General features: G+C 43.6%; 2 protein-coding genes across 6 annotated transcripts in view; one reads left to right on the top strand and one right to left on the bottom strand.

The window, feature by feature from the left end:
* Window positions 1–43450, top strand: part of TNRC6A (trinucleotide repeat containing adaptor 6A) — a 147987-nt gene extending 104537 nt beyond the window's left edge. For 3 of the 4 annotated variants that reach the window (XM_089682420.1, XM_089682421.1, XM_089682419.1), the window contains 18 exons: window positions 596–760; window positions 1211–1386; window positions 4380–4460; window positions 4542–4593; window positions 9184–9323; window positions 9723–9869; window positions 10223–10354; window positions 12962–13096; window positions 13900–13980; window positions 16680–16875; window positions 22317–22442; window positions 22538–22696; window positions 23550–23690; window positions 25663–25773; window positions 25872–26093; window positions 30047–30117; window positions 30197–30336; window positions 31161–43450. In XM_089682420.1, the coding sequence (XP_089538546.1) occupies window positions 596–760; window positions 1211–1386; window positions 4380–4460; window positions 4542–4593; window positions 9184–9323; window positions 9723–9869; window positions 10223–10354; window positions 12962–13096; window positions 13900–13980; window positions 16680–16875; window positions 22317–22442; window positions 22538–22696; window positions 23550–23690; window positions 25663–25773; window positions 25872–26093; window positions 30047–30117; window positions 30197–30336; window positions 31161–31527 (2642 nt within the window). In that variant the 3' untranslated portion in view covers window positions 31528–43450. The remainder of the gene's footprint in view (window positions 1–595; window positions 761–1210; window positions 1387–4379; window positions 4461–4541; window positions 4594–9183; window positions 9324–9722; window positions 9870–10222; window positions 10355–12961; window positions 13097–13899; window positions 13981–16679; window positions 16876–22316; window positions 22443–22537; window positions 22697–23549; window positions 23691–25662; window positions 25774–25871; window positions 26094–30046; window positions 30118–30196; window positions 30337–31160) is intronic. The other variant, XM_089682423.1, reaches the window with a different exon arrangement.
* Window positions 43451–54772: 11322 nt separating this feature from the next.
* On the bottom strand, window positions 54773–135097 carry LOC149458284 (uncharacterized). 2 transcript variants are annotated; one of them, XR_016313476.1, is made up of 11 exons: window positions 134712–135097; window positions 96357–100157; window positions 89508–89599; window positions 89361–89419; window positions 83996–84162; window positions 82106–82265; window positions 80232–80423; window positions 74666–74896; window positions 58230–58371; window positions 56073–56264; window positions 54773–55330 (listed from the first exon to the last, which is right to left on the bottom strand). XR_016313476.1 is itself a non-coding variant. In XM_089682418.1 (10 exons), the coding sequence occupies exons 1-10, from the start codon at window positions 134752–134754 to the stop codon at window positions 55256–55258; spliced, it is 4962 nt and encodes a 1653-aa protein (XP_089538544.1). In that variant the 5' UTR covers window positions 134755–135094; the 3' UTR covers window positions 54773–55255. The 2 variants fall into 2 exon arrangements, 1 of the variants encoding a protein (XP_089538544.1); XM_089682418.1 differs by lacking the exon at window positions 56073–56264 and having other exon boundaries at window positions 134712–135094.
* Window positions 135098–144179: the final 9082 nt, after the last annotated feature.

Below are 144179 nucleotides of genomic sequence, written 5' to 3'. Positions count from 1 at the left end.
AACTTTTGCTGAGAAAGTGAAAGGCTAGCCTGCATTCTTTTGACAAGCAGGTCCCACTGTTGGTCTGAAAGCATGATATTGACCAATAATGAGGGGGCAAATGACAGTCAGTCCTATTCATACTCTGCAGAAGACTTTTTGTGTAGCCCAAGGTTCAGGGCGCCAAAGGCACTTGGTAAGATTATTACAAGGTATAAGCAGGTACCTAAAAGCGGTTCCTTGTACTGTTTATATACTCTGTGTAAAGGTGTTAAACATTAAATGGTTGCATTTTGTATATACAGTGTTAAATCTCTTGAATTTAGGTTTGAGCCTGTTTGGTTTTCACATAAATATATGTAGTTGTTTTTTGGTTTTTAATTTCTCTTGCTTTACACAGCTTCGTTGAACCAATTTTAGGATTTCTTTGTATATCTGAAAATTGAGTTTGGAATGGCTCTAAAATCTTATTTTACTTATGCAATTTGGATTTTATAATTGATTTTAGATGTAAGAGTCCATCCAAAATTACTTTTCAGTTTTATATAAAGAATCCGCTTTTGAGCGAGTATTGTGCTTGTTCATACATTCAATAGTTTTATTTTCTTTGTTGTAGGATGGGGTGAGTCTTGGCCAGAGACTCCAACGCCAGCAGTAGATAATGGTACTTCTGCATGGGGTAAACCTATGGAAACTGGTGGTGGATGGGGGGACCAAAATACAGAGGTGGCATCTGGTTGGAGCCAAACTCCTATTGGCCAGCAGGCTCCAGGCAAACCCGGTATGAGTTATAGTGAAAATTAATTTTCATAAAGGCCTCATTCACACATGCCTTTAATGGCAGAATTTGGTTTCCTGCGGCAGGCGTGAAACCCCATACAAAGCAGTGAGAGACTGATGGTGCATACAGCTGACACTCAGTGATTACTTGTAGATAATCAGCCCTGAACTCAAACTGTTTGCCTCCAGTACCAGTCATCCACAGGGTAATCGCTGCATGTCAGATTACAGGCGAATGGTTGCTGCAGGCGCTGTCCACCTCTCATTGCTTTGTGTGGGGCTTCCCACCCCCACCTGTTTGCGGAAACCTTGCTAAACTTCTCACAGGAAGTCGAAATCCGTCCCTAAATGTACGTGTAAATGGGGCCTAACAGTGAGTGGTTGTTCTCACCTTTGCTTACAAAAAAAAAAAACTATATATTACAAATCCAATTCCTTGTTTACTTTACAGGTCCCAAATCTATGCAAGACGGTGGCTGGTGTGGAGATGAAATTACCGGGACTGGAGGCCGCTCCTCTGGTTGGGATGATGATGATGTAGAGATAGGAATGTGGAACAGCAATTCAACACAGGACAACAGTCAGTCTATGAACTGGCCGCCATATATGAAGAAAATGCCTTCAAAGGTTAGCTCCACTTTGTACTGTTCTAAAATTCTCAAAGATACAATTTGTCAATTCAGTTTTCAAAATTAAATTTAGACCTTGGATTTTTTGCTCCTATGGGTATGTATTTTGCTTGCATTCCCCTATACATCATACAGTTCACTGCCATCTCTCTACCCTTGCCCTGCACATAGACCTTCATATGCTAAACTTTTCTCTATGTATACACTATTTGCTGTGGAGCCTGATACATTGTAATCTGATGTCATAGAGTTGCAGCAAGTAGATTGGGCTTCTCTGACTGGGTACTATCTGTATTCTTTTTATTTCAACATATCTCATTTTATTTAATAGTGAGCAATTGGGTATATGGTGGGGTATGGTGTATTGCCAAAAATCACTTGTGGTATAACCAGAGTATACAGCAACCATTGAACACCTCTGATATGGGACTTTAAGTTATACTACTGGTTCCCACGAATCATAAAGAGACCAATATATAAAACGGTTTTATTACAAATTTACTAAAAAAAAAATGGTCCACACTAGAATTTACAAAAGAAAAGGCAAAATACATGTCCTTGAAATGGGTCAAGACGTTTGTGGGTTTTACCTGCTTCTTCGCAATGGACAAGGAGATTATAACATTTAATGGGTTGTGCAGAATAGTAGAATATCACTATAAAAGACTATGTTCAGGGGTGTGTGTATTTTTATCTAGAAACTTCACAAATCTTCACAGTGTTGCTTGAAAACTATGCCTGCCGGCTCATGGGAGAGAGGTCCAGACACAAATCATTCATAGTGTGCCTCAAGGAAATGCATGCTGCAGATAGTGAAGCCCTGATCATCTCTGAGTTTGGTAAACCAGGATGGGAATCTAAAACTAAGTGGAGTAAAAGGAAGACTCCTCAGAGCACTCACACAGATCATACAGAGCCGCTCGGCCATCTCAGTCGGTTACTCTCATTCAAACATCAGATAGGAAGACAGATTGCCATCCTGGTTTACCAAACTCAAAGATAATCAGAAATCCACTCACTATAGCTGCATCGTGCATTTCCTGGGGGCACACCACAAGTGATTTGTGTCTGGATGTCTCATCAGTGGGCCAGCAGGCACAGTCTTCAAGCACCACTGTGATGATTTTTTTAAGTTTCTAGGTAAAATACACCTCTGAACGTATTCTTATAGGGAGATCATTCTACTATTCTGCACAATCTGTTATACTATATAAGCTCCTTTTCGATACTGAAGAAGCGGGAAAAACCTGCAATATATGTATTTTGCTCTTTTTTTTTTTTTTTTTTATTATTCTCTTATCTATTAATGTGTGTACCATTTATGGGTTTTTTTTTTTTTTAAGTAAATTTTGTAATAAAATCAGATTGTGTTTTTATATATATATATATATATATATATATATATATATATATTTGGTCTATATGATTTCTGGTAACCAGTAGTGTAACGTAATCCCACATCAGACATTTCAATGTTTGCTGAGTTTATTTCATAGACAGCAACTTTAATGTAATATTTTTTACTGTACACTTAGGATTGACACTGCTGAAATGGCTAAGTACAATGAGAATGGGGGCAATATAGTAGCTTCCATTCTTGTGAGATACCTGATTAAAGTTGAACTCCAGGCAAACAAAAATGAACAGATGAAATACATGTATTGGGGCTGTTTTACCTGCAAAAGGATCTGTATATGTCCATGCAGTTCTGAGATTTAAGTAACACTTACAGGTCCTGACACTCCTCCAGCCTGTGGCTGGGCAGTGAAGGGAGAAGCAGTTGACAAGGTCATTCCTCTATCACAAATATCTTGTGCTGCTGCTCTCCCAATTTAAGCTCTGCTGTAAAGAGGATTGCAAGAAAATTATATGAAATCAAATTCAGATTCCTAATCTGTTTACATTTGTAAAAACAAATACATTTAGAGATGTATTCATGAATACAGAACTGTATTAATTTTTGCATTTTTTTTTTTACCTGAAGGTAAGTTTAACCCATTGCTACACTTGATTTAAAATATACACACTCAAGTATGAACTGCATTCTTGCATGTGTATTTAATTTAATCTGCTCTTGACCATCTATTGTTTTTTTCTGTGGGCAGTTAGACTTCTGCAATGGCACTTTTGCCTATGCTTAGCTGGCCATGCACAGATCGAAATTGGGCCAGATCAGCAGGAGTCCGTGTGACCAAATTTTGATCAGTGTGTGGCCTTCTTGCTCAGCTGAAGTCAGTAAACAGTTTGTATGACCTTTATTAAAGGGACAAGTTGAAAATTTTTTTTTGATCAGCAGCTGCAGCCGGTGAGCAGTATATTCTGACAGCAGCAGGAGCTGATTTCCATAGGCAATATCCCAGTGGGGGAATTTCTGCCTTGACTTTGTATGCGTGGATGAAAAAATCTGTTTATTTTCTTTAGTTTAGCCTGCTGGCTGATTCTAAAGGCTTGTTTTTCGAAGAAAAAATAACAAACATGTCTATACTTACCTGCTGTGTGCAGTGGTTTTGCACAGAGTAGCCTGGATCCTCCTGTTCTCGGGTCCCTCCACAGACTCTCCTGGCCCCTCCTGTCAGGTGCCCCCACAGCAAGCAGCCCGCTGCACCGTGTGTCTATTCACACATGGAGCTGCTGCTCGGCCCCTTCCCCTCTCTTGTCATTGGTTTACTGGCTGGGATTGATAGCAGTAGGAGCAAATGGCTCACTTCTGTCACTGCCAATGAGAAGAGGGAGTCCCAGGATAACCAAGACTCCAGTGTACATCACTGGATTGAGAGGGAGGTTAGGTGAGTATTAGGGTGGGTTGCTGCATACAGAAGGTTTTTTTTTTTTTTAACCTTCATGCATAGAATGCATGAAGGGAAAAATACCTTGAGCTTTTACAACTACTTTAAATAAAGGGGAAAAAAAAACTTATTTGGCCAGCTTTATTTTACTATCCTCTAATTTCCATTAGTTTGTGTTTGAGTGATTTCTTTTTTTCACCCACAGGGAATGATGAAAAATGGAAACAAACAGGATGAGAACTGGATGAATCCATTTGTAAAACAGTTCAACAACTTAGGATTTTCAGTAAGTTTAGATGGAGAGGTTTTAGTTTTCTTTTTTAGTGTGAAATTGCTTTCTTCTAACTTTTGTTCCACCTCTTTACAGAGAGAGTCACCTGACGACCCCTCACAAAGCAATAAAATGGATCTTTCTGGAGGTATGTATGAAAAGTCAGTTTGCTTTAATGGAACTAACATACTGAAAACTTGGAACTCAGAACAAGAGTTTGTCTAACAAAAGATGCTGACATGGACTTTGACTGCTCAGTCTTTTACTGTCTGGTCAGTGTACACAGAAAAATATATCCAAAAAAAATCTGGAAAAAGTTAGATTGGATCTATTTATTTCTAGTAATTGTCACATGTGAGGGAAATCCTTATGGGCTGCATTTAGTTATACTTCTAAATGCTATTGCATAACTTTCACCAATGTTGACATATGAGGTTAGGAAGTGCTTGGTTGACAGTATGGTTTTTCATGTTCAAGAGCTAATTGCACAGCATGACTTGTAGTTGTGGTTAAATCGTTGTTGAAGTTTAAGCAATTTAAAGCCCAGTTTCCACTGAAACTGTATAGTTAAACTTGGTGTGCAATCAAATGCTAAGTGATGGACTTAATACAGAAGTCTGTGGCACAGGCAGCACACAAACACCTCTACGCTCCATACGGCGGTCTGACAAACTTTCTGCTGAGTCAGACTCGCAGCTTTCTAATCAGTAAAGCTCATGCTCCTGCTGTTTGAAGAGCCATGGCATTACAGTGTAAAGTGTGTGTCTGGGCGAAGTTAAAAAAAAAATTAGTACACGTATGCAGTATATACGTATTTGACTATGTTTTCTCTTTCTAAAAATGCTGCAAGTACAGAAAAATATCTGTTGATCTGCCAGAATTGCAGTGAGGTTCTATGATCTTATTTGAGCTGCCTACTTGGTACCTCTGCTGCACTGAAATCTCAAATCAGCCCTGCCCAATTTTCCCCTGTCAGCACCTGTGGTAGTGAGCTCTTTTTGATCCTCAAATTGGGGATCCCCAGGGCGCGGAGTCTAAGCGCCAGCCTGCTTGTTCACAAGAGCCCCTGATGGTGGGGATGGACTTGCAGCAAGCTGGGACCAGGTCGCGGCCCCCAGGTACGCCCAATTGAGGTTGAGGATCCATAAGCAGCCCTTTATCCTTGACTATGTAGCCTAGAAAAGGAACCTGGGTTTGTTTGAAGAGACACTTCTCAAACTTTGCATACAGGCAGTGGTCCCGAAGACTTTGGAGAACAGTACATACGTGCTGACGATGAATTTTTAAATCTGGAGAAAAAATTAGTATGTCATCCAGATAGACAATGACACAAACATACAGGAGATTAGAAAAAATGTCATTAACAAAGTTCTGAAAGACGGCTGGGGCATTACAAGATATTCATAATGCCCGTCTCTGGTATTGAAAGCTGTTTTCCACTCATCACCCTCACGGATCCTAACCAGATTGTATGCTCCACGGAGGTCTAGCTTAGTGTAAATTCGAGCATCTCGGAGTCTGTCAAAGAGTTCAGAAATTTGACGTAAAGTGTACCGATTCTTAACGGTGATAGCATTGAGACCTCTATAATCAATGCAGGGGCGGAGCGTACCATTTTTTTTCTCCACAAAGAAGAAGCCAGCCCCAGCAGGAGAATTGGACTTATGGATAAATCCTGTCTGCAGATTCTCCTGGATAGCACAATCATAGGGATGAAGAGGAGGCAAACGGTCAACAGCTTTCTTACAAAAGATGTCTTGGAAGGCCTGATAATGCGGAAGGAGTATCGGAGAGGTGATGACCTCAGCCACGGGTACACACTGAGGTAGACACACTTTAGGGAGACAATACTTGGCCAGAGTTCCAGTCAAGATAGCGTGAATGTTTCTGCAACCATGGAAGTCCAAGAATGATGGGACTTGAGGACTTAGGAAGGATCAGGAAGGAGATTTCCTCATGATGAAGAACACCCACATGCATAGTTATGCTGTTAGGTCCTAAGGCCAAGGTAGAGTCATCAACTGCAGAAACTGATTGGGGTGTCAAGGGGACAAGAGGAATGCCCAATTTAGCGGCCAATGATTGTTCGATGAAATTTCTGGCTACCCCAGAGTCCACATAAGCCGAAACCTGATATCAGTTCAGAGCCCAATGGATGGAGACAGGTATAACAACTCGAGGGAAGGTGGCGGAGTTCAGGTTCTGGTCTAGATCACCTCCAATGTGACCAAGACCCAAGAGTTTCCCAGACTGACTGAACAAGACTTAATTACATGACCCTTAGCCCCGCAGTAAAGGAATAGACCAAGTCTTAGGCGACGCAATCGCTCTTGTGGAGTGAGGCGTGTTCAGCCTAACTGCATAGGTTCCTTGGATGTCTGCACAGTTACAGAGGTAGATCGTTCAGGGGATTTTTGGAAAACAGGAGCTAACGAACCCATTGGGGGTGATGTGGACCAGACATTTCCAGATCTCGCTCCTGGAAGCAGACATCGTTTTGGATGCTAAGGGCAATCAAGTCATCCAGGGCAGTGGTTATGGTTCTACCAGCTAATTCGTCCTTAATACGGTCCGCTAGACCTTGCCAAAAGGTTGCAGAAAGGGCCTCATTATTCCGTGCAAGTTCCGAAGCTAAGGTGCAAAAATGAACTGCATACTGACCAACCGTCATACTACCTTGGCGTAGCCGAAGAAGGGCTCCCGCAGCAGATGAAGTCCTGCCGGGCACATCAAAGGTTTTCTGGAAAGCTTGCTGGAAGGCTGGGAGACTGGAGATAGTGGGATCTTGACTCACCTACAGTGGCGAGGCCCAAGCCAGTGCTTCACCCGAAAGGTGGGAAATCATGTATGCCACCTTGGAACGCTCAGTAGGGAAATGATCGTCTGCTAGCTCAAAATGAATAGAGCACTGATTGATGAAGCCCCGACAAGCTTTGGGATCACCAGAGAAGTGAGGCGGTGGAGGCAGCTGGAGTCTTGAAGGACGGTGTTCCACTGGGGGAACAGCGAAAGGTGGAGCAGCAGGGACCGGAGCCGAAACAGAGGGTGAGGAAGTGGACACAACCTGTAGCTGATCCAACCAGGAGGAGAGTTCCTGCAGACAGTGCATAATTTGTTCTTGATAGGCCTGCTGGACATCGACTTTGCGCCAAACACTGAAGTTGTTCCAGGAGAGGCTGCGGTGTCTCCGAGGAGCTCATGGCCTGAGCAAACTGTCAGCACCTGTGGTAGTGAACTCTTATGGATCCTCAGCTTGGGGTTCCCCAGGGTTCGGAGTCTAAGCCCTAGCCTGCTTGTTCACCAGAGCCCCTGATGGTGGGGATAGACTTGCAGCAAGCTGAGACCAGGTCACGGCCCCCAGCTGAGGTTGAGGAGACCGCTCGCAGGAACAGAGTATAAAGGGAGAAGACAAATGGAATCCAATAGGCAAGCCGAGGTCAGGACAGGTGGAAAACAAGCAAGGTCAGAGAGCGAAGCCGGGGTCGGTACATAAGTAGACAATATAGGATTCAGACTGTAGTAATACACGGCCGCTCCAACTAGGAAGTTGCTCAGGCAAAGTGGCCTAGTCTGACCACGTCTTTATAGACAGGCAAACAAGGAGGCAGGCCAGGAAGTGATGAAAGGGAAGGAAATAAAACCCAGAGGACAGCAGACGACGCCCATAGATGAGCACAAACACATGAGAAGTGATCGGGAACATGACTGTAGCAAAAAGGTAAGAACACAAACAAGAAACTGCAGGCTAACTTGTGACATCCCCATGACTGCAAAATATCTCCTCTGTTATGGAAATGAGGAAAAGAGAAGGCATTTTATAGCCTAGTAGCAGAGGACTGGGCTGATCAACAGGTATTATCTTAATCATACAGTACAAGACACAGACAACATATTCATACCCCATGGGTTATAGACACATGCCTTCAGGAGTTTGGACTCCGGCTTGCTTTTGAGGACACAGCCCCTGGGGCACCTCCCCTATCCAAACACTTGGAGGTAGGCACCTATAACCCACGGTGCATGAATATGTTGCCTGTGTCCTGGACTGTACTCCAAGATATGGGACTTACAGGTAAGTCAAAATTTGCATTTTTTTTCTGTACTTGTAGTTTTGAGTCAACATGGGAAGATGTGCATGTTTTGCAGAGATGTGTTTTATTCAGTCCCGACATAGATTTTTACCCTGAATCTGTTGGCAGAGGTCCTGACATTTACTGGGATTATACAGAAACTGGGGGGACCAACTTTTTAATTAACCTGTTCCAGTTCAGGCCAATTCTGACATTCCTCTCCTACATGTAAAAATCAGCAACTACTTAGAACCCCCAAACATTATATAGTTTTTTTTAGACAGATGCCTTGGAGAATAAAATAGCGAGTTTTGCATATTTTTATGTTGCTTGATATTTGCACAGTGGTTGGAAAAAATGCACTTTAATGAATTTTTAACGACCACCTTCCGCTGCCTGTAAAGTTGCATGGATTACTTTTACTCTGTGCAGAATCGCTGGCCCTAAATAGTAACTCCACCATTGCTGCAGTGATGACCGAACTATTACCCTTCCCACCCAAGGACAGATGGGTATGTCCTATAAATGGGAAGTGGTTAAAGTGAACACTGCTTATGTCATAATGTACATATCTCGAACAGTCAATACCCCTGACATTTCTAGTGGTTTATAGTTGGTTTTCCTTTTCCTGCACATGTAAGTGTAAACTATTGTGTTTGTATATACAGGGCTGTTGCCAGACAAGCGAATGGATATGGAAAAATCAGGCCTTGGTGTTGGAGATTACAGCAGGGTGATTGGGAAAGGCCCTGGTCCTCGACACCTTTCCAAAGAGTCTTCCATGGATCACAATCCTTACTTTGATAAGGTGAGCATGTTCCTTGAAAAGTAGTTCAAGTCCTCCACAACTTACCCTAGAGCTGTTTCTTTATATGGGGCATGTTCTTTTATTCTTTTGTATCCACTGTCCATAACGAGCATTTTGTAACTCCGCACATAATCCTAGTCAGGCATATTCAGACAGTTGGTTTATGTATGGCTGCTTTGTTTTAGTAGACTCTAACATTCATGACTGCTCACTGCATTCGCCCCTCTGCTTAGTGTGACATCTTGCTTTTCCCATGGCACTAACCAGCGCTGTTTTTCTGCCTTTCTCCCTACTGTCACCATGCTGCCTTCCTCTGTGCTTTTGCTTCGGGATCCTGCTCACATCTTGTTTCCACATACTCCGGGCCCTTCTCTCATTTTCCACTTCGCCCCTCTTCAGGATGGCATTGTAGCAGAAGAGACACAAAATCTACAGTTTCTTGCCAATCAGAATACGAAGCTTTCCCCTCTAAATAGTGCACTACCTACTCAATCCCTTGGCTCTTTCACAGGGCTGGCAATGCCAAATGTCAGTTCCGTGAGACAGGTGAGTCTGCCAGGGTTGCTCTGTGCCTATTAGATATGTGTACAGAGCATCAATCATCTGCATGTCTAATTTGATTGTGTTTTGGTTAAACCTTGAATATATAAAATTCCAATACTGTGGTTCATTGCACATGTAAAGACAGAAAAAAAAGTGACTGCATTAAATGTTAGACATTTTAACCTCCTATGGCTGGAATTCCTAATGTCGGGAATACCAATTGAAAGTGCGCTTGCAGTGAACACTTATCGTGACTTTCAATGCATATCCAAAGGATGCAGATCCAATAGACTAAAAACCTAATAAAGATGCTATGTTTAGTTTATTGCCAGCTCACACTGTTTTTCTCCCTGCAGAATGGCAATCCCAATATGTTTGGTGTTGGCAATGCAGCACAAGCTCGGGGCACTCAGCCTCCGTCACAAGCACTCAACTCATCTCAGCCTAATCTCCGTGCTCAAGTGCCTCCTAATATTATGCCCCCTCAGGTAGGTTCTTGTCTGGCTGTATGCCCCCTCAGGTAGCTTTCTTCTGCTGTGTGCTTCAGAGTGCCCTGACAACCAGAATGTAAAACCCATGGCTGAAACCCCACCAGTGGCATAAAAAAAATATACTGGACACCGCTCCACCTCCATAGAGAATTCCGCATTTTATTTGATTGCGAAGCAACCAGCAAACCCCCTGTGTAGAATTAAATTAGAGGGGGTAAATACATTTATTGAACAAGTGTACAGTAAGTATTAAAGGAGAAGTAGAGCCAAAGCTCTTTGACTGAGTAAAGGTCCCTACTTTAAAGTCAGGATTCATCCAGATGTCTGGACTCAGCGATCTGCTGAGAGCTTGAGCCAGCCGATATTACCTCCTCCACAGACAGCCCAGTGCTCCAGTGAATTTGGGGGGGTTCTTAATCAGTTCTTAGTCTTAGAGCCAACAGGGGACAGATGCTGCCTCCACCTAGATTATGATTTCTAAAAAAAAAAAAAAAAAAGCAAAAAAAAAACTCCCTAAACTTGTTGTCTTTTAATGATATGTTCTTAGTATGGGTTTCCTTAATGGAACTAAATGCTCTCATAAATCAAAAAACGTAGATGAACAAGCAAGAAGCAAAATAAGTTTTCATCCAAAAAGCACAGGGCTGCCACTCAGTTCTGCAATGTCCGAATAAAGCACAAACCTTTATATGGCAGCCCAGCCTCTCTTCAGGACGGTTTACACACTCGGGTGCCCGATACCTTCTTTGCAGACTCAGATGCTGTGGATGAGAGCAGTTAGGCTAGGTTCACATCTGTGCAGGTGGTGCCATTGCAGATCCTTACAAAAATCCGTGCAGCTGCACCACACGCACAGAAAAATGCAGACCCCTGGGCAGGTGCCATTAATTCTAATGGCATGCCGCCTGCACTGGAAATCGCAACCATACTGGGAACCGAGGTTCTCGTGCGGGCTGCGTTTTCAGAAGTGCAGAGACTTCTTCCCTGTGTGCCCTCGGGGCACGGAGTCCATTCAAATAGGCTCTCGTGCCCGCGCAAACGCGGACCGCAGGAACGCAGATATGTGAACCGGGTGTTACGGGACTAATCTCAATGCTCCAAGTTATCACCTTTCACAATTCTTAGACTTGATGGCTGCATTGGTTTTCTTTTTTCATTTGATGATCCAGCCAGTAAATCTTGTTTTTCAGGAATGGTTAAAATGATGAGCTTATATTTCTGTAAAACTTTTACCCAAAAGGGAAAAAGTTGGCTTTAACTGATTATAAACTATTAGATTGCATTAGGGTTAGTGACCTTAGAGGTGTGTGTGTAGTACTGCATAAATTGACGGCTCTATACAAGCACCTGTAATAAATTCAGCTTTATTTTGTTAGTGTTTTTTAAATCTGCTAATGCATCCAACACAGCCCTCCTCACAGGCTGACAGTGCTGAAGTCCAAACGTGCTTCTACCTACAAAGTGGGGCCATTCTTTACAGGAGGTGTGTTACTGGCCAGATCAAGTGAAACCCCCCCCCCCCCCCCCAAAAAAAGAAAACTAATGCAGCTACCACATCTAATGAATAGCTGCATTGTTGTATTTTCGGTTTGGGGTTTAATACCGTTTTCAGTGAGAGTTTACCAACCCGTTCCTGTTATATACACAGGGATATATCCAGAGTTTTGTAAATCCCGGTTTCAAGGATTGCAGATATCTGGCCATTGTCAGAGTGACTTAAGCGAAAAAAATGTTCTTTTCAAAGATCACTGCAGAAGATCAGGAATGCTTACCGGTCCAGTGGGAGGCGAGTTTTATCTTTGCGCTGTTAAAGTGCTATGGCACCCGAACACTCTTTTGCTTCAAACACACGTGGGGCGTGTTGGATACCTGATCCCTGTTTCTGTGTTTTAATTCCATCAACTTGAACCTGTTACACAACTGTGTCTTGTGTTACCCTCGGTTCACATATGTGCGGGTGGTGCCGCTGCAAAACCCACACAATTTTCTGCAGCCGCACGACCTGCACAGAGGAATGTGGGACCCGCAGGCTGGTGCCAATAATTCTAATGATACGTCGCCCGCACTGGAAATCGCAACCGTACTGGGAACCTCGGTTCCCGTGTGGGCTGCGATTTCCAAAGTAGTGCAGGGACTTCTTCCCTGCATGGCACGGGAGTTCATTCAAATGAATGGGCTCTCGTGCCAACACAAGTCGTGGCCCGCACGACTACACAGATGTGAACCTGGGGTTAGAGAAGAGAACAACAGATGGAATCATAACATAGTTGAAGGAGCAGGTATCCGATATACCTAGAAGTATGTCCTGAAAATTCTTTAGGTATTGTAGCTTTTTAAGTGAATGAAGGTAGGACTTGCCTCTTATCAGACCGATAAGTATTTATTTTTTAATTCAATTTCAAATAACATTTAATTCAATTTCAAAAACATTACATAACAGAGCCTAATGGGCATACTTGGGCTCAGAGCCTGGTAAGTATACTTGATCTTTATTTGCAAGGTGACTTTGAAAAGGAGGCAAAATAAGTGACAGACAATTTACCATACATGCAGATTCTGTGATTTTAAAATTGTTTTATTTTGCTTTTTTATGCTTTTTTTAAGGTCCCTCCTTTACTGAAGTATCCGCCTAACAATGGGGGACTGAATCCTCTGTTTGGCCCCCAACAAGTAGCCATGTTGAACCAACTCTCACAACTAAGTCAACTTTCCCAGCTCACTCAGATCTCCCAGCTTCAAGTAAGTTTTGCTTTGATCTCTATATAGGGCATGCCAAAATTTGCTGGATATATCAAGCCAGTACTATCTGCAGGTAGAGTCCAGCTCGGCATTAACAGTGCTTTCATTGCTACTTCATTCTGATCTGCTGCTGTGTGTTTATGAACTGTGCTAACCCAGGTCCCCACCACATTTCCTTCTTCTTTTTATAGCCCATGTATATAAAATATATAAATATGTAGCTATTTATGGAGGAGCATAAGGGAATACTGTAGAGTGACAACTCTGAGTCTGCTGACATCACATCTAAGATGGCAGCGCTCATCAGCAGTCTGCTTTGGATGTCTGTATAAAGGGAGGCTTTTACAAGCCAATTAAATACGCATATATCTTATGGGAAGATTTTTGTCAGATTGACGGTCTTGTGACAGTCTTGTTAAGATACATTATGGTTTGTCTAGCAGTTGTTATGCCATAGATTTATACCAAAGCGCAAATATCGCACGTATCTTTCTTACAAGTGCTGTGTGTGTGTGTACTGACAACTCATGGGGCCCCTGTGTCCCCGCCCACACCCAAAAAAGCCAATGAAAGGTACCAGGGGCATTTCATGGGGCCCCCTACTGACCCCGTGCTCAAATGGTCAGTCCACCCCTGTATATATATGTGTCGGTGTGTGTGTATATATATATATATATATATATATATATATCTCTCTCAGGCCCAATGTTGACTCCTTGTCCTCTTATTCATTACACCCTTTTGCATGCATCAGTAACCTCTTTTTAATGTATAAGAATTATTATTTTTTTTATTTTTTTCAGCGGCTATTGGCTCAACAGCAGAAAGTGCAGAATCAAAGAGGAGGAATGCCTACAGGGGGGCGCCAGCAACAGGAACAACAGGTAGTTAAATGTACAATCCTCATGGCTTCATATTTGCTACATGAACATGTGATAAAATAAAGCTAGTAGTCCCTGGCTTTAAAGTGTACTCCAGGGCCAAAAAAAAAATTCTTTTTCATAGTTAGCTGGGAAGGTTAGACCTTCTGTCCATGGAAATGCACCGCTATATTTGTACCAGTGACCATAGTCACCTAGAGAGAAAGTGAAGGGAAACACAACATTTTAGAGTTGTCTCTAGAACAAGATAAGGGGAGATCTTCCAGTGGGGACACCTGTTCTGGAAAGATTTGTCCAAGAGGGGGGCGTGGAAATTTTCTTTCTTCCTTTTGTGTCTCTTGTACTTTAGGTGAAGGAAAATTTCCCAAATGGTACAACAAAAATGAACTCTCAGATGTTAAACCATTCCCTACTCTTATCAGAAACAAAAGATTGGCTAAACATAATCCCTTTATGACTACCAGGCCTAGAACTAGCATACGGTGGGTGAACTCAGAACTCCAGACCTCCATGCTTGTTCAATGCCATTGAGTCAAAGTATCCAAGCTCTAGCATGGCATGACAGTTAAGTATTTATCACTTTCAGACGATGGTCAGCAGTAACTGCCTTATTTTTCTTGTGATGGATTTCATTTAAAGAGGAAATTTTTCAAATGCTTACAGCTTGATTGACCATCTGACCCCAGGGTGGTGGAAACCTCCATTCCCTCTTATGACCTCTGTATAAAATCTGTGACCTCTCTGTATCCTTTCTATCAATGAACTGGCTTCCCACTTCTGTTGGTCCAGATGAGAATATAAACCAGACACTGGTTGCCAGGAGGGGAGCAAGCTGTTTTTCCAGTCAAATATTCAATGGGAAAGGTGTAATAATACAGTCATGGCCGAAATTGTTGGCACCCTTGATATTTCTCCAGGAAATCATGTATTTCTCACGAAACGTATTGCATTAACACATGTTTTGCTATACACATGTTTATTCCCTTTGTGTGTATTGGGACAAAACAAAAAAAGGGAGGAAAGAAAGCAAATTCGACATAATGTCACACAAACCTCCAAAAATGGGCTGGACAAAAGTATTGGCACCCTTTCACAACTGCGGATAAATAAGAATGTTACAAGCATGTGATGCTCCTGTAAACTCACCTGGGGCAAGTAACAGGTGTGGGCAATATAGAAATCACACCTGAAAGCAGATAAAAAGGAGAGACGTTCACTTAACCTTTGCATTGTGTGTCTGTCTGTGCCACACTAAGCATGGACAACAGAAAGAGGAGACGAGAACTGTCTGAGGACCTGAGAACCAAAATTGTGGCAAAATATCAACAATCTCAAGGTTACAAGTCCATCTCCAGAGAACTAGATTTGCCTTTGTCCACAGTGCGCAACATTATCAAGAAGTTTGCAACCCATGGCACTGTAGCTAATCTCCCTGGTCGTGGACGGATGAGGAAAATTGATGAAAGATTGCAACGCAGAATAGTCCGGATGGTGGATAAGCAGCCCCAAACATGTTCCAAAGACATTCAAGCTGTCCTGCAGGCTCAGGGAGCATCAGTGTCAGCGCGAACTATCCGTCGACATTTAAATGAAATGAAACGCTATGGCAGGAGACCCAGGAGGACCCCACTGCTGACACAGAGACATAAAAAAGCAAGACTACAGTTTGCCAAAATGTACTTGAGTAAGCCAAAAGCCTTCTGGGAAAACGTCTTGTGGACAGATGAGACCAAGATAGAGCTTTTCGGTAAAGCACATCATTCTACTGTTTACCGAAAACGGAACGAGGCCTACAAAGAACAAAACACAGTACCTACGGTAAAATATGGTGGAGGTTCAATGATGTTTTGGGGTTGTTTTGCTGCCTCTGGCACTGGGTGCCTTGACTGTGTGCAAGGCATCATGAAATCTGAGGATTACCAAAGGATTTTGGGTCGCACTGTAGGGCCCAGTGTCAGAAAGCTGGGTTTGCGTCCAAGATCCTGGGTCTTCCAGCAGGACAATGACCCCAAACATACGTCAAAAAGCACTCAGAAATGGATGGCAAAGAAGCGCTGGAGAGTTCTGAAGTGGCCAGCAATGAGCCCAGATCTAAATCCCATTGAACACCTGTGGAGAGATCTTAAAATTGCTGTTGGGAAAAGGTGTCCTTCCAATAAGAGAGACCTGGAGCTGTTTGCAAAGGAAGAGTGGTCCAAAATTCCGGGTGAGAGGTGTCAGAAGCTTATTGATGGTTATAGGAAGCGACTGATTTCAGTTATGTTTTCCAAAGGGTGTGCAACCAAATATTAAGTTAAGGGTGCCAATACTTTTGTCCAGCCCATTTTTGGGGTTTTGTGTGACATTATGTCATATTTGCTTTTCTGCCTCTGTTTTATATTTGTTCCAATACATACAAAGGGAATAAACATGTGTATAGCAAAACATGTGTTAATGCAATACCTTTTTTGTGTGAAATACTTGATTTTCAGGAAAAATATCAAGGGTGCCAACAATTTCGGCCATGACTGTATGTATGGGTTTTTGTGCCTCTGTTACTCATGTAAATATTAGGATCTGTGTGTAACTGACTCTTTCAGCATGGCCCAGCTGAGTGAATCTGAAAAAGGACATGAACCTGTACAGTTAATGAGCATGGCATGTATGCTGATTGCAATTTCTTTGCCATATCATATGTCTAATAACGACATTAACTTTTTAAGGCCCGATCTCTTGGTATGCAACAGTCCCGCCAGCTTGATCCCAATCACTTGATGAAGCAAGCTATCCCCCCTTCCCAGCAACCGATGCTCCACCAGCCTCCTATCAAGTCCTTCCTTGATAACGTGCTGCCGCACTCAGCCCCGGAACTTCCCAAAGGCCCTTCACCCATCAACACTTTCAATGGCTTCCCATTAGGTGAGTGTATTCTCGCTCATTAATATTAATTGTCTGTCATTCTCCTTCTCTAATTTCGAAACTAAGTATGCTGTATAGACCCTCTTCCCAGCAGCTATAACTGATCTGTACAGTTACCATAATACTGATATTTTGCCTTAACTGCCTTCAGTGTTTCTCTGCAGTGTTTCTGGTGCACATGCCCTTCTTATAGAGTAAACCCGGATTCTAAAGGATCCGCTTTTTTTTTTTTTTGTGGCTGCCAGAATCCTTCGTAGCGGAAGAGTTCATTCTATAGTGGTTTATCGTCAGTTGGCTCTATTCAGATCTTATTTTAGGTGCTTGATTTGTCACTTGAGACATTAGGAAATACATGATGCAAAAAACACATTTTTTTCCCCTCAGTCCAGATGTTTATTAAATTGACCACATCACAATAACTGCAGGTGCACCAATATATAATTGATTTAATAAACATTCGGACGTTTGATTATGGATCCATGGTGTGATAGCAACATGTGTTTTTACGCCCCCCATATAACAGCTGTAGTGGTCAATTGACAGATCCAGACACTGTCACATGAGCAGGGCAGCATAGTCACCAACCCTGGTAAGTTCCATCGCAGCATTTGCTAGTCTGGTGAAGACTAATATGAGATGCTATCACTTTGCCCTGAATGGGGTTTTTGTAGTGGAATACAACATTTCAAATACAGAAATATATAGAGCATGCTGTATTTAACTGTTTGCCAACCAGCATACACATAGGGGTTGGACAGAAAAATGGAAACACTACATGATCTTGCAGGTGTGAAAGTGATGACATGTTTCACTTTGAAAGCGAATGTGTTATAATAATCTTTTACTTCCGCTGTGTGATGAGACACCTAGCTAACAGGTGGGAAGCCTCACTTTCGTCATTCACTGTGTGCGCTGCTAGTAATATGGAGTCATGTCAGAGCTTACTGAGCTTCAAAGAGGGCAAATTATTGGTGTTTGCTGGGCAGCAAGTGGTTATGCCCGAATATGATTTTGGTACTGTGTTGTTTGTTTTTCTATTTTTTTTCTTTCTTTTTTATATATATATGCTTTACAGCACATGAGTGAGACCTGGCTCCCCTCCCCAAATGAAGCCGAAAGCAATGAGGATTTCATGACTTTTGGTTTCAGTGCTATCATCCCATGGATGGTACAGCCAGGGCAGCATATGATCAAATATGATGTGTGATTGATTAGATGCTTTGAAGGGGAGGGTAAATGTCAGGGGGGTAATAGACCCCTGATGTCTCAATATTGAGTACCTGTCACTGCCTAAAGCTATCACAAGGGGCTTGTTCACCCCCTGTGATAGCAGTAAAGGTAAACGGGGAAAAAAGTGTAAAACATTTTAACTAAAAACGAGAAACCTTTAAATGCCCCCCCCCCCCCCAAAGCTCTCATGGAAATGGAAATGTTCACGCAGGTCTGGTGCTCATACAGTCAGGTCCATAAATATTGGGACATCGACACAATTCTAACATTTTTGTCTCTATACACCACCACAATAGATTTGAAATGAAATGAACAAAATGTGCTTTAATTGCAGACTGTCAGCTTTAATTTGAGGGTATTTACATCCAAATCAGGTCAACGGTGTAGGAATTACAACATTTGCATATGTGCCTCCCACTTGTTAAGGGACCAAAAGTAATGGGACAGAATAATAATCATAAATCAAACTTTCACTTTTTAATACTTGGTTGCAAATCCTTTGCAGTCAATTACAGCCTGAAGTCTAGAACGCATAGACATCACCAGACGCTGGGTTTCATCCCTGGTGATGCTCTGCCAGGCCTCTACTGCAACTGTCTTCAGTTCCTGCTTGTTCTTGGGGCATTTTCCCTTCAGTTTTGTCTTCAGCAGGTGAAATGCACGCTCAATCGGATTCAGGTCAGGTGATTGACTTGGCCATTGCATAACATTCCACTTCTTTCCCTTAAAAAACTCTTTGGTTTCTTTTGCAGTATGCTTTGGGTCATTGTCCATCTGCACTGTGAAGCGGCGTCCAATGAGTTGTGAAGCATTTGGCTGAATATGAGCAGATAATATTGCCCGAAACACTTCAGAATTCATCCTGCTGCTTTTGTCAGCAGTCACATCATCAATAAATACAAGAGAACCAGTTCCATTGGCAGCCATACATGCCCACGCCATGACACTACCACCACCATGCTTCACTGATGAGGTGGTATGCTTAGGATCATGAGCAGTTCCTTTCCTTCTCCATACTCTTCTCTTCCCATCACTCTGGTACATCTTGGTCTCATCTGTCCATAGGATGTTGTTCCAGAACTGTGAAGGCTTTTTTAGATGTCGTTTGGCAAACTCTAATCTGGCCTTCCTGTTTTTGAGGCTCACCAATGGTATACATCTTGTGGTGAACCCTCTGTATTCACTCTGGTGAAGTCTTCTCTTGATTGTTGACTTTGACACACATAGACCTACCTCCTGGAGAGTGTTCTTGATCTGGCCAACTGTTGTGAAGGGTGTTTTCTTCACCAGGGAAAGAATTCTTCGCTCATTCACCACAGTTGTTTTCCGTGGTCTTCCGGGTCTTTTGGTGTTGCTGAGCTCACCGGTGCGTTCCTTCTTTTTAAGAATGTTCCAAACAGTTGTTTTGGCCACGCCTAATGTTTTTGCTATCTCTCTGATGGGTTTGTTTTGTTTTTTCAGCCTAATGATGGCTTGCTTCACTGATAGTGACAGCTCTTTGGATCTCATCTTGAGAGTTGACAGCAACAGATTCCAAATGCAAATAGCACACTTGAAATGAACTCTGGACCTTTTATCTGCTCATTGTAATTGGGATAATGAGGGAATAACACACACCTGACCATGGAACAGCTGAGAAGCCAATTGTCCCATTACTTTTGGCCCCTAACAAGTGGGAGGCACATATGCAAACTGTTGTAATTCCTACACCGTTCACCTGATTTGGATGTAAATACCCTCAAATTAAAGCTGACAGTCTGCAGTTAAAGCACATCTTGTTTTTTCATTTCAAATCCATTGTGGTGGTGTATAGAGCCCAAAATGTTAGAATTGTGTCCATGTCCCAATATTTATGGACCTGACTGTACGTATACAGTGAAAGCACTGCTTATGTGAGGTATTACCGTGAACTTTGGAGAGAGAGCAATATTTCTAGCACCATAGCTCACATTTCGAACAATATATCAGAGAGGGGAAATTACATATATTGTGCAAGTGCTCATAAGAGAGTCCAATGCTGTTTGAAAGTCCATACTAAATCAATTCCAAGTACAGTGGTCACTACGTAACACACAGCAAACCACGTGGGGTGATCACAGTGCCATATGGTGTGTGGATCAATCCATAAATGGCCAAATTGGCTCCTCACCTCCTTATATAGACCCCATGGGGCCAAAATACTGTGTGGGTAACCCCTGTATATTCCAGATGACTCTCCACGGGATAAGAACACTTAGGGATCCGACCTCAACACTTCTGAACCTTCTCCAGACTCAAGGATTTTGGGACAAGGGTGACCGTGGCAGGATATTAGTAAAAACAAAAATATACCATAGTGTAAACCTGCCTTTATTAATACAAAATAGCAAAGCCAATAGCCCACTCACATTTATAAAACATATAAAAACGCCTTTTCCCATATCATGGGTATACTCATGGTTAGATGCTGATCAGCAGCTCCACGATAGCTCCAAAATGGTGTCCACGCCGGAAACGACGTCACCGCGTCCCGGAAGTGCTGTCAATGCGTTCCAACACGTTGCGTCACGATCCACCGTCAATTTACGCAGCACTTTACATATATATGTTGTACATTCACATCAGTCTCTAAACCTCAAGGGGCGTACAATGTAAGGTCCCTAACTCACATTCATATTCAAGGGCCAATTTAGACAGGATCCAATTAACCTACCAGCATGTCTTTGGAGTGTGGGAGGAAACCGGAGTACCCGGAGGAAACTCATGCAGGCACAGGGAGAACATGCAAACTCCAGGCAGGAGGTGCCATAGCTGGGATTCGAACCAACGACCCTAGTACTGCCAGGCAGAAGTGCTAACCATTTAGCCACTGTGCTGCCCTAGTTGAATAGGTTAGTCCTTTTAGGTAGCTAACCATGGTTTTAATATATAAACAAAAATGTGCAGCGCTATACATTCAGAATTACTAATAACCATAAAAAATATATAAGAAATATATATAAGTGTAAAATACCCAATAATGTGCAAAAAAAAACTGTATGGCGCAAATAAAAGTCCAAAAAAAATAGGAACATTTTTCCCCAAAAATAAAATCAATATAATCAAAAATAAAGTCCAAGTGCAAATGAAAGTCCAAAAATTTTTTTTAATGACTCCAAAGACAACACAAGTGTAAAAAAAACTTTCTTGGGAATCCACCAGCACCTCAAATACTGCCGCTTACCAGACATATATGACCCCACAATTAAGTGATGGTTATTGTGAAGTCATATATGTCTGGTAAGCAGCAGTATTTTTTGAGGTGCTGGTAATTGTGGATTCCCAAGAAAGTTTTTTTTTTTTTTGTTTTTTTTTTAAACTTACACTTGTGTTTATTGAGTCATTTAAAAAAAATTGGACTTTCATGTGCACTTGAGACATTTTTTTTTGATTATATTGATTTTATTTTTTGGGAAACTTTTTTTCCTATTTTTGGACTTATATTTGTACCATACAGTGTTTTTTGCACATTATTGGGTATTTTACACTTATATATATTTCTTATGGTTATTAGTAATTCTGAATGTATAGCGCTGCACGTTTGTTTATGTAATTTTATGTGTTGACACCTGCAGTACTGTGCTGGCTGCTTTAATTTTTGTAAATGATCACTTATAGCGCGGCGATATTGAAATTGTGTATTTTGATCATGGTTTTAATATGCCATCCAGCCTACCTGTGTCTCTTAATATTATTATTATACAGGATTTATATAGCGCCAACAGTTTGCTCAGCGCTTTACAATGTAAGGGAGACAGTACAATGACAATACGTTTCAGTACAGAAGGAATAGGAGGGCCCTGATCCTGGGAGCTTACGATCTAATTTAATATATAGTGTGTATTGCTTTAACCCTTTGAGGACCAAGGGACGTATTTGTCCCATGTTTTGAATTGCGTGTATCATCTGATTAAGAACTTAGAACTCTTTTTTTTTTTTTTTTTTTTTTTTTTTGGTTTGAGTCAAAATATTAGTTCTTATCAACAAACAACAAATGGATCTAGCTTTTTGCCAATTATTTCATGAAATGGCTTATTTACAGCAACTGAAGTGTACGAACTTTAAAAACAAAAAAATTGATTCTTTTGGCGTTCCAAAAGTTCTTCTATGATGCAGGGTCTACTCTTGTTAGCCTGCCATATGTTGTTTCTAATACTTACACAGCATATTCTAATGTTTGCTTGATGTTCTAGGCTTAAACTCGAATGTAAATATGGAACTTGGGGGCATGAAAGAACCACAGTCCCGTCTGAGGAAATGGACTACAGTTGACAGCATGTCTTCGAATACTTCACTGGACCAGAACTCCAGTAAACATGGTAAGTGGCTTCCTGTGTATAAACTCTGCAGCTGACCGTTTACAAGGGGTTAGGTTACGTTCAGGATCTCACAGAACATTTTGTTCCCTTCACAGGTGCTATTTCTAGTGGCTTTAGGCTTGAAGATTCTCCATTTGGTTCTTATGACTTCATGAACAGCAGTAATGCTCCATCCAGCCCTCCAGGATCTATAGGGGATGGCTGGCCCAGTGCCAAATCGCCAAATGGCTCCAGCAGTGTCAGCTGGCCACCGGGTGAGAGACTACTGCCATTGTCTGGTGTTTTGGTTTAAAGAACTCTGGTAATTGTTGTGCTTAATTTGGTGATAAAACAATGGGAGCAGGTACAGCTATACAATGACTCCACCTGATTCCAAACTATCCTAAAGGACACCTAGATTTAGAGCAATGCGGAGACTGCTGTTGCTGACCTCTTGCTGGAAATGTATTATTATACAGGTTTTATATAGCGCCAACAGTTTGCGCAGCGCTTTACAAAATGCAGATTTGTGTGGCTGTCAGCATTAGTGTTTTGAGTCCATGACCTGAAACCTTCTTGTTCCAGCTCTGAGTACCATAACAAAGTACCATGCTCGTCAAGGGCTCCAAGTACCGAAACCAGTGAATCCCCATGACATCAAGGCAGCTAGCATTTTCAGAAGCAATCAGTGATAGCAAGCAACGTATTTGTGTCATCAGAGGCTTGTTTTGTACCTTATTATTTTGGTTGTTTGGTTTTGGAAATCCGCTAGTTTGCACGTGGGAGCCCTCTCTAGTTCAGAAATTACATATCAAGGTTTAGATTTTTTTTTTTCCCCTTTAAAAACTATATAAAAATGCTTAGACCTGAGTTCTGTAGTCTGCTTTACTTTAGGGCCCTGAGTGACTGCAGATGCCAAGAGCCTGCATATCATGAGAACAATGTCACAAAATGCTAGTTCAGAATTTTACTTTGAGTTATTCAGTAGGTGGATTGTGCAGTAAGCTCGGATTAGAGGAGGTCCATTTCCAATTTGTTCTCGGCTTTGGTTCATTTGAGGTTCACCCTGGAATCTAATAGGCTTTCTTTCGTGTTTCTTGTACTAAGAGCTCAAATGCTTTCTTCCAGAATTTCGCCCCGGTGAGCCGTGGAAAGGATATCCAAACATTGACCCAGAAACTGACCCGTATGTCACTCCTGGCAGTGTCATCAATAATCTGTCAATTAATACTGTGCGGGGTGTGGACCACCTCAGGGACAGAAATAGTGGTGAGTATACTACTGCAGCCTTCTCTATATTGAGATGTCTTGGAATACTCTGCTCCTTGGCTGCACAGTTTCAAGTCTGAGTAGATTAATACAGGCCTGGATTTTTGTTCATTGACCGATCCTTTCATTTAAGAGGGTATGTAGACAAATACATGGAAACATTTTTACTTGTATTCATAGGCAGAAAAAAATTTGTAATACAGCATATCGATTTTTAGAATGCTATGGGCCCATTGATAGAGCTATGCTGGGCAGCATGATATTCTGCTTCATTCAATAGCAAAAAATTAAAGGACGCAGTTGCGTCCTGAGCCAAATTTGGGCCGTATTTTTTGCTGTAGAATATTTTTTTGTATATAATTCCTTGGGAACGCTATTAATGAGATGTGTGTGTGCTCCAGTTCCTTGAGGCAGAGTTTATTTGTTGTGTCATGGAGAATGCACATACATATACAGCAGGGGTGTCAAACTGGCGGCCCTCCAGCTGTTGTGAAACTACAAGACCCTTCATGCCTCTACCTTTTGGGAGTCATGCTTGTAACTGTCAATCTTGCAATGCCTCATGGGACTTGTAGTTTGGCAACAGCTGGAGGGCTGCCAGTTTGACACCTGTGATATACAGTAATGTGCACACACAGATAGAAAGATAGGTGGATAGAGAGTGCAGACAGCTACCTCCTCCCACTAGGCTTCATCTATAACTAAAACATCATTTCTGTGTAGACTGCAGCTTCAAACGTAAGTGTACTTCCTATTCCTTACATTTTACATGCACATCAATATCATATAAAACAGGGCTTAAAATTTCAAGTCCTGAGCTACTAGCCAGGCCTTAGAGTTATTCGCCACCAACAAACACATACAAACAGAGACACGCGTACACACATGCACAGAGACACGCGTACACACATGCACAGAGACACGCGTACACACATGCACAGAGACACGCGTACACACATGCACAGAGACACGCGTACACACATGCACAGAGACACGCGTACACACATGCACAGAGACACGCGTACACACATGCACAGAGACACGCGTACACACATGCACAGAGACACGCGTACACACATGCACAGAGACACGCGTACACACATGCACAGAGACACGCGTACACACATGCACAGAGACACGCGTACACACATGCACAGAGACACGCGTACACACATGCACAGAGACACGCGTACACACATGCACAGAGACACGCGTACACACATGCACAGAGACACGCGTACACACATGCACATGTACATACACAGAAATACACAGACACATGTACGTATATACACACACGAACAGACACACACACACACACGAACAGACACACACGAACAGACACACACGAACAGACACACACGAACAGACACACACACACACGAACACACACACACACGAACACACACACACACGAACACACACACACACGAACACACACACACACGAACACACACACACACGAACACACACACACACGAACACACACACACACGAACACACACACACACACACGAACAGACACACACACACACACACGAACAGACACGTACAGATACACACATGTACATATACACAAACACACACAGCTATTGAGCAGTCTGACGGCTCCCAGTGCCAATGACTGATCCGGCTTGAGCTCCGAGCCTGCTCAGCAAGTCGGCCCTGGGACACACACTTGCCCCCACCATAATTTCCACTCACCATTGGCGAGCAGGCGAGTGGAAATTTCAAGCCCTGATATAAAATACCAGTTGTTTGTTCAGCCTATCACAACAGTTCAATTGTCAGTCTGTCGAAGAAATCTTTAAACTTCTGCTCCTGTTGACTTCAAGGACTGGACAAGCGGGATTGAGAAAGCAAAAGGACTGGATTGTAGAAAAGGGAGAAACGGAAAGCAGTGAAGACCTTACCGTGCAGCACCGCTTTATTGTTTTGTAATGTACATTAAAATAAAAATGTCTGTTTTTAGGGTCATCCTCATCTATGAACACCACGCTGCCTTCAAATAGTGCCTGGTCATCCATTCGTGCCTCCAATGCCTACAATGTCTCCCACAGCAGTACCGCACAAAGCACTTCAGGTACATGTCTGCTTGCAGCAGTGTTGGTCTATTTAGCTGACACTCCACTGATGTAAATGAACTTCAGATGTCTTATAGATGTTTCTTTTACCCAACAGTTAGAAACAGCGATCCTAAACCTACTTGGTCACCTGGTTCCGTCAATAACACATCCTTGGCTCATGAGCTGTGGAAAGTCCCCCTGCCATCTAAAAATATCAGTGCACCGTCCAGACCTCCCCCAGGGCTTACTGGTCAGAAGCCACCCGTTTCCGCTTGGGATAACAACTCCCTGCGCCTTGGTGGCGGTTGGGGAGCTTCTGACTCAAGATACACACCAGGTAAGTAGTACAGAAAAGCAGTGATGCATTCATTTGTTTGCACTTTCTGTTCACTGTTGTTCCACATAGGTCAGACTACTATTGAAAGAACGGATCTAATTTCAATGAGACCTGTTGGTGAACTCATTTCTGCCTTAATTCTGATTCTGTCAGGGTTTTACCCATCTGTACTTTCATTTCTTTTCTTTGTTTATAAAGTATAGCGCATATTGCAGTGTTTCATTATCTTCTCCCCTAGACCCTAGTGTACTGAATTATAGATGGTCTTTGATTTAAAGCAGCTCTGTCATTATAAGAAAGGGATATACAAAAGGAGCTTGTCCTGCTGACCACAGACTCTCTGGTCTCTGCTAATGTTGCTGTAAGTTGGTGGACACTGCCACTCACTCAAAGCTGTGTCTGGTCTCGCCTCAAGCTTGTCTGCCAGTCCACCCACAAGGTCTGGCACTCCTAAATCTGCCAAATCCTCAAGCAAGTCTTTTTCAGTACGAGAGTTTCTCACCTTGCTACCACCTCGGTTTCATTTTCAGCCCTTTTGTGTCATAACACAGTTTATTAGCTCTCTGCCTGCACCAAGGTATCATTGTCCCAGTTCCTTTGGCAGAATGTTTTCAAGGATTTCTTTTTACAATGAGTTTTATTATAGACAACACAACAACAAAGAAACAGCCAGAGACAAGCTCCTTAATACAAAAAAAAGTTAGGTGTACAATTCTGTTAGTGAAGGACATAACAAATGCACTGAAATATTGACACGGAGAGGAGCGGAGTACAAAAACACAATCTCAAAAGGGATGGAATGAGACCCTATAAATTGCGTTAACAGCAATAACCAATACGCTGGTGGTTTTTAAGGATTTCAAAGCCCTGAATGTTTGCTTGAGCCCAGAAATTTTGTATGGCATCCACCAGATCTGTCATTATCCCCTGGCTTTTGGGAACACCAACAATGAGTACCTACATAACCTAAAGAAAATCAGCGAGCGCTAACAAAAATAGCAGCTAAATGCACCAAAAAAAAAAACTCCTCTCAGTAAGATCAAAATGTGTCAAGGAAAGGTGCAGTGCAGAAGTTAAACAATACATCTAAAACATCATTAGCCAGTATTTCCAGCCTGGAGCTCTCCCTTCAATGGAACCTGGTCTGGTCTGGAAAATCTTTCCCTCTGATGGTATGGACGCTTTGGTGAGGTCAATCAGAGGTCCCTCTCATGGGTGGTCTGGTCATAGGGGAGTTAATCCATCCTCCAAATCAGATGGGACCTAGGTCCTGACTGGACGCTGAGGGTCAGATGGGCTGGGTTGCTGGTCCATTGCAAGGGTTGCTGGGTATTCACTCCCAAACGTTCAGGTGAGGAGGAGACTTGTCCCTATTGTTCCCAGCAGAGGGGAACGGGTGCCCTCCTAATGGTTCTGATTAGAAAGATTTCTAAGGGATTTCCCGAGGGAAAGATTTTCCAGACCAGACCAGGTTCCATGGAAGGGAGATCTCCAGGCTGGCAAATACTGGCTAATGTGCAATAAGATTGCGCTTCTGGTGAGTTTGCAATCCCACTAATCTATCGCACACCACCGGATGATAAGCATTTCCCACTTTATGGTTGATTCCAGTATTTATGCGCACAACCTGTTGGATCTTGAATATCACCTTCGCCACAGAGTTTATCCATTGGGACTCATATATAGTTTTACTCATACCATTGCTTTGAGTGATGTTTATGATTTTAAACAGGATTAAGGACTATGATGTTTTAGATGTATTGTTTAACTTATGCAATGAGTACCTACATGTTCTCACTTTTCCAGGGCTTCAGAATTTCAGAGTTTTGTGTGGGCCTGACAGTCTCATTTAATGGCCTTGTCATTGAGGGCCTATCTTCTGCACTTGGGTGTTTATCAAGATGCCAGCCCCAGTATAAACCCTGTTGCATTCTTGTGGCATTTCCTTGGGGGGGGATTTAGACATGGTCCTGTTGTAGGAATAGATGACGCAGGCTTTGTCACACAACATGGTTTTCACTTTCTGGGTGTTATAGTGATTAGAATGGGTCCTAAACCATCTGAAATAGTCATTGGTACTTATCACATGGAGTATCTGGGTCTAGTCCTGGTTTAAAGCTAGAGGGCTTTTTCCACAGGAATCTTCTCATATCTCAGATTTGAGCTCCAGTCCAGAAGTGGTGTAACCATGTCCAGTTTTGCATGAGGTCTGATAGTAGCAGTTCCATTTGCCCAGACCTCTACAATGCAACATTCGGTCCTCATGGGACAAGTCAATCAAGTCTTTGGACAGACTTTTTCATTTGGCACAAAGGATGAGGTTATCTCTGGCTTAAGGGTTCAGGAATCCAGTTCAGGAATAGGGGATGCCCTTCTTTCCTGTGATTCTCACGAGTTTACGTGGCCTCACTGACCAGTGCCCGCTTGCCATTGTGATCATTATGATGCTTACAGACTCTAGGACAGTGGTTCTCAACCTTCCTAATGCCGTGACCCTTTAATACAGTTCCTCATGTTGTGGTGACCCCCAACCATAAAATTATTTACCCAGTAATTATAATTCATGAGTGTCGTTTTACCTCCAATACTGCTGCTTTCAACACAGTAGCTGCTTTCAACACAGTAGCTGCTTTCAACACAGTAGCTGCTTTCAACACAGTAGCTGCTTTTAACAGAGTAGCTGCTTTCAACAAGGCAGCTGCTTTCTACACAGTAGCTGCTCTTTACACATTGGAAATATGTGTTTTCTGATGGTCTTAGGGGACCCCTGTGAAAGGGTCGTTCGACCCCCAAAGGGGTCACGACCCACAGGTTGAGAACCACTGCTCTAGGAGCTGCTAGTGCAGTGCATGGATCGTGTTCTCTAAAAGTAAACTTGCCCTTTAAGTATCATCAAACTCTTCCACAACATAACTAAAGTTGCCTTAGCCAAAGCTGCACGGAAATTGTTAGTAGCTCAGTAACGCTATTAAAATCAGTAGTAATTGATCTCAAAACAGCTGGAACAAATGGCTCCCTATGGATTGAACTACACAGGTAGCATGCAAAAATAAATGGTAGTGATAATTTGTACATGCGCAGATTCATGTGATCTTGTGAGATTGATACTTGTGTAGCACACTCCAAAGGGAGCCATTTGTTCAATCTGTTTATCAGTCAATTGCTCAGTCAATTTGGTACAGCCATTGAGCTACTAAAAACATTGTAGTACAGCTCTAACCTAACGCTAATGCAGCCGACCATGTTTAATGAAATGGAGGGGAAACCCTTGCATAGTACCCTAAAACCAACATGTACAATATTGAACATATTTGACCTGTGGCTGGAGTTAAGTTGCCGTAGAAAAATATTGTATTTAGGGTCATGGTTTTCCTTCCTGGAGGGATGTTTTTCCATGTTACTTTAAAGGGGTGTTAATCGACAGACATTTTTAAATGTTAAAATCCCTCCATGGTCAAAACATTTAAAGTGTATAACCCTCAAATTTAATATTAAATATACACGTGTGTATTAACATAGATTCTTGAAAGGCTAGCCTTACATTTTAATTCCCATCTTATTCCTGTAAAATACTGGGGAATCCAGCGAATACCCCATGTTTCCTTTCAGTCTGATCATGCCAGGCAGAGAAGTGGACTTATGCTGGCAAGGTCTGGACTTGGTGTTTGGAGGTGCAGGATATGTTGTCTGCTCTCATTACTCCCCGAAGCCATGCTCTGTCAGTTGATAGCAGCTCAAAGCAGAGGCCTTGCTGTCAATACCCCAGCTGCTGAGAATTTTTTTAAATGTCCCAAAAATGGGGAAGAGCAGTGCGAAGGAAGGGTTTCACGTGATCACAAAATTAAAAATATAAAACTTTTAATATTGTAATCTGCATGTTTTGGTGTGTTCTTTGCAAATACTTTAAACAGTTTGATGCTATTTTCTTTTCATTCTTGTGGTTATCTTTTTAGGTTCTACTTGGAGTGAAAGCAGCTCAGGGAGAATAACAAATTGGCTTGTTTTGAAAAACCTAACACCTCAAGTGAGTTGTGCTTTCCTGTGATAAACATTCAATCTTGTTGGATATTGCTATGTGCTCACCCGTTTGTTTCTGTCCACAGATTGATGGCTCTACTCTGCGCACTCTTTGTATGCAGCACGGCCCTCTGATTACATTCCACCTGAACCTGCCCCATGGTACTGCCCTGGTCCGTTACAGTTCCAAGGAAGAGGTAGTAAAGGCACAAAAGTCTCTGCACATGTAAGTCCTCTTTTTTTGCTTCATGCAGTTTGATGATTGTAATTCTTCCTGATTTCTGGGACTTGAAACAGGTTGCCCCTTGTTGTTTGTACCTGGGCTGTTTCTTTTTGTATGACAAGTGTGATTGTAGGCTCAAATCTGTGCAGCAGATATGAGTTAGATGTACTGATGCCCTCTGTATGATTGTTCTCACTGTTATGCATGCCATAGACGGGACATTTAACGTTCGCACGAAAAATCGGCTGATATTCACTCCATTAGTGGGGCCAGCCCGTCGGCCGTTTTTCGCGGATCCACTCATTTATTTTTATCGGTCATGCTGTAAAGTCCACAAAAAACGGCCATTTTTCCTGGACATTGGTGGCAGCAACGGCACCGACTACTTATTCGTTTATTGGCCAACAATTCGGCCGATAAATGGCCCGTCTATGGCCTGCATAAGTCAGCCATTTCTAAAAAAAAATTTCACAAGATTTTATTGTAAATTTGTTGCCTTAAAGTCTTGAAAAGGAATACAAGGCAGTAGAGTGTTTTCATGGCTCTTGCTTGCCCTTTTGACCAGTGATGGGCCAATAGAAATATGTGAGAATGGGGCTTAGCAGCCTAATATTAACCTCGGAGTAGTGGAACTTTGCCTTTAAGAAAACACTGGTGTTCAGCTGTGAGAGAAATGTTTGAGAAGCTGCTGTAGGTATATGAACCTCTAGTAGCCTGCATTGTACATCTACAATAGTTTCCCTCTCTCCTTCCTCCTTCCCCAAAGTAGGAAACTGCAGATTAAGTTTGTTTTCATACTAATACTTCTGGTTCTTGTCTCCTAACAGGTGTGTTTTAGGGAACACTACTATCCTTGCCGAGTTTGCCAGTGAAGAGGAGATAAGTCGTTTCTTTGCACAAGGCCAGTCCATGACCCCTTCCCCTGGCTGGCAGTCCCTGGGCTCTGGTCACACCCGTCTAGGATCTTTGGATAGCCCTCATAGCATCTCAAACCGCGGAGATATCAATCACTGGAACAACCCAGGGGCTTCTGGCTCTAGCTCTGGAGACCTCCATGGCACTTCTCTCTGGGGCACCCCAAACTATTCCACAAGCCTGTGGGGCAACCCTGCCGGCGAGGGCAGGGGTCTGAGCAGCCCATCGTCTGTCAGCGCTTTCCTCCCCATCGATCACTTAAATGGAGAGCCCATGTAGCCTAGTCACCCATGACCTCAGATGATTGTTAATAATCGGCCTCCCCCCGCTGGACTCTCGGTGGAAACCTCTGCAGGGTCTCTCTGCAGCCAGCTCTTCTGCACACTTCCCACTTTTTTTTCTTTTTTTTTTTTTTTTGCCCAAAACATATCAGTTTTAAATACTTGAATCATGCAGGCCAATATTATAATGTGAAATAGAAGAAAGAAAAAAAAAAAATCTATATTTACACTTCCACATTAGTGCTAATCATATTAGAACTGCATACAATGAGCTGTTCCTTAGTTTTTGAATTCCAGTTTGTCATGTCCTTTCTCTGGGTTTGTACTTCCAAGCTAGCAACCCCATACCCCCGTCCCTATGTTTGCCTAGGTTGCACTGAAGGTGCGTCAAACACTTATTATTTTACAGCTCAAGTGTAACTGTTTACTCTAGCGTGTACTTCAAAAAAAAAAAAAACAAACTAAAACAACAAAAAAAAGTGATTTAATGCTTGTCATTTCTAAGATGCCTTGATATACCTACCTTATTGTGGTATTACATAGTTTTAACTGGTTTCCATCTCCAGCGCGAAGCGCGGTAATCCATTGCAGAGCAATGGCGCTCACCGACGCTTCCATCGCTGCAAAGGAGTTAAGCGAAACGACAGTTAAAACTTGCATTTTTAAATAAAGAAAAAAAATAGAAGTATTGCACCAGGTTTTCATGACTAAACCTATTAGAATTTAGCTCTACGGTTTTAATAAAAAAAAATTATATATGTCATTAAAAAAAATTTTAAAAAATTTAAAAAGCAAAAAAAAAAAAATAAAAAAATAGTGGCCACAGCTGTGACATACACCCTACATGTGCCAGTAGGGAGCAGCACTTTCAGAGGCTTTGCATTTTGTTTAGAGGGGCCTTACCTGGAACCTCTTGTTTACAATGTATTTTTTTTTTTTTTTTCGTTAGTCATGTCCTTCCCTGTTGGGAGGATCTTGTTTTGTTTTTTTGGGGGTGGGGGAGGGATGGGGGGGGGGATTTTTGTTCCAAATAAATGTTTACTCTTCCATCAGTTAAAATTTTTTTTTTTAAAAAAGCAAAAATTGTGCTGAGGATGCTTTTAACTCTGGGAGTCAAACAGTGTTTAGTCATTTTTTTTCCTTTTGTGTGATGCTTAACTCTTAATCAAAATGGGGGGTAAAAAAAGACTGGCTCTCAGGAATAATATGTATACTACGATAGGTAACCCTTTCCTTCATCCCCAGTAAGAAAAATCACTATATAATGCAACTTTTTTTTTCTTTTTTTTTTTTTAATGGCACTAACTGTGCTAATTCTCAAAGACTCTGCCAAAAAAATCCCCCTTTAAAAGCTTTCTAAAGCCAAGTTTTGTCAGCTTTTTACTTTACATGCTGTGTCTTTTTAGCGAGTAGTCTTGAGATTTGCCGATAATGACCCCGTTGATTTTTTTGTTTGTTTAATTCAGTGGCTCAGTGTCTTCGCTTTTGTGACAGTGTTTTATTCATGTTCTGCAATGTCTGTTGTTTGTTTTTTGTTTTTTTTCCTTAAGCTGATTATTTAGTAACTATGCACATTTATGCACATTGTAACCAAGTACTGGGCTGATTGATTGTGTGTTGTAAAAAGGAAAAAAAAAAAAAAAAAGTTTGTTTAGAAGTGAATGATTGCAAATACTTAATAACAAAGGAACAAGTTACATTATTATTTTTTTGCCATAAATGGTATTCTGCTTGTTTGGTCAAAGAATTCAGAAACTGAACAAGGGTAAAATGTGTAAAATCTGACCTGTAATCCTTCCAATCGCACATTCTTGGGAGGAGCAGGAGTTACCAGCAATTTCTCTCCTGTCTTACTCCCCAAACCTCTTCTACTTTGTGTTTTGTTTGTATTGTATTGTTTTTTGTTTTTTTTTTTCCTACTCCCCATCTCCATGGGGAGTTACAGCAACTACTGCTCCTGGTTTGTCCCCACATTAAAAGCCAGTAAACCCAAAGTACTAGCAAACATTTCATTGAAAGCTGCAGTTAGATTTCCCCCGCAGCACCGCCGCTGGGGAACTCTAGTAGTAGAGACCGTAGTCTTGTAAGAGAAGTTGTACTTGATTGGCCTAGACTTCAATGTGTGTAGCATTGTGTGTACGGTTGTGTTTTGATTGGCCTAGACATCGGTCTGTAGAGCATTGTATGAGAAGTTGTATTTGGTCTAGACTTCAGTCTTAGGAAGATTGTATGAGAAAGTGTTGTATTTGATTGGCTTAAATTTCTGTCTGTAGAGCATTATAAGAAGAGTTGTTGTACTTGATTGACCTAGACTTCAGTTTGTAGACCACTGTATGAGGAGCCCATTTACCTGACTGGCCTAGATCTCAGTCTATGACAGAATGGAACCACAGGCAGTGAAAATTGTAGTAACCCATTACAATGGCGGGAGGTAATCTGCTAACAGCTCTTTTTTTTATGGAACTCATAGCAACCTATGGAGGAAATCCAGGTTTCCATTATACCCTGGCTAGGAGGGTGATGTAGAGCATCGTATCAGACATTAGTATGGGAGATCTTTCATTGGCCTAGACATCAGTCTGCAGAGCTCTGTATGAAAAGCCGTTGAGCTTCATTGGCTTAGTAGAGCAGGGGTGTCCAACCATTTTTTATCTTCCTGGACCACATTGGAAGAAGAGCAATTTTTTCAGGCCACACAGATTACACTAAAAATAAAGCCGGATTCACACAATCCAAATATTGGCTGGTTCAGCAGCAACAGGATGACATTCGGTACATGTGTACAGCTGCCTATCTGACAGAAATTGTCCTCACTGACTTCTGTTGAACAGGCATGCTGGAAAAACCAGCATCTGATCAGCGCTGGCAGGCAGTGGCTACCAGCGCTGATCAGTGTGTTCTGGCGGGGGGGGGGGGGAACACAATAGCACAGTGGCAGAGATGGCTGCACCAACATCGCATGTATTAGTACAGCAATGTTCAGCCTGCTGGGTTGAATTAATAAAATGCGGTGTGTACCCAGTTTAAAGAAAAAGTCAGACAGATCCCAAGTTAACCAAATTTCAATGTTGTGGACAGAGGGCTTGGGGTGGGGGGTGGTTGAAATGGGGAAAGGTGGTGCTCAGTCCACCCCAACACACCCCTGTATCTAGCTATGCGGTATTTATTTTCCTCAAGCTAGCCCGGAGTCCTTTGCATTCACTGCTGCGGTTCTGTTGCAAACAGGGTAACCCCAGCATATCTCTCCAGTGGGCCTGCGCCTGGCTTGTCCTTGCCTGCCACTGTGGATGCTATTGTAAACTCTGTGTCCCCGACATCCCTCCAGTGGGCCTGCGCCTGGCTTGTCATTGCCTGCCACTGTGGATGCTATTGTAAACTCGGTGTCCCCGACATCCCTCCAAACATCAATGGGCCTAGCTTGTCCGTGCCAGGCGCCGCATCTTTCTATACTTGCATGTCAACCCTCCAGACATTCCCCAGGCCACATGCTTAACACTCTTGGGCTGCAGATTGGACACCCCTGCTGTAGAGAAGTTCTTGACTGGCTTTTGCTTTGGTCTGAAGAACGCTGTAAAAATGCAAAAGAGTGAATTTGCTTTGGCTCTGACAGTTGTTTCATGCAGCTGAAGGAATTCCAGTTAAAGAATGGAATCTGGTGTTGCTGATCTCTCCTGAAAGTGCTCATCACCTGACTGCCATGCTGATACAATGGCTTTAATACCTTGAAGCACTGATATGGAACAAGCATGCAGATCACCAACTTTGGCAGTAGTGTGACTTACTAATCTGCATTCTAGTTTCAGAAGGTACTGAAGCCAGTGCAGCAATCCAGGTTTGCTTTGGCACCCAGTAGTTTGTCTCCAGCTAAGGTGTCTTTTTAAATCTGAAGTTCCTTTTTTTTTTTTAGTTGTGTAAAAGAGCTACAAGTAGGACACGGGTTTGTCTGTAAAAAGGTTTTCTTGTATTGCTGTGCTGCATTCAGCCATTTCAGGCTGAGGAAAGGCTGACTGCCAATTTTTTCAAGAGAGCTGCTAACGAGATGTACGTAGGAAAGCAGATGCCCTCAGGTTTATAGTGTTAACCCAAATATATTTTATATGGATAGGATCATAGAGCCTTTACTTACATACTTGTAAATGCCTTGAGTCGCACATTTTCATACCAAGATTTGTAATTTAGACTAGACATGCATGGCTAGATTTCTCTTGCTCAGCTTGAGGTAGAAAAAAAAAAACCAATCAATTTCTCCATCCACACTAAACAGGATGGATGGAGCACTGCCCAGCTTTTATTTTCAAGCAGCTGCGGCACCCTCCGCTACTTGTGTACCTGAACAATGACTATATCTGCTAGGATGCAGTCACTGTTCCTCCCAAACTTTTCCACCTGGCTCCTTCAATTTTTGAATTTGTTGAGTTGGGTGATGCCATCCTGGCCACCTACGGCTTGAATTTCAGTTGGTTCAGTGGTAATTGGATGAAATTTAAGCTGTGCAAGGCCAGCTTAACCCCTTCATGCCGGCACCTCCCAGCCCTTTAAGGGTTCCAGAAGCCGGGGGGCGGGGTTTAGGGTCATGTGACCACCGTGACGCGCTGTCACGACGGTCACATGATGGGGAAAGGTCCCAATCGAAAGAGGAGATCAGGACCTTTCCGTGAGTACCGGACGTGAGCTGGGAGCGCGCTCTTGGCACATATGTCCTTTGTTAATAGAACGCAAATGTGCGGCTGCTCGGCGTCTAGGCCCAGACATCGGGAGGCCACACATTTGAGTGTGCCGGCGTGAAGAGGTTAAGGTCTAGTACACACAATGAGAAACTCAGACGAATAATACCACGTTTGCAGCAAACATCTGATAATCTGATTGTTAGTACACAAGTTTTGAGAGCCGATCATAACAGTTCTTGAGAAATTAGCCAAAGGGCCAAGCACGAAAATGTTTCTTGTATGGTACCAGAACAAATGATTTTTTTATTTAATCAATATAGTATTCATCTGGAAAAAATAATGGATTGACCAAGATCGGGCATACTCCGAAATGAAAGAATACATTACATCACTTCCAAAGTTGTATTCTGTTGTACGATAATGTTCTAGACTTTAGTAACTTCTGAAACTAGAGGCAAAAATCAAGGGATGACCATTCGTCTGATATTCTCATCGTGTGTATGAGACTTAAGGCCTGTGTGAGCTTCACAGATGTTTGTGATGTTTAGTGTTCTCTTTTGCCGTACAGAACTGTGATATTGAAGAGATATCTGTACGCAGTAAATTCCCATCATCTATTTCTTCATATGAGGTGTGATCCTTTCTGTGGGACAGCACAAGCCCAGATGGCTATACACAAGGTAGTCAGTGATCAGAGCCTCCAGTGAGCAATTTTGCACGCACATTTAATGATTTCCATTTTTAGTAAAGACTTGGTAATTTGAAATGAGGGGTTCTTTCTATTCCTCTGTGCTCTATCTGCACAAATGAATAGGAAACAGTTTCATGTCTTGCGTATAGCGGTCTCACGCAATTTTATAGTAAAGTCATATGTGCTTTAAGTATGGAGAGATTATCACATAATCGCAATGAAGACATTTCTTGAAGTAGTGCATGTACAGTGCCTATTAAGTACACTGGTTTACACTCAGTGGATTCAGCCATGATGTCCATAGCAACAACATCGCTGAGAATGCAATACGCCGTCATTGTTGATGTCCCTTCTACCCTACTGATACTAAACTTGAACATGACAACTTTAATCTCCACTGTGTGTCCGTGATGTTTACAGGAATAAAGCTAAAATACAAACTGCCTTATATTTACAAGTTGAAAACGTTCTGATATCGGAGTATATTGTCCCATAGCTTTGATCATTGGATCATTCAGAACATGGAACAGTACTGATATGCAGTAACCCCCCCCAACAACTGATCAGATTTCAATTTACTCTACGTGAAAATGATTACTGGTCGGTAGTTACTGTACTCTGATTATTGCTGTTTATATTTCTGAATACGCCTGTTAGGCATTCTGCCTGTCCGTGCAATCTCTTCTGAATCTCTTGCTTGTTTTTTGGATCACGTATTCTCTTCTATGTAAGTCAGATTGTAGTTTAGATATATTAGAAGTGTCAGTCATTCATCTGTCAGGGATTTGTTCTGATTATTTAAGTCATGTTAAAGGACAGCTGTACGTTAGAAGTGACCTAATGCTGTGGTGGAGGTTGGACCCAGTACTTGATTCTTCCAGTGATGGAAGGTTTTAGTATATTTGAAAATATAAAATGTAAGGCTTCTTGTGTGCCTCCACGCTGTTTACCTATTGCCCCGGCAGCATAGGCTGTGAGAGTTGGAGGATCCAAATTAGCTGTGCCCCCCCCCCCAAAAAAAGCAAAGCCATTTGGTACAGGCAACAATGATCACCAATATTGCCTATGTTCTTCCTGCAGCTCATCCCTCCCCCATTACACACTTGCCATGTCTTGTTCTGCACTGTTTCTGGGTGGAGGAGGCCATTTTGGGTTGTGGCAGGGCTTTGCATCCCTATGTCCGAGCCTCCAGTGAGCAGCACAGTAGTGACATCAACCAAACTTCAATCCTCCGGAGACTAGCAGTGCCTTAGATCTACACTGTAAGGCATACAGCTCTGTAGGCACTCTCGTACCAAGAAGTGCACTGATATTCAGGAGGAACTCCAGGCCAAAGGTAGATTTTCAGGTTACTGCTTAGGCAGTTATTCATGTAAGATGTTCCCTGTAATATACCAAAGCATTTTAAATCCAGGTCCACCAAGTCAAGGAAGTGTTGCTTCCAGATGGATTCCACTGGCATTTGAGATGCTTCTGAGATACATTTCATTGGCCTGCAGTTGACTTCCCATTGATGTTCTATCAACCTGCTGTGCAAGCTGCATTTTCATTTCTAGGGAAGCCTTTCTTTAGCCCATCAACACAGAACAGGCCCGATATTCGACAGATTCAACTGCCATTCAGCATCTTAGAAATGTTATATATGCAACAACAGGCTCTTCACAGCGCTCCTATCCTGAGCTGTGGAGCTAGTAGATGGGACCTTCAGAAATCCCAGAAACCCTTCATCACTGAGAGCGGGCAGTGCCTGTCTTCCTTCACCACCTCCTCTGCAGCTCTACAGATGCTCTTTAGAAACTGTTAAATTGTAGTTCTGCGTTTGTAAATATTGTTTGACAAATGAGGCATGGTATGGAAGAACCGTGAGACGGATTTTTGTAAATGTATTCGCTAGTTCTGTTATGCCTGTGCATTCTGTTGAAATGTCTATTTTATGGGCCAACCCTTCAGAGTGTTGTACCAGCCAGGCTACCTGTCTGCCAATGTGTTTGGCAAATTTTAATACCTGTAACTTCGCTTCTATGCAAACAGTTAATTGTTATAGGGAACTTGTAACCTGTTTTCAATGAGAACATGTTTAGTTATGTGAAGTTTACTTGAAAGTCATATTTAATATGACTTTCAGATTTTTACTTGTTTTGTGTTTCAATTCTTCATGATTGTATTTGATATATTGAATTCTAGTTTCTTCCTAGTGTCCTCAGAGTAATGTAAGAGGATCCTTACTATATAATGTGAGACAAAACCAAGTGCAGGATAAGCCACCTAGAGATTGTATTGTTAAATGAGTTGTCTGAGCTGAGCCATAGATGTGAGAGAGCCAAAACCATCACAATCTGCTAAGCAGGAAGTTCAGCTTACATATGGAACAGTCCATTAGTTCCCCCACCAATTAGATGCATCATTCCAACATATATACACATTGATTATAATAATTATGCACAGATGATTCTATTTATATGTATGTCCAGCAAAAACTTTTTTGTTTTAAAGTGTTACTAAACCCAGGACCCTGCATTCACTATATCTGGTCTCCCCGGGCCCTGCATTCACTTTATCTGGTCTCCCCGGGCCCTGCATTCACTATATCCGGTCTCCCCGGACCCTGCATTCACTATATCCGGTCTCCCCGGACCCTGCATTCACTATATCCGGTCTCCCCGGACCCTGCATTCACTATATCCGGTCTCCCCAGACCCTGAATTCACTGTATCTGGTCGGTCTCTCCAGACCCTGAATTCACTGTATCTGGTCGGTCTCTCCAGACCCTGAATTCACTGTATCTGGTCGGTCTCCCCAGACCCCGAATTCACTATATCTGGTCGGTCTCCCCAGACCCCGAATTCACTGTATCTGGTCGGTCTCTCCAGACCCCGAATTCACAATATCTGGTCTCTCACAGTACACGCAACTGGAAATGCAATTATTTTAGTAACTATAAACTGCTGAGTGGCCCCGTGCTGATTACATGCACCTCCCAAGAAAAAAAAAAAACCTCTCTAGCAATACACGCTTAACTGAGCATGTGCAGAATGGCTACAGTTCAGTCTGTGTTATCAGGAGATAGGATATGGACATTTGAACAAGAGGAGGAGTAGAGAAGTCAGGATCAAATGGCCTTTTTACACAATGCAGAGGATTAACCCCTTAGGTTCCATAGTTAGTATAACAAGCATGCTTTACAGACTGATTTTACTGTTGTGGGATTAGTAACGCTTTAGGAGGGAGGAAGTTTTATTTTTTTACAGGCGTTTATATAGTGAACAATGTACATAGAGCTTGACATATAGTTAATTTACATCACTACCTTCAAGGATCTTACAATCTATGGCCTATATCACATAATTCTACATGTTCATTCATTTACTAGGGCTAGTTTGGACAGCAGCCAATTATCCAACTGGATTGTCTTTGGAGCGCTGGAGGAACATTTGGCTGGACCCCAATGCTGCAAGGTCAATGTGATCACCACTAAGCCCTAAGCCACTGTGCTGCCCCTGTAAGGTTTTTACTGCTGTCTGGGACTCAGAGCTTTCCCTTTCCTATCATGATTGACAACCTTTTTTTTTTTTTTTTCCCCCTTACCATTTTTAGTAGAGATGGGGCAGACCTGGAAACTTTATCAGACATTTATTGCTTGGTGTGCAGGAAGGAAAGCGCCTGGTCATTTGTGTACAGTTCAGGGAAAGACTTCAGTCTTTAAAAGAGAAGTATGGGCTCTAGAAAAAAAAATACTCTCCTATGTGGGTGGATGCAGCATTGATCTGATGCTGCATTTGTCCCTCATTAGCTCTGCACAGAGAACACCACTGATCACTCAGTTCTCCCCCTCCACCCTGATCAGGGAGCCATAACTGTCAGACATCGGCTCTCTGCTCTGCCCCTCCAGCGCTTACTGTGCTGTGGATGGGAGCTTCTGGTTCAGGCATGTTGAGAGACTGAGCAGGCTGCTAGTCCAGGCTTCTGGGCAGATCCTGACTCTTTTCAGAGCCTGCACCAGCTTTGCGGCATCCGCCAACAGTGGGCTTTAGCCCATTTTCCGCTGAAACTGGGTCACGAGTGCAGAACCGCACTTCCATAGAATACAGTCCAAGCTTTGGCTATACTTCTCTTTTCATAAAAAGCCTGCAGCAGTCACGTATTGCTGTCTGTGTCCCTTGTGCTGATTTTCCCACACTCCTTGCCTGGTAAAATGTCTCAGAGAAAGTAAGGAAAATCTCTAACCTACCCGTAGATAGCAGTTCTAGTCCACAAGGGTTCTAATTCTTTCCCATTCAAAAACGAATGGAAGAAAGCTTTGGCTGGACATACACGTCAAATAAATTCGACCATACACTGTCTCGCTACTGTTTACCAAAATGACTTGTGATGGAGCGCACTGAATGCTTTACCTGCCTGTTACGTGCATAGCAGAACAATATGGATAATCGTGTTTACAAACCTCATCTCACCGCCCTGCCTTACAGTTTTACATTTGTCCAGAATCCTGAGAAAAGCAGGAAGATTCTTTTCAGTTTTATACCACTTGCTTTTTGTGTAGTCTGAGTCGTCGCGGCCTAGGACACTGTTCAGGAATACCAGGCCTACTTGTGTGCCAGAAACTGGCGATATCACTGGCCACCCGCGGTATTCTCTGGATCCTAAAGAGGGGACGAGGCCGGGTGTCAGTTTAGTTGACGAAAAGGGACACTTTAAATGCAGCCACTGTCTGTGGGGACAACCGGAGCACAATTAACCGTGGGTTCTTACAATTTATATTTGGGGCAGCCAAGCCAGTATATATATATATGTATTATTTTTTTTTTTTCTTTGTATATATTATAGCAAATGATTCTAACAAAAGGTGCATTAATGTTTCTAGCAGTCCCAAGCTTCTTCCCAAAAACTGGTGGAGCCCCAATGTAGATTGGAGGAGCCCGCGTTTCTAGTTACACACATTGCCATTGACTCATTGCCTTGATTCTGATTTGGTGTCGAACGACGCAAATCAACTTGTGGCTTTTAACTGTTTACAAATAGAAATGATTGTACATTTTACAATTTTTTTCTTTTTTTGTTTTTTGATTGATGAAGTTTGAGATTAATGAATCATGTGGGTTTTTTTTTTCGCTGCTTAGCCTTTAAATAGTTGGATTGTTTAAATTTTTTTTTCTCCTTGTTGACTTATTTGAGAGCTGTTTTTTAATCTTGTTTTCTTTTTAATGCAGTCTGAAAAAATATAAACCTTTTAGATATGATTGGACTGTATTTAGTGGTGTGAAATGTGTTGAATAATCAGAAGAGAAGTGTAATATTGTATGAGACAAAGAAAAAAAAAAAACACTTCAGCGTTGGTTCCTGGTATAGAAACAATATAGCCTTAGCTTATCTGGGAAAATATTAAAGAGAACCTGTCAGTTGCACACAGCACGGCAAGCCTTTTTGTTCATGTATATCTCTGCCTCAGCAATGTCTAGGTTCCAGCGAGCTCAAAGGCTAAATGTCTACTTGGTCCATAGAGGGGCTCTAGAGAATTCAGTCATTCATTCGATTAGCCGAGTGGACAAATTGCCCGCAAAGCTAGTCGTATCACCTACCTGCCCCGGCAATGCCATTACATCCAAGCAGGTTATAAGGCCAGCTCCAGAGAACCAATGAGGGAGAATAGTCAAGGGGACAAAATGGCCGCCTTGTGCTATGTGCAACTCGCAGCATAGAGGAGTCTGCCAGAACATTTTTCTAACTGTACTATCCTGCACTAAAACTTGTAACTTGAAAAATATATACAGGACACAGCCGCTTGGATTTTACATTTGATATTAACACTTGAGTACTCTTACGGCCTTTTATACCTCAGTTAAAGATCAACCCAGCAGTGACTAAAATAGCATTTTCTTCTTTTTTTTTTTTTTTTTTTTCCTTTTTTTTAATTTTCTTTTTTTTTATTTTTTTATTTTTTTTAAATTTAGCACATGATGTCCTGCTTTTTCCCTGGTGCTCTTACTAGCACAAATGGTGTTTTTGTATTGTTGTAGCTAGGCAAATTGGTCTAACGATCTGCCAATTGGGTGCGCTGTGATCCTTGTAAAGGTAGTCATTTCAAAGTCAGCCTTCTGTATTTCAATAAAGAAAAACACTTTATCTGTAACTTATTACAATACAGTACTGTAGTGAACGCTGGCCCCTGACCTATTACTGAATGAGGGAGGAGCTTCTGCTTGGTATTAGTATACTGTGCATCGCAGGGCCTTCCCCCAGCGATAAAAAGACTAACTGTGTGAGCAGGAGACCTATAATAAGTTGTGTGTATAAGGTCTCTCTCATGCTTTTTGTGGGGCTTAATTAAAAAAAATAAGTAACAAAATAAAAAAAAAATTAACAAAAAAAAAAAAAACCAAAGCTAGCTTTGTGACACTTCCCAGGTGAAGGTATAAAGTATCTCAATGTTTAGCTGCCCTCCAAACACTTGAATGGAGCGTTTCTTTTTACAGCATCTTATTGTATTGTTCAAATGCTTGAATGCTTCCTGTTTTTATTTTTTGTTTTATGAAGCTTGTTATGTAATAAAGTATGGTTGCTCTTAACTGCTGTTGCCGTGTCTTTTTTTGTGTTGGTGCTTTTTTCATTTTTATTGAAATTTTCAAAAAAGTAAAATTACAGACAGCAAATCACAGTGGTGTCAAAAGTAAGACGGTAGGAGAAAAAGGGAAATGGGCCAATAGGCCAACTATCACCAAGGCAAACAGGCGGTGTAACAACTACTGCAATGAAACCGCCACAACTAGGACGTGAATGCCCAAAAAAAGTGCTCAACTACGCAGGATCTGAGAACTTAATGCATGATCGGAGGTACCCAAAACCCCGGGGTGGAAGAGGATGGTTCAAGTTCTACGTACAATCCAGCATAAAAGAGGCTATGGAGGCCCAAAACCAAAAAATAATTGGTAGGAAGGAGAAAAGAAGAGAGGATGAAGGGGGGAGGGGCGTGTCCCTGCAGGATACAGTCATAGGTCTGTGGTGATTAGTATCACGTTGAGAGCAAGGAAATGGTCCAAGTTCAAATTGTTGTTATAGGCCTCCATTGGTTCCCAAACCTTGTGTTGGTGGTTTTTCATCCTGTCTCTGAGACATATAAGGTGTTACATTAAAATCCCGCCCAGCACGCACACTCTGCTCCTCACAAGACCTCCTTCTCTCTAGTTCCCTGGTCTCCTCCCATGCCTGCCTCCAGGACTTCTCCAGGGTGTCGCCTATCCTCTGGAACTCCCTGCCCCAACCCATCAGATTATCACCTACTCTCCTCTGCTTTAGGCGCACCCTGAAAACCCATCTCTTCAGGGAAGCCTACCTCACCCCCTGCTAACTGCCAACCTCCTCCACTCTTCCTACCACTCCATCCCCCACAGCTATCTCCTCCTGTACCACTATCCCCTCCCTCCTAGATTGTAAGCTCCAAAGAGCAGGGCCCTCAATCCCCTCATGTATTGTATTGTTATTGTTCTGTCCCCCATTGTAATGTACAGCGCTGAGCGAACCATTGGCGCTTTATAAATACTGTATAATAATAATTCAGAGGGGCAGATTGGTGCCAAAAAGCCAGCGCAAAAGGAACAAGGGAGGATCCGAGAAGACAGGATCAAACAGCCGTTTTACCCATTGCGGATGATTACCCTCTTAGATTCCACAGTGAGTATAACAAGCATGCTTTACTGCATATACAGACTGATTTTACTGTTGTGGGTTTAGTGACACTTTAATGTCAATGACTGCAATAATAACCCCCAGCATTGGTGTCCATTGTTGTTAACCTCCCCTTCTTGCACTGGTGCTCAGGAGCAGTACTATTAAACGTCCCTGCTTTGTACTCATTGTATGGTCAGGTGAGGATTGCTCAACCCAAATATAAGTTTTCAGTTTTGTGTGTTAAAATACAGAGTGTTCTAGCACCCAGCACTCCACCGCTGCTCTGCAAAGTGCACAGCTGCCCAACAAGTAGCAGATTGAGCAGAGAAATCCAGCATGTTGGGTACCATTGTTCTACAACATCGTATTTTTCTTTCAGTAGATGTTTTTGTGGAGGATGGTGACAGTTAAAAACTGGCTGCTGTGGATAATAATACAGTTGGTGTGGCTCAATTTCACATACAGTTGCAAGAAAAAGTATGTGAACCCCTTGGGATTACGTGGAGTTTTGCATTAATTGGGCATAAAATGTGCTTTGAACGTCATCTAAGTCACAACAATAGAAGAACACAGTCTGCTGAACATAATACTACACAAACATTAGATGTTGCCATGGTTTAATTGCACATAACATGTAAACATTCACAGTGCAGGGAGGAAAAAGTATGTGAGGCCCTAGCTTAATGACTTCTCCCAGAGCTAATTGGAGCCAGGAGTGAGCCAACCTTGACTCCAATCAGTGTGATGATATTGGATGTGTTGCTGACAGCTGTCCTGCCCTTAAAAAACACACACCTGTTTTGGGTTTACTGGTTTCAAGAAGCACTGTCTGATGTGAACCATGCCTCGCAGAAAAGAGCTCTCAGAAGACCTACGATCAAGAATTGTTGACTTGCATGAAGCTGGAAAGGGTTACAAAAGTATCTCCAAAAGCCTTGATGTTCATGTGTCCACGGTAAGACAGACTGTCTACAAATGGGGAAAGCTTAGCACTGTTGCTACTCTCCCTAGGCGTGGTTGTCCTGTAAAAATTACTGCAAAAGCACAGCGCAGAATGCTGCATGAGGTAAAGAAGAATCCCAGAGTGTCAGCTAAAGACCTACAGAAATCTCTGGCACATGCTAACATTTTTGTTGACACATCTACAATAAGGAAAACATGAAACAAGAATGGAGTACATGGGAGGACACCACGGAGGAAGCCATTGCTGTCCAAAAAGAATATTGCAGCACGTTTGAAGTTTGCAAAAGAGCACCTGGATGTTCCACAGCACTACTGGCAAAATATACTGTGGACAGATGAAACCAAGATTGAGTTGTTTGGGAAGAACACACAACACTATGTGTGGAGAAAAAAAGGCACAGCACACCAATATCAAAACCTCATCCCCACTGTAAAACATGGCGGAGGGAGCATCATGGTTTGGGGCTGCTTTGCTGCCTCAGGGCCTGAACGGATTGTTGTCATTGATGGGAAAATGAATTCCAGAGTTTATCAAGACATTTTGCAGGAAACCGTACGACCATCTGTCCGCCAACTGAAGCTCCGCAGAGGATGGGTGATGCAACAGGACAATGACCCAAAGCATACAAGTAATTCAACAAAACAATGGCTGCAACAGCACAGAATACGCCTTCTGGAGTGGCCCAGTCAGAGTCCTGACCTCAACCCGATTGAAATGCTGTGGCATGACCTTAAGAGAGCGATTCACACCAGACATCCCAATAATATTGCTACACTGAAACAGTTTTGTGAAGAGGAGTGGTCCAAAATTACTCCAGATCGTTGTGCAGGTCTGATCTGCAACTACAGGAAACGTTTGGTTGAGGTTATTGCTGCCAAAGGAGGGTCAACCAGTTATTAAGTCCAAAGTTTCACATACTTTTTCCTCCCTGCACTGTGAATGTTTACATGTTATGTGCAATTAAACCATGGCAACATCTAATGTTTGTGTAGTATTATGTTCAGCAGACTGTGTTCTATTGTTGTGACTTAGATGACGTTCAGAGCACATTTTATGCCCAATTCATGCAAAACTCCACGTAATCCCAAGGGGTTCACATACTTTTTCTTGCAACTGTAGCTGTGTGTCGCTAATTTTGGATGATACTCCTTGATGCACCTAGAACACTTTTTTTTTCAATGAATGACTTTTTTGTTCCCACCCCATGTAATGTACATAATACTTTTTACAAATGGCTGCCAAGTTCAGCTTTTTACTACTCCTGCAACTTTGGGAAGTGGAAGATAACTGCACAGGAGGGCAAAACAAAAAGGGGTCTGGATCTCCAAGGTCCGTTTTCTCAATTACCTGATTCACATTTACTTAGTAATTCTAGCTGTACGAGTTGTAAGTCAATAATCCGATCCTTTCAATTCTTATTGTATTTCTATTTCTAACTCTTATAACAAAGTGTTTCACATCTTGCGATACCCAAGACTGGATCCCATATTCTAGATGTAGCTTTGTAAGTAATTTCTGCAGAGGCAGTGCTTTATTGGCTGCTCATCTGACTGTTAACCAGAATTCCCAATCTGTTTTGCCTACATTTATTCTATGTAATGCTGTTCCTCCAGCACTGGACTATAGTAATAATCTACCCCAAACTGGCTCCTCCATGTCTTTATGGACCTTGCTTTGTGCACTGGTGTGCAGTCATGTTGGAACAGGAAGGGGACATCCCCAAACTCATCCCACAAAGTTGGAAGCATGAAATTGTCCAAAATGTCTTGGTTTGCTGACGCCTTAAGAGTTCCTTTCACTGGAACTAGGGGGCCAATCCCAACCCCTGAAAAACAACCCCACACCATAATCCCCCCTCCACCAAACTTTACGCTTGGCACAATGCAGTCAGGCAAGTACCGTTCTCCTGGCAATCGCAAAACTCGGATATGTCCATTGGATTGCCAGACAGAGACGTGTGATTTGTCACTCCAGAGAACACGTCTCCACTGCTCTAGAGTCCAGTGGTGGCGTGCTTTACACCACTGCATCTGATGCTTTGCATTGCACTTGGTGATGTAAGGCTTGGATGCAGCTGCTCGGCCATGGAAACCCATTACATGAAGCTCTCTACACACTCTTGTTGTGCTAATCTGAAGGACACATGAAGTTTGGAGATCTTTCGCTATTGACTCTGCAGACAGTTGGTGACTTCTGCGCATTGTGTGCTTCAGCATGCGCTGACCCCGTTCTGTCACTTCATGGCTGAGTTGTTGTTCCCAGTTGCTTCCACTTTGTTATAATCCCACTAACAGTTGACCGTGGAATATTTAGTAGCCAGGAAATGTCACGGATGGACTTATTGCACAGGTGGCAACCTATCACGGGACCACGCTTGGAGTCACTGAGCTCCTGAGAGCGACCCATTCTTTCACAAATGTTTGTAGAAGCAGTCTGCATGCCTAGGGGCTTGATTTTATACACCTGTGGCCATGGAGGTGATTGGAATATCTGAAGTTTTGGAAAAGCAGTGCCAATGTCATGTCCTGTGCAAAAAAAGGACAGTACAGATCTGTGTTCTGCAATGGACCCAAAAATTTGATTTTTAGAGCAAGTACAAAAAAAATCCAATTTTTTTTTTTTCTCGTCCATGGATCTCAGGTGTTCAGATACAGTTGGAATGTTCAAAAGCAGTCCAACAGAGGGGTTGTAAACACAGCAACAACCACTCATACAAGCCACAAAAATAGCACTTGTATGAGGGAGCCAGATGAAAAAATGCTGCATGTCAAATACTTGACTTTTCAGTTTTTAGGTTGGTGACAGTGTCTCTTAAAGGATCCAAACATCCCTTCTCTGAACCAGTGCAATGCACAGCAGAGCCCAATTAAAACAGGTCTCCATGTCTCCCTTCCATCATAAATACAAAACATATTGAGAAAGTTATACCTTACATTTTATGGGAATTTTAAGGCAACCTCGGAGTATATACAAAGAAACCAATTATTTCAAAGATCAACATTTTATTTGAACAAATTTCTTTTATCTAACAAATTAATACACATCGGGTAAGCAATACATATTAGCCAATATAAAATACAACAATTCTTGACAAGTCCTTCACAAAATTGTGGTCATTACAATATGTATCCAGTGGTGTCCCCCAAAGCTGATTTCCATCTTGCAACCTCAGTTCACTTGTTAGAGTAGTCTCTTTTCCCTGAGGAAGAATCTATACGAATGTATTCAAAACGCGTTGGATCCCAGGCTGAATTTATCTGCAGTCAAACTTTGAGGTTGCAAGATGGAAATCAGCTTTGTGGGAAACCACTGGATACATATTGTAATAATCACAATTTTGTGAAGTGAATGACTTGTCAAAAATTGTTATATTTTATATTGGCTAAAATGTATCGCTTACCCGATGTGTATTAATTTGTTAGATAAAAGAAATTTGTTCAAATAAAATGTTGATCTTTGAAATAATTGGATTCTTTGTATATATACTCCAAGGTTGCCTTAAAATCCCATAAAATGTAAGGTATAACTTTCTCTATATGGAAATCGGGATGATGGCAACCACACCCTAAGCTACACTGAATGACTTTTTATTTAAATAGGAAACATATTATTCCTCATCATTTTGGGATAGTGGTAGGAGCCTTGCAAATAATGTTTTTATGCCCCTGGGTGAACTGTATGCTCAGGGCAACTGGTTTATGGCAGAGATGCAGATAGAGCTGTTTATGCCATACTACTGTACATACACCAGTGTCAGAAGGCTCTACAGTACATTTTAGACCATCTTTCCTGAGCAAATTGTTTAAAGCGGAGTTCCACCCAAAAGTGGAAGCTCTGCTTGTTTGCTGCCTCCCCCCCCCTTTTCAACTTCCACATTTGGCACCTTTTGGGGGGGGGAGCGGATACCTGGTTTTGACAGGTACCCACTCCCACTTTTGGCTCAGTTTGCCAAGGGGAAGTGAGTCGGAAGTTCGGCCCCCCTCTTTCCTTCCAGTCTCCTGGGAACCTTCACAGATCCCAGAAGACTGCCGGACCAATCAGAATGCACAGTGCGACTCATGCATGCACAGTGGGCACCCGGATGTGAAGCTGCAAGCGGTCAGCCTGGTGCCCACAGTTGAGATGCCAGGGCCGGGCGAAGAAGAGGCAGAGAAGGGACGGCGCGGGGGAGAACATTGCTGGATCCTGGGACAGGTGAGGGTGTGTTTAATAAAAGTCAGCAGCTACAGTTTTTGTAGCTGCTGACTTTTAATAAACACAAAAACGTCTGGAACTGCTGTAATCGATTAAAGTCACAAATAAAGTTTCATGGATGCTTATATTTAGTAATTGGTGGATTTGTTTCTGTAGCTGGCAGTCCGACTGGTACAGCCAATAGGATGTGTTTACTTCCATTTCTGTATTAAAAAAAAAAACACATTTAAAGGGTTAATAAACCCACAACTGTAAAATCAGTCTGTATATGCAGTAAAGCATGCTTGTCGCTCATTGTGGAACCTAAGGGGTTAATCATCTGCATTGTGTAAAAAGGATATTTGATCCTGTCTTCCCTGATTTCCCCTTTTTCCATGGCCCCCAATCCATCTGCTGAAAGTAAAGAGCACTAGGAAGCACTGTGCACATGCTCAGTTTGTGAGTATTGCTAGAGGGGTTTTTTTTTTTTTTGGGGGGGGGGGGGGGGGGTACATGTGATCGGCACAGGGCCAATTAGCACTCTCCAGACAGAGGGTTGGGGGTTATGCAGCCTCATTGGACAGTTGGATTTAAAACTCCTCCTACAAGATTTAACCAGTGCTCATCCAGACACATAGAAGTAACAAGACTGCTCTAACTGCTGATGAGAATGCAGAGTCTGGGGAGACCAGATATAGTGAATGCAGGGTCTGGGGAGACTGGATATAGCGAATGCAGGGTCCGGGGAGACTGGATATAGTGAATGCAGGGTCCTGGGAGACCGGATATAGCGAAGGCGGGGTCCGGGGAGACCGGATATAGCGAATGCGGGGTCCTGGGAGACCGGATATAGCGAAGGCGGGGTCCGGGGAGACCGGATATAGCGAAGGCGGGGTTCGGGGAGACCGGATCTAGGGAATGCAGGGTCTTGGATTTAGCAACACATTAAAGTGTTATGTCTTTGGATGTTGTATTTGAATGGCTTCAGATCATATTACAGCATTTCATTGACTTCAAGTTCAGGGCTTGGGCTTTTCTGTTTTTAAATTCAGTGTTCTGAATCACTGTCGTGCTTCATGACCCAACTTCCTTTGAGTTTTGGATCAGAAGCCCCAACATTCTCCTCTAAAATATACTCCTACAACAATCTGTACCTTTTAATAAGTGTACGTTGTGAAGGCCCTGAGGCAGCAACCTCTGACATGCAGTGTAAAATGCCTGTGTACTGTATATGTATGTATATCATGTATATTGGTCTTTCTCAACCAGGGTTCCTCTGAAGGTTTCTGGGACTTCTTTCAATAATTTTTGCTTCTTAGATAAGTACCATTGTTACCAGTGATCTTTATAGCTACCTGGAGATTCTTCCCAGTCACAGTCATGCTATTGTACAGTATATATTGAGTTGAATGGCAGATTGCATTTTGAAATGCCATTTGTGCAGAAGACCAGATAGTTCCTAAGCATTTGCAAACCATTCTTAGAGCAAGACACTTCATCCATTGAACACCATAGGCTTTCAGATACACTGGTCATCAAGCAATCGGCTACCTGATGAGCAGCCATGTTCATCATCCGTGAAGTCAGCAAAGCTTCCATTTCTTTCTTGGAAAAATTTCCTTTGGTACCAGCTTTGGAGACCACCACACTGTCAATTGCCAAGCAAATTGCACAGAAAATTCATATTGAGTCTGATTGATCTGCTGTGTTTATCAGTAGAGTCACAGGTCTGGGAACGTTTGTGGACAGCTGACCATCACACTTATATCAGCTTGCCTCATTCCAAAAGGCGTTAATTTGGGGTTCCTCTCTGCTTAGGGGCTATAACAGCGTTTACTCATCTGGAAGACTTTCCACAAGATATTGGAGTGTTTCTGTGGAAATTTGTGTGCATTCAGCATAAAGTGCATTTTTGTGGTCCGGTACTGATGTTGGATGAGAAGATCTGCCTCAAAATTGGTGTTCAAATTAATCCTAAAGCAGGCCATACGTGGGTCGAATTCCGAATGATTTTTCGATCAAAAACATTGTTCGTTCTGTAATCTGATGGCGCCATCAATGATTTCAAAACTGGGTAATTTTGCATAAATTTTCCAGCATGCCTGATAAACGAAATGGGGAGGAACCACGAAAATCGGCCGGCACCATTGCCCCACTAACAGAACGAAAATCGGCCGATTATTCTCAGTTCCGATTTTCGAACTAAAAATCTTTTGAAAATCGACCCATGTATGGCCGGCCTTAAGGTGTTAGGGCTGAGGTTGGGGATCTGTTGGGGATCTGTGCAGGCCACTACACTTCCTTACACCAAACTCATTAAGCCATGTCTATCTTTGTGAATGGTCAGTTCTATGACTAGAGCAAATGGCTAATGAATCCTAGCTGCCATTTTCTGCAGGCCTAGTCTTAATGGAAATAAATTGGTAGCTTCTTTACTGTTCAACTTTTTTTTTTTTTTTTGTTCTTTCTCTTGTTTAACATCATTATTATTATGTTTTTTCTCTTTTTTGCACATAAATCCCAATTGCTAGGCTTTGTTGGCATGAATAGCACATATCGAATTGTTGAATTTAGTCTGTATGCTTTTAATGTACTTTACCCTGCAGCTGTCATCTGTAATTACTGAAAACTGCAAGAATTGTCAAACATTTGTATTCTGTAGCATTAAAGTTAAAAAAAACAAACCTTCCAGCCTTACAGCCAATGAAGCTGCCATCTTAACTTCTGTTTGATCTGCTGTTGTCATGGTGCTGCACACGCGCGATCAGTTATGACACCAGCCATTTGATGGCTTGACAGTTTGTTGAGAGCTCAAGCACTGTGACAGCATGCCTTGAATATAACTTTTTTGAGAACCAGTTTAAATCGATGCGTTTAGTTCCACTTTGATTACCTTAAATGGAAACATCTGATCTCAACCATTTGGATGGGTGTCCACATACTTTAGAGCAGGGGTGTCAAGCTGGCGGCCCTCCAGCTGTTGCGAAACTACAAGTCCCATCATGCCTCTGCCTTTGGGAGCCATGCTTGTAACTGTCAATCTTGCAATGCTTTATGGGACTTCGACACCTGTGCTTTAGAGCAGGGCTTAAAATTTCCACTCGCCTGCTCGCATTTTGCAAGTGGAAATAACATGGGGACGAGTGTTATTGTTGGCAACTCCTTGCCCATTACTGACCGCTCTTGCACCTTCTATCACTCCCTTTTATTTTACCTATCAACTGTACTGTAAGAGGTTCTCCCGCATCCCCCAGTTCTTGTGTCCTGTGGCTCATCTAGCTGTCTGTATCCGATGGCCACTCCGGTGTCAGATGTTGCTATGGTGATGTCAGGTGCATGTGCACCCTTTCACACAACCTCCTTTCTGCTCCCGGGATAGGAAGACAAACTTACCAGGATCCCAGAGAACGGGAATGGACTGGAGGTGCAGGCAGCCAGGGACTGCTCACATCACAGAGATTCGCTGGAAGGAGCAGAGTACCTCCTGTCCTAACCAAGAGCAAGATCAGACCCTCCCCACTGCTGGCTATCATGCACATGCTTCTGGCATGGAAGGTATCGTACGGAGCATCACACACACCTTATCAAGCACAGCAGATGGGTACTGGGACAAGGGGGCACAGGAGGAACTGCAGACAGGGACAGGCTAGGGGTCTCTCACCCCCTCCCCCCCAATGACTCCCCTCCCTCTCTTTCTCTGTGTCTCCACCACCATGCAATAGTTCTACTTCATTCCTCTTCGACTGAAGTGTGCAGTATGTATGATGGTGGAGATGCTGAGATTCCCTGGATTCTCAGTTAAGGCTGGAAGTGTGCACACTTCAGTGCAGGAGGAATGAATAGGAGGAATGAAGTGGGTCTATTGTATGGTGGTAGAGACTCCAAGGTTCCCTGGATTTTAATTGGGAGTATTAGTGCCTTAACTTTGGTTTCAGTGGAAAGAATAACACATCAGCGTTTGTATCAGTGGGAGGAATTATACCGTCATTGGTATCAGTAAATGGAACAATACCCCATGCTTGGTGTCAGTGGAAGGAATAGTACCCCATGCTTGGTGTCAGTGGAAGGAATAGTACCCCATGCTTGGTGCCAGTGGGAGGAATAGTACCCCATGCTTGGTGCCAGTGGGAGGAATAGTGCCTCATCATTGGTATCAGTGGAATAGTGCCCCATCATTGGTATCAGTGGGAGGAATAGTGCCCTACCATTGGTATCAGCGGGAGGAATAGTGCCCCATCATTGGTATCAGCGGGAGGAATAGTGCCCCATCATTGGTATCAGTGGGAGGAATAACGCCCCAGCTTTGGTATCACTAGTGCCTCAGCATTGGCGTCCCTAATGATGTAAAATTAAAGCTATGTTATAATTGCTCTTTTTTATATTTTGTACTCTATATTCTAAAGAAAAAGTTAATTTCATAAGCTTTAAGGGGGTGTGGTTGGGGGATGGGCCAGGGGTGTGGTTGGAGGCAGACCTGGGCAAGGTTGGGTGGGGCAACTGGTGGAGAGTAAGGTTTGTGCCTGGCTAGTAGGTTTAGACTCGAAATTTGAAGCCCTCCTTTAGAGTATACAAGGACGGCCTATGCTGATATAGAAAATGCTATCTGCATGGCTTTTCTGCTCATCTGGTAAGGAAAACTGTCAGGCAGGCAGCTAGCAACCTCCAGTGGTCAACAAGGGCGGCCCCCGAATTTCCTTCATGGCAGGTTTCCATTGCATATCTCCAGGGGCGGACTGACAACTCATGGGGCAATAGGGGATCATGGGGCCCCTATGTCCTTGCCCAAACTCAAAAAAGCCTATGAAAAAGGTACCAGGGGCATCTCATGGGGCCCACTACTGACCCCGGGCCCTCGGGCAGTGCCCGAGTTTCCAAATGGTCAGTCCGCCCCTGCATATCTCTAACTCTTGGAGGCTCAGAGAATAGGATAGCAGATGTTTAATAAGTTACTGATCGATGCACAGAAACCCGTTGGCAATGGCTTTTGTTGTAAATTTTCCAGAATGAATAAACCCAGCCTGTCTTACAACATTTTCCAGGAGCTGTGAGGCTGGCCTCTACACAAGTACAAAGCAAAGCTTCAGTATCAGTGTTATCTTAATTGTTTTATCTATTGCAAGGATGTTCAAGACAGGAGTGTATGAATTCACTGTATGGTTGTGACATGATACATCAGTCTGTAACAGTCAGTATGGGTGTTTGAGCAATCACATGATGGACACCACAATAAGTGCTACACGCAGAACATAATTCATCCAGTGTTCCTTTTCCCCCACTTGTGAATCCAGGTATTGTCTATACAGCGCTGGATCTCACATTCCGTTGCTATGACCTCACAGTCCGTTGCTATGACCTCACAGTCCGTTGCCATGACCTCAGCTTTTCACAGTACTTGATCATCTGAAGTCTTTAGTCCGTGCACTCAGTATTGTTGCAGTATCTGGTAATGTTGCAGGGTCGGCACCGTGTGAGGAAAGTGGTCAGATTGTGCAGTATATATGCACCACCATTAGTTTCCTCGTTAGATATTCTCAGGAGCCTCTCCCAAAAACTCATCTCATTTTTGCGTCTATGCGGTCCAGCTCCGCTCTGTGTTGACCAGCTCCATTCCCTCGAAATAAGAGTGGGGCCTGCGAGCGTGGAACTGGAATGAAAGAGAACATGTGAGTCCAGCTGCCTTATTCCATCATTTGCTATTATACAGAGTGGGCGGTCTTAAACACACCCGTCAGAAAAATAAAATCACCAGTCCCCCTGCCCCAGGCACCTATATGTACTTCATAAAGTCACCAGAACAGGTCGTGCCCTGCTTTATGTGACAGTGCTTGTGCCGGGTGATTGGTTATTCATATCCCAAACTCTGCATTGTGGATAGGCAGGTATAATATTACAATGTTCTAAAACCCCAAATTTGTAGAGAACAATGGTAAAGACAAGGCATGGGAGGGTGTCTAGGATGGGATTTTTTTCTTTTGATTTGCTTTAAAGCCCAATTTGATTTTGTTGGGATACAGTGTTCATGTATTTTGTGCGACAACTACATCAGTATTCAGTAGAGATATTTACTTCAGCCAGTAGATGGCAGTGTTTATAAGTCTGTAGTTGCATCTATGGTATACTCTGTCTTTTCTGCTTCACTGCAACAAGGAAACAGGAAAGGTTATTCTGAGAAAAGACATCTAGTTTACCATAGACACAGCTACAAACCTATAAAACAGTGCCATTTACTGGTTGATGAATATACAGCATCGCTACTGAATACTGATGTAGTTGTGGTTTGCTTTAAAACATCTCCGGGCAAAAGAAAAAAAAAAAAAGTTCCCTTACAGTTGGGTTGTGCCCAACTGCTAGTTTTGTCTAGGTGTGAGCAGAAAGCTTATACTCACCCGATCCTTCGAGTCTTTGGAAAACAGCGCTCCCCCACGATCCAGCGGTGGACTGTTCCTGGTCTATGGAGCCTGCTCTGGGGGTGATGACGGCAGGAACAGTCCACTATTCCAAGACTGCTGGAGCGTGGGGGTGCCAGGCCGTTCTTGTTCTGGGAGGATCAGGTAAGTATATCTTCGCTCTCCTCTCCCCTAGAAAAAAAAAGAGCAGTTAACCCATGCAAGTGTGATCACAGCCCTACTGTATGGGAATTCCCCCCCCCCGAGTTGGGCTTTAATCACTTCTTATAGTAATTGGGCTATGTAGGAAAAAGCTAATAAGCACTTTACCATTTTAGGTATTTATTATGAAGCACACAGGTTTTTCAACACCTTTTAAAAAAAAATTACTACTAACTGAACTTTTTTTTCGACAGTTAGATTTATTGCTCATGTGCTGTATGCTATCTTTGTTAAACAAATGCACATAAATGACAAAGAATTCCCAGAGCGCTATGGATTAAGCTGAGAGAGCGCAGAAGTAATAATTATCTTTCAGGCACTCATACTGATTGAAACCTTGGATGAAGCCTTAGGGTCTGCATTGATGCACTTTGGATTTGCATTGATGGGCATTTGACATCAGTTTTTGACTCTTCTGAGTCAAACTGACAAGTGCATTTAACCTCCTCCTAAGCTGCATGGACCTGTATCAGACTGCTTTTGCATTTTATTACCTTGCAGCAGTTTTGACCCACACAAAAACCCACTGACAGAAGCCCTCACAAAGGGAGGAGGAGTAGCACTCTGCCTTATTCACGTGTGTATAGCTTTTTGTCTTGAGCTACTGAAAACTATAAACAGGCTTTTTACAACAGCAGAAAAAAGGTTTGCATAATATGTAATTAATTTACTCCACCTAAAGAAAAAAGGAAACTTTTTTTAGTCCTGGGCCTAACAAAGAAAGACCGTACATTTACAAAACCACTAAACATTCTCATTAAAGCAAAGCTGGTCTTTCTGCCCTTGCCCAATCAGGTCCAAGCAACATGTTTGTATTATTGTCCCAACTCAGCAAACACTTACGTTGTCTTTTCTACCCCGCAGCTCTCTTTAGCTTCAGGACATACCCAGTACTTCTGGACATGAAGGAGCATGACCCAAGCAACAGTGCAGGGCCACCTGCCACTGTTGCAGGGCAATCCATAGTGCTCACCCCCCCCCCCCCTCCCATGCCTCACAGTTGTAAGCTTCTGGTGCTGAAAGGGTTAATATCAGCACTCATCAAGAGAACCAGCCATGCCTGCCTTTTCCACCCCCTCTTCTATTCATATAAGCCGTAATATAGCTTCCATGAAGGTTGTAGTATGGATTGTATGATTGGAGGAGGGTGGGAGGAAATGGTGACCATAGTTGGTACTGTTGAGCGCCTGCCACAGGTCCAGCACAGGTATTGGTATGGGAGGGAAGAGGACAAAGGATTCCAACTACGACAGCCAGCAACAGCACAAGGGACACTTTGCATTAAATATAAGTATTGTCCCTTCTGCTGTTTGGTTTTTTTTTTTTTAAAGCCTAGACTTATGCCGGCCATACATGGGTTGAAATTCGACCGATTTGTCATCCGAAAATGGGACCTAAGAATAATTGGCCGATTTTCGCTCTGTTAGTGGGTCAATGGCACTGGCCGATTTTCGTGGTTCCTCCCATTTTCGGTGATCGGCATGTAGGAAAATTCGTGAAAAACTACTGATTTTCGACTCCATGATGGTCAAATCGTACGATCGTTTTTCCAAAAAGAATATGCACATGAGCCGTGACCTGGAAGGAACAGAAGTTTTGCCTGTTATATGGGGTGAACCGATTTTCGAAATCACTGATGGCACCATCGGATTACCGAGCGAATGATGTTTTTGATTTTTGGACGAAAAATCGCTCGGAATTCGACTCATGTATGGCCTGCATTAGGCTTTAAAGTGAACCTGTTACTTTGTCTAGAATGGGCAAAGTAGAGATTCACCTAAAGGAAGGAATACTGCAATGTGCCGCCTTAGACTTGATACGTTTTCCCATATTGAATAATTTTTGACATTTTGATGGCGGTCAGAAGCATTTTCAGGCTATACTCACAAATAAAACAGTCGCTACCAAACACAACCACTATGGGGCTCCACTTACTGGAGACTGTAGAGAGAGTTGGTGCAGGATAGGGAATGGAGTCCAGTGAATCGGTTCCATCGGCCAGCTGCACACTGACACGTCACTTGCCTTACCAGAATCAACCATCAGGTCATTGACGCTGCTGCAGCTCGTTTCCAGCCTGGAAACAGCAAAGTTGTGTTTATATTAACATTCTAAAATTTACAAGATTATAAAATGTCGCTGCTCCACCATGTCAGCTGTCACATGCAGAAGAAATACCAGGAGTATTAAAGGGGAACTCCAGTGTCTATAATTTACAACAAAAATAAATGACAAGCCTACACCAGATAGTGCGGTGGTAGTACATTCATTTATATCTCATTACACCAATTTCGTTGTTTTCCTATGTTTAGTATTCTTTTGCTTTCAAGGGCTTTTCTAGAATTCTAAAAGTCCCCGGTCACCACAAAGGAGGCGTTGTGTTCTCATACATTGTTCATCATTGCAGCATTATATTGCTGGTTGAGCGTGAAGTGTTGCCTTACGTTGGCTGTGAATGTATTAGTACCTCCTTAGCAGGGGCGGACTGACAACTCATGGGGCCCCCGGGCAATAGGAGATCATGGGACCCCTGTGTCCTTGCCCAAACTCAAAAAAGCCTATGAAAAAGGTACCAGGGGCATCTCATGGGGCCCCCTACTGACCCCGGGCCCTCGGGCAGTGCCCGAGTTTCCAAATGGTCAGTCCGCCCCTGCTCCTTAGATTGGTGGTAGGTAGCGTGTAATCCAGGGTGAAGTTATTATCAACCCTGCAGTGTTCAGTGGGTTCTCCAGCTCTCTTCCATCATGTAGGTTGGCAGGAGGAACCAGTGAGAGCTGCGGGGGACACCAGAGATTGACACAACAGGAAGTGTCAGTTTCTCAGTGAATGTCTCAAAGATTGTTACTGAATTAAAGTGCCAGTCTAGAAACGAGAGTGGTGGGAAAGGTAACATTTTTTTTCTTTTTATACAGGTGTATCTTTTTTGTTTTTTTTTAGTTTAGTTCTTTTTTTTGAGATATAACTAAAGGCAAAACGTTTTATTTTAGATTTGGATAGAGTGGAGAGGGATTCAAACAACTTTCAGGGTTTTGTTGCTGCCTTTCTCCAAATTAGGAAGATTCACTCTCTCTCATCTTCCCAATCACCATTGTCTCTAGAAATGAAAGCAAGGTTAAATCGAACATTCCAGAGCGAGAATAGAGGGGAATCTTGCAATGGGGTGACTTGTTCCTATAACAACTGTCTATTGGGGAGATAGGGCTCGTTCACACTTGACTCATTTCTAAGGCTCGCCAAGCGCCCATATAGCGCTAGGCATTTGGGAAGCATTTTTAATGCTTCTCAAACTCCCCAAATGCCCTATGCGCGTTTTTGAGGTATTTGATAGGCATTTGCCAAGCGTTAAAACCGCACCACAAGCACCTAATATGAAGTTTAATGGTATTAACGCTCCACAAACGCCTCGCAAACACTTGCCAGGCATTTGAGGAGGGTCATCATAGACTTGAATGGGAGGCTTCAACTCCTCCTGACTAAATATGAGGCGTAAATTTTTACGTGTCGCTAACGCTTCAGTGCGAACAGCACTGTGTGCTGCCATGTGCAGAATTTTCCTAGGCGTTTTAAGAAGCGTTAAAAATGCTTCCCAAACGCCTGATGCCTGCTGACAAAGCTAGTGTGAACGTAGCCTCATACTGTCATTTCCTGCTGAATTTACAGGACAGAGAGTGAAGGGAAATCTTAAAGCGGAGCTAAAGGCACCAACTTCTCTAACAGTCTGGGTCCCTTGGTGGCCCCAGCATCTTCTTCCCAGGTGCTGGTCTTCATGTACCTCCGCTGGCCAGGGCAGGATGACATTAACTCACCATCCCGGCACACAGGGACCGTGCCTGTGATGTAAGCCGAGCTCCACATGTGCAGAACACTGAAAGCAAGCAGGTAGGTGTATTTTATTGCAGAAGCATGTCTTTTATGTGATAATAGCAGGGGCGGACTGACAACTCATGGGGCCCCCGGGCAATAGGGGATCATGGGGCCCCTGTGTCCTTGCCCACACTCAAAAAAGGCTATGAAAAAGGTACCAGGGGCATCTCATGGGGCCCCCTACTGACCCCGGGCCCTCAGGAAGTGCCCGAGTTTCCAAATGGTCAGTCCGCCCCTGGATAATAGTCCACTGGCTCGCTGTCTTTGTTAAATGCCTTTAGTTCTGCTTTAGTCCTCATGCACACGGGACGTTTGCATGAGGACAACACTGGTAACATTAGCTGTATAAAGTCAGGTTAACAATGGGAGTTTTTCAGGTGTTTTTAGCGTTTTTTCATTAGCATTTAGTCGTGTTTTCCCAACTTTGCGGTTTTTAGCTTTTTTTTTTTTACCCCCAAAAATTTTTTTGGGGCAAAAAAAGTCCAGAAACGCCGGTTTGCGACGTTTTACCACGTTTTTCAACATTAGAGCGTTTTTACAGCTAAAAAACTCCCCTAGAAACCCACTAGTCCTGGGTTTTTTTGTCCAGCCAATAAACATCCCTGCCAAAAAACATTGATTACAGTCTGTGTGTGCATGGACACATAGGATAACATGCCGGGGATGGACACGTAAGATAACATGCCGGGGATGGACACGTAGGAGAACATGCCGGGGATGGACACGTAGGAGAACATGCCGGGGATGGACACGTAGGAGAACATGCCGGGGATGGACACGTAGGAGAACACGCCGGGGATGGACACGTAGGAGAACACGCCGGGGATGGACACGTAGGAGAACACGCCGGGGATGGACACGTAGGATGACACGCCGGGGATGGACACGTAGGATGACACGCCGGGGATGGACACGTAGGATGACACGCCGGGGATGGACACGTAGGATGACACGCCGGGGATGGACACGTAGGATGACACGCCGGGGATGGACACGTAGGATGACACGCCGGGGATGGACACGTAGGAAGACACGCCGGGGATGGACACGTAGGAAGACACGCCGGGGATGGACACGTAGGAAGACACGCCGGGGATGGACACGTAGGATAACACGCCGGGGATGGACACGTAGGAAAACACGCCGGGGATGGACACGTAGGAAAACACGCCGGGGATGGACACGTAGGAAAACACGCCGGGGATGGACACGTAGGAAAACACGCCGGGGATGGACACGTAGGATAACACGCCGGGGATGGACACGTAGGAAAACACGCCGGGGATGGACACGTAGGAAAACACGCCGGGGATGGACACGTAGGATAACACGCCGGGGATGGACACGTAGGATAACACGCCGGGGATGGACACACAGGATAACACGCCGGAGATGGACACACAGGATAACACGCCGGAAATGGACACATAGGATAACATGCTGGGGGGTATACTGGCTGTAGAAAAAGACTGTCAAAAGCCAAAAACAGCCGCTGTAAAAACGTCCAGCTTGCATGAGGACTTAATAAAACAAAGGTGGTGAAAAAACCCCACTGACAGCAGTTTTAACTCTTCCTTGCTCTAAAGTCTTGGCTTTATATATACTTTGCTGTGACACCTAACACTCCTACTTAGATTTGTGTGTTACCATCTCCCAACTGCAGTTGCAGTCTACACAAACAGTCCTAACAAAGCTGTCTGAAACTTGCTGACATCTCTGCAAATACTTTGTAAAGGTCCATGCCCATGGCCCCCTGTGCCCATACAACGTAAAGTTTGAGCGTATTTTAATGCCCAGAAGCCACAAGTGGATATATACCAATCAGCCATAACTTTACAACCACTGACAGGTTAACCCCTTCACACCGGCGCCTCCCGGCCCTTTAAGGGTTCCAGAAGCCGGGAGGCGGGGTTTAGGGTCCTGTGACCACTGTGACGCGCCGTCACGGTGGTCACGTGATCGGGAAAGGTCCCAATCGAAAGAGGAGATCAGGACCTTTCCATGACACAAGACGTGTGCTGGGAGCGCGCAGGGCATGCGCTCTCGACACATATGTCCTTTTTTAATAGAATGCAAATGTGCGGCCGCTCGGTGTCTAGGCCCAGATGCCGGGAGGGCCGCACATTTGTGTGCAGCCGGCATGAAGAGGTTAAATGAATAACATTATCTTATTCCAGTGGCATCTGAACGTGGGTGGGATCTATTAGGCAGCAAGTGAACATGTTGTCCCCAAAAATGTGTGGAAAGAAAAATATGGGCAATCCAATTTGTTGCGTATCGGGCTGCGAAGCTGCAGACCAGTTAGGATGACACGTTTCAAAGCCATGCAATGGGAGTGGGAGCATCAGAATTGGACCACGGAGCAATGGAAGAAGGTGGCCTGATCTGATCATTCACATTTTCTATAACATCATGTGGATGGCTGGGTGAGCGTGCATCACTTACCTCAGGAAGAGATGGCACCAGGATGCACTATGGGAAGAGGGCAAGCCAGTGGAGGCAATGTGATGGTTTGGGCAATGTTCTGGGAACCCTTGGGTCCTGCCATTCATGCGGATGTTACTTTGACACGTACCACCTACCTAAACATTGTTGCTGACCACCCCTTCATGGAAATGGTATTCCCTGATGGCAGTGGCCTCTTTCAGTAGGATAATGCACCCTGCCACACTGCAAAAATGCTTCAAGAATGGTTTGAGGAACACTACGAGTCCAAGGTGTTGACTTGGTCTTTAAATTCTCCAGATCTCAATCCAATCAGGCATCTGTGGGATGCGCTGGAAAAAATAAGTCCGATCCACGGAGTCCCACCTTGCAATTTACAGGACTTAAAGTATCTGCTAGTGACAGCTTGGTGCCAGATACCACAGCGTACCTTCAGAGGTCTACTGGAGTCCATTCCTTGATGGGTTAGGGTTGTTTTGGCTGCAAAATGGGACCTACTTAATATTAGGTGAATGGTCATATAGTTATGGTTGATCGGTACTTGCAAAAACCAGTGCATGTGTACAGATGTAGAACCCGGTACGCAGCCATACTTGTCTCGGGGGGCTTTATGGGACACGTGATTCCCTGGCAGAGAAATATGCCTGACCCTTATGTTGTTCAGCCACAGGTGGCCATATACATGAGCTGTAGAGCTGGCTGTACACACGGCTCTTATACATGTTAAAGCAATGTGCATAAACCCTAACAGAAGCAGATAATAAAATTGTTCTGAAATCCTCTCCACATATGTAACCGGCATACATTGTTATTTTCTGTATAAAGTGTTAGTTCCTCAATAATACTTCTGTAACAAAGCTGCTCTATAACAACTGAGCCACGCAAGCTGTACATGCAAAGAATGACCGAGAAACCACTGGATCCACCTCGTCTGTAGAAAGGCTCTCATGTTCTATAGTAAAGCATGGAGTCGGCACTTTCTGTGCATAGCCTTCATTCATACTGTTAATCCCCAGAGATTAACCACTTCAAGTCCGGACACTTTCACCCCCTTCCTATCCAGGCCAATTTTCAGCTTTCAGTAATATAACACTTTGACAGTTGCGCGGTCATGCAACACTGTACCCATATGAATTTGTTAGCATTTTTTGAGACAGATAAAACTTTATTTTGGTGATATTTATTCACCGCTGGGATTTTTCTTTTTTGCTATATAAATGAAAAAGTCCAAACATTTTGAAAAAAAAGTGTTTTTCTTATAAAATTTTGCAAATAAATACTCTTTCTTCATAAATCTTGGCCAAAATTAATTCAATTATCTTTTTAGTAAAAAAAAATAACCCAAATTAGTTTATAACCAAAAATTACAATTATTCAAAAAAAGTTTTTACATTTTTATTTTATTTTTTTTATATTATTTGTTTTTTTTACATACTGTCACCCTAGCAGTACAGTATCACCATAGTGACACTGTACTACTTGTGGGGGGTGATGAAGATTTTTTTTTACACTGATTGCTTTTACACCCATAAAGGCTGTAAAAGCAATCATTTCTCCTTCTCTTTGGCTGCATTCTTGCAGCCATTGAAAAAATACTGTTTGAGCTGTGATTGGTCACAGCTTGTCACATGGTACAAGGCTGTTGTGAATAGCCCTGTACCATGTGATCTCTGTGATCATTCACAAATTTCACACATAGTAAGCAATGATGTCAAGTGACATCTTGCTTACTACTGTTCATGTGATCACTGATTGGCCAATCAGTGATCACATGATCGGGACCTCACACAGGGGTCCCGTACAGCAATCGGTGATCACGGTGCCACACGCTCCCAGGGAGCACGCACAGTCCAAAATGGCGGGCGCTGTTTATGAAAGGCAACCCGCCCCTGAACTGCCACCGTCCAGCCGTTTATATACAACGGCCGGACAGGAAGTGGTTAAGGGCAATGCTGCTGAAAATTTGTTACCTTCCACTGACTACTAAATCTGAAACCAAAATGGAAAATTCAAAAAATCTGGCTAATTCGATAAAACAATGAATTATACTTAAAGTGGAACTGCGCTGTGCCTGAGCACCACAAACCAAATATGTTATTTAATTATTTTGCTGAGAAATCACTTTGAAAAACACCCCCTAGCATTTTTGAGCCATCTTGAGTAAGGGCAGATGATTCATGTAGCATTTACTTCCTTGAATCCACCTGTCAATAGCTCAGGCATGCAGGTAGAAGGGTGTACTTAGGTGAGAAAACCCTTTTTTACATTTTTTTTGTTTTTGTTCTGTTAACCCCTTACCATCAAGCCCTGGCATCCCCTTAACTGGACTATTACGCCTGAGGGGGGGAGCAAGACAAGGTTTGTCGGATCATGTGACCACTGTGATTGACTGTCCTGCCAGCTCCTGATCATTGCTAGAGACTGTGATGGCTCAATCACTGTGTTGGGGTGCACAGTAAGCATGTTCCCAGCACAGAAACCTCTCCACGGACACGGCCACTGCTAGCAATTTGACATCCATGTGGGTGCACGATCCTGAACGCAGAAAGTGTGCGTTCATTTGTAGGTGAGGTAAGGGCTCATGAACACAGGCGTTCACCTCTGAGTATAAGCTCAATCCTTTGCTTGACTTTGGTTTCGCTCTGACAAGTCGCTATCATGGCACAAGCAGGTACCTGGGATATGGTGATACCTGATGAGGCAGTTGACCTGTTCAGGGATTTACTAAGTAGTATGGCAACGATCAGGATCATTTTATTTCAGGTACTTATATAGTGCTGTCAATTTACACAACACTTTACATATATATTGTACATTCACATCAGTCCCTAACCCTCAAGGGGTGTACAATCTAAGGTCCCTAACTCACATTCATACATACACATACTAGGGACAATATAGACGGGAGCCAATTCACCTACCAGCATGTCTTTGGATAGCCCTGGGGCTTGCACCATTGATTAAACTGGTTCAAACCCAACACATTTTGGGGCCAGATTGACTGCTCTTTCATCAGGGCTTAGGAAATTCGACTATGGTTAAAGAATATGTTACTCCATCATTTCCTATTCCTGATCTGTGCCCGGATGTATCATGTACTTGTATTAAAAAGTATCCTGTTCTCTTTGTATTACTTCCTTTTTGTGAAATCTCTCGTGTTCCTGCCAGTCCCTCTGTTTTTCTATTAAAAATTGGCCATGCTAGGCAGAGCACAGTGTGGTCAGTTTTCTGGCTGTGCTGAGAACTCCTCCCCTTCCCACAGCCATTCACTGGGAAGATCAGTGTGCTGCTGTTTCTTCTTCCGAAAGTTTTGCCTTTCTGTTCTACTTTAAATAAATAGGCAGATACTAGACAGATCTGTGGTTTTCAGCTTGGAATGGTTTAAAAAAAAGTGTTGAAAAGTAGCATAGAGCAGTGCAGTCGACATCCCTGAGCCCTGATGAAGGGAGAGTGTTTGGCTCCAGAAACATGTTAGACTTTTTTTTCCTACAGTAAACCAATTTTTTCATTGAAAGCTTTGGCCTCTTGGAGGCTTATCTGGCGCTCGAATTGGACTTTATATGTGTTGGATCCTCTAAGTGTGCCATCGTAATTCCCGACTCTTTCCTTGTCCATCTAAAGGTTCTGTGTGCCCCAGCTCCTCCTGTTACATTCTCCATCTATCAAAAAAAATCCAGAAAGATGAGCCTTGGCCCCTTCTAATGGCCACAGCAATGGGGCAACCCCTGGGATCTCATTGCAACGATTTGGTACAAGCCAAGTGATAGAATCCCTGGGAAATATAAAAAAAAACTGCCAGGTGATTTCATTCTCCAGCATCTACAGAATATGTAAACCCAACATTTCATATTCCTGATTTGTGCCTGCTGTAACATGTACTTGTATGAAGGAGTGTCCTGTTCTCTTTGTATTCCTTCCCTTGTGTGAAATCACTGGTGTTCCTGCCCATCTCTCTGCTTTCTTATTAAAAACTGACCACACTAAGCAGGAGAACACAACATGCTCAGTTTTCTGGTTGTTCTGAGAACTCAGCCTGCTCTCCTCCATTTATCAGACTTGTCCTGACAACCACCCACCCACAGCCTTTCACTGGGAAGATCGGTGTCCTGCTGTTTCTCCACCTCTAGCTCTTATCCATCTGAGAACAGAGGGAATGTGATCACTTATTTTAAAAAAGGAAAAAGGGTATTTATAATGTTTTTTATATCTATACACAAATGGTTTACCTGTCATTGCTATTTTACACTGGGTTGTTTTGGTGAGGGTTTACAATCACTGCAATATTGGTTTTGAATGGACTGACCCAACAGCTTATTTTCTGAGATCTGAATATTTGTGTCATAGAGAGACCATAGAGGGTTAAAGCTGGCCATACACTAGTAGAGTTTCGTTCAGAATTGTTGGAAGAACAATCATTTGTGGGCAGCACAGTGGCTAAATGGTTAGCACTTCCACCTGGCAGTACTGGGGTCATTGGTTCGAATCCCAGCCATGGCACCTCCTGCCTGGAGTTTGCATGTTCTCCCTGTGCCTGTGTGGGTTTCCTCCCACACTCCAAAGACATGCTGGTAGGTTAATTGGATCCTGTCTAAATTGTCCCTAGTATGTGTATGTATGAATGTGAGTTAGGGGCCTTAGATTGTACACCCCTTGAGGGTTAGGAACTGATGTGAATGTACAATATATATGTAAAGCAATTGACAGCACTATAGAAGTACCTAACATAAATAAATTTGAATTTCTAATTGATAGTGAGGCCAAATGAACAATTGTTTTCGACCCCAGTGACGAGACAATTCAAAGGAGCAGGATGGAAATTTTTTTTCTTGAACGAAATAATATCTATCAGTTAATGTGGTTTTTGTTTGAGAAAGTCCATTCACTCCAAAATCGAACGTTAAAACAAAATATATTTGTAAGCACCTTCGAGCGACATTTGTCAAGCCATTGAATGTACTGAGAATTTTTGTACAAATTTTCATATGATCATTTGCTTGAAAATCCACTATAGCTTCCAAATGTCTATCATTTTTGCAATTTATTACCTTTTCTTTCTGTATGGCACTTATGTACGCAGTTCATTTCTCATGTTTTCTCACCAGTACATATTCTGTATTACCCATTGAATTTTTTTCATGGTATATTTCTGCTGGTCATTCCATATGTTTTTGACTGACTTTTTTTTTTGCTGTTTCCTATTCCATAATAAAACTCTTTGTAAAAGAAAATCCACTATAGCTTAAGTTTAGACCTGAGTTTTTATTAAAAAAAAAATAAAATCATAAAAGCATTGCATTTTCACATGATCCACAACACCCCTTTAAGATCACTCTGAAAATCCAAGTCAGTGAGAGAAAGAATGAAAAAAAAAAATCCATATTTAAATTCAGCACTACCTGCCCCCTGACCTGAATCTCTGCCTCCCTGCTGAGGTGTTGCAGAGCACCTGGGGGGTGAAGCAGGTTATGCGGCCACATGGAGGGAGTCAGGCCATGCTTTGCTGAGTGCTAATTGATTTGTTTGTTTTTATGCCAATCAGACACTCTTCCTGATTCCATCATGTCTGTTTAATGGAGCACAGGATGGAAAAACGCAGCAGGGAAATAAGCCTTTAATTAACCGGCAAAAATCACAGCTATCTATTAAATTCGTCCCTGTCAGAGACGCACTGCAGAGGCCACAGACAAAAGGGGGAAATGGAAAATGCCTATTTATGGCAAAGTGACAGCTTCCTATGGTACCCCAGGAGGCAGGACTGGACACATGATGAAAGAAGAAAAAGTGAATGCTGTGTAAGCTCTGAAAAGCCAAAGAAGTTGGAGACGGGGACCAGCATAGGGAAGGAAAGGGGACTTTAATAAGGGCAAATGTCATCATTTAAACTGACTTATTACTTCATTCCATGTATTTATATAGCCCCAACAAATTCTGCAGCGCTGTACATTCACATCAGTCCCTGCCCCCCCAAGGAGCTTACAATCTATGGTCCCTAACTCACATGCCTACATACACATTCTAAGGCCACTTAGAGAGGAGCCAATTAACTAACCAGCATTCTAGAGAAAGTGATGGGAAATCCAATATTCCAATCAGGACTCCTCTTCCAGTCACAACTCTGCGGAGATTTCCTCTTACTTCCTATTGTATCTCCAGGACAGGAAGTAAAGGGAAGTCTCGCCAACAGGACACTGGCAGCAAAAAAAAAAAACTGGTAATTTGACCCTTTTCTACTTAAAATAATCCCTTTCAGTGGATCCCATTCCCCCCCGCAGGGGTTCAATGCTTGTTAAGTCTAGGGCAGGGTTTCTAAATCTTTTTACCGTGGAAGAACCCTTGGCAAAAAGGGATCTCGGGGAACCCCTAAATTCATGTTTAATGTTCAGATTTAGAGCTCATCTATCTTTGATATACCAACAATTATTATTAGAAATAGCGATAAATAATAGAATACATATTAAAACTTACCTCCTTTATGTGAAACATGTGCTTGCCTTTTCTACACGGATGCTCGATTCTAGGTTCAACTTGAATCCAGGGGGTCTAGCATGGCAGAACACAGGGGTGCAGGACAGCAAAATTTGGGGTCAGGAGGGCACAGCATCAGGGTTAACAGCAGGGCACTATACTGGGGTCTTGGGGGGGGCAGCAGGGCACAATATTGGGGTCTTGGCGGAGGCAGTAGGGCACAATACCGGGGTCAGGAAGGCACACTACCAGGATAGCAGCAGGGCACAATACTGGGGTCAGGAGATCACAATATTGGGGTTAGGATAGCACAGTTCAGGGGTAGCAGCAGGGCACAATACTGGCCTGGGGGGCACAGTACAGGGGGACAGTAGGGCATAATACTGGGGTCAAGAGAGAACAGTACAGGGGAGCAGCAGTGCATAATACTGGGGTCGGGAAGGCAAAGTACAGGGGTAGCAGCAGGGCACAATACTGAAGGGGGGGGGGGGTGTGCACAGTACAGCGGGGCAGCAGTGCACAATACTGGCGTGGGGGGCACAGTACATGGGGGCAGCAGGGCATAATACTGGGGTCAAGAGGGAATAGTACAGGGGGCAGCAGGGCATAATACTGGGGTCAGGAGGGAACAGTACAGGGGGCAGCAGAGCATAATACTGGGGTCAAGAGGGAACAGTATGGGGGGGCAGCAGGGCATAATACTGGGGTCAAGAGGGAATAGTACATGGGTAGTCGCAGGGCATAATACTGGGGTCGGGAAGGCACGGTACAGGGATAGTCGCAGGGCATAATACTGGGTTCAGGAAGGCACAGTACAGGGGTAGTCACAGGGCACAATACTGGGGTCAAGAGGGAACAGTACAGGGGTAGTCACAGGGCATAATACTGGGGTCAAGAGGGAACAGTACAGGGGGGCAGCAGGGCATAATACTGGGGTTGGGAAGGCACAGTACAGGGGTAGTCACAGGGCACAATACTGGGGTCAAGAGGGAACAGTACAGGGGGGCAGCAGGGCATAATACTGGGGTTGAGAAGGCATGGTACAGGGGTAGTCACAGGGCATAATACCGGGGTCAGGAGGGCACAGTACAGGGATTAGTAGTCGTTAGTGCAAAGGTGGTTTCCTCGTGAAGAGCAGCGCAGGGAAGCTGCTGTACGTATTCAGGTGCATTGATCCTGCCGATCCTCCACCCTCACTCTCTAGCCCTCCTTGTCTGGGATGGACAGGAGAGCAGGGCCATCAGGAAACAGGGAAGAACAATTAAGTATGCTGCTTCCCTGTGCTGCTTTGCAGTGGGAGGAGGAGATGGAGGGTCATTCAGGTAGGAATGTGATCCACCCATCACCTGCCTGCGATGGATGGGTAGGTCGCGGCAGAAGCCCAGTTAACAAACCCTGGTCTGGGTGTTACAGTATAGGCAGAATGACTTACCTTACACCCCAGCACTCCCCTCCTCTGCCTGAAGCTCTCATCTATGAGCAGAGCCTCAGCATCATCACATACAACACATGGACATTAACCCTGTACTGTATGCCGAGGAGGCTGGAGTGTGACCAGTGCCGTGTGCAGGCTGCCGTGGACGGGTTACGGTGCTGAAGGGACCCTGCTGGAGTGAGGGAGGAGGTAAGTATTTACAACTTATTATTTGCACCCCCTATCCATAAGAAGCATTTAACCCTTACAGTGTGTGTGGGGGGGGGGGGGGGGGGCGGCTATGGCAAGGACAAATGTTTTTTTAATTCCTGGAGTTAGACTTTAAAGCTTACTATTACACTGGAAATATTGTTGTGAAGTATTACAGTGCAGTGGAGCCAAAATATGTGATGTCAGAAATAGGATCTGCTGCGTTTTGCATTCTAAAGCAGGCCAAAGATAAATCGAATCTTAGCTGATTCAGTAGGAACCGGACGAGATTTGATCCATCTATGGGCAGGCTGATTGTACCCAAGTCGATCCATTGATCTAATTGGGTACAACCAGCCAGCTGGATTTTTAACATGCAATTACTGCTGGCAGCTACACCCGCTAGTAGTAATCATTGTGTTCTGCTGGCCAGGAAGACTCCCTGTGCACCGCCCCCAGCAGAACACAATAGCACTGTGGGAGGCATGAACACAGTCAGTGTTGATGGGGGAATTGAAGGAAAAGAAAATCGATTCATCTATGGCTTGACTCTGGATTACTAGCTTGCTATGTCTAGGGATTAAAGTACAGTCCGCAGTACTGACCTTACACCCCTACTCCACTTACTACTACACTGGAAATACTGCTGTGAAGTATTACAGTGCAGTGGATCCAAATTTGCAACAGGGCCCCCAGTAAAGTGTATGTGATGTCAAAAATAGGATCTGGTGCATTTTGCATTCTAAAGCAGGCCAAAGATAAATCGAATCTCAGCTGGTTCAGCAGGACCCGACAAGATTTGATCCATGTGCGGGCAGGCTGATTGTACCCAAGTCAATCCATTGATCTAATTGGGTACAACCAGCCTGTTGGATTTTTAACATGCAATTACTGCTGGCAGCTATAGCCACTAGTAGTAATCATTGTGTTCTGCCGGCCAGGAAGACTCCCTGTGCACCCCCCCCCCCCCCAGCATTGTGGGAGGCATGAACACAGTCAGTGTTGATGGGGGAATTGAAGGAAAAGAAAATCGATTCATCTATGGCTGTGACTGTAGTGAGTCCGAGTCTCTTCACAAATATACAGCTTTTTGAAGTTTCCGCCTCTCGGGAAGGTGCAAATGACTTCTGGACCTTGTATCTGTCACACATTCTGCCATTCCCCTGGCATTATGAGCAGCAGAGTGACTTAGTGGTTAGCACTCCTGCCTTGCATTATGGGTTCTTTGGTCCGGTTCCCAGCCAGGACATCTGCATGGAGTCTGCATGTTCTCCCTTATGCTTGCATTGCTTTCTTCTGGTTTTCCCACATTGCAAAGACATGTTGGTAGGTTAATTGGCTCCTGGCAGTAATAGGGTCGTTGGTTTGAATCCCAACCACGGCACCACCTGCCTAGAGTTTGCATGTTCTCCCTGTGCCTGCGTGGGTTTCCTCCGGGTACTCCGGTTTCCTCCCACACTCCAAAGACATGTTGATAGGTGAATTGGCTCCTGTCTAAATCTTCCCTTGTATGTGTATGTATGAATGTAAGTTAGGGACCTTAGATTGTACGCCCCTTGAGGGTTAGGGACTGATGTGAATGTACAATATATATGTAAAGAGCTGCGTAAATTGACGGCGCTATATAACTACCTGAAATAAATAATTGTCTGAATTGGCCCTAGTATGTCTGTATGTAGGTGAGCCGGGAACCTTAGATTGTAAGCTCGTTGATGGCAGTGATTGATATGAATGTAAATTGTTGGTGATAAATAAATAAATGTAATCAATGAGCTGCTTATTCCAGGTCTTCTGATGTAGAACACGGCGTTGTCTGTTGACGTGTGTGAAAGGTCATGCCGTGTGCCAGTCTGTTGGGGTTACATGTGTCCTCTCAGTGTGAATCTCTTTGCACATCCATTGATCTCCCCCCCCCTCATCCCGCCACACTCCTGCCCTCCACATCCTCCCTGCAGTAGCAGCCGCAACACTGGCAGCTCGGAGAGGAGTATAACCATGACAACAGCTCGGCCAATCACAGCACGGCGTTCCAGCACGTTCAGAATACCTCCACAGCTAAGGTAGCGGGGTCTCCGAGCTGCTGGAGGATGTAGTAACCCCCGCAGTGCTGGACTGCTGGGAAAGATGACTGATTAAACATTCGCTGCACATCCAGCCGCCGCTGAGCGCATGTGCGCAATCACAGACATGCAAATGACACATTTGTGTCTGACTTTTCTTTGCCAAGACATTGCTATTCCTCTCCCGACTACAGAATCAGATGATGACTATTAGAAAGAGACGGCTCAGGCTGAGCTAGCAGTGATCCCGAGGAAAGTTCTAAACTTCCTACTGTAGGGGATAACAAGACTGCGAGGAACGAGCCGGACCGCCGGCATCAGGCTGATGGAGGACAAAGCTTACATAGACAATTCATTTGGGGAAAGCAACCTGATAATCTCTTTTCTTCTCCCAGTACAGGGAAAGCAAGAATCACATTGGCTTCCAGAGGCAACACAGACAGTCTAAAGCCAGCCATACATGGAACGAACTTCGGCCGGTTCAGCAGGGACCAGCTGAGATTTGATCCATGTATGGGTAGGCTGATTGTACCCAAGTCGATCTATCAATCAACTTGGGTACAACCAGCATGTCGGATTTTTTTACATGTGGTGGAAGGAAAGAAAACCGAATCATCTATGGGCTGCCTTAGACTGTCAGATACATGGAGTCCAGCCACACCTGTCAGTACCACTGAGCTGAGCTGCTGCATTCTACTGGAGATTCATGGGTATACACTATCTAAGGCCTCATTCACACGGGCATACCTATCCATATACCTGTTTGAAGGGTTGTCTTTGCCTGGACAGGATGCAATAGACATGAATGGGAATGCCTGCACACGGATACATGGAGCTAACACAGCCACTGGTCCCAAATTGGCAGCCATGCATGTGCAGATGCATGTCCCCGAACACATGAACACAAGCAGTATGCATTCAAAGACACAAACCCACACAGTTGTCAAATTGGGACCAATGGCTGTTTTCCAAAAGACATGAATGGGACTACCTGTACATGGATATGAACTAGGCACAACCACTAGTCCCAATCTAGCAGCCATGCATTCAAAGACACAAACCCATATGGCTGTCAAATTGGGATCAGTGGCTGTTTCCCAAAAGACATGAATGGGATTGCCTACACATGGATATGGACTGGGCACAACCATTGGTCCCAATCTGGCAGCCGTGCAGATGCATGTCCCCGAACATATGAACACAAGCAGTATGCATTCAAAGACACACACCCACAATGGTAGTCAAATTGGGATCAGTGGCTGTTTCCCAAAAGACATGAATGGGACTGCCTGCACATGGATATGGACTGGGCACAACCACTGGTCCCAATCTGGCAGCCATGCATGTGCAGGAGCATGTCCCCGAACACATGAACAAAAGCAGGGTGCATTCAGAGACGCACACCTACAACGGTTGTCAAATTGGAACTAGTGGCTGTTTCCCAAAAGACATGACCGAGACTGCCTGTACAAGGATACATAGAACAGGCACAGCCAAAACTCAATGAATGGGACTGCCTGCATGCGGTTGCACAGAACACCTGTGCATCCCAGGAGGGCAAAGATGGCCCTGCGCATGGTTATATAGATAGGTATGCTCATGTGACTTAGTCCTTAGATGTCAGGTGAGTGTGGAGCAGTGTAAGGCTACATTCACATGAGTGTTTTCCCATGGTAAATCCCAGAAGCAGGAATCTACTGATTCCTGCTGCTGGGTGTGACAACTGTGACAGGCTGTTAGTGGCTGTCATGGCTCTTCACACAGCCAGCTATTACCTGCAAAAGGCTGTAGAGTGGACAGGAAATGCCTATTATAACTTTTTCAGACCTTGTCTTTTCCAATCCTGTTATCCCAAGCTTTCCTGAATAGTCCCCCCCCAACCTATAATTCCCGTAGAGAATGGTGAATGGTACCTGGGAGGGGCTCGTGGCGGCTGCTGGGCTGGGTTTGTTGGAGCGTTATTCCGGGCGCCGTCCTGACAGCCACACACACAGCTCCCCAGGGCCTGCAGGGGAAAGACTTCTTCAGAGCTGCTGAAAGCCGGATTGTCCAGAGAGTTGATGGAGGCCGAGGTTGTAAGCCACGTCTGAGAGGGACACCAGAAATGAGTGGGGACGTCATCAAATCTGCTGAATCTCCTGTAGCTGAGAACAGACACAGTGTCAAAGTCAACTTAGATCTTCTTAAAGTGACCTTCCCATTGGCTCATGCAGAAAAAAGTAAAAAGGATCAGTTACCACCCACCACCACCACCCGCAGCATCATATACTCACCTTTCTTTACTCGCCAATGTTGCGTTTGGTTTCTGGGACTCGGGAAAGAAAACCCTGTGAAAACCGGGGAGTCAGCAAACCCGTAGGTGACGATCTACTAGTAGATCTCGGCCAGGTGACTGGTGGATCGCGGTCTGAGCTTGCTGACCCGCCATCCCAGAGCATCAGAGTGCAATGCAGAGGGACTACTTGTGAAACTGAAGCGGTAGAAGGGAGCATGAGCCGAATAAGTCGATGCCTCCTCTGTAGTGCCGGCTCCTGTCCCATGCGGAGTGATACCAACTGCACTCCACCTCTTATCCCGGCTAGCAGTCTCCAGAGTGGGGCCAGCAGCAGGAAATAAGAGATCTTCAGGTCAGTGTGAAGCAATACACTGGTCATAATAGTATAGGTCTGCTTTCACACTGAGGCGCTGCGGTTTACCCACACCGAGGGTGCAGTGCAGTATACCTGCGGCTTTCCTGCAAGTTTGCTGCGCTTAGCCATGGACTTTTATTATATCCTGCAGGTTTGGTGCATTTTCTGAAAGTGCATCACTTGTGCAGGATATAATAGAAGTCTAAAGCAAAGCGCAGAGAACCATGGAAAGTCGCAGTCGCAGCAGGAGTTACAATGCCTTGAAAAATATTCATACCCCTTGAAATACAACCAAACACGTAAAAATATTTTAGTGGGGTTTTATGTGATAGACCAACACAAAGTGGCACATAATTGTGAAGTGGAAGGAAAATGACAAATGGTTTTCACAATTTGTTACAAATAGATATTTGAAAAGTGTGGCGTGCATTTATATTCAGCCCCCTTTACTCTGATACCCCTAACTAATATCTAGTGGAACCAATTGCCTTCAGAAGTTACCTAATTAGTAAATAGAGTCCACCTGTGTGTAATTTAATCGAAGTATAAATACAGCTGTTCTGTGAAGCCTTCAGAGGTTTGTTAGAGAACATTAGTGAACAAACACAATCATGAAGGTCAAGGAACACACCAGACAGGTCAGGGATGAAGTTGTGGGGAAGTTTAAAGCAGGGTTAGGTTATAAAAAAAAATATCCCAAGCTTTGAACATCTCATGGAGAACAGTTTGAAAATGGAAATTGTATGGCACAACTGCAAACCTACCAAGACATGGCTGTCCACCTAAACTAACAGGCCGGGCAAGGAGAGCATTAATCAGAGAAGCAGCCAAGAGGCCCATGGTAACTCTGGAGGAGCTTCAGAGATCCACAGCTCAGGTGGGAGAATCTGTCCACAGGACAACTATTAGTTGTGCACTCCACAAATCTGGCCTTTATGGAAGAGTGGCAAGAAGAAAGCCATTGTTGAAAGAAAGCCGTACGAAGTCCTGCTTGCAGTTTTCTAGAAGCCATGTGGGGGACACAGCAAACATGTGGAAGAAGGTGCTCTGGTCAGATGAGACCAAAATTGAACTTTTTGGCCTAAAAGCAAAACGCTATGTGTGGCAGAAAACGAACACTGCACATCACTCTGAACACACCATCCCCACTGTGAAACATGGTGGTGGCTGCATCATGTTCTGGGGATGCTTTTCTTCAGCAGGGACAGGGAAGCTGGTCAGAGTTGATGGGAAGATGGATGGAGTCAAATATGGGGCAATCTTAGAAGAAAACCTGTTAGTCCGCAAAAGACTTGAGACTGGGGCAGAGGTTCACCTTTCAGCAGAACAACAGCCCAAAACATCCAGCCAGAGCTACAATGGAATGGTTTAGATCAAAGCATCTTCATGCGTTAGAATGGCCCAGTCACAGTCCAGACCTAAATCCAATTGAGAATCTGTGGCAAGACTTGAAAACTGCTGTTCACGGACACTCTCCATCCAACCTGACAGAGCTTGAGCTATTTTGAAAGAAGAATGGGCAGAAATGTCCCTCATTAGATGTGCAAAGCTGGTAGAGACATCTCCAAAAAGACTTGCAGCTGGAATTGCAGGGAAAGGGGGTTCTACAAAGTATTGACTCCGGGGGGCTGAATACAAATGCCGCCACACTTTTCACATATTTATTTGTAAAAAATGTTGAAAACCATTTATCATTTTCCTTCCACTTCACAATTATGTGCCACTTTGTGTTGGTTTATCACATCAAATCCCTATAAAATACATTTACGTTTTTGGTTGTAACATGACAAAATGTGGAAAATTTCAAGAGGTATGAATACTTTTTTCAAGGCACTGTATACACGTTGTCATGGTTGGTGGGTGTAGCACCTGCCAAGTATGACCCATTCAAGTGAATGAGGCCGCTCTGCAAGCGCCCTAGAGCCTCCAAAAAAGCAGCTCTGTAGGAGTTCTTGCAGTCATTGGGAGATGTACCTTTATTGGAATAAATGTAGATCACAAGGAAGAGCCAGTGTGTGTAACAGGACAGCCTGGGTCAGGATAGACGCCCCGTCCGCTCCGATGGAGATGGCTTGAGGCAGAGAATGCTCCTGTCACTGCGAGGAACATGTGACCGCGTCGTCCCGGGATGCCATCACCATGGTCTACGGAAGAAGCGAGAGGGAGGATCCAGCATTGGAACACAAGCTGGGATGGAGGCCGGTAACCTGGACAACGCATTTTGCGTACATGCGTCTTATCAAGTCCCTTGCGGGACTTAGCGGGGGGGGGGGGGGTTAAAAGCTTGGCTCAACTCTGAGGTTTTACCGCCTCTTACCCTTGAGTGTGAATGAGCCTCTAGGGCTCCTTTGCGATGCACACGGTTTTGGTGCAGCGGGGCTGACCTTTTAGGGTTAAAACAGGCGGTAAGGGGGCAACATATTGCCTCCCAGCCATCTGTCCTCTGGAAAGTGAACCACCGCAGATTGCTTTTCAGAGGGGTTGCGGATGAGCCCTAAGAGGGACTTTCTCTGTGAATCAGAGACAATTGACAGCAGCAGTTGTGATTCCTTGTCTATAGTCTGGAAAGTTCAGGACAAAAAGGGAATTTTAGATGAGAGCTGAATGTGCAGCTTTCAGAAAAGCTTTAAACTACTCCCAGAATCGCCTCTCCTCAGCGGTTGCCATGGCAACAGATAGCCTAGCCAGACCCTGCCGCTGTCTTCGCCCGCGCATCCTGAGAATCCATGCTCACCAGCAGGGGGCGATCGGGGCACGCAAGGTTTTCTGGAGCGTACAATGCAGGTGATTAGAATACAAAATGCAGCCAGGCTGAGCAGGGGAAGCATTTCATTACAGTGCCAAGGCTGACGGGTGGAAGAACCCTGCCCAGAGAACCCACGCTTCACTTCTCTACTGTAAAAGAGGAAACAGCAAATACTACGAGAAGGACAACCCAATGTTCTATAACTTAATAAACCTTTTATAGCCGACCCAAGACACAACCAATAAAGCCAATCTCAGGTTGTCATGGCAACAAGTCCATTTAAAGTACAAAGTCATTTTCATTAGTGTTTTTAAAGAGAACCTGTCACGAGTGGGTCTATACAACTCTGCAGCATATATGGAAAATGTATGTATTGCCATTCACAAGTCTGCACCGAGCTACATCACCAAATTTGTCTCCTAATATCACCCAAACCATCCTCTCCGCCCCTCCCAAGACCTCCTGCTCTGTAGCTTCCTTGTCTCCTCCTCCCGTGCTCGTCTTCAAGGCTTCTCCAGAGCCTCTCCCATCCTCTGGAACTCCCTATCCCAATCTGTCCAGCTGTTTCCTACACTTTTCACTTTTATGGTGATCCCCCACAGTTCTTACCTTTTGTACCACTTGCCCCATCCTATTAGATTGTATGCTTTTGAACCTTTTGTATTTAATCATATTGCAACTCTACTGTCTCCCTTTAGATTGTAAATCACTGTGTAAACTGTTGGCGCTATTTAAATCCTGTATTATAATGATAATAATAATGATGTATACTGTATATATATATACTCCATCAGTATATTGGTCTCTCATTGTGATAAAGGCACTTGATTCCTTAGTATGTACCAACAGTGACATGATTTTTTCCTTTTCTGATGACCATTGAGTAGTCGGTAGGAATCAGCCATTGGAGCACATTGATACTTGGAATTGATTTACCCCAGAGACTTTGTACACTTTGTATTTGAACTCTCTTCTGCATGGCTGTGGGTGAACGCAGCGTGGTGCCATGGCAGTAAACACATATAGTTCAATTGTAAATGACAGAACCTGTATTGAAGTCACAGCCCAAAGATACAAACAGCTTGACAGGAGGGCACTCAGCTGGGAACACTCACAGTTCTGAACAGTAGTGCAGAGCGGAGTAGGTCCTGAGTGCCGACAGCATCTGTTTCATAGGGTGCGATGCAGCCTGGCTGGTCTGTGCCCAATTGAGAGGATTTCTGGAAAGGATAGCATGTCCCTATCCTGTCCCTACTTGTCTGGAACCTTTCCCTACCGCTATTCACTTTCCCTGACAGCTGGATAACCTTTCCCTGCACTGTCCACTCGCAAAATGCATACCAAACCTGGGAGCCAGGGTCTTAAACAGAATCTGCCTGACCCAAGATGGCCACCAGAGTCACATGGGGCAACAGCATCCAACTAGATCACTTCCCCAGTGACCCAGGAAACCATAGAGAAACAGGTTCCTCCTGGCGTCCTCTCCTCTTTCAATGCTGCTTCAGCTGAGCGCCACCTGCCGTGGATAAAGAACACTGCACCTGCCTACATGGCCCTGGACCTGACAGCTAACTACATGCACTCAGCGCCAAGGTACGATACAGTGCCTGAAGCAACATTACAGGTCATTCCCATGGTGTGGGGTCCAGGTACGGCTTCCAAGATTGCACCAATTAGGATACACTACTTCTATTGTTGTTAGAATACAGTGCAGAGTTAATTACGAGAAGTAGAGGTCCATCACCCTAGGACTCTAGCGAAAAACTGAGGTCTCATGGAGCAGGGTACGGTTATAGGGGTATGCCCAGGGGTTTCCAGTGTCCAATTACCTGATGGTACCTGCCTATAACCCAGGATTTTTGACTACTCAGCCTATGTCCTGTACTGTACAATTAGGATAACGGAATCTGCCATTGCTGGAGGCGAAGGCTCTGGGGCTGTCATCCTTTATGTCAATAATTAGTGAGTTACCTGGACGTGGAAGTAGCTGGTGTATATCATGCACATTCCATCTCTAAGATAAAAGGAGTTTATAAATTTATAAAAGGAGTTGCTACAAATGCTCCATTTCTTTTAGATGCCACCTATTTGTATTCAAATTACCTGCTCTGCGTCTGAGCCACTTTCTGCTGAAGGATCTGTGTCTGGAACCTGCGGACCAGGATAAAAACAGCTGCCGCAGCGCAAATTATGATGCAGAACACAACGGCACAGGCAATGGCGGCAAGGCGGTGATGGGTCATTCGGTAATCGCAAGCAGGTCCCATGTACCAAAAGTCTCTGCCAACAGGGCACCTAAGAGGAAAAGAATGGGCTAAATCAGAGCAATATGCACATGACCGACAGTGGAAAAGGAGCTAATAAAATGATGATACATCTACAAGTTTAAAGTCCACCCAAAACTGAAATCTTATGTATAGGCAGATGCTGCTTGGCAGAAGAATGACAACTTAGCTGTCTCATGGACTCCAGTGCTGGGATCTACCCACTGGAGTAACCAGCATATATCATTCACTTTATTACAGTGTCAAAGTGAGAGGCGGTGGGAGTGGGGGACTTACTGAGCCTCAAAGATACAAAAAAAAAACTGGGGGGAACAATTAGCCAACAATGAAGTATTAATGTAACCTGTTAAAATGGAAGGTGAAATCCCAAGCTAGCAGGGCATTATGGAAGGTGTGTTGCTGCTATAAGTTCCAATATACAAAAATAGCATTATTGCAATTTATTTTATTAAAACAGTTTAGTGATGTATCCAGAATATAGGTATTTCAGACAATGGAACAGGCACTCTGGTGCAATTAAATTTCCGTTTTTTTTGTTGTGCTCCTTACAATCAACCACTAGTTTGCTGCTGCTGGAAGACATGCAGATGAAATAAAGCTGGTTGCACAGTTCAGGTGTTCTCATGTGAATTGCCACAGATGGGGGGTCCAGCAGGGGCAGAACTGGGTAGGGCTGATGACACTACTTAGGATTTTAATGCAACAAAGGGACTGTATTGTCTGTTAACTACAAAACAGTTGACGATAAACCTGTTGGTAAACGTTGGACCCAAAAGTTGGAAGGATACGGCTTTAAATCCAAATTTTTAGAAGCAGCTTTCTTTAGGGTCATTGGGATCCCTGGAGTAGTCTTTAAGACACTTGGAAAGGGAGGAGAGTGCCACAGATCTAATGTGAGGCTATTAAAGGGGGCTTTATGTAATAATATCTTATTGGATTAAAATGACCGATGATTTCTAGTTATATGTAGCACCAATCAGAAACACAAGAAAGGATTAAAGAGGAACCATGATTGAAACAAAACGTGTTCATGCTGATAATGGCAGAGCTGTTCAGATCTATAGCTATAACATGGTAACAGTTCTGTGGGCCCATAAGCGGTGTGTTTTACAGTTGTACCTCGTTATGGTATGTGGTCAGTATAGATGTAAACAGCAGAGTGGTCCAGCTTCCCCCATTTGTGATGGTAGTGGCGATGGCAACAGTAGATCTAACCCCTGCATGTTAGAGGGTTCCCAATAGAGAACCTAAATCTCAACTTCGGCCCAAACATTGATTTTTGTATAGTACACAGTGGGGTTAGAACCCCTGTCAGTTTTTTTTATTACTGTATGTGTCCCTATTGTGTAGATTATCCCTCACTTCATGTTGGAACAGGTAGTGATGACAAACCTCTTCATGGGGAACCTTGGCAAACATGAAATCACACAGTAGGGTGAAGAGGCTTAGAACTACTGAAATGTTTATATTGCTCCCCGTGCCTTGGTGGCGATTCTACTTTCCATTCCTTGTATGGGAATTACAAGGAACGGAAGGGAGAGAAGATCTCCCCAATGGGGACACAAAAATAAAAACAAAACAAAAATTGTAAGGGTGATTCTTGATCTGGAGATGAACAAATTTTGATATCCATCAATGGATATGACATATGAAAATAAAAGCTAAACAAATCCTGGTGACTATCCTACTCACTGACACGCAGGATCCTGGCCTTTGCGATGTATACAGATGCCGTCATTTTGACAGAAAGTGCTGTGACAAGGTGACAGACAGAAGGCGCTAAGCTTGCGCTGAGGCACACAGCGGAATCCCCGAGGGCACGTGAACCAATCTGTACAGGGCTCAACCATATCTGTGGAAAAGAGAAAGGTCGGTAGGTAAACAGGCGAGAGTGTGACTTCAGAAGACCATGACCGCACTGTCCTTCAAAGGGATTGCTCAACAGAGAATCTGCCATGTGTTGCATAATATGGCCCTGACCCCATCCCCTTTATCAGTGTGAATGAGGGAAGAATTAAAGTGTATCTCTGGACAAAATAAAATAATATATGTAGTACCTCTCCGGAATGCATATACGTTCCCCTACGTTTTATATCTGTATAGGCCCTGCAAGTACAGAACAAAAATACCTGAAACCCAGCAAGAGCCCAACGTCCTGTAGTAAATTGACAATGCTGCCTCTGAAAACCCAAGCAGTGTTATTAGTACTGCCAAATTCCCCCTTGCAGGACTACAATGCCTCTTTCCCCCCTTATGTTATGGAGATGGGGGGTCCAGCAGGGGCAAAACTGGGTAGGGCTGATGACACTACTTAGGATTTTAATGCAGCAAAGGGACTGTGTTGTCTGTTAACTACAAAACAGTTGACAATAAACCTGTTGGTAAACATTGGACCCAAAAGTTGGAAGGATACGGCTTTAAATCCAAATTTTTAGAAGCAGCTTTCTTTAGGGTCATTGGAGTAGTCTTTAAGACACTTGGAAAGGGAGGAAAGTGCCACAGATCTAATGTAAAGGCTATTAAATCCTATTCCACATGACAAGAGGTCAGAAGGGAAAGCCAATGTGTTTTGGAGTTCAATTCTCCCTAAATATTTCTCAGCCCTGATAAAGGGAGGCATTGAGCCCCGAAACTTGCTTCTTCTTCTGACTTCTTGTCATGCGCAATAAGGTTTACTGCACACATATTATATCAGGGTTTCTCAACCAGGGTTCCATAGAACCCTACGGTTCCTCCAGAGATTGCTAATTCCTTGAGCAATGAGCAATTTCTTCCTCTGAAATAAGTTCCCCCTGACACCATTGATTTTTTTAGTTATTAAGGGAAATTATTATTCCCAAGGACCACAAGTGTAAGGGGCATTCTTCTCAATGACCGTCACACTAATGCATCAGGAGTTGTAGATATAGTAATTTTTATTAGGGGTTCCCTGACACCGGAAAATTATTTCAAGGGTTCCTATGTGTTGAAAAGGTTGAAAAAGGCTGCATTAGATCTACTAAAGTACCAGCTTATTCCTGCCAGCTGCTAGCTCTAATGGGTAAATATTAATATATTTATAGCTTGGAAAATATTTAAAAAATGTTAGAATATGTCATATTTTTAGTCTTGAATACAATAAATACAATATTGGTGAGGCATGGTGGGGTGGGGGCTTTATGTTGACAATGGGTCCACCAAAATAGGGAACAAAAGGGAAAAAAAAATGAATGACTTAAGACACAAAAGAATGTCTTGCTGGTTGTTTTGGCAAGAGAACACACTCCGACTTGAGATGGTTATTTAATGACATGAAACTGTTGCTGAACATTTACTTAAGGGTTGTAAAATGTGACTGATCTGAAATGGATTTCATTTAGTGAAATGCGGCAGAGAAGATTTTATAGAGGAAGAAAAGTGCTATTACTGAGAGAAGGACAGGTCAACGGGGTGAGTTCTCTGCAGAGGAATATCTATGGATTATAGGAGGAGAACGTGTTCTTGGTCAGCTGGCCCTTGTGTCATAACAGGTCAATCCATCAATAATGGCAGCAAGGAACCGTCAACTGTACACGACCTCGACAGGTCTCTTCTCTGTCTTACCTTCCATGGAAGTATTGCGGATTGTGGAGAGGAGGGTGTACTCAGAGGGAGCCAAGGCCTCAAACACTGACGTTGGGTTAGCAAGTACCGATTCCTGTTCTACGGACATCGGGCTCCCTACTTGCACGCTGTACTGCACTTTGTATTCCAGGGCAGTGCCAGACAGCCTAAAACAACAAATAAACAAGCTACTGCCGGTGCGGGATAAAAGGCAAATTTAAATAGCAACCCCAGGCAACAGGTTAACTAAATCAGGCAACTTGGTACTATTTAGGAAACATTTTACTTGTTCTTATATAAGCAAATCCATTCAACTTGCCTTTCATCTGAGTTTTATATCATTGCAAAAACAAAAGCAATTTTACAGCAAATATGAGCAGAATGACGTCAGTCACCGCTGTGCATCCTTCCTTTCTGAGGATTACAGAAGGGCGGAGCTGAAAAGCAGGGAACTCACAGGTCTGTATTTTCACAAGCTCAGATTCAAGGCTATTCAGGAAATAGGGACACCAACAACCACAACATATACGAGGGGGTCATTGCTGACCTCTTTCTGGTTGCCTCTGGCTTTAATTGCTTCACACTCACAATTTCAAAACAAATATGCAGATTTGAAAGTTGGAGTCAAGTCAGAATTTCTGATTTGCAGAGCTGGTCCAGCTTGGCGTCTCAGAGTACTGAAGCCTTGGAGAAGCCTAATAACCAGGCAACTAGCATTTTTAGAAGAAGGTCAGTAATATCACCCTCCATATTTTGTCACCAAGGGTGATGTTGTAACAGAATATGCTGTTTTTGACTATTGCAATCTGTCAACTAGAAACTTACTTTTCTGGTAAGTAAAAAATAAAAGTACCTATATTGTGCTCCAGCTAGGTAAAATAACCAACCTGCCGCACAAACATCATGGTGGCCTGCACTTGCATTACCTGCACTTGCCTCTTACTCTCCCTTGATGTCCTGATTTGCTGGTTGGACAGGGGCAAAATTCTTATGCAGGTATCAACTTCCTAAAAATCAAATGCTGCTGCATTGTGGGAGGCATTTCCAGAGAGCTCAATACGCAAAGTGCAAGGTGATTCCCAAGTCTCCAGTGGCAAATCAGGGTAGTTGGGGACTCCAGGAATGGAAATATTCTGCTCACTCTCTATTACTCTGTTTACTATTGATTAAAAATAACTTTTCCTAAAAATGCTTTTAATCTATATGGCCAGCCCACAAGAGCAGTTCACAGACAACATCATAGACTGTAGACCAACCTTCTCAACCAGGGTTCCTTCAAAAGGTTGCTAGGGGTTCCTTAACCAATGAGCAATTTCTGTCTCTCGGATATGTAACCCCGGACACCAATCATCTTTTTTATTTATCTGTAAGGAAGCATTCTTCCCACTGGCCAGCAATGTAAGAGGCATTCCTCCCACTTACCATCAATGTAAAGAGCATTTTTCCCAATGACCATCAATGTAAGGCGCCTTCTTCTTACTGATCACCAATGTAATAAGCCTTTTTCCCAATGACCACCAATATAAGAAGTCTTCTTCTCACTGACCATCAATGTAAGAAGCATTCTTCTCACTTACCACAAATGTAAGACTTATTCTCACTGACCACCAATGTAAGAAAGCTTCTTCCCACTAACCATCAATAGAAGAAGCATTCTTCTCACTGACCGCCCATAGAAGAAGCCTTCTTACCACTGACCACCAATGTAAGAAGCATTCTTCTCACTTACCACAAATGTAAGAAGACTTATTCTCACTGACCACCAATGTAAGGAAGCTTCTTCCCACTAACCATCAATAGAAGAAGCATTCTTCTCACTGACCGCCCATAGCAGAAGCCATCTTACCACTGACCACAAATGTGGGAAACCTTCTTCTCACTGATCACCAATGTAAGAAGCATTCTTCCCACTGACCAATGATGCAAAAATCATTCTTCTCACTGACCACCAATGTAAGAAACATTCTTCCCACTGACCACCAATGTAAGAAGCATTCTTCCCACTCACCACCAATGTAAGAAGCATACTTCCCACTCACCACCAGTGTAAGAAGTCTTCTTCCCACTCACCACCAGTGTAAGAAGTCTTCTTCCCACTGACCAACAATGTAAGAAGCATTTTTTTTCCAGAAAATAGGTGCAGAAACTCAACCACTACCCCCCAAAACCCCCTTCCCCCCACACACACAACCTCCAAACTAAATCAAATAGTGGGTGTGGTCAAATGTCACAGTTGAACAGTCTTAAAGAGGCATTAAATACCAGGAGTTTCACACAGAGTGCAGAATTCAGGGGTGTGCTATGTGCAGAGTTTGGGGGTACACTACACACAGAGCTCAGCCTTCTTCAAGAGCTGCTTACCTCTGCATCCCCCATCCACATCTCGCTTTCATCCCTCATCAGCTCTGACCTCTGCTTGCAACCCTCTCTCCACTGCCCCCATCTCTCCCCCCACCCCTTAAAAGCTCCACCACCTTCCACATGTCTTACTTTTATTGCTGCATTAAGCTGAAGCACCCAGCCAGCTCTAGTGCCTCCCAGCACACTGTAGGTGGTTCTGCCTCTCTCAATTGCAGGGAGATCATCCAGTGAGGGCATCTGCATCTTCCTTGTCCCCATCCTTCACCCAGTGGGAGCTGCTCAGGACAGAAGCTGGACTTCTGTGTTTTCAAGTAACAGTGGTGAGCAAGGAGCAGAGGGCCTGAGCCAGAGGTACTGAACTTGAGTTCCACCAAGTTCCAGCTGAAAAAACTCCCTGGTAAGAAGCCTTCTTCTCACTGACCACCAATGTAAGAAGCCTTCTTCTCACTGACCACCAATGTAAGAAGCCTTCTTCTCGCTGACCACCAATTTAAGAAGCATTCTTCTCACTGACCACCAATCTAAGAAGCATTCTTCTTACTGACCATCAATCTAAGAAGCATGCTTTTCACTGACTACCAATCTAAGAAGCATTCTTCTCACTGACCACCAATCTAAGAAGCCTTCTTCTCACTGACTACCAATCTAAGAAGCATTCTTCTCACTGACCACCAATCTAAGAAGCATTCTTTTCACTGACCACCAATCTAAGAAGCATTCTTCTCACTGACCACCAATCTAAGAAGCCTTCTTCTCACTGACCACCAATGTAAGAAGCCTTCTTCTCGCTGACCACCAATTTAAGAAGCATTCTTCTCACTGACCACCAATGTAAGAAGAATTCTTCTCACTGACCATCAATCTAAGAAGCATTCTTTTCACTGACCACCAATCTAAGAAGCATTCTTCTCACTGACCACCAATCTAAGAAGCATTCTTCTTACTGACCATCAATCTAAGAAGCATGCTTTTCACTGACCACCAATCTAAGAAGCCTTCTTCTCACTGACTACCAATCTAAGAAGCATTCTTCTCACTGACCACCAATCTAAGAAGCATTCTTCTCAATGACCACCAATCTAAGAAGCATTCTTCTCACTGACCATCAATCTAAGAAGCATTCTTTTCACTGACTACCAATCTAAGAAGCATTCTTCTCACTGACCACCAATCTAAGAAGCATTCTTCTCACTGACCACCAATCTAAGAAGCCTTCTTCTCACTGACCACCAATGTAAGAAGCATTCTTCTCACTGAAACTACACTAATGTACCAAGAGCTGTAGCTATAGCAATTATTGGCAGGGGTTCACTGAGACCTGAAAGTTATTTTAATGGTTCGTCCATGTTGAAAAGGTTAAGAAAGGCTGTTTTAGACAGTCAACAAGCGGTATTTTACTGTTTGAACAGATACTGTATACAGTTTGCAAAATTTATCATTTTATAGAAAATTACACTTTAACAATAATCTAAACTCAAGAACAAAAATCCTACCTGCTTACTTGTACCTACAGCTAAGCCTAAAATAAGACTTACCTGTAGGTACAGTAAATATCTCCTAAACACGCACCATTTAGCAGATATTTACTATAGTAGCAGCCGGTGACATCACTGCGCTCTCAATGGACGGTGTGCCATCCACTGAGAGAGCCGTGCTGTGGCTCCTGCGCACAGGCACAGGAGCGACGTCATTGCGGCTTGGCAAGTCAAACCGCTGAAGCCCGTGAACCCGGAAGGAAGACGGGTGAAGATGGAGGCACCTACAGCGGTGACAGCATGCCGCTGGAGGGCTTTGTTCTAAGGTAACTCTGTACATACTAGCGCATTATGCTATTATTTTGCAGTTTTTTTATGGTTTACTACTACTTTAAATATAATTGCAGTCCTTAGATTTGTCAACTGCATTCGTTTTATTTTTTCAGGATAAAAACATTTTCAGCAAATACAAAAAACACATGTTGATCTTGCTTGAAATGTAGTGTCCTTGCCATTACCTGTGAGCTGACCTGAAAGCACAAACAACCCTTTCTTCCTTCTAAGCCAGTGGTTCTCAACCTTCCTAATGCCGCGACCCTTTAATACAGTTCCTCATGTTGTGGTGACCCCCAACCATAAAATTATTTACCCAGTAATTATAATTCATGAAGTGTCGTTTTACCTCCAATACTGCTGCTTTCAACACAGTAGCTGCTTTCAACACAGTAGCTGATTTCAACACAGTAGCTGCTTTCTACACAGTAGCTGCTCTTTACACATTGGAAATATGTGTTTTCCGATGGTCTTAGGTGACCCCTGTGAAAGAGTCGTTCGACCCCCAAAGGGGTCGCGACCCACAGGTTGAGAACCACTGTTCTAAGCTATCTTCCTTAACCTACAAATCCCCCATGTAATGTAAACGAAGAGAGAAAGCCATATTTATAGTTCAAATCAGGAAAGCAGCCTCGGGTGACAACCATTGCCCCCTCCAGAGATGCAGAGTTAGTGTAGCCACCCAGGGAAAAGAAGTGTGTTACAGACAAGATCACTAGGTGGAAAAAAAGGAAAGAGAAGCCCGAAAAGAAAGTCAAAGCAGTCACCACATCGAAGGATTGGTAAATTGCAACATATTACAATGTTGTTTTTGAATTAAGATATACTTTTCTTACTGTATAACATATAAATTAGGAATTGTCTCAGCATTGTCATTTTTCTGCACGTTAGAAGCAATGCTGCTTTACAATATGACCACCCTCTTTCCTTCATACAACCAAGCTGTGCGTCGGATTTTCTCCAGTAATCAGCCAGTGCCCTCAGGTACCATACAATATGGAGTCCTATCCATGCAGTGATATCATATGTTTAACCATCTGTTGCTCACATATGTTATAGGATGCCCAGCTTACATAAGCCAAGGGCAAAGTCCTAAACATTTGACGTAATCTCGTTACAACGTGCTCTTCAAGTCTTTATTATCCACATCCACTTCATAACCAGGGCAGTGACACAGCTGTGGCTATAGCACTTACGTCACATTGATCACGTCCGCCTTGTCGAATCCAGCAGTATACTTGTATGCAGAAGTCACCTGTAGGAAGACATAAACCTGATTAGCTGTTTCATAATTGGCTGGCTGAACGACACGGCCAATTTGAAGCCCCTCGATTGTCACTGACCTCTTTGCTGAAATCTTTTTTGCATGGTTCAAGATCACTGCACATTGCAGATTGTTGCACATTCACTCTGTAAGTCATGCTGATGGTTGGCACTGAAGGAGGAGAACATAGGGACAGCATGTTACAGGTAATATACTGTAATATACAGGCAAGGTTCTGCTAAATACTGTACGAGCTGAACTATGTGCACACAGCTAAATTTGCAGATTATATATATATATATATATATATATATATGGAACATTTGTTATCTGGATTTGCATTGCTGTCCATCCAGATCCAGATCTGACATTTACCAACCACAAAGCCCAATGTATTGCCCTTCTAGGTAGGTGCTAGGTTAGGTAAATCTAGTTATTTAGCTCTCCTGTAATCAGTGGAGCTGTTAGTAATTGCTCTGCTCACAAGCTCTGGGTTTGACTGCTTTCCCTCTGCCTTCTGGATGGTTCAGTAAAATAGTAGTCTGGGAGAGTCAAATCTCCAGTCTGAATATTTCTGTGGTCCCAGCCAGTCCCTGGGGGAAGATGCCCAGTAGGTGGCTGGGAGGGAACATAAATAGGTTTAGGCTTGAAGCAGAGGGATTCATGTCCAGGAGGAGGAGAAGATCTCAGCCTGAAGGGCTCCTGCTCTTCTGGGCAGTCCAGCTGTTTTTTTTTTTTCATTCGCTCATTGAGGTCCCAGCTGTGCTAGCTTAGGGGTTTATTGTACTGAACTTGTACTGAACTTTGCTGGAGCTGATTGGGGATTTCCTTCCGGAATCTGGTCTGAAGTGTTCACGGGAGAAATGTTTGGCTGACTTGGTATCCAGCTATCCAAGGACATTACTAAGTACAGACCAGTGTGTGAGATCCCAGTGACTGTGTTCTGAGTCAGCTTGTATATCAAAGTAGACATTACTTGTGGTGTCCCTCTGTAGCTCAGTACGGTCTATAGGGATTCTAATTGGTCAGCACCATCACATGGATGGATTTAACCCGTACTGTCAGCACTGCAAGGAGAGGAGAGAAGGCCATGGGGGTTTCAAATCCCTGGACTGGTAATGCAGCATTTCCTTGTCTGAGAGTAGAGGATCGGCAATCTGGTACAGCGCGACCAGGGGGGAATGGGGAGGGGTCCAGTGGATGGCTGGAACCACTGGAGAGAGACATGGGAGAGGCAAGAAGAGCCCACGTCCACAGTGTGATTGGGAGCCGGAGCTGGTGGAACCCTTCATGCAGGGAGGTTTCCTGCACCACTCCTGTGTGAACTCAGGCTCAAAGTTACTATGACAAGACTGGATTCACACAGGAGCTGTGCGAGAAACTGCATGTGATTCAACCAGGAATTGCACCGCAATTCCTGTTCAAACCACATGCAATTTTTTTTTAGGAAATACAAAGATGCACTATATCTGCTTAAAGTGCAGCTTTAAAGTTCTCATAAAAGTTCCAAATATTATTATTTATTTTGTGAAAAAAATAGAATCTTGTACTGCCACTTCTGACCATGTTCTACGAATGCTAGTTGCCTGGTTGCAATACTTTTTGAGTCACCAGCAGGGAACAAGTCTGAGTAAACATAAAAATTCTGATCAATACCCTTGCTCTGTTAGTTCCCAAAAAGCACTTAAGACAAAAGGATAAGCATGACACCCAAGTAACAAGCAATTTAAAAAAAGAGTTCAGCAATATAGGCCCACCTATTGTGAAGACAGTCCTAGCCCACTGAAGTTTCTACAACACTTCTATGGGAAAATTCTGTGAAGAAGTATGTCTTGCAAGGCACAGAACTATTGGTGTAACTTCCAAACCAATCATGGTGATTTTATAGGGGTCTCCAAACTTTCTTAACAAAGGGCAAGATTGCTGTCCTTCAAATTTTAGAGGGGGCAGAGTGTAGGCAGCAGGAGTTGAAAATGTCCCAGTGTCAGTGGGATCAAACAATGTCTAAGGCTTGGTGGTCAGAGGGAGTAAGAAAATTACATAGAGCCTGTGGTCAGTGAGAGGAGAAATTGTGCCCCATCATTGGTGTCAGTGGGAGGAATAGTGCCCCATGATTGGTAATAGTGGAAGGAACAGTACCCCGTTATTGGTGTCAGTGTAAGGAATAGTGCCCAATCATTGGGGTCAATGGAAGGAATAGTCTTATAATTGATCACAGTGAAAAGAATAGTGTCCCACCATTGCTGTCAGTGGAAGGAATAGTGCTCCACCATTGGTGTCAGTGAAAGGAATAGTGCCCCACCATTGCTGTCAGTGGAAGGAATAGTGCCCCATGATTGCTGTCAGTGGAAGGAATAGTGCTCCACCATTGGTGTCAGTGAAAGGAATAGTGCCCCACCATTGCTGTCAGTGGAAGGAATAGTGCCCCATGATTGCTGTCAGTGGAAGGAATAGTGCTCCACCATTGGTGTCAGTGAAAGGAATAGTGGCCCACCATTGGTGTCAGTGAAAGGAATAGTGTCCTATAATTGGTTACAGTGGAAGGAATAGTACCCCATCATTGCTGTCAGTGGGAGGAATAGTGCCCCATTGTTAGTGTCAGTTGGAGGAATAGTGCCCCATTGTTAGTGTCAGTTGGAGGAATAGTGCCCCATTGTTGGTGTCAGTGGGAGTAATAGTGTCCCATTGTTGGTGTCAGTGGGAGGAATAGTGCCCCATTGTTAGTGTCAGTGGGAGGAATAGTGCCCCATTGTTGGTGTCAGTGGGAGGAATAGTGCCCCATCATTAGTATTAGTGGGAAGAACAGCGCCGCATCATTGGTATCAGTGGGAGGAATAGTGCCCCATCATTGGTGTCAGTGGGAGGAATAGTGCCACATCATTGGTGTCAGTGGGAGGAATAGTGCCACATCATTGGTGTCAGTGGGAGGAATAGTGCCACATTGTTGGTGTCAGTGGGAGGAATATTGCCCCATCATTAGTATTAGTGGGAAGAACAGCGCCCCATCATTGGTATTAGTGGGAGGAATAGTGCCACATCATTGGTGTCAGTGGGAGGAATACAGCCTCATCATTGGTGTCAATGGAATGAATGGTGCCTTGTATCAGTAGAAAGAATAGTGCTCCAAAGGAATAAAGGAAAGCTAAGGGCCGCATCTGGCCACCACTGCTATAGACAATACTTTCACACTACCTTTTATGAAGTGTTATTTACAGAATCCTTCTGAAAGTGCAGGAGACAATCAAGGTGAAATTAAGCTGGCTGTACACGAATAGATTTTCTAACAAAAGTTTGCACAGAAATTCTTAGTATATTCAATGGCTTGACATATGTCATTCAAAAGTACAATGTAGGAACAAATTGACCAAAAAAACCCCACATACATTAACATTTGTTAGTTTCAGAAAAAATTTCCATCCTGCTCCTTCAAACTTTCTCATCACTGAAAATGAAAATCAATTTGGCCCCACTAATAATCAGAAAATCAAACAAATGGGCTTAAAACAAAAATTTCCAATAAAATTCTACTAGTGTATGGCCAGTTTTACAGTAGTGCTTCATGGTGCTATATTTTAGGAACATATTAGAAAACCGTCTTCTCTGAGGAAGGTGTCTGTGGGGTCTTCAGTGGGCAATACACATCACAATCTCAGAAGGATCACAGTAAGGCTGGCCATAGATGGATAGAATTTTGAATGAAAATTCTTAGGAAAAGTCTTAGGAAAATGTGTATGAAAATTCTCAGAATGTTTGTCATTTGAAAGATTTTGTTTTCTTTTAACATTTGATTTTGGAATGAATGGACCGAAATGAAATGAAAACGAAAACCACATACAATGTTAGAAATTTGTTTGAGGAAATCTTCCATCCTGCTCCTTGAAAATGAAAGTCAATTTGATTCATAATGATTCCAAAAATGAGCGAACTTTACCTAAGAATTTCCTTTGAAATCCTACCCACCTATTGGCCAGTTTAAATTAATCAACCCAATGGCTTTTCAAACCTGTATGTAGTGAGATCTCTGAAAGTCAAAAAAGTCTACCTACTTCTCCTACACTCTACTCATTGTAGGTTCAACACAGATAGGTGACACCCTTTTGTAATAGGCAAAGTGGATAGATGGTGTTGAGAACTCAAATGCAAAGATTTCTCCACCAAAACTGAAGGTATGTGCAAAGCAGATGGGTGACTTATTCAGTTGGTAGCTACTTTAACCAGTTCCCCGCCACCCTATAGCAGAACTACTGCTACAGGGCGGCAGGGCTGCCAAAATCAGGTGTATGTATATATATACATGTGTGTGTGTGATTTTGCATTTCCGGGTAGGGGGAGTGCGCGCCGCCCTACCCGCGCCGACATTGGCAGCTACAGCTCTCAATCACCGGGTCCCGGCCGGAGATTCCTCGCCAGCACCCGACAATCACTGAGGAACCATGAAAGAGGAGAGGTCTGTGTGTAAACAAAACAGATCTCTCCCCTGTCAGCACCAACATTCTGCTTTGTATTGCTCTGCATAGCAGAGCAATACAAAGCAGCATGTTTCCCTAGTAAAGCACACAGCACACTTAGTAAAACAGCACACAGCAACCCTTTGATTGCCCCACATGTTAACCCCTTTCTGCCCATTATCATTAGTACAGTGTCAGTGCTTTTTATTAGCATTGATCACTGTATTAGTGTCACTGGGGATGTCAGTGGCAGTTGGTCAGTTCCCCCCCAGTGTCAGAATGCCCGCCGCAGTCCCGCTATAAGTCGCTGATCGCCACCATTACTGGTATAAAAAAAAAAAAAAATTCCAGTATATATACCGCCATTTGTAGACGCTATATCGTTCATGTAAACAAATTAATTTACATGTATTGGTAGTTTTTTTTCAGCAAAGACATGGAGCAGAATACATTTTGGCCTAAATTTATGACGAAATTTGATTTATTTAATTTTTTTACTGGATATGTTTTATTAAATTAAATTGTCGGTCTTTTTTTGTTTATAGCGCAAAAAATAAAAGTCGCAGATGCAATCAAATACCACCAAAAGAAAGATCTATTTGTGGGAAAAAAGTACATAAATTTCATTTGAGTGCAGTGTTGCATGACCGCACAATTGTCAGTTAAAGTAACGCAGCGCCGTATCGCACAAAAATGGCCTGGTCAGGAAGGACTTTGTCACTGGGAAGAAATTTATGGGAGGCATGATGTGAAGGCACCAAGAAGTGTACATGCCTGTATCTCAAACCTTCTTGCCATGGCTAAGTGTCAGTTCTGACAGGTAAGTGTCAAAGCTTGACACTAAACCACGCCCTTCTGCATTTATTTTGTGCCATTATTATTATAGGCAGCCTCATTGGCAAAACAGAAATATGCAGAAGGCAAGAAGTAGACGGAAAACTTCAGCCATTATAATAATAAAAAACCTCAAAAGGATTTGACTGTGTTTCCTTATGTATGCGCTCTCCAAATAAAGTGAAAAAAAATATATATATAACTAAATGTGCAATCCTAAATACATCAATACATTGTCCATAAACACCTTCATAAAGTCCACAATAGAGAGCAGTGCAAATGTATTCACAGTAAAGGTGATTTTTCTGCACCACCATACACTGTACTTCTCTCCACCAACACAGAAACACACCGCACTCACCAGAGGGTGTTGACTTCCTTAAAAAGAAGTCCCCACTCGCTTCCCCAGTATCAACTGGTCATCTCCATCGACTGCTATTTTGCTCAAGTGGACCTCCAATACACTTGTATTACTCATGGATACATGTAAGAATCAGATGATCTAAACAGTGCTCATGCATCTTACAGAGGACTCCGTAATACCCAGCTCATGTCAGGGGAGAGATAAAAGAGTCTCTCATAGTGTAATAATGTCTTTTTAATAAAATGAAATAATTCAAATGCACTTACAAGCAAGTGCAATTACATAGGCATATAAACGTACTCAGGAATGCCGGTTTTCTTTCCACCTGTGTTTCAATAACTGGAAGTGACATAACCCAGAAGTCCCTTCCTACACGTTTCGTCAGCAACGTCTAGCCATCTATGGAGATGACCAGTTGATACTGGGAAAGCAAATGGTGACTTCTGTTTAAGTAAGGAAGTCAACACCCTCTGGCGAGTGCGGTGTGTCTCTGTGTTTGTGGAGAGGAGAAGCACGGTATATGGTGGCACAGAATCATCAGTGTAAATACATTTGCACTGCTCAATATTGAGGTGAGCAGTGTATTTATGGACAATCTATTGATATATTTATGATTGCACATTATATATATATATATATATATATATATATAAAGATGCACAAATAAGAAACATGTCATCATATCCTTTTGAGGCCTTTTCTTATTATTTTGGACTCCTATTTATTTTGATGGGGAGCAGCTTTCAGTTTTTAGTTATTTGATGGAAAAATCACAGTTTTGGATTTATATTTGTATATTTTCATATTTAATTTTGTGTACATTTGCATGAGTTTGGGGTAATTCATTTAAGATTCAGCCATTGCAAGAAGGTTTGGGAGGATGCATGTACTTGACAACTGCAGCAGTTCTTCCCCTACATGAAACAGTCTTTTTGCTGACTTGTCAGTTGTAGATGAACTTATCCTTTTAGTTCAATGTCTAGTACATACTATTTGCATAGAATCAGAAACAAATGACTTCTGCATGATGGAAAATACATTTCTGCTCTTACATCAGTGGCTGATACTGTCTCAGGTCTTTGTTACAAATGCAGTAATTTCTCAAGTTCTTCTATTTGAAAATCTGCCTTGATATCTCTATGAATTATCTTTTTGAAAAGGTCAGAAAACAACGGCAGCTGCTAAACTACTCTTACAAATATCTCTGCCGAGAAATGAAAAGAAAAAGGCCAACAGAAAAAGAAATGGTGCTCGTCAATGTGGAAGAAATTTCATGACTGACCTTTAAAGACCGGTTGCTGTTCATCTACGATGAAGATTCTGTCTCTCCCAGAAGGTGAAGACATCATCTCACTAAGTGTCAGAGGGGTGAAGGTGCTGGATTGTGGTGAAGTCACTGATTTAGTTGAGCTAGGAGACTCCGATCCATCGTTTTTCACTTTAATTGCATGGTCTTGATGGTGCCCCGATGGAAGTCTTGATGTAGGATGATATGCTTCCACATCCCAAACAGGTGTTGTTTTAGAATAGTGCACACCATTCTGAGTGTAGCCATGGTGTCCACCTGTCCTTGCTGGGGCAGGGCCTTCTGTCCTATTCTCGGTTACATTGACATGGTCAGTAAATGATGTCCTCTCTGTTGGTGTGTACTTGTCCACAGCTTGGTCTCCTGGAGTTTGTATGTTAGTTTCATCATTGACATTCATGGTCAACTCTGGTCCAGTCAATGTGATTAACTGATGATATGTAGGTGTTCCAACATGTGACTGTGTAGATTGCATTAGCCCTTTGTGGGATGTAGATACATGAGGATAGGATACAGTTGGCTTAAATGACGTCTTCGGGATCAATTCTGTTTGGTTGATTAGTCCAGTCTCAATCTGAATCGCTGGTTCTTTTTTACCACCACCGTGGATCATGATATTTGTTTGTGTGAATGATTCCATTTTGTTTGCAGTGGTTGGTTCTCTTTTAGTGTCAAGTTCTGCCATATGCTTTGTGATTGGCTCTGTGTCTGTGAAATCTGTTAAATTCTTAGTGGTAGACTGTGTAGTTGATTCTATCTTCCTGTTTGTGATTGGTTCTGTTTCTGCAGCTGATTCTGTATGAGTATTTGTGGTTGATGTGGTGTGTTTCTGGGTATCTATTTCATCTGTGGCCCATTCTGATTTTATGGTGGGATGGGTCTTACTCGCGGTTGTTGGTTTATGTTTTGTAGTAGAATCTCTCCTAGATGCTGGTTCATTTTGTGCAGTGGAATCATTCCTATGCTTTGTGACTGGTTCCACCTGAGAGTCAGTTTTTGTCTCACCCTGTAGAAATGGTTCTGTATTATTAGTTGATTCAGTGGTGACCTTAGTAATTAGCTCTGGTACTGTTGGGAAGACTGCCCCAGTCTTTGTAAATAATTCTCTTTGTGTGGGAGATTTTGTATTTGTGATCGGCTCTGTGTAATTACCAAGTTCCATGGGGCTGTTTTGGATTGATTTTGTTTGAGAAGTAGATTCCAAAGCATTGTTTATGTTTGGCCCTGTATTGGTGGAGAACTCTGTTCTATCATTTCCTTTTGAGTGGGTATTGGTGATTGGCTCTGGTTGAGTTTTATTAACATATGCTAATGTTCTAGAGTTTGACAGATTATTTCTTGTTGGCTCTGGCTGGGACGGTGTAATTAAATAAGGCATTGTTACAGTAGGAGGCATCAGTGGGACTTTTATGGTCAGTTTAGGAGGTTTTTGTGTGGACCTCGTTTGCCAGGCCCTTGTGGAAAAATCGTGCTCTGTAGACAGCTCTGGCTGTGTCTGTGTGATTACCTTAGGCTGAGTTTGGGTGGTTAAACCTACTTCTGATGTGCTTAGTTTTGATGGATCCAAAAAAGTTAGATTTGTCTGGTTCTTTATGGTTTGCTGTTCCTGTGTGGGTGTGGTTAGCTCCTCTTGGGATGGACGATTGCCTGGTTGGTTCTGTATAATGCTCTCAACTAGAGTGGTTGGGATGATATCTAACTGAGGCTGTTTAGTTGCTGCTACGTGAAGGTGTGTGGTTACATTGTATTTTGTTGTTTGTGTCAAGTGGTACTGTGTATGTGATTCTGAAAGTCTGTGTATAAAAGGTTTAGTGTGTAGGCTGGGATATGCTTCCGAATGTCTACCTTGTTCCAAGCTGTTTAGTTTGTGAACTGCAGTTTGACTGTCTGTTACAGAAACTGAGAAATATGTTGTGGGTTCTTGGGACTGTGTTGTCAGTTCAGACTGACTGCCAAAGACATTCTGGGTAGTCAGCCTTGGATGAGCTGTTCCAGATATTCCTGAAAGTCCTGCTGTTACGGACCCTATCTCATTCTCCTGCATACCTCCTATATAGGAGGGATCAGAAAGCCTAGCACTGAAATGTGTATCATTTTGGATGGAAATTTGTCTCTGGGTAGATGTCACCAACTCTTTGTGAAGCTGCTGTGGGTTAGATTGGTTCAGTTGCATCCGAGTGGTTAAATCTGGCTGCTCTTGTGTATTAATGGTTACCAGAGTCTGGGAAACATGATTCCTTTGTAAACGATGGTCTGAGTGGTGTTTATGGTGGCTATGTGAGTGTGGCTGGGTGTGGTTGTGTAGGTGTTTCTGATGATGTCTGTTTGGTTCTGAAGGGGCTGTTCTATCATGAGGTGCGCCTTTATGTTGAGATATGGTGTTGGTTTCATTTTGTCTAAGTGACTCTGGATTTAGGTGTCTGTGTTTATGGGAATGTGTCAGATTGTGGTGAATTTGGTGGCTCTCTGTCATACCTGGCCAAGTCTGGTCTTTTTCTCTTTTGGCTTGTGTGGCTTCCCCTGTCATTAATCGACTATGGACTTCTGTTGTCGTTTCGACGAGTCCTTGAGAACGGACACTTGAATGACTTACATTATCAGAAGTCCTTGCAGTCTGAGTGGCCAATACAACAGTCTGTGTAAGTCCAATGACACTAGTATCTGTGGTTAATACTGGATGGAACTGACCTCTGTCTTCTTGGACAAGTCCAGAAAGTTCTGTTGAGCTTAGGTTTGTATTCATAAATATATTTCTATCTGGTATCTTTACATTTACTTTGGATTTCAACTCTTGCATGACTTTGGAATCATGTACTTCTGGCCAATTTATCTTTCTTAAAAGTCCAGCTCTTGAAACATCATTGTGCCGATCAGCTTGAGGGACAGAAGTCACATTTTCAACATTCAATAGATGGTCCTGGGTGTTGAGAGAATTCAGTTCATACAACACAGCCTCTTTTCCAGTTGTAAATGTGGAATTAGAAGATTGCGCCATATGTTGAAGGCTGTTAGTGAGGAAGCTAGAATTCTGATTTACAAGGGTATTGAGCAGAACTGATGTGTTACTTGATTTTTCCTTCAGCTGCCTACCCATCTGTGTTACTGCCTGTAATGCCACTGGAAATTGTTTAACCCTGTCAGGCGGAAATGGCGTTCCTTTTTGGCCAGATTTAATAGAGTTTTTCAGAGGTATGGTGGCAGTCCGCTGAGGTATGGGGCTGACTGATATCCCTGCTGAGCCAGTGGTAGAATTGGAGTCTCTCAAATGACCTGTTACGGGTTTTGATGTGACATTTTTATGATGTGAATGTGGAAGGCTTTGATATCTTGCAGACGGGTGTTTTAATGTAAATTTTGGAACTGTTTTGGCTTTGCTGGGTACAATTGGCCCTTTTCTAATGACTGGTCGTTTTTGAGGGGATTCACTCAATGAATGGCTCCTGACAGTCAATGGTATCTTGGTAGCATTCAGCTGAGACTCAAAGGGAGCTGAGCTTCTTTGCTGATAACGAGGATGGTTTGTATCACTGATATTTGCACCTCCTTGAAGTGGCTGGACTTTGGCAGGCCTTACAGATAAATCTTTCGGAGAGCTATGTTGTTTTTTGCCATCTTTGGCAGGTGGAGCATGAGGCACAGCTGTCTTGTTTGCTGGTCCGCGGGATGCTGGTAATGGTTTTCGAAGCATGGTCTTGGGGGTGACAGCCATGATGAACTGAGCCCCTAAGGTAGTACTTGCAAAATATTCCACTGCATCGGTGTTATTGGCAACAAGCTCTAAAAGGGGGATTAAAGAAAAAGAAATTGTGCTCATGAGAACGTCAACACAAAACAAGGTTTGTTGTTTCTCATTAATATAGGTCAACATATCTCTAGTAACAATTGTTTTCACTTTAGAATAGTTACTGACTAAGTGGATGTGCTGGCAGTGGGGTTTTATCTGCCTCTAAATACCTATATGTGTATGGACACACAGGTTAACATGAAGGGGTGTTTACAGGCAAAAAAAACCAGACTAAAAGCAGTGATCTTAAAGCTGTGCATGAAGCCTAAGGGTACTGGCTACAGCTGCCTACGTTTTTTTGTTCAATTTTGTTCGATAAACCCTTTTTGGCAGGTGTAGTAGGTCAAGACAATACAGTGGACCTCAAGTGCGGTCTCTAGTTGAACCCATCTCATAGAGTTTGGGATTGTCTTCCGCACAATTAATTGACCAATTCTGGCGGTTGTGACGTGAATTTTAGCAACGGATCCTCTTTAGCATGTAAAGCAGCCATTCTCAACCAGGGTTCTGTGGAACCCTAGGGTTCCTCTAGAGGTTTCTAGGCGTTCCTGAAGCAGTGGATAATGGATCTCCCATCTGATGGTGCGCAGATTGTTCCAATTCTAAGGCCGCCTGGCAGAGCCAATGAGATGCATTAGCAGGGGTTCCCTAAGACCTGAAAATTCATTCAAGGGTTCCTCTAGGGGAAAAAGGTTGAGAAAGGCTGATAGACACTCATGTATTCACAGTATAATCTAAAAATTGCATGTTGTATAATGTTACAGTGCTACTTATATTGTTATTTGCCCAAGGGGAGTTTGTTGCCAGGCTATGGATATTCAAATATTTATACAGTAATACCTCGGTTTAAGAATTTAATTCGTTCTGCAGGACTTTTCTTATAGCAAAAAATTCCTAAACCGAAACGCAGTTTCCCATAAGAATGCATTGATAACCAATTAATCTGTTCCGGAGACAAAGTAAACACTAATAAATACCGCATGAGTTATTTGATCAAGTCATGCAGCATTTTAGTAGTGACAACCATGTGTTAATATTTCAGCTGTCAGCGGGGTTCCCAACTGACAGCTGAATGTAAAAGAATTGCCGGCAATTAAAAAAATAATTTAAAAAACTGCGTGGGGTCCCACTTCCCATCCATACCAAGCCCTTCGTGTCTGGTATGGATTTTTAGGGGAACTCCCACGCAAAAATTTTAAACAAAATGGTGTGGGGGTCCTCCCCAAAATCCATACCAGACCCTTTTCAGAGCATGCAGCCGGGCAGGTCAGGAAAGGGGGGCAAACAATGTTTCTTTTTAGTTTCTTAAAAGAAACAACATTTCCGTTAACTTTGGGGAAAGTGACAGCTAATTCTGTGAGCTATAGTGAAAAAAAAAAAAAGAGCCAGCAATTGCATTTAAAAATCAGCACTGACATACACTTCGTATTGCGAAAAAAATTCATACACAATTTGTAAACCGAGGCATTATTTTCAGTGGATTTTCATTTGTAAACCGAAAATTACTTCAACCGAGGCGTTCTTAAACCGAGGTATTACTGTATATCCCTTAGCAGCTCTGCTCTCCCTTCCAGCAGTGACTTAGCAGCTCAGCTCACCCTGCTTTCCCTTTCCCTGAGCCGTGACTCAGAGAGAAAACTACACACAAAGTTTGGGATGGAGTTAAAGTGGAACAGTAGTTTGCCCAAGTAAGTTTACTTTAAAGCTAAATTCAAGGTATACATGTCTTTGCACACTTACATTGGCCCAGCCTGGACCATTGTAGTATGTATGTGTCATCCCTGTGGAAGCTGGAAACCACTGTAGTAGGCACCACTACTATAGTGATCACCGCTACATTCCGGTCCTGGATCTTCTCAAGGAATGCAAAGCATTCTCCGATTGGATGTGGTGGAGAGGGGGGTTGGTGACATCACAATCTCAAGTTCATCCAATCACAGTATGCTTTGCATTCATTGAGAAAATAGAAAGTGCTCTCTGAGTGGTACCTGTGCTGAGCGAGTGTCTTCCTGTGTTCACTAAGCGTCCTCCAATCTCACATCTATCTGAAATTCACACAAAGGCACACTCTTTTTGAGACCAATCAATCATAGGCTGGGCCCATCCACTGCCCACAGCACATGTCAGGGCACTGACATCATCAGCATCCCACCCCTTTGTTTATGTGTTCTGCAGGATAGTGAATGACCGAGCCGCAGCTGATTAGACTAAAAAAGAACACGACTTTGAAGTCTGAATAGAGGCGAAACTCATCTCTACATATTATAGATGCGTAAATATTTAAATGTCCATAGCCTGGTCATAGTTCTACCAAAACAAGTTAGAGTATTAGGTCATGGAACCCCTATATTGATACAATTTAAAGGAGTTGGGCTGTGCCACGTGAAGTCAGGCGTTGTGCATATGCGCTTTGTTTGTGCGCTGTCGTGCTACACATATAGGACAGCCCATTATTTTCAATGGGCTGCCCTTCGCACGAAAAGCACACAAAAGGTAGCTCAATTACCTTTCTGAGCTTTGCACATTTTTTTTTAAATTGTGCATCTGCTTGGCACATTTGGGGACAAGGAATGACACCGTAAACACAACACACAAATTTTGCACATTTCCTGAATGCACGCAAAATTGTGTGATTTTGCTCATATCCACAAAATGCTGGAGTGGCTCATGCAAAACAAACAGAACGGAATTAGATTTGGTGTTATGTCAACAATGAATGTGAAGCTGTGTGGAGTGTAATCAGTGTTCATCCTACATGTGCATATATTACCCACCAGCCCATATGCCTCACATCTCAAACATGACAATTCTTAAAAACTGTTAGAAAAACCGGAGTTGAGTTGTCCATGAGGAAACCCCAAATTAGCCACTGGGTAATAGCCAGATCACTAAACCCTGCATATACATAATGGCTGTCAATTACGCTAGAGTGCGACAACAAGCACAGCTTGTGTTAATGAACCGCTGAGATTCTGACAAAGTTCCCGAGGCAGATGGCACATCACACGGCACTTTCAGGAGGGGTGGAAGCCAAGTCTGGTGCCGTGGTGCCATGAGACAGTTTGGAAACACTAGCTGCTAGCAGACTCCTCTCTCTCACCCAGTGCTTAAAGAGACTGTTACTTTGCCCATTCAGGAGAAAGCGACGGTCTCTTCAAAGCCGACCTGCCACCAGGGGCGGACTGACCATTTGGAAACTCGGGCACTGCCCAAGGGCCCGGGGTCAGTAGGGGGCCCCATGAGATGCCCCTGGTACCTTTTTCATAGGCTTTTTTAAGTTTGGGCAAGGGCACAGGGGCCCCATGATCCCCTATTGCACGGGGGCCCCATGAGTTGTCAGTCCGCCCCTGCCTGCCACTCAACTTACTTTTCCCGCGAGCCCACTGCCACTGCATTCAACCCCTGTGTAAGCTCATATGGTGTAGGAACTTACACATGGTTGATGACATCGCCCTCCGCCTCACCGGCAGAATTCAGGACTGGCAACTGGCTACTAGACCCAAGCACGTCATCATGGGAGAAGGTCACCTGCTCCCATAAACAGTGAAATTCTGCGTACGCTTGACTGAGTAAAGAAATCTACAACGTTTTATATATATATATTTTTTTTATTTACTATAGATCAAAAAAATTTAAATATATATTTTCTTTTTTTTTCACCAGGTAAATTTTAAATACTGTATGTGAACATTTCTTATTCCTATTTCCAGGCAGCAGGTGGAGAAAAACACTTCTTTTCAAGTGATATACAGTATATTTTTTGCTCCTTTGTTATAAAAAATAAAACAAAAAACAAAAAAAAAAAAGCATGTTGTTTACAGTGCTCAATAGCTTAAGTTACACACACAATGAGAATAAGTCAGAGACATGACAACTCCCTTGCCAGGCAGTTCAGTTGAAGGTATCAATGCTATTCAACCAGCCTGAATAGAAACGTTCTTTTTTTTAGATAACCAACAGTACTCTGGAAATCCTTGATCAGCAATAGCAGCTTGCATATTCAATCAATAAAGGTTCCAGCTAAAACTCTTTTTTTTGGATAGAGTGTGGAAGGATTGCAACCTCTGCAATAATTTCAATTCGTCACTTGGGACAGATACTGCCAATTCATGTTATATCACCAAGGTCAAGACACAAAGAGAGCCACAATGGGAGCTTAGGCAGCATAAAACTTGAGGGAGGTTCTAACCCTTCTTTGCTTCATCCATCTCCTCAAAAACAGTCCAGGATGAAGCATTGAGGCTGGGTTCACACTAATGCGGTGCGGTACATCGCATGTGATTCGCAGAGGAACCGCATCGCATTCTTGTGCAAATCACATGCGATTTGTGTGCGGTGTGGTTGGAGCCATACATTATGTATGGCTCAAATCACACTGCACCAAAAAGGTGCAGGACCCTTTTTTTGGTCCGCACTAGAATCAGATTGCATGGGCATTCACACCTATGCGATACGATTTTGCACATCACACCGCATTTTGTGGACCGATTTCGGGTTGTTGTCAACTTAACATACACACCCATATCGGTTCGGATGAACGGGGTGCAATTCTGATGCGGTGCGGAATTCGCACAGAAAACGTTGCTAATTCCGCACCGCATCAGTGTGAACCCAGAACAAGATTTTGGAGTGTTTGTGAGAATGTGGACTCATCTAGCCAAAAGAGCATTGCTGAGCTCAAGTACTGATGTTGGATGGGAAGACCTGGCTCATAATTGGTGCACCAATTCATCCCAAAAGTGGTCAGTAGAGTTAAGATCAGGGCTCTGAGCAGGCCACTTGGCATCCTCCACACCAAACTCCTAAAACCATATTTTTTTATGGAGCTGGCTCTGTAGATAGGGGTAAAGTCATGCTGGAACAGAAAATGTCCTTCCCTCAGAATACAAGGTTGGAAGCCCCCGATAACAACCTCCACTGTCCTGGAGAGGCTTTCCAAAGAATTCTGAAGTGTGTCTGTGGGAATGTGTTCCCATTTGAACAAGAGAGCATCTGTGAGGTTGGGTACCGATGTTAGATGAGAAGTACTTGCTCACAGAGGGGTGTTCAGCTCATCCCAACGGTGTTCAGTAGAGTTGAGGTCAGATCTCTGTGCAGGATACTTGAGTTCCTCCACCATAAAATCATCAAACCATGGCTGGCTTTGTAGACAGGGGGGCACAGTCATACTGGAACAGAAAAGGCCTTCCTCTAGCTATTGCCACAAGGACACACAATTATTTCACTACTTCCCGCCCACCCACAGTACATTTACTATGAGTGGGCAGCACGAGCAGACTGGATCACGTACATGTCATTCAGCCTGTTCCAGGTTAGGGGCACGCATGTGCGTGCCCACTGCTAACCCCCGCTATCACTGGCTACAGCAGGATTTTGTCACCAGGTCCTGGCCAATGATTTATGGCTGAGACCTGCTGATTGGCTGTAGCCAGTCACAGCACAGAGCCCTGTGTTTACAAACAACATAGGGTTTTGTACACAGATCACCGATTTGGCAGAGCAGGGAGAAAAACCGGCCAGATCTGTAAGTAAAAGCAGCACATAATACACTCAATGCACTTGTTAGGCACACAGTTAATCCTTTGATTGCCCCTTGAACCCTTTCCCAGCCAGTGTCATTTGTGCAGTGACAGTGTACAGCATTGGTACTGATCACTGTATCGATTTCACTATTGATGCCATTGTTAGTTAGCCAGTTAGTGTGCCTCCTAGTGCCAGATTGCCCGTTCACAGTCGTTGATCACCGCCATTACCAGTATAGTGTCAATGCTGTGTAAATTCCAGTATCTATACCATAGTGTATGGACGCTTTAACTTTCACACAAACCAATTAATATATTATTATTATTATTATTATACAGTATTTATAAAGCGCCAATAGTTCGCTCAGCGCTGTACATTACAAAGGGGGACAGAACATGTGACAGAACAATACCAATACAATGCAAAACATGAGGGGATCGAGGGCCCTGCTCTTTGGAGCTTACAATCTAGGAGGGAGGGGATAGTGGTACAGGAGGAGATAGCTGTGGGGGATGGAGTGGTAGGAAGAGTGGATGAGGTCGGCAAGTTAGCAGGGGGTGGGGTAGGCTTCCCTGAAGAGATAGGTTTTCAGGGTGCGCTTAAAGGAGTGGAGAGTAGGTGATAATCTGATGGGTTGGGGCAGGGAGTTCCAGAGGATGGGTGATGCCCTGGAGAAGTCCTGGAGGCGGGCATGGGAGGAGGAGACCAGGGAACTAGAGAGAAGGAGGTCTTGTGAGGAGCGGAGTGTGCGTGCTGGGCGGTACTTGGATATTAGGTCAGTGATGTAGTTCGGGGCAGTATGGTGGACGGCTTTGTACGTCAGTGTTAGGATTTTGAATTTGATCCGTTGCGCAATCGGAAGCCAGTGGAGGGATTGGCAGAGGGGGGTGGCGGAAACGGAGTGGTTGGAAAGGTGAATGAGTCTGGCAGCCGTATTCAGGATCGACTGAAGCGGGGATAGCCAGCGGCGAGGCAGGCCAGTAAGGAGGGAGTTGCAGTAGTCGAGTCGTGATATGATGAGGGAGTGGATGAGCTGTTTAGTGTTTAGGGATTTTCTTTTTACCAAAGACATGTAGCAGAATACATTTTAGCCTAAATTTATGAAGAAATTATATTTTTGATCTTTTGTTGGATATGTTTTATAACAGAAAATAGAAAATAGTGTTTCTTTTTGTTTTAAAAATTTCGGTCTTTTTTTATCTATAGAATAAAAAAACCATTTGTGATCAAATACCACCAAAAGAAAGCTCTATTTGTGTGAAAAACATTATATAAAATTTCATTTGGGTACAATGTTGCATGACCGAGCAAATGCCAGTTAAAACAGCACAGTGCTGAACAGAAAAAAACAGTCTGGTCATGAAGGGGGTAAAACCTTCTCGAGGTCAAGTGGTTAAAATGTCTTTGAATGTTGTATTAACACCTTTCACTGGAGACACCTGAACTCAACTGGTTTATTTTTAAAGAGTGATGGGCAAAGTAATTGACCGAATATGGCCATGTGACCCTATAAGACCACCCCATTGATATGCGCGGCAGCCCAACGGGGAACGCCCTGGCCACAGCTGATTGGGTGCTGATGTGGTGGGAGTGATAGCTTGTCCCGGGCTCAATCCAAACCTGAATTTGGGACCAAACATGTGCTCCTCCCTACTAACATGTCCTTTGAAAGAGGGGCCATATATACATACAGTTGTGCTCAAAAGTTTGCATACCCTGGCAAAAATTGTGAAATTGTGGCATTGATATTGAAAATATGACTGATCATGCCAAAAAATGCTCTTTTATTGAATGATGATGATCATATGAATCCATTTATTATCAAATAGATGTTTGGCTCCTTTTTAAATCATAATGATAACAGAAATCACCCAAATGGCCCGGATCAAACGTTTCCCCCCCCCTCCGGAATGTTTGGCCTTGGTACAGACACACAAGGTGACACACATGGGTTAAAATGCCAATTAGAGGTTAATGTCCCACATCTGTGGCTTTTTAAATTGCAATTAGTGTCAGTGTATAAATAGTCAATGAGTTGGTTGCTCTTACGTGGAAGCACTGACTAGGCTAGATACTGAGCCATGGGGATCAGAAAAGAACTGTCAAAAGTACTGCGTAACAAGGTAATGGAACTTTATAAAGATGGAAAAGGACATGAAAAGATTTCCAAAGCCTTGAATATGCCAATCAGTACTGTTAAATCACCTATTGAGAAGTGGAAAGTTCGGGGATCTCTTGATACCAAGCCAAGGTCAGGTAGATCAAGAAAGATTGCAGCCTTAACTGCCAAAAGAATTGTTTGGGATTCAAAGAAAAACCAATCGCTACCCAGACTTGTGGGGATATATCTGCATTACATTCTCCTGCAGTCATCTTGAGGTTTGCCATTACAGTAAATTACGAAAGATATTATGTCGTTTACAACCAGCCTAAAGAATTTGCTGCAAGAGGGAAAAAGCGTTTTTTTTTTTCCTGACCTGGGGCAGCCAGACAGGAAACACAGAGTCATATCCAAGGCTACACATTATAGGACACAGGAGGACGCAGTAATTGGACGGCCTATTTTTCATTTTCTCTTAACATGACAGCGCTTACGAGTTGCCTCCAGCCTTGGAAGACCCCGGCTGTTTGAGTGTTTAGCGACCTTTAAAAGAAAACAGATTGGGCTCCCAAGCATGTTGCTGACCAGGGAAAAGACACAGCAATCCACAAAATGAAAAACAAACATAGTCTTAGGGCTAATTCACACCGTACCATCGCAAGTGCACTAAAACGCATGTCATAAGCACGTCATAACACATCGCAATGCGCATTGAAAACCGCAAGTAACATGCAACTGAATTGCAGACGCACACGTGTGAATGGGCCTGTAAGGGATCGTTCACACTAGCTTTGGTCTGCGTTTGGGTCACTCTTGAGCCCTCATGCACACAGGACATTTTTACAGCGGCTGTTTTTGGCTTTTGATGTTTTTTTCTACAGCCAGTAGACCCCCCAACATGTTATCCTATGTGTCCATCCCCGGCATGTTATCCTACGTGTCCATCCCCAGCATGTTATCCTATGTGTCCATCCCCAGCATGTTATCCTATGTGTCCATCCCCAGCATGTTATCCTATGTGTCCATCCCCAGCATGTTATCCTATGTGTCCATCCCTGGCATGTTATCCTATGTGTCCATCCCCGGCATGTTATCCTATGTGTCCATCCCCGGCATGTTATCCTATGTGTCCATCCCCAGCATGTTATCCTATGTGTCCATCCCCAGCATGTTATCCTACGTGTCCATCCCCGGCATGTTATCCTATGTGTCCATCCCCAGCATGTTATCCTACGTGTCCATCCCCGGCATGTTATCCTATGTGTCCATCCCCGGCATTTTATCCTATATGTCCATCCCCGGCATGTTATCCTATGTGTCCATCCCCGGCATGTTGTCCTACGTGTCCATCCCCGGCATGTTATCCTATGTGTCCATCCCCGGCATGTTATCCTATGTGTCCATCCCCAGCATGTTATCCTATGTGTCCATGTACACATAGGCTGTAATAAACGTTTTTTGGCTGGGACTTTTTTTGGCTGGAAAAAAAACCCAGGACTAGTGGGTTAGTAGAGGAGTTTTTTAGCTTGAAAAATGCTCTAATGCTGAAAAACGTGGTAAAACACCAAACTGGCATTTTTGGATGTTTTTTTGACCAATAAAAAACGCAAATGCAGAAAAACACAAGTAAACGAGAAAAATTGTGGGAAAACGCCGCTAAAAGCTAATGCAAAAACGCTAAACAAAAGCTGAAAACTCACGTTTTTAATGTGACTTTACAAAGCTAACGTTACCAGCGTTATCAAAACATCCTGTGTACATGAGGACTTAGAAAGCATTTGACAGACAGTGAGTAAGCGTTGTGTCAACTTCTCATCACCTGCTCTAATCCCTTGAACCCGCACTAGTGCACTGCAGCCGGTTCCATTGCATGCAGTTGCAAGGCGCTTGCACTACGGCATCATTCACTTAAAAGGGTCGCACTCAGTGGCCCGTGGGATGTGTACACCCCCAGCTGCTGCCTCTAGAGGTAAAAGGGGAGCAGTTGGGGGGGGCCATAAAAATGTGGGGTTTAATGCCCCTCAAACATTAGCGTGAATGAGCCCTAAGTGTATGTGTTACAGAGCATTAACATTCATTTTGAATGGCTCCCCAAAGTACCAGGCCTTCGGGGTACCACCCAAACGCATACATTGTGGTGCGCTACGAATGTAGCGAGGTCCAATTTTCATACATTGAGGCTTGCTGATCGCCCATTTTCATCTATACTTTGCGGGAACACCTAATATGAGGATATGCACATGACATGCATTGACGTGTTTCTGTGCCATTCATTTTGAATTGCACCCCAACACACATAGTCTGCAGCATGCTGCAATGCATGGTGATGCACCATAATGCTTTGGGGTGCCAGCATTAAAAGTTTTGTGGCATGTCCATTTTTTGAGCCATTTTGATTCCAAAACATAGGCAGCACAGTGGATAAATGGTTAGCACTTCCGCCTGGCAGTACTAGGGTCATTGATTCAAATCCCAACCACGCCACCACCTGCCTGGAGTTTGTATGTTCTCCCTGTGCCTGTGTGGGTTTCCTTCGGGTACTCCGGTTTCCTCCCACACTCCAAAGACATGCTGGTAGGTTCATTGGATCCTGTCTAAATTGGCCCTAGTATGTGTATGTATGAATGTGAGTTAGGGACCTTAGATTGTACACCCCTTGAGGGTTAGGGACTGATGTGAATGTACAATATATATGTAAAGTGCTGTGTAAACTGATGAGATTGGAGTCCTACATTTCGTATGGCTCTATTCGCATCGCACCAAAAACGTGCAGGACCCTTTATTTTGTCCACACTAGAATCAGGTCACATAGGTATTCACACCCATGCGATCCGATTCTGCACATCGCACCGCGCTTTGCAGACCGCTTTCGGTGTGTTGTTAACTTAACATACACACCCACAGCGGTTCGCATGAACAGGGTGCAATTCTGATGCAGTATGGAATTCGCACACAAAACGCTGCAAATTCCATACCGCATCAGTGTGAACCAGGGCTGACATGCTTGTTGAGCATTTTGCTGTGCGTGAAAACGCATGTTTGCTGGCAGCATTTGGGATGCAGCGCCGCATGGTATTCCCGAGTGTAGCTCGAGGTTACCGCTTGTGGTACTGAAACTTTACCCCGAGCTACACTCAGGAATACCTCCAGGGAGGTTAAACAAAAAAAGCGCCATCCTGCTCCTTCACATTTTCTCACCATTGCAGTTGAAAATGCGTGTCACAAATGAGAAGAAAATGACTGAATTTACATTCGTAAAACCAAAAATTCTGAACAAAATGTTACTAGTGTATGACCAGCTTTAGGTGCAATGCACTGCAAAGGATGAATGGATGCTGGCCCTTTAAAGCACAGGCCGACCCTTCCCTGCAGATTTGGACTGTACGGTGTATATGGAGGTTTGATGAGTCTTCAAGCTGGTCCTGGTCTATAGCAGTGAGGCTGGTGCATCCTGTCCTCCTGCTTCCTGAGGCCGGATAGGATTCCAGCAGTGTGTTTCCGCAGATCCCCTGAACATGGGACTGTGACCTTATCTGCAGGAAAACCTCTACAGATAAAGCAGGCTTGGGGTGTGGAGGCTCGGATGGTCAGGGGAAGGCGATGGAGGAACTACATGGTGTTTGGTGTGTTCCTAAACCACGGACCAGTCAATAAAAATTCCAAAGCAATTCACACCCTCAAACGGCACATGTACAGTACACGCCGAATGATTTTAAAAGCTTTACTGCGCAAAAGAATCGGGCTACTGTCTGCAGCAACCAATCAGGGAGGGGGGCTATCCTTCTCACTCTACCTGCGTTGCACAGTTATGCAGGCCATAGACGGGTCGAAAATCAGCCATTTAAAAATAAATAAATAAATAAATAAAAAACGGTCATTCAATCGGCCGACAATACCACCAACGGTAAAAGAATCGGCCGATTTTCGTCCCGTCTACGGCCACCACTTCTGTCCCTGCAGAGACCTCCACTATTGTATTTTACATGAAAAAGTCTTGCGCTTGCAACAATGTATCCATTTGTATCCATTTCGGATACAGATGTTTTTATTCGGATACAAATAGATACATTGTTGCAACCGCAAGACTTTGCATATAAAATATAATAGTGGACGGAATTCTTCTTTTTCTTCTTCTTCATTTTCTCCTTTTTCTTCTCCTTTTTTTTCTTCTTCTTCATTTTCTTCTTCTTTTTCTCCTTCTTTTTCTTCTTCATTTTCTTCTTCTTTTTCTTCTTCTTCATTTTCTTCTTTTTCTCCTTCTTCTTTTTCTTCTTTTCCTTTTCTTCTTCTTTTTCCTCTTCTTCTTTTTGCAGGTCACAGCTCATGCGCAGATTTTTTACCGGTAAAACGATCGGCCGATTTGCCCATCATTGCCGAGAAAATGCGATCGTCAAAATCGGTTGCAAATTTTCCAACTTTACCGATAAAAAAAAGTGCCAAACCCCGAAAAACAGGCAACCAATTAACCCACTAACGGTGTGAAAATTGGCCGATTTTTTTTTCGGCCGAAATATCGGACGATTTTCGACCCAGCTATGGCCTGCATTAGTCTGGCTGAAAAAAGACAAAAGTCCATCAAGTTCAACCATAAAAAAAAAAAAAAAGTTATAATCCTACACCCACAGTTGATCCAGAGGAAGGCAAAAAGCCCAGCAAAGCATGATCCAATTTGCTCCTGCTGGGGAAAAAATTCCTTCCTGATCCCCGCATGTGCAAAAAAATGCATGTGCACATGCAAAAAAACGCATGTGCAAAAACACAAAAACGCACCGCATCAAACGCAAACTGCATAGGTGTGAACCAGGGGCGGACTGACTATTTCGGAACTCGGGCACTGCCTGAGGGCCTGGGGTCAGTAGAGGGCCCCATGAGATGCCCCTGGTACTTTTCATAGGCTTTTTTGGGTGTGGTTTGAGTGTGGGCGAGGACACAGGGGCCCCATGATCCCCTATTGCCCAGGGGCCCCATGAGTTGCCAGTCTGCCCCTGGTGTGAACCTTGCCTTAAATATATTCCTTGAGGTTTAGGGACTGACGTGAATGTACAATATACAGTTAGGTCCATATATTTGGACACAGGCACAATTATAGATTTTTGTACCATGTACCTGGAATAATGAAGGAGTAGCCCACACCTGGTCATGAAACAGCTTTTGATTTTCCAATTACTTTTGATCCCTTGAAAAAAGGAGCTGGATATTCTTAAGAGCTGTAATTCCTAAACCCTTCCTCCAATTTGGATGTACATACCCTCAAATTAATCCTGAGAGTGTGCACTTTCAGCCCATATCCATTATATAACTATAGCTTGAATATATTTTGTTAAATACCTGAAAAAATCTAAAATTGTGCCCGTGTCCAAACATATAAGGACCTCACTGTATATGTAAAGCGCTGTGTAAATTGACAGCGCTATATAAGTACCTCTAATAAATAATAATAATAAATTCCTGAATAGCCACAAAGGATATAAATCTTCTTTGTGTGCACCAAATGCAAACCAGTTATTACAATGTAAAGTAGTGGTGATACAATCACTAACCTGATCAATCACTGATTGGTAGAAATTATATTTCTACATGGCAAATAATTTACTAGCAGGTGTAGCAGAGTAATAGAAATCCAACAGACCCAACAGTCATGACATGCATGCTGCTGATTCTGTGTAATTAAATCACTAATTGAAAGGGGCATGTTCAAAATAATAGCAGTGTGGAGTTCTATTAGTGAGGTCATTCATTCTTTGAAAAACAGGTGGCAATTATTGCCCTTATTTAAGGAAGGAAGGCAGCAAATGTTGTACATGCTGGTTACAGTGCATTTCTCTCTGAAATTCTGAGGAAAATGGGTCGTTCTAGACATTGTTCAGAAGAACAGCGTACCTTGATTAAAAAGTTGATTAGAGAGGGGAAAACCTATAAAGAAGTGCAAAAAATGATAGGCTGCTCAGCTAAAATGATCGCAAATGCTTTCAAATGGCAACCAAAACCTGAAAGACGTGGAAGAAAGCGAAAAACTACCATTCAAATGGATAGAATAGCCAAAATGGCAAGGCCAACAATCAGCTCCAGGAAGATCAAGGAAGGTGTAAAGTTCCCTGTGAGGACTGTTACAATTAGAAGACGCCTATGTGAAGCCAAGCTATCTGCAAGAAGCCCCCGCAAAGTCCCACTGTTGGAAAAAAGACGTGCTGAAGAGGTTACAATTTGCCAAAGAGCACACTGACTGGCCTAAAGAGAAATGGCGCAACATTTTGTGGACTGATGAAAGTAAGATTGTTCTTTTTGGGTCTAGTGGCCGGAGACAGTTTGTCAGACGACCCCCAAACACTGAATTCAAGCCACAGTACACTGTGAAGACAGTGAAGCATGGTGGTGCAAGCATCATGATATGGGGATGTTTCTCATACTACGGCGTTGGGCCTATTTATCACATACCAGGGATCATGGATCAGTTTGAATGCATCAGAATACTTGAAGAGGTCATGCTGCCTTATGCTGAAGAGGAAATGCCCTTGAAATGGGTGTTCCAACAAGACAACGACCCCAAACACACCAGTAAACGTGCAACATCTTGGTTCCAGACCAACAAGATTGACATTATGGAGTGGCCAGCCCAATCCCCGGATCTTAATCCAATAGAAAACTTGTGGGGTGACATCAAAAATGCAGTTTCTGAAGCAAAACCAAGAAATAGAGAAGAACTGTGGAATGTGGTCCAATCATCCTGGGCTGGAATACCTGATCACAGGGGCCAGAAGTTGGGTGACTCCATGCAACACAGATGTACAGCAGTTCTCAGAAACAGTGCGACTACAACCAAATATTCATTAAGTGATTCAAAGGAAAGCAAAATCTTCAAACATTTTTCAGTTTATATAGTGAATGTTTGAGTTTGTAAAGAAGAATACAAACACGGATATTTTTTTGAACAGTCTAATGTTCACTTTTCTTCCATTTTTATTTAGAGGAACAACACAAATTTGATATATTTTTCTTCATGTTTTGATTTGGAATAGAATGTGTAGTGTTCCCAATGCATTTGTGTGTATGGAAATAAAAGCTATTAGAAGGATTGTGAGCTTTATTCACTTTTTTCACCACACTGCTATTATTTTGAACACAACTGTATCTCCACAATGCCTATAGCTACAGAGGTCACTGAGAGCTTGTGTATAAATTGCTGTTATGGCTTGTTCAGAATTCTTTATGGAACATAATCTCTGCACATGTTCACCTTAAGTGGCTCTCCAAGAACAGAGTACGGACCAGAATACAAGAGCTGCCATTGTTGATTTAGCTTTTTTGCAGGTGGTGGCTCTGTTGATGTCATTGTGATCCTTGGCATTCACAGATATCATCTTGTGTTTTTGTTTTCTGTGCAAAATAATCACTGATGTTTGGCTGTTACAGGATACCAAACCTAATTACATATCCATGTGTCTCATGCAGGAAAACTGTTGTGTAAGTGATCCACTGGGAGCGTTGTTAGGAAAACTTCAGTTTTGTGTAGTTGCTGGCAAGTTGAATCACATATTGGCTTCTACACCTATTCCCCAACTTACATAAGGATTATATAACCCTTCAAAGAGAACCAGTCTAAACTGGACACAATCACGAGCCTGAAGATTCCGTGTTAAATGACTGCAACTGATAAGACTTCAAGGAATCCTGAACTAGGAGAAATAATCAAAATCACATTTAAAAAAAAAAAAAAAAAATCTTATTAGTTGCCTTAAAACTTTCTGCAACAGACGTGGAACAAACCAAAAGCAAGTTAAAACCAGAACTCCTGATTGCATGCTTTTGCTGGGTCAGTGAATCAGAATACTGGCTCAGCCATTGGGTCAGAATGAAGGCCAGGCAACTAGTATTTTCAGAAGAAGAGGTCAGCAATGATCCCCTTCGTACTTCCACAGTACAGTTTTCTTGTTAAAAAAGTCATCCTGGTCCCATTATTTAGCTTTGCTTAAGCCGGCCATACACGGGTAAAATTCCGAAATAATTTTCTTTCAAAAATCTTTTCTAAGAATTTTCGTTTGAATTTCCCACCATTAGTGGGACACAGAAACGGCCGATTTTTGTGTGACCATCGAATTTGAGTGATCAGACATGTTGGAAATTTTTTGAAAAACCAACGAATTTCGAATCAATGATGGGAAAATCGTGCAAGAAATATAAACGAAAAAGAAACAAGCAAGAGCTTTGACCTGGAAAGAAAAGAAAATTCTTGGCCATGAAAATTCTTTTCTGTAACAACATGAGGTGAAACTGGAGGCTTGGTTGGTTGAATTTCGAAATCAATGGTGGCACCATCAGATTACAAATCGCACAAAATTTCTGATTTTCTAAAGAAAATTAATTCGGAATGTATGGCCTGCATTATTTTTCCTAAATCTGATTCCTAAATTTAAAAAGACAGGGGTCAGAGGTCACCTGAAGTCTGACAGCTTCTCCCCTGTTAACCGCTTGACTTCACACACTCAATCCCTGATCCCAAGAGTGAGCAACAATGTCCGATACCAGAACGCTGAAGAAAGAGCTTCTTGGCACCGTTATTTAGGACTCTTTCAGATAGGCAGCAGTGCCTACTGCCATCTGAAAAATGTTCTGTGGTGGACCACAGTGGCGTCCCTAGGCAGGTGTGCACCGCACCAGGTGACACCTACGGCACGTGGTGACACCGGACCCGCTCCATGAAAAGGTAAGTTGTAAAGAAAGCTGACGATCCCCGCAGGATGGATCGGATCTGCAGATTGAGCATAATGGATCGGTATATGATGTGCAGCCCTCGGACCTCAGCAGTCTGTAGTGGGACCATTGATAAGGGGTAATTGCATTGATCTCTACTAGCCTCATGAAACACGTTCCCAGTTTGGTATTGTATTCTGCAGCATGTCTCCAGGCCAAAAATGTTGCATGTTCACACTCTCTGACCGCCATTTCATCTATTAGGTCTGAAGTCTGGCAGTCCTCTCCAGTATTACATATAATGAACATTATGTGCAGGCCTTTGTGGATATCGGTGGCTGCAGATGAGACCCCCTATAGCTCATGACTTAACAACCACTGCTGTAGACTGTCATGACATATCTCTTTCTGAAAATGGCCACCAAGCCTCTTCTTCCTGATTGGAAACCAGGGCTGGATCTAGCCTATCTGATCTGGGGACGCAGCAAAAAAAAAGTCAGGGGGCATAATGTCAACACTGTGTGTGAGTCTCTGTCGCAGTGCCACAACCTGGGAAACACTAGTATGTATTAGGTTGTCATTAGATTAAGGTGATTAAATAGATGTCCCTATCAAAGTGCCCCCTTACATCAGGAGTCCTCATCAGAGTGCCCCTTTATATCAGGTGTCCCCATCAGAGACCCCCCTTACATTAGGTGTCTGCATCTGAGTGCCCCCCTACATCAGTGTCCCCATCAGAGTGCACCCTTAGATCAATTTTCCCCTCAGAAAGCCCCCTTATATCTATGTCCCCAATAGAGTTCACCCTTACATCAACTGTCCCTATCAGAGTTTTCCCTTACATATGATCAGTTATCCCCATTACAGTGCCCCCTTACATCAGTGTCCCCATCAGAGTGCATCCTTAGATCAGGTGTCCCCTCAGAAAGCCCCCTTATAACTATGTCCCTAATAGAGTTCCCCCATACATCAACTGTCCCTATCAGAGTGTTCCCTTACATACGATCAGTTATCCTCATCACAGTTCCCCCCTACATCAGGTGTACCCATCAGAGTGCCCCCTTACATCAGTGTCCCCATCAGAGTGCACCCTTAGATCAGGTGTCCTCTCAGAAAGCCCCCTTATATCAGTGTCCCCAATAGAGTTCCCCCTTACATCAATTGTCCCTTTCAGAGTGTTCCCTTACATATGATCAGTTATCCCCATCACAGTGCCCCCTTACATCAGGTGTACCCATCAGCATTCCCCCATTACATCAAGGGTTTGAAAGAGAGTTCCCCCTTCCGTAGATTGTCCCCATCAGAGTGCCCCCTTCCGTAGACTGTCCCCATCAGAGTGCCCCCTTAAATCAACTGTCCGCATCAGTGGATGCACTCTCAGAGACCTAGGCCCCACCCAGCACCCCCTAGATCTGGCCCTGATGTGTGTCCCCAAACTCACACTGTCTGTGTTCGGGGTCATCCACCAACATGGATGTCAATTTGGGGGCAGCGACTGTATCAGTTCATCTGCTGAGTCCCAATAAAGCCATGTGAACAAGGCCTTACCTGGAGTGAGTATGCAGATTCTGTCTGACTTCACTTGCCACATACTTTGAAATGATTCATAAAGTATTTGCAATTCCAGGCAATAAGTAAAGCCAGTCTATGCTGCAAACGCTGCAGATTTGCTCAAATTTACTCAGTTGACATTAAAGTGCACCTGTCATGAGGGCTTCTGTTGCTGGCCTGCTTCTGAAAGGCTAGTTGCCTGGCCTTGTGGCTGGTACCAGACGTGCACGAGTGTCAGAATCCCTCCTCTCTATGCTTGTTCTAGGTCAGGGACTTAGAAATAATGACGCCATTAACACAAAGAGTCCCTGGTGACTCCTGGATGTTTGCATTGTGATGGTCTAATGCCATCTTCAACCAGAAGCAGATGTGTTGGTATCAAACAATCCTGACACATATGTAATATATAGTGAAGAAAACATCTGCCAATGGGGCCTACAAAACAACCCCGAGCCTGACTATGGAGAGATACAGGAAAGGCCGTATGAGGGGTCACTGACTGAATTACTATCACTCTGCTAGTGACCCCTGTATGTTCAAAGTGAGAATTTGGGGGCAGCAGGAGGTTCTGATATAAGGGGCCTTATTTCCTAGAACATCATGAAAGCCTATCCCCAGGTCTTCCAGTGAGGCATAACTCCATATTCTACATTTCTCCTCCTACAGCCCGCTGTGACCTGCACAGACACCCTTCAAATTTGCTGACAGATCTTTATTTGTGCAGAAACTCAGGACAACTGTCAAGGGGCCTGTCACTGGGGGCAGCCATCTTGGAGGTGACCATCTTGGAAGCTAACCGCATCTATTAAATAGTATATCCTTTTACAGCTTTACAAAAGTACGGCATTTAAAGAAACTGGTTACGGATTGTTCATCAGCAAGACATTAAAGTATAACTAAAGGCAAAACTTTCTTTTTTTAGTTTTAGACAGAATTGAGAGGGATTAGAACCCCGGTCAGGTTTTTATTGCTATCTGTGCCTCCGTTTGGGAGATTTACCCACTCTGTATGTCCTGTAAAAGAAAATCTAAAATTTTGGGTTTTCATCAAAACAGGAAAAGAGAGGAAATCATCCGATGGGGACACTAGTTCTGGTGACAACCAGGGATTCCCTCACTTTGGAGAGATTTCTTCTCACTTCCTGTTTTGGCTATGGGACAGGAAGTGAAGGGAAATCTCCCAGATGGCAAAAAAAAACTTAACTTTCTCTATCCAAAATTTAAAAAAAATGCCTTTAGTTCTAGTTTAAATGTATTAGTTGTTTTGCATTAAATGTAGAGCCTTATTAACCCTTTCCTGCCTGCCCAGTTCAGAATGCCATCCCACCATATACCTATCTTTAGTCCGGGCTGAGAGCCATCATCAACAGCTCAGTCTTTGTGCCGGGAGTGCACAATACAAAACATGAACATTGGCCGCCCAGTGACACATACGTGTGGCGTGTGGGCATTAAGGCCCACCCTTTTGGCGGCGCACATATGTGTTGCGTAGTCGTAAAGGGGTTAAAAAAGGTTCATTTTGAATGGCATCCCAATGCCAGGCAATGAGCCTATGTTGCAGCGTGCCACAGTGCATGATGGTGCATTGCATTGTGTTACAACATTTAGGTTAAGTCTGATTTTATAGATGTTTTGGTGTATTGATGTCAGTGGAGTTTATGTGTGCTACGCTATGCAGAAATGTAAATGGCGCCTCAAAGTAGATGTAAACCCCAAATTAATGGCATTTGGTTTACAAAAGCGGAGTGCATCTACAACTGCCCTTTTAAAATAGAATATGTTTTTCATCTTTTTTCATCTTCTGTCATCTCACTGCTGTTGATATCCTGCAGACTCTTTGAAGCCACAATCTGTCCGCATGTACTGGGCGATGGGATGGCATTTCTCACGGCCGGCTTCCTTATGGTTGACAACAGTGAAACAACCACTTGTAGTCTCCATCAGAAAACCATGTGCAAGGTGACAATGTGCAGGAGCAATTGGGAAACCCTTGGCAGCTACAGCTGTCGATCATCGGGTCCTGGCTGGAGATTACCCGCCAGCACCAGGCGATCGCCGAGGAACACTGTATGTAAACAATACAGATCTCTCCCCTGTCAGCACCAGCACACTGCTTTGTATTGCTCTGCATACACAATTGCCAACAGTGCCCCACAATCTCCCACAGTGCCCCTAAGCCCACTGAGAGCCCAAGTTTCCCACAGTGCCCCCCAACCTACTGCAGAGCCTCCAGCCCCCCCTGGTGCCCCCAACCTCTAATAGTGTGCCTCAGTGCCTCCCACGGTGTCCCCTAGTCCCTGCAGTGCCCTCCAGTCTCCCACAGTGCCCCTGCAAAGACACAGGGTCCTGGAGAAACTCCAGCTCCCTCCAGAAACCTAATCTCCTACAGGGCTACCAAGTTCTCTAACCCTCAGTGGTTCTCAACCAATGGGTCATGGCCCACTGCCAAGCTGCTGCCTCCTTCCTCCTGGGCCTCCAGCTGCAGATCTCCTAACCTACCACAGTGCTTTGAAGATCTCATAGTGCCCCCAACTTCTCATCTGCAGCTGGAGGCCCAGGAGGAAGGAGGCTGCGGCTTGGCAGTGAGCCATGGCCCATTGGTTGAGAACCACTGGGGTTAGAGGACTTGGTAGCCCTGTAGGAGATTAGGTTTCTGGAGGGAGCTTTAGTTTCTCCAGGAAGCTGTGTCTTTGCAGGGGCACTGTCCCACGATTGCCTAGAGTGCTCCAACCCCCCACAGTGCCCCTAGATCTCATAGGAGCCCTTAACCCCCCCCCCTCAATGCCCCCCACCTCCCACAGGTTCTCCAGCCTGCTGCAGAGCCTCCAGCCCTCCTTGGTGCTCCCAACCTCCAACAATGTGTGCCACAGTGCCTCCCAATCTCCCATGGAATTTCCTGGAAAGTCCCCAACCACCTGGAGAAATTCCAGATCCCACCAGAAACATAATCTCCTACGGGGCTACCAAGTCCCCTAACACCCTCCAGAAGCCCCTTCTTGCCACCGGGGCACCCACCCCTACCCAGAGCCTTCCAGAATTTCATTATATATTTTGCATTACCATACTTTTGAGCGAGTATAAACTTTTTTTTTTCACTGGAAGGTTTTAGAAGAATGTATCAGGCCCTGGTCGCAGCAAGGTTGGGAAGTACTACTGCAGTCTACATCAGACCACAAACACATGATCCATGCCGTTATGAGTTTGAGCTCCCATTAAGTTTTTCCACTGTTGCTCCAAGGCATTGCCTATCTGTTCTATATAGGGCAGCGTGAAATGCTCCGACTTGATGAGAAGTAGACGTTAGATGGAGTCAGCTGAATCCTAATCCTATTCTGAGCAGAACACTTAATTACCGCCAGAGCCGTGCTGCTGCTTTTACTTTGCTAAGTAAGCCATTACTCGGCCCCAACCGCGCTGAAATATCAGCAACACACAGAAATGGAGGGAAGTGTAACCAAGAAGGACATCGATACGGCACAAAACATGGACACCTTGAAAGTGTGAGAAGGTCTCGGTGTTATTGAGAAAACAGGGCAGGAGGGGAGCGATGGAGCCCCGGGGAACAGATACATCATGCACAGAGAAGGAAAGATGATCTGGAATTCAATAAAATGTTCAATCCTCATACATTTCAATGAGGAGCTAGAACTGCAGACAAAATCACTTTTAGTCTCCATGCATCCGGGGTGTTTTGATAACACTGGTAACGTTAGCCATGTAAAGTCACATTAAAATCGTGAGTTTTCAGCATTTTTGCATTAACGTTTAGTGACATTTTGCCGCGTTTAGCAGCGTTTTTCCGCGTTTGCGGGGTTTTTTTACCAAAGAAAAAACTTTTTTTGGGTCCAAAAACATTGGTTCGCGGTGTTTTACCGCGTTTTTCAGCGTTAGAGCATTTTTCCAGCTAAAAAATTCCTCTAGAAACCCACTAGTCCTAGGTTTTTTCCAGCCAAAAAACGATGATTCCAGTCTATGTGTGTATGGACATATAGGATAACATGCCAGGGATGGACACATAGGATAACATGCTGGGGATGGACACATAGGATAACATGCTGGGGATGGACACATAGGATAACATGCCGGGGATGAACACATAGGATAACATGCCGGAGATGGACACAGGATAACATGCTGGGAATGGACACATAGGATAACATGCCGGGGATGGACACATAGGATAACATGCTGGGGATGGACACATAGGATAACATGCTGGAGATGGACACATAGGATAACACGCTGGGGATGGATACATAGGATAACACGCTGGGGATGGACACATAGGATAACACGCTGGGGATGGACACATAGGATAACATGCTGGAGATGGACACATAGGATAACATGCTGGAGATGGACACATAGGAGAACACGCTGGGGATGGACACATATGAGAACACGCTGAGGATGGACACATAGGATAACATGCTGGGAAAGGACACATATGATAACACGCCGGGGATGGACACATAGGATAACATGCTGGGGATGGACACATAGGATAACACGCTGGGGATGGACACATAGGATAACATGCTGGGGGGTTTACTGGCTGTAGAAAAAAACATCAAAAGCCAAAAACATCCGCTGTAAAAATGTCCCATGTGCATGAGGACTTAAAGCTGAACTCCGTGCCACAAAGTTTAATTGAAATATATTCCTCAATATCCACAAAGCATACTTATCCACCCAATGTCTTCAGAAACCCAGGATGCAAACCCAGGAATTACCTTGTAAAAGTAGCTGTGACGTCATCACTGTGCTGTATGTAGCCTGAGCAGAGAGAACTGCATTCAAATTGTTATGCCCTTGCGATCTGCAGGGGATGTGCATGCAATGTTAATGACACCCCAAATGTAAGTCGCAAACAGTGCGTTTACCTCCACCGGATCACATGGTACAAAATCACCAGGCAATCCGATTACAGTGCGTTTTTAAAATTGATGCATGCGCTACTTTAGTGCGATTTGAGCCCGTTCAAAATTAATGGGCTCAGTTCGCACCACACTAAACCGCATATGGATTGCACAGGAATGCGGCGCGCTTCCTATGCGTTTCATATGCGATTCATAGTGTGAACCTATGAATAGGAATACCCAAAAGTGTTGACAGGCACATTCACTAGACACAAGCCATTGCACCTGCATAGGGCACAGCAGCGATCACTGTAGTAGTGGCAATTACTACAGTGATTTTCCGCTTCCATAGCGGTCCCACAGGTATAACACATACATATACTATTTACATTGCTGATACATAAAAGATAGGGCTGCATCGACTAAATAGCTAAGAAACATGTCAAGACTCAAAATTGCGAGGACCCTTGAAATGGCGAATAACTATGGTACACTTTTACAGGTTATCAGTTCAGAGATAACTATGAAATATGGCCCTAGAATTATTGCTCTCACCCCAACATTTGAAGCAATATCTTACACGTGTGCAATCTATTATATTTTTTGCTTTTTTACTTCTACTTTGTTTTTTTTCATGTAACTTTATTGCTATCAAGGGGACAAACAAGGTGATAATATATGCAGGTGACATGTTTTCTTTCTGGAGACATCAGGGGTCTTTTAAGCTCCATGTACACGGGACGTTTGGAAAACTCTTCTGAACGATGGAAACTGACTGCTGGAAAACATAGGTTAAAAAACATCAGTTTGGCCGCGCTTGCATAAAAGATAACCTCAGGAGACCCTCCCAAATGCCCAGAATGCACTGAAAAATAGTAAATTAACTATTTCAGACATTTTGAGAGAAATAGAGAGAGCAGAAGCAGAGAGAGCAGTATGTGTTGAGATGACCTGTCTTTTCTGGTTGTATTCACTATGGATCCCATCATGAGCATAATGCGGCACGTTCTAACATTTTTTCCTTCACGCGAAACCTGGAACTGACTGCGCTGGTGTACCGGGTCCATTTGAATACATGGAAAACACTTTGCATGCATTTCTGATGATGAAAAAAGGCTCTGGACAGCATCTGGATATGGAACAGTTAAAAAACGCTTCTAAACGCAAACGCTTATAAATGCAGTTAACAGCGTTTATTATTATATTATTATTATACAGGATTTATATATTATTATTATTATTACACAGGATTTATATATTATTATTATTATACAGGATTTATATATTATTATTATACAGGATTTATATATTATTATTATTATTATTATTATTATTAAACAGGATTTATATATTATTATTATTATTATTATACAGGATTTATATATTATTATTATACAGGATTTATATATTATTATACAGGATTTATATATTATTATTATTATACAGGATTTATATATTATTACTATTATTATTATACAGGATTTATATATTATTATTATTATACAGGATTTATATATTATTATTATACAGGATTTATATAGCGCCAACAGTTTTCTCAGCGCTTTACAATATAACGGGAGACAATACAGCAACAATACAGTTCAATACAAGAGGGTTAGGAGGGCCTGATCCTGGGAGCTTACAATCTAGTTTACAAGCGTTTGGCATTTGAAACGCCGGTAAAATCTACTCCTGAATGCAAGTTTGGTGCCTTCTAAAAAACGACTGTAAACTCAACTGCCTGTAAACGACGATGTGTACATGGACACATAGGAAAACATTAGGGAGAGTTCAGGGGCTGCTGAAAAAAACGCTGAACAGCTCCTGAATGTCAGTTTAGCAGCTGCATTGTACATGAGCCCTAAGATTTGCAATGTTTTCCCTGCCTTCCAATGCTGCATTGGAAGGCAGGGAAAACATTGCAAATCTAAGGGCTCATGTACAATGCAGCTGCTAAACTGACGTTCAGGAGCGTTTTTTTCAGCAGCCTCTTGACAAGCACAGATCGGCCCTTCTCACCCCTGTACAAGTGATCGGACCACCTAGATCACTGTAACTAAACAGCCAATTGCCAGCTGAAAATGCTCATGGCTGCAGCCATAGGCTTGTTTTAACTGTGTCCTTTCCATAGTTACATAGTTAGTCTGGCTGAAGAAAGACAAAAGTCCATCCAGTTCAACTATTAAAAAAAAAAAAGTCACAATCCCATACTCACAGTTGATCCAGAGGAAGGCAAAAAAAACCAGCAAAGCATGATCCAATTTGCTCCTGCAGGGAAAAAAAAATAAGCATTCCCAAGCAGTCTCCCATCCAGGTAGTAACCAGGCCCAACCCTGCTTGGCTATTGAGATCAGATGAGATTCAGGCGCATTCAGGGTAATGTGGCCATAAGATGTTTTAAAATGGCCCAGGGACATGAAGTGGTTGAAGAGTCGTGAGTTTGTAGAGAATCGGTCAGCTACTGTTTATAGGTGGCTCCAGGGTTAATTGGATGTGATTACATGCACACTGTTTCTTTGTTTTATTTTTCTGAGCCCTGAGGAAGGGGCGGAGTTACAGCCCCAGAAACGCGTTGGCTTTATAAACAGCCTGTCATTAGAATAAACTTGGACTTGAAAAATCACAGTTGCAGCGTTTTTCCAAGATGCACATTTTTGTGTTTTGTCGCACATTTAGGAAACGCGCAGGTTTGAATGCAATCTAAAGGGAAACAGTTGGGGGCACTAAAAACACAGCTCAACCGTTCATTTTTAATGCCCCCCCCCCAATGGCAAGTCTAAATGAGACTTTAGGGCTCTTTAACACTGACGGCCATGGGGCAGTAAAAACAAACAACTCAGACGCAGTTTTACTGCCCCATTGGCCACTCGCTGGAATCCTAACATTACAGGCTGACAGGGTAGTACACATGCTATGGCCACAATGCTCTGCTTCATTCTGAACCCACCTGTCAAACCCGCCCATCAAAATCTGAAGCCACCTATCAAATTCGCCCATCAAAATCTGAACCCACCTGTCAAACTTGCCCATCAATCAAACCCGCCCATCAAAATCTGAACCCACCTGTCAAACTCGCCCATCAATCAAACCCGCCCATCAAAATCTGAACCCACCTGTCAAACTCGCCCATCAATCAAACCCACCCATCAAAATCTGAACCCACCTGTCAAACTCGTCCATCAACCAAACCCGCCTATCAAAATCTAAACCCACCTGTCAAACCCGCCCATCAATCAAACCCGCCCATCAAAATCTGAACCCACCTGTCAAACTCGAGATCAATGGGAGTTGCACTGCAAGTGGCTGGCTAGCAGTTGCGGCTTGGTCCCATAATGTACAATTGCCCTTGGGCAATTAAAAAAAAGTTAAAAAATAAAAAAATAGGTGGTTGCATCGCCTCCTGAACGCCTGACAGCTGCTATACCGCCCTCTTAAAAGCGAACCACTACGTATCGCTTTTCAGATTGCATGCTGAAAGAGCCCTTACTGTGTAATGGAAGAGGGTACCAACCAAAAAAGCATGGTTTGGGTATCATGATCCTAACTCTCCCTCGCTCAGATCTACACGACAGTCCCAGCATTCATTTAGTAGACATGGGCCCCTACCTCCCAGAGGGCCCCCTACCTGCCAGAGGGCCCCCTACCTCCTAGAGGGCCCCCTACCTGCCAGAGGGCCCCTGTGCAGCTGCAGAGTTTACACTAATGGTCAGTTCCACCCCGGGCCAACACTTCAATCAGATGGCTACCACCCTTGACCCTGAACTAGCCAGAATGTCTCAGGTCACTTCCAAACCCCGAACCGCCACGCTCCATGGCAGCTGATGATCTTTGGGACTAATTGATTGCATGATTAGCAGGGCCCAGGAAAAAACGGTGACACGTTCAATTACAGCGTCTAGATACAACACCACCCCCTCAAGTTGGCTTCCCGGAGGCATCAAAGGGAAGATTGCACAAGCTGCAGTCTGGAGGCAGAAAATCCCGACAGGCAATCAGTACGGACAAACGTCATTGGCTGATGGTCACCAGGATCAGGAAAAAGCGCGGGCTGCATTTTGTAGGGTTTGGGAACACCAGAGATACCATGAAAACGACGTCAATTATAGACCCGGCAGACAAAATGATTCCAAAACTGCAAAGTCTGAGCCCAGAACCGACATCTATGTGTTGTGGGAATGCATGTTACTGCACATCACATGCGTGTAATGCACTTGGTATAGCACCCTACCACCCTAACACACTAAAGCACCCTAATACCCTAACACACTAAAGCACCCTAACACCCTAACACACTAAAGCACCCTAATACCCTAAAGCACCCTAACACCCTAACACACTAAAGCACCCTAATACCCTAACACACTAAAGCACCCTAACACACTAAAGCACCCTAACACACTAAAACACCCTAATACCCTAAAGCACCCTAACACCCTAACACACTAAAGCACCCTAACACCCTAAAGCACCCTAACACACTAAAGCACCCTAACACCCTAAAGCACCCTAACACACTAAAGCACCCTAATACCCTAACACACTAAAACACCCTAACACCCTAACACACTACAGCACCCTAACACCCTAAAGCACCCTAACACACTAAAACACCCTAATACCCTAAAGCACCCTAACACCCTAACACACTAAAGCACCCTAACACCCTAAAGCACCCTAACACACTAAAGCACCCTAACACCCTAAAGCACCCTAACACACTAAAGCACCCTAACACCCTAACACACTAAAACACCCTAACACCCTAAAGCACCCTAACACCCTAACACACTACAGCACCCTAACACCCTAAAGCACCCTAACACACTAAAGCACCCTAACACCCTAAAGCACCCTAACACACTAAAGCACCCTAACACCCTAACACCCTAAAGCACCCTAACACACTAAAGCACCCTAACACCCTAAAGCACCCTAACACACTAAAGCACCCTAAAGCACCCTAACACACTAAAACACCCTAACACCCTAAAGCACCCTAACACCCTAAAGCACCCTAACACACTACAGCACCCTAACACCCTAAAGCACCCTAACACCCTAACACACTACAGCACCCTAACACCCTAACACACTAAAGCACCCTAAAGCACCCAAATACCCTAAAGCACCCTAACACACTAGCACCCTAACACACTAAAGCACCCTAACACCCTAAAGCACCCTAATACACTAGCACCCTAACACCCTAACACACTTAAGCACCCTAACACACTCAAGCACCTTAACACCCTAACACCCTAAAGCACCCTAACACCCTAACACACTAAAGCAACACGTGTTGCAGCAAAAATGTGTGCCTTGTTTAGACTAGCGGTTGGGGGCGTTAAAAACATGCGGTTGAGCTGCGTTTTTAACAGCTCCCAACTCCCCCCCCCCAATAAGCTGCAATGGCAATAAACAGGCGGTGTCCACATGCCGCAGTCGCAAAGCTTTGCTTCACACCTGGGGCATCCAACATATTGCAGTCGGCGGGTGGTGAGCCCACCCAATGCAACCCATTGACATGAATGAGGAAGTGTCGCATGCACCTGCAACAGTTGTGGTGCGTCTGTCCTGCAAGGAGGTGAGGTGTTACATTGCCTCCTCACTGTCCACTGCCTCTGAAAACTGATCCAAATGCAGATCGCTTTTCAGAGCAGCAGCAGATTTAGCCGTAAAGCACAGCATTACTGTGACACACGAAGGGCGGCGTAGCTGATCTCAACTCCTGAAAATGCCATCTGCCTGGCTGTCATGCTGGTTCAATATTTCCTTTCCCTGACTCCGAACAAATAGACAGATCAGGATTTCTGACTTTTCTTCGAGTTTTCCCGACTGCCTGCTTGTTCCGAGTCAGTGACTCTGACAGCACCGAAGCCAAAGGATCAGCATGACAGCCAGGCATGGAGCACTCTAAAGCTGCGTCTGGACTTTATAAAAGGCTCAGAATGCTGTGCTTTATTTTCACCCACATGGACAATCTTGGCATTTTCCCCAGTTGGGTTTAAAAACATGAATGAAGTGAATCTAAATCTGACTGCAGACCTTACAATGTAATTGTACCATCTCTTGAAAGGTGACCATACACTATACAATCTGATTGTACAATCTACTTTAGATCTGCCATCAGCCATGTAGAGCAAGAGACAGTGTGACCGGATATAACGTGAATGGATTATTTACATCTGACCTCATATAACATTCTAAGATGTCATTGTCAATATTTTTAAATCCTCAGCTGTCAATAAAATAAAGCCTGGTGACACTGCCATGAAGATCGGTATTCAGGCACTTCCTGTTATAGGGTGACAACGCTCTGCCCATTTCCCAATTGTCCTCCAGGGTTGTCACTTCATAACACGGGCTTCCAATGGAGGCTGTTCAACACACATTACTCTGGCATGGTTCATGATTGTCAACCCGCTCTGAGAAATGCCATATGCAGCCATCGTTAAAGCGCATGCGCATGAGAAGAGGCCGCAGCAGGAGATCAGCACAGATAGGACACAGAGGAATTTATTGATGTTTAGGGCACTGAGCACTTCCTCCAGTGGTTAATGAACAAATCTCTACTCTGTTCTAGGGTGACAACACTCTGGCCCTGTCTCCTAGTAGTTTTCTTGCGTTGTCACACAGGCCAATGGAGACTTTGAATGACCATCTCTAGGCCAGGGGCGGACTGACTATTCGAGCACTCGGGCACTACCCGAGAGCCTGGGGTCAGTAGGGGGCCCCATGAGATGCCCCTGGTACCTTTTTTATAGGCTTTTTTGGGTGTGCTTTGAATGTGGACAAGGATATAGGGGCCCCATGATCCCCTATTGCCCGGGGGCCCCATTAGTTGTCAGTCCGCCCCTGCTCTAGGCACAGTCCACTAGTGGAGATGAGTTTCGGTTCTGAACCAAGACGTTAGCTGTCATTTCTCAGCCCCGCCCAGAGAGGCGGGGATTGCTGTGACTTCACTGACTTAATATGGGCACAGGGCATTATTAGATCGGTGCAGCTTTAAAGTCACGAGACGTTGACAGCCAACCAGGGGCGGACTGACCATTTGGAAACTCGGGCACTGCCCGAGGGCCCGGGGTCAGTAGGGGGCCCCATGAAATGCCCCTGGTACCTTTTTGTTAGGCATTTTTGGGTGTGCTTTGAATGTGGACAAGGACATAGGGGCCCCATGATCCCCTATTGCCCGGGGGCCCCATTAGTTGTCAGTCCGCCCCTGCTCTAGGCACAGTCCACTAGTGGAGATGAGTTTGGGTTCTGAACCAAGAAGTTGGCTGTCATTTCTCAGTGCGGCTTTAAAGTCACGAGACGTTGACAGCCAACCAGGGGTTTTTTCATAGGCTTTTTTTAGTTTGGGCAAGGACACAGGGGCCCCATGATCCCCTATTCCCCGGGGGCCCCATGAGTTGTCAGTCCGCCCCTGCAGCCGACCGTTCTGTGTGACTTGATTGCGACTTGCTGCCACTCAGTGCAATTAACATCATTAACTGAAGTCAATGCAAGTCGCAATTTATTTCAGGTACTTATATAGCACCATCAATTTACGCAGCACTTTACATACATATTGTACATTCACATCAGTCCCTAATGCCGGCCATACATGGGTCGAAATTCGACCGATTTTTCCTCCAAAAATCGGACAAAAGAATAATCGTCCGATTTTCGCTCTGTTAGTGGGTCAATGGGACCGGCAGATTTTCGTGGTTCCTCCCCTTTTCGGTGATCGGGCATGTTGGAAAATTCATGACAAACGACCGATTTTCGACTCGATGATTAAATCGTACGATCGTTTTTCTGAAAAGAATATGCACATGAGCCGTGACCTGGATGGTCAGGATTGTTTTCTGTTAGATCTGACAGCAGGTTCATGTGGGCAATCACGGCCCGTTGAAGAAGCCAGTCTGTGGGCCGTATCCGGCTCTTCCTTTTCTTGCTCCTCCAGTGCTGCCAGGACAAGCACCATTATGGCGTTTCTTTCGTCTGGAGATGTGGCTGGGCTTTGTTGTGCAATCTAGTGTCATTCGGACAGATTGTTCGTGCGAAACGCTTACAATGTTCGTTCACTCAGCCTCTCTGTATAGTGGGGGAGGGTCTGAAAGGTCACAAATTACATTTCCTGTTATATGGGGTGATCTTTACGACTCGGTCGGACGATTTTCAAAATCATTAATGGCACCATCGGATTACCGAGCGAACAACATTTTAGATTTTCGGACGAAAAATCGTTTGGGATTTGACCCATGTATGGCCTGCATTACCCTCAAGGGGCGTACAATCTAAGGTCCCTAACTCACATTCATACATACACATACTAGGGACAATTTAGACAGGATCCAATTAACCTACCAACATGTCCTTGGAGTGTGGGAGGAAACTGGAGTACCCGGAGGAAACCCACGCAGGCACAGGGAGAACATGCAAACTCCAGGCACAGGGAGAACATGCAAACTCCAGGCACAGGGAGAACATGCAAACTCCAGGCACAGGGAGAACATGCAAACTCCAGGCACAGGGAGAACATGCAAACTCCAGGCACAGGGAGAACATGCAAACTCCAGGCACAGGGAGAACATGCAAATTCCAGGCACAAGAAGAACATGCAAACTCCAGGCACAAGGAGAACATGCAAACTCCAGGCACAGGGAGAACATGCAAATTCCAGGCACAAGGAGAACATGCAAACTCCAGGCACAGGGAGAACATGCAAACTCCAGGCACAGGGAGAACATGCAAACTCCAGGCACAGGGAGAACATGCAAACTCCAGGCACAAGGAGAACATGCAAATTCTAGGCACAAGAAGAACATGCAAACTCCAGGCACAAAGAGAACATGCAAACTCCAGGCACAGGGTGAACATGCAAACTCCAGGCACAAGGAGAACATGCAAACTCCAGGCACAGGGAGAACATGCAAATTCCAGGCACAGGAAGAACATGCAAACTCCAGGCCCAGGGAGAACATGCAAACTCCCGGCACAGGGAGAACATGCAAACTCCAAGCACAGGGAGAACATGCAAACTCCAAGCACAGGGAGAACATGCAAACTCAGGGCACAGGGAGAACATGCAAACTCCAGACACAGGGAGAACATGCAAACTTCAGGCACAGGGAGAACATGCAAATTCCAGGCACAGGGAGAACATGCAAATTCCAGGCACAGGGAGAACATGCAAACTCCAGGCACAGGGAGAACATGCAAACTCCAGGCACAGGGAGAACATGCAAATTCCAGGCACAGGGAGAACATGAAAACTCCAGGCACAGGGAGAACATGAAAACTCCAGGCAAGTCACATGACAAGTTGCACTCTTGTGAACAGCGGCTAACAACACATAGGAAGTGGCCGAAAACTGGCTGCAGTAGATCTGCCACGCCGAGCTGCCATAAATTCATGAACAAACACAAAGTGGAGAAAACGATTGCATGGTTAGTTGTCTATAATACATAACGGTTCGCTCCGAAAACCCCAGCACCAAGAAACCCAACCTTGGGAAATGCCACCGGAGGAAGTGGCTGCAAAGAGGCTGCGGAAAATCAGCAGCCAGGACATGCACCACAGTCTATAGAAAAAAGGAAAAAGAAAAAAAACCAACAACAACAAAAAAAGGTGTAAAGTGTTGTTTCTGAGAAATGTCACCCAGCTAGGCTCTGTAATGAAATGCTGGGCTCTCTGTGCTGCACATCAGATGATAATCTATGCAGAGACAGCCAGATCTGAACACATCAAGGAGGAGGAGGGAGGGGTGGTGGCTTTTGAAGTCTGAAAATCAGGGATGCTCCCCCCTAAAATCAGAGACATCTGTCAGCTCAATCCCATGCCATGCCATGCCAGCCCCATCCATCCAGCAAAGGATCCGGTGGGTGCGGAGTGCATACAGTATACAGTGTACAGAGTGCATAGTAGCCATCCATCTGTATGGAGTAGCCTTCCAAATGTATATAGTGTATAGAGTGTATATTGTATATAGTGTATATTGTATATAGTGTATATTGTATATAGAGTATAGAGTGTATATTGTATATAGTGTATATTGTATATAGAGTATAGAGTGTATATTGTATATAGTGTATATTGTATATAGTGTATATTGTATATAGAGTATAGAGTGTATATTGTATATAGTGTATATTGTATATAGTGTATATAGAGTATATAGTGTATATTGTATATAGTGTATAGAGTGTATATTGTATATAGAGTATATAGAGTATAGAGTGTATATTGTATATAGTGTATATTGTATATAGTGTATATTGTATATAGAGTATAGAGTGTATATTGTATATAGTGTATATTGTATATAGTGTATATAGAGTATATAGTGTATATTGTATATAGTGTATATTGTATATAGTGTATATTGTATATAGTGTATAGAGTGTATATTGTATATAGTGTATATTGTATATAGTGTATATAGTGTATAGAGTGTATATTGTATATAGTGTATATTGTATATAGTGTATATTGTATATAGTGTATAGAGTGTATATTGTATATAGTGTATATAGTGTATATTGTATATAGTGTATATAGTGTATAGAGTGTATATTGTATATAGTGTATATAGAGTATAGAGTGTATATAGTATATAGTGTATAGAGTGTATATTGTATATAGTGTATATTGTATATAGTGTATATTGTATATAGTGTATATAGAGTATAGAGTGTATATAGTATATAGTGTATAGAGTGTATATTGTATATAGTGTATATAGAGTATAGAGTGTATATAGTATATAGTGTATAGAGTGTATATTGTATATAGTGTATATTGTATATAGTGTATATTGTATATAGTGTATATAGTGTATAGAGTGTATAGTATATATAGTGTATATTGTATATAGTGTATAGAGTGTATATTGTATATAGTGTATATTGTATATAGTGTATATTGTATATAGTGTATATAGAGTATAGAGTGTATATAGTATATAGTGTATAGAGTGTATATTGTATATAGTGTATATAGAGTATAGAGTGTATATTGTATATAGTGTATATTGTATATAGTGTATATAGTGTATAGAGTGTATAGTATATATAGTGTATAGAGTATCTAGAGTGCATAGAGTGTATATAGTATATAGTGTATAGAGTGTATAGTAGCCATCCATATGCATACAGTATTTAGGGTATATAGTGTAATAGTGAATACAGTATATATATTGTATATATAGTGTATTGTAGCCATCCATATGTATATAGTGTATACAGTATATAGAGTATACAATGTATATGGAGTATAGAGTATATTTATAGTGTATAGTAGCCATCCATCTGTACAGAGTGTATATACAGTATATATAGTATACAGTATATATGGAGTGTGTGTATATATATATATAGTAGCCATCCACATGTACGGAGTGTATACAGTATATATAGTATACAGTGTATATGAAGTATATATATATATAGTAGCCATCCATATGTACGGAGTGTATACAGTATATATAGTACAGTGTATATGAAGTATATATATATATATATAGTAGTGATCCATATGTACGGAGTGTATACAGTATATATAGTACAGTGTATATGAAGTATATATATATATATATAGTATCCATCCATATGTACGGAGTGTATACAGTATATATAGTACAGTGTATATGAAGTATATATATATATATAGTAGTGATCCATATGTACGGAGTGTATATACAGTATATAGGGTACACAGTGTATATGAAGTATATATATATAGTAGCCATCCATATGTACGGAGTGGGGGCTGTGCGCCGGATCATGCCCATACATCATCCAGCAAGGCAATGCAGCATTCTCTATGACCTTGTGGGCTACTTACCGGCCCCTGGAAGCAGCCAAAGCAGCAGAAGGAAGCGGATCATCCTGGGGCCATGGAGCTCAGAGGCAGGCTGGTGCCGAGCGGGGTTGGTTGGGATCCAGGCGCAGGTAGGGTGCTGGGCTTTCAGATCTCCCCCGTCCTCCCGGCTGTCAAAGCCCAGCACGGCTCCCCGGGAGAGGATTGGGGATCAGGGGTGCCGGGGGGCGGAGCCCGGCTGCACATGTTCAGGACACCCCGATCCCAGCTGTGTGCTCTGCCCGTGTCACATCCACACTACTGTCACTTGTAGATCCCAAATCTCCTCCCCCAAACCTGGAGGAGGAGGGGGAGGAGGGGGGGGGCTCCATACACCACCCCCCACTGCTGCATCTGGGGGCCACACCACCCCCAGCTGCTCCTCAGCGGATAATGGGATCCTTCTGGATGCATGCTCCGTAATAAATCCCAGGCAGCGTCTTCATCTTCCAGCCCAACGCACACGGAGCGATAAAACTGAACGACCGATATCTGCTGCGACAAAACCATCCACGAGCGACTGGGAAAAAAAGATCGCAATAACTGAAAAAATGGCGCATATGGCAGTTTTCCACATCCACACACGCTTCAATAAACGATCAATTTATTTTCCGATCGCTCTCTTTCGATAGGAGTAATCAATCATATCATAAATCAATTATAGTTGACAACCTATTCAATCAAATCTGCCGACAGCCATAACTTCCCTTCTGAACTATTCAATCAACTCGATCGACTCGATTTTGATTAAACTGAGTCGATTGTCCAGAAAATGATCGATCGCTTTGCATTGAGATACATTGTTCCTGAATACGATCGTATTTTGATCAGATTATGGGATTACACGATGGAAAAAGAAATGCAAATGATCATTTACGATCATAATGGTGGCCATACACGCTTCGATATATGATTGATTTATTTTCTGATCAGTTTCTTCCGATAGGAATAATCGATCGATCTATTCAATCCATATGACACACACGGGGAAGAGGATTTAGATCGATTAGTTAAGACGTGATCATAACGAACAATTACAAATGATTGATCTCAGCATGTCATCTCATAATCTGACCGATGAAAATACAATCTCATTCTTGAATTTGGCATTGGTAGCCACGCACGCTTCAGATTTTTTTTTTGTGTGTGATTCGATCAATGTGATCGAATCTGCAAGCAATTGAATAGCTATAACAGTTTTGAATCAATTTCAATTGGATTCAATCAAACTCAGCCAGGGCAAAATACAATCGACCAGTCTTGTTTTTCTGATCAGTCTCTTCCAATAGGAATAATCGATTATAGCCAACAATCTATTAGATTGATATGACACACACAGGGAAGTGGATTTTGATCGATTAGTTAAGATGTGATCACAACGAATGATCATAAATGATTGATCTCACCATCAGGGGCGGACTGACCATTTGGAAACTCGGGCATTGCCCGAGGGCCCGGGGTTAGCAGGGGGCCCCATGAGATGCCCCTGGTACCTTTTTCATAGGCTTTTTTGAGTTTGGGCAAGGCCACAGGGGCCCCATGATCCCCTATTGCCCGGGGGCCCCATGAGTTGTCAGTCCACCCCTGCTCACCATATCATCTCATAATCCGATCGATGGAAATACAGTCGTATTCATGAACATGGTATTGGTGGCCCCATATTCTTCAGGGTTTTTTTTTTCTTGTTGTAAGATCACAGCACAATTCGATTGAATCTGCAAACGATCGAATAGCCATAACAATTTAGAATCAGTTTCGATGATTCAATCAAGTTTAGCCAGGGCAGAATACTATCGATCACTTTGCACCAATCAGCAGCACTGAGATACTTTGTTCGTGAATACAATCGTATATCGATAGATTCGATTACATGGAGGAAACAGAGGTGCGATCAATAACTGATGATTGTAATGGTGGCTAGAAATGCTTCGATAAACGATCAATTTCTTTTCTGATCAATCTCTTCCAATAGGAATAATCAATTATAGTTGACAACCCATCCATCAATATGCCACACAGGAGGAAGTGGATTTAGATAGATACAATCATAATGTACAATCATCAATCACACCCAGGGGCGGACTGACCATTTGGAAACTCGGGCACTGCCCGAGGGCCCAGGGTCAGTAGGGGGCCCCATGAGATGGCCCTGGTACCTTTTTCATAGGCTTTTTTGAGTTTGGGCAAGGACACAGGGGCCCCATGATCCCCTATTGCCCAGGGGCCCCATGAGTTGTCAGTCCACCCCTGATCACATCATAATCTGATCGGAAATACAATCGTATTCATGAACAAATTATTGGGGGGGGGACACTCTTCAATTATGCAATCGATATGATTGGATCGGCATACAATCAAATAGCCATAACTTCCGATCAGGGGCGGACTGACAACTCATGGGGCCCCCGGGCAATAGGGGATCCTGGGGCCCCGGTATCCTTGCCGAAACTCAAAAAAAGCCTATGAAAAAGGTACCAGGGGCATCTCATGGGGCCCCCTACTGACCCCGGGCCCTCGGGCAGTGCCTGAGTTTCCAAATGGTCAGTCCACCCCTGCTTCTGATCGATTTAGACTCTATTTTGATTGGATTTGATCAAACTGTGTCAATCATCCAGCACAGAAAATTATCGATTGCTTTGCACTAATCAGCAGCATTGAGATACATTGTTCATAAATACGTATTTTGATCAATTCGATTTTGAGATTACGTGGTGAAAACAGGGTTGCAATTGATCATTTACGATTACAATTGTGGCTATACACGCTGCAATATAGGATTTTTTTTCCCGATCAGTCTCTTCCAAAAGGAGTAATCAGTGATCGTCGAAAAGCTATTCGATCAATATGCCGCACACAGGGCAAGTGAATTTCAATTGATAAGTTTGATACAATCGTAACATGCGATTATAAATGATCGATCTCATGTCTGTGTCCATCATGCAAGCTCATAATCTGATTGATGGAAATACGATCGTATTCATAACCAATGAATTGGTGGCCACACACAAGCTTCAGCCCAGGTTCACACTGATGCGGTGCGGCATTTGCAGCGTTTTCAGAGCGAATTCCGCACGGCATCAGAATCGCGAACAGCTGCGGGTGTGTATGTTAACAACGCCCCGAAGGTTGTCCGCAAAACGCGGTGCGATGTGCAGAATCGGATCGCATAGGTGTGAATACCCATGCGATCCGATTCTAGTGCGGGCCAAAAAAAAGGGTCCTGCATATTTTTGGTGCGATTTGAGTCATACAAAATGTACGGCGCCAATCGCACCGCACACAAATCGCATGTGATTTGCACAGAACTGCGGTGCGGTTCCTGCGCGAATCACATGCGATATACTGCACCGCATATATGTGAACCCAGGTTGCATCTTGTCATGTCATCCCTTTGCAGTTCAATCAATATGATTGAATCAGCAAATAATCAAACAGCCATGACTTCCCTTCTGATTGATCTAGACCAGGCACGGACTGAGAACTCATGGGGCCCCCGGGCAATAGGGGTTCATGGGGCCCCGTGTCCTCACCCACACCCAAAAAAGCCTATGAAAAAGCCAATGAAAGGTACCAGGGGCATCTCATGGGGCCCCCTAATGACCCCGGGCCTTCAGGCAGTGCCCAAGTGCTCGAACGGTCAGTCCGCCCCTGATCTAGACTCAATTCCAATTGGATTTGATCAGACTGAGTTGATCGGCCAGCTTGACATTGTTCATGGATACGATCGTATTTTTATCGTTGAGATTACATGGTGGAAACAGATGCAATTATACATTACAATTGTAAATTACGATTCTTATTTTAGCTATTGATCAAAATCCACTTCCCCATGTGTGCCATATTGATCGATTAGGTTGTGGTTTATAGATCAGGGGTGTATGTACCACAAAGCAAACAAGGCATTTGCCTAGGGCGGCATTTTTCAGGGAGGCAGCACCGCCCTCCTGGAAGAAGGGACAGAAGAAGGGACACATGCGGCTTGGGGACCAGATGGGATCTGAGAGAGGCTGCGGGCTGCTTGACTCTCATTCCTGGGGATGTTCAGAGTTGTGAAGGTGTCTTTCTCTCTCTCTCGCTGGAAGGGGAGTGGATGGTGTATGGGGGCGATGGTAGTGGAAGGCTCTCTCGGGTGGGTTACATATACAGGAATCGATCCTCTCTATTTTATTCCTGCAACCGCTGAAAGCCGGCTTCTCCTCCTCTCCCACCTGCCGGAATTGAGGTGCTGCAGGAGGAAAGTGTTCAATTTGATAGTCAAAATAAAAAATTCAAACTTCTGGATCATTTCATTTTATTGTGGCCCGCGACTGACTACCAAATCACTTAAGCGGCCATCGATCTTCAAAAGATTTACCACCCCTGCTTTAGTCTAGGTTCACACCTGTTTTTTTCCGCTGCGTTTTGCAGAAACGCAGTACAGTCCGTTTAACATGACTTCCTATAGGACAGGTTCACATGTCCGCGTTTTCACCCGGTGCGTTTTTTGGAAAGGGTCATGGACTTTTTTTGAATGCAAAATTCTGCGGTTTTTGCGGTCTATAGACTTCAATGGAGACGCTGCAGAAAAGCCTAGGTTCACATCTGTGCGGGTGGTGCCGCTGCGGATCCACACGAAAATCCGTGCAGCCTCACCAGCCGCACAGAGGAATGCGGACCCGCAGGTGGATTCCATTAGTTCTAATAGCACGCCGCCCGCACTGGAAAACGCAACCGTACTGGGAACCGAGGGTCCCATGCGGGTTGCGTTTTCCAAAGAAGTACAGGGACTTCTTTCCCTGCGGGTCAATTTTTGGATGGGTGAAGGGTCCAATCAGGTCTGACTGTCAGCTTTTCAGGACCTGATCGAACCCTCCATTCACTCCTATAGACCGGCGGGTGTAAACTGACTTGTGTCCATTTACACCCGCCTACCTCCAATCCGATCTGGTCCACTGAAAAAAAAAAAAAATGGAAGGGGATCCCTAACCCTCCATCTAGCAAATCAGATCGGAGGGCAGTAGGACGCACACGGACAGCGGAGTCTGTTTTTACCCAGCCACTTTTTTGGTGTCTGATCACATTGTAGGAGGAGATTTTTGTTAATTTCCTGTACTGGAGGAACAATAGGAAGTGACCTGTTACTGGTCGCTGGGTCTGTTACTGTCAATGTGTCAGGTGTCCTCTTTTTGTCTGTGTCCCATCGGGATGATTTCCTTTCCCTTCCTGTCCCAGAGACTCAGCGGGAAGTATCCCCTCTTACCAGCGCTTTGTAGCTCCTCCCACAATCCCAAACAGGCGCCTTTCTTTATATCACAGAATGGTGCTCATTTTCAACTGCGGGATGCGGGAGGATGTCACTAGGACAAAGCGGAAAGTTCTCGTTGATTCTGGAGCCACCAGCTGCACATGCTCACTTTACTTCCTGTGTAAGCTCCAAATCATGTCAGATAGAGCTTACACAGGCAGAGGATTCCCTCCTGGCCTCCATGTGACCGTGGTGGGCCAATCACTGTTGCTGTCATGTGGGAGAAAGGTAGTGAGTCACATGCACCCCTTCCCCATAGCAGGTATGCCACTTTACCTCTCTAGATGGACAGGGCAGGGGGGAGGTGAAGGGGAGGTCAATTTTAGGGGTTGTCCACATTTGATTCAATCACTGCAGGTGAATTTTAAGTGCAGTAATCCGGAACAAAACCACATCCATTCTGTCTTCAGAAGAGCAAATTCGAATAGTTACACTCAGGGCCGGTTCACACCATGACCCCCGGTTCACATCTATGCGGCCGTGCGGGCTGCGTTTTGCTCGGACACGAAAGCCCATTCATTTGAATGTACTCCCGTGCCCGGGACACGCAGGGAAGAAGTCTCTGCACTACTATGGAAAACACAGCCTGCATGGGAACCTCGGTACGGTTGCGTTTTCCAGTGCGGGCGGCGTGCCATAACCCCCAGTTCACATCTATGCAGGTGGTGCTGCTGTGGATCCGCATGAAAATCCGTGCAGCCGCACCACCAGCACAGAGGAATGCGGACCCGAGGGCGGGTGCCATTAGTTCTAATAGCACGCCGCCCACACTGGGAAACGCAACCGTACTGGGAACCAAAAGCCAATCTTTCAGCACAAAACACCTATACCAATAACTACCACACCCTGAAGAAAAGTCAACAACTTTCACCCTTGAAAGTTAACGTGAATAATAGCGAACTTCTCTCCAAATTAAATTAAATAAATAAAAAAAATACATATATATATATAATCAATAAGTCATAAGTGTCCAAAAACATAAATGTTCTCAAAAAAATATATCCAAAATTGTCTCTATATGATACAGTCTTTTCACCTCCAAACAAATATTGTATTTCTTTACTTAATCCCACGTAATATTTCCAGATTCCTCGTATACCTCAAAAAAATAAACTCAAAATAGTGCAGGGGCAGACTGACTGATGGGGCCCCCGGGCAATAGGGGATCATGGGGCCCCTGTGTCCTTGCCCAAACTCCAAAAAGCCTATGAAAAAGGTACCAGAGGCATCTCATGGGGCCCCCTACTGACCCTGGGCTCTCGGGCAGTGCCCGAGTTTCCAAATGGTCAGTCCGCCCCTGAAATAGTGTATTACCTTTTATATAAATTATCAACGGGCTGACTGATGGGGCCCCCGGGCAATATGGGATCATGGGGCCCCTGTGTCCTTGCCCAAACTCCAAAAAGCCTATGAAAAAGGTACCAGGGGCATCTCATGGGGCCCCCTACTGACCCTGGGCCCTCGAGCAGTGCCTGAGTTTCCAAATGGTCAGTCCGCCCCTGAAATAGTGTATTACCTTTTATATAAATTATCAACGTGCCATAAATCGTGTATCATGCAAACTGCATGACATGTGCAAAAACACACGTGAAGGAAAAAAAAATGTGGATTTTATTATATTATTAATTTCTATATTGATTATATTATCTATTTTCATATTATATATACATTTTTTTTTCTTCACGTGTGTTTTTGCACGTTATGCAGTTTGCATGATACACGATTTATGGCACGTTGATAATTTATATAAAAGGTAATACACTATTTCAGGGGCGGACTGACCATTTGGAAACTCGGGCACTGCCCGAGGGCCCGGGGTCAGTAGGGGGCCCCATGAGATGCCTCTGGTACCTTTTTCATAGGCTTTTTTTAGTTTGGGCAAGGACACAGGGGCCCCATGATCCCCTATTGCCCGGGGGCCCCATCAGTCAGTCCGTTGATAATTTATATAAAAGGTAATACACTATTTTGAGTTTATTTTTTTGAGGTACACGAGGAATCTGGAAATATCATCTGGGATTAAGTAAAGAAATACAATATTTGTTTGGAGGTGAAAAGACTGTATCGTACTGGGAACCGAGGTTCCCGTGCGGGCTGCGTTTTCGGAAAAAGTGCAGGGACTTCTTCCCTGCGTGTCACAGGGCATGAGAGTCCAATCAAACGAATGGGCTCTCGTGCCTGAGCAAAACTCGGCCCGCACGGTGTGAACCTAGAGTTAAAAAGCTCACCAACTGGATCGCATGCTGCCATTGTGTCATGCGGTCTGGGTGCAGGCACTGCGTTTGCGTCCTGCATTTGGGTTGGTGGCATTTACACGCACTTTCTAAGCCAGTTGTTGAATTTCTGGTGGGAGTTCTCCTGCATCCATACGGGGCATTTGATGGCATTTGATCACAGCAGCCTATTCTGGCTAGGGTGGAGCGGGTGTGCATGGTAAGTACAGGAGGCCTATTGTGCCTCCAATAAAGTGAGCCTGTTGCTTTGCTTCCTTTAGGTAAAGTACAGGTCCACCCGAAGAATTAGCACTCTTTTTACTGAATGAGGCTGAAGGTGCATTCGGTCTCCGAGGAACAAAGGGACAATTGTTAAAAGAAACAAAGTTATGGATGCACTTGTTATCAAGCCAAGTTTAAATGATAGTATTTTATTAAGTCTAGGCTTACACCTATGCAGGTTGCGTTAGATCTGTTTCTGCGGTGCGTTTTTGCCGCGTTTTGTGGGCTTTTTTTGTTTTTTATTTTTTTAATTTTTTTCTTGTTGCTAGGCAGATTTTAAATGCAAAACGCAGCAAAAACGCAATACATGCTTTTCTGCAGCGTTCCCATTGAGGTCTATAGAAACAAAAACGCAACATTTTACATTCAAACATTTCCTGACCCTTTCCAAAAAAACGTGAACGTGTCCCATAGGAAATCATGTTAAATGGACTGTGCATACATTCTAGGGGGGTACAAGTTGGAGAATCAATGGTGGAGAAGGATCTGGGGGTTCTGGTAGATCACAAGCTTAATAATGGCAGCAATGCCAAGCTGCGGGTTCTAAAGCGAGCAAAATCCTCTCTTGTATTAAAAGAGGTATAGACTCCAGAGAGAGAGAGATCATTTCCCCCAGTGCAAATCATTAGTAAGACCTCATCTGGAATATGCAGTTCAGTTTTGGGCACCAATTCACAAAAGAACATTGGGGAACTGGAGAAAGTACAGAGAAGGGCAACCAAACTGATAAGAGGCATGGAGGAGATCAGCTATGAGGAAAGATTAGAGGAACTGAATGTATTCTCTCTTGAGAAGAGGAGATTAAGGGGGATATGATCTCCATGTATAATATATAAGGGGGGGATATGATCTCCATGTATAATACATAAGGGGGGATATGATCACCATGTATAATACATAAGGGGGGATATGATCACCATGTATAATACATAAGGGGGGATATGATCTCCATGTATAATACATAAGGGGGGATATGATCACCATGTATAATACATAAGGGGGATATGATCTCCATGTATAATACATAAGGGGGGATATGATCTCCATGTATAATACATAAGGGGGATATGATCTCCATGTATAATACATAAGGGGGGGATATGATCTCCATGTATAATACATAGGGGGGGGATATGATCACCATGTATAATACATAAGGAGGGATATGATCTCCATGTATAATACATAAGGGGGGGATATGATCTCCATGTATAAATACATCAGTGGTTCATATAGTGAACTTGGTGTAGAGTTATTCACCCTGAGGTCATCACAGAGGACAAGGGGGCACTCTTTACATCTGGAAGAAAACAAATTTAATCTCCAAACACGGAAAGGTTTCTTCACAGTAAGAGCTGTGAAAATGTGGAATAGACTCCCTCAAGAGTTGGTTCTGGCCAGCTCAGTGGATTTCTTCAAAAAAGTCCTGGATTGTTTCTTAGATACACAGAATATAACTGGATATAACATTTATAGGTAAAGTTGATCCAGGGAATATCCCATTGCCTCTGGGGGGATTAGGAAGGAATTTTTTTCCCTGCAGGAGCAAATTGGATCATGCTTTGCTGGGTTTTTTTGCCTTCCTCTGGAACAACTGTGGATATAGGATTATAACTTTTTTTTTTTCTATGGTTGAACTGGATGGACATTTGTCTTTTTTCAGCCAGAGTATGT

Source organism: Staurois parvus, unplaced genomic scaffold, assembly GCF_062004578.1.
Source record: "Staurois parvus isolate SC_StPar_1 unplaced genomic scaffold, SC_StPar_1.0 ptg000289l, whole genome shotgun sequence".
Classification (NCBI taxonomy): Eukaryota; Metazoa; Chordata; class Amphibia; order Anura; family Ranidae; genus Staurois; species Staurois parvus.
This window is presented reverse-complemented; position numbering and strand designations above follow the sequence as displayed.

Coding starts and splice junctions, on each gene's coding strand:
- LOC149458284 (XM_089682418.1), bottom strand. CDS start 134,754: ATGATCCGCTTCCTTCTGCTGCTTTGGCTGCTTCCAGGGGCCG. Junction 74,897..80,231: donor GTGGCTCAGACGCAGAGCAG/GTAATTTGAATA, acceptor GTCTGTTCTCAG/CTACAGGAGATTCAGCAGAT. Junction 55,331..58,229: donor AACTCTCTCTACAGTCTCCA/GTAAGTGGAGCC, acceptor CTTTCATTCCAG/TTCCACGCTCGCAGGCCCCA.